Here is a 144,179-nt window from a genome sequence, read left to right on the forward strand (position 1 = left end):
TTGTAATTGTAGGATTTCTTATTAGGCCCGAGCACAGTCTCTTGGGGGTATACCCTAAAACGCACAGGAAGTCGGCCATTTTGGGTCAAAGGCCAATTTTTGGCCGTTTTTCACTTTTACTCACCTCGAACTTTAACGAACTCCTCCTAGGGATTTTGAGCTATCGGCTTCATATTTGGTCAATATGCAGTTAAGGCATGGGGGATTAAAAGTTATCAAAATTGTGAGTTTTCAGCCATGTTTAGGGGGCGTGGCCGAGGCACGAAAATGGCGTTTGCACCCACAGTGAAAAAATGCAATAACTTTCCCAAAGAAACGCCAAATCACAACAAAGTTGGCATGAAGGAGGACCTTCAAGTTCCCGACGATCCTATGGGATCATATGCTGACATCATCAAAGCCACGCCCCCTGAGAACAGGAAGTCACTATTTTTACTGGGAAAGGTCGCTATCTGGCTGTCTACACTCAATCAACTTAAAACTGTGATAACTAGTGGGTCTAACTTCGTTTGAAGCACAGACTTTTCATAAAAGGGCGTGGCCGTGGTGGCGCGGCAAAGTTGGACGTCACGCCATGGCCATACGTTTGGCTTACATTTCCACGTACATCATCTGATCTGCACCAAATTCAATGTGATTGATCCTAGTCCAGTCCCCAACAGAGATCTGATGAGATATTTTCTGGGCGTGGCATAATTCGTCCACAGCGCCCCCTAGAAAGTTTTTTAAAAATCAGCCCGAAGCCATGCTTTGACCGAGGATTGTGTAATTTGGTACACATATGTAACTTGTCAAGACCTACAAAAAAGTCTCTTGGAGCGTTGGTCCAAACCCAACAGGAAGTCAGCCATTTTGGATTGAAGTTGCCATTTTGACCCCATTTTTGCTGTTTCTAGCCCACGTATCTGAGCGAACTCCTCCTACAGCTTTTGACTTAGAGACTTGGAAATCACTCAGTATACTCTTAAGTCATTGGGGATTAAAAGTTATCAAAAGCTTTTTTATACATGAAAGCGTGTGGGCGTGGCCATGCCTCAAAACATGACTTCTCGCCATAAATTATGAAATTGATATAGCTCCTACAAGGAAAGTCACAGTGACCTGAAACCTTCTAAGATTGATCTGCCTCTGGCCCTGAACAATATTCACTGATCAGATGCTGACATCATCGAAGCCCTGCCCCCTGAGAACAGGAAGTGTCATGTTTTCCTTTACAGAGTCAATTTTTGATGTTCTTCACCTAATCAATGTGAAACTGTCTCAAGTAACAGATAACATGATGGTCTAAGACAGTCGTCAGTACTGACTGCTTTAGCTGTAGGGTGTGTCTATGATGGCATAGTGAATTCTGATGTCACGCCACGGCCATACGTTTGGCTCTACATTACACATGCATGGTGCGATTCACTCCAAAATAAATATGGTTGATCTTTGTCAGCTCCCAAACACCTCTATTGGATTACATTGGAATTTGGATCAACAGTGCCCCCTAAGACATTTCAATGGCTATATCTCCCTCATACATCATCGGATCCACTTGAAATGTAATTTACATGATCATGAGTTAATGATGGACATCTTGAAACAATCAATAGATTACATCACTTTAGCCCCGCCCACTAAGAAAGAAATGAGTGTAGCTTCCATCTGGGAGGTCGGCTTTCCCTCAAATTTTAAATGCTTCTCGCCACGACTCTGCATGACCGAAGATCATATGACATGTCGCTCACAGTACCGCTTAGTGGCGACATTTGGAATTGAATGACGGTCTCGTTGGTGGCGTGCAGCAGGCGATGCCAGCCTCCCACAGTCATTGCACAGACCGAGTTGCGCTGAGGTGAGAGGGCCTTCAAGGCTGCTTGCAGCTTTAATTTCTATCTTTGTTTTTTATTATGTGTTCATCATCACATCTTTAAAGTAGGATCGGAGCTCTTACTTTTCAGTTTTCTTGGCAAAATATAAAACTTTCTCCTAGCCTTTGCATTACTGCTGCTATCCAGATAACGTTCATTCATTTTTACATGCCATTTATTTCAAATAAAACACCTTTGAAGCAATCTGTTATGCCTAAAATGTCTGTTTTTAATGTAATACACAAGACTCTGTAAAAAGCTTTCTTGTAGGTCTAGACTAAAGCTGGTTCAGAGTCAGACTTTTTTTTATCCCATTGTACACCTTGTATGATTTTACCAGTATAATTATTTGAAGTTGTGAGACTATATCTTAATGCTATGACCTACAATAATTATCTAAGATGCTAATTTGCTGATGTGTTTCATTTTTAGAACCTGTACACTCAACAACAATAGTACTTCCAATGGGAGACCACTTTATTTTAACAGTATTTGAGAATAATATTCAATGGATTGATTAGAACTGCTGTTTTGTTTTTAACATTGTTTTAACAGTCTGTGAGGTGTTTATCAGTCAGGCAGTTCCTGTACTTTGATTTTATTATTTTCATTTGTGAAAATGCCACCTCACACAGATAGGTGGACTTAAAATATGTATTTACTTTATAGCACACTGAGGAGCAAAAAACACTCTCTGCTCACAAGTCCCCAAAAGCAACTGTCCTTTGACCTGCCTATAACCTCAAAGTCATTTTGCAAGACAATTATTTCCATATCAACCCCACTTGGCAAAGAGAAAACATGCTCAAATTTGGTAGCTATCTGTTCTATATCAATGGTTATAAACAGGGTTGACACAAATGCCACAATATCTTCCATTAAAGCTTAACTCACCAAAACGCATGGTGAATTCAGAACCAAGTTTCTCCAGATAAGGGCAGTACATCTTTGGATGAAAAGTATGTTTGTCTTTGATTGTCTGTGACATTTTATCCAGGTTGGGAACGTGTGTCAGCGTCCCGTTATTTAAGTATGTTGCCCAAAATCCAGCTTCGCTTTGAAGGCATTCACTGAGCTAACAATGTGAAGAAGGTGTCTGTCTTTTTTCTTGGAGCTCCAGATTAAATGCATTCAGTTTGGCAGTTAGGTCTGTTAAAAACCCCAGGTCCAAAGCCACACATCGTCAGACAGTTCCTTGTACTCCCCGTTTTTTGCGGACAAGAAAGTCTACATCTGAGGCAGAAAATCCACAAACCGCTGCAAGACTTTGCCTCGACTCAACGTGCAGACATTTGCGTGAAGAAGCAGGTCCCCGTATTGTCGTTGAGCTCATCCAGGAACGCCTTGAAAAAGCGGTGCTGAAGTGCTTTAGTGTGGATCGAGTGAACAAGTTTAACCACCAGTGTCATTACATGAGAAAAGTCCACAGCCTTTCCAGCCAAGGTCTGCTGGTGGATAACACAGTGATAATTCACAAAGTCATGAGAGTCCGGATCATTACGGCAGAGAGCTACAAAGCCATTGTGCACGCCACACATGGCCGGACCCCTTCGGTTGTAATCCCCACTATTACTACTTTTTAAACTCCTTGTAAATGTCCTAACCTCTGGTTCTCTCCTTTAAATGCCAAACAGTGAGGAAGTCTTCCTTTGTGGTAAAATCTTGCAAAGCCATCCTAACAAACACAACAAGCTGAGCAGTGTCCGTAATGTCCACAGATTCATTAAACTGCAGGGAAAAATATTCACACTGTGACAAGTTCGTCAACACTTGTTGATCCAAGTCCTGTGACAATGTTTCAACCTTCTGTGTCAACGTCGCAGGTCCCAGTGTCACTGCACGCAGGGGACTTTTGATATCATCATTAATAAGTCGTTAAAAATTGTCTCTGCTGTAGCAACCATAGCTTCTTTAAACAACTGATCATCTGTAAAGCCCTTCTTGTGTTTAGCCATGCAAAACGATACTTCTGTCACAACTTTGTATTGAGTTCAAGGTTTTGTAAATAACACCTGCTGGGCTTTCAATGCTGATTTCAGCTCACCAACTTTTTTCAGAGGAATGGTGCTCTTTGGCGGATAGCTGTCTTTAAGCTTCGGGTGGTTAGTTTCGTGGTGCCACTGCAGATTCCCTCGTTTAGAAAGTGCCTACGTTTGGCCAACACACACTTATCCTTCACCATTGTAAAGATGAATTCTTCTTCCCATCCTTGATAAAAATGGTAGGTCTTTGCATTTTTTTGCAAGTTATCTTCCATCTTAGCTGTTTTAAAATTGCCAGGTACAAGGGTGAATTTAAGTGGGGTTTGACTGATTCTTCTTTGTCCCCCTTTGGATTTTACAAACAGCCCTCCTCAGTCATTGCAACCCATACAGTGGTTCATCTTGGCAATACAGCTTGACCAAGCTTCCATCAAATGAATGAAAACTGTATTCATAGCTATATATTTTACAAAGTTTGTTGAGACTTAGGAGATCTACTGGGAAAGGTTTATAGATCTACCTGTCGATCATGATTAACAGGTTGGTGACCAATGCTCTAAAGTCTGACTCCCCAAAGACATCACATCGTACTCAACTGTTTTACAGTTGCATGTTGAAAAACTATTGTGATTTGCTCACTGATGTGCTTATTGACCAGGCTTACTACAGTATGATTTGCAATATAGGATGATACCAATACATTTCTCTGTATTTTACGAGCTCAAACACCAAAGAGAATCATTCATGGGATGTACTGTATTTGGACTAATTTAATGCCATACAAACTGATAAACCGGTTATCGCTACAACTATTACCACCCTAAAATTTATGTCAGCCATATTGGATTTTGAAGTTTAGGTTGGTCAAAAATGTCAGGCCCTCTGAAGTACTCTCAAGTCTCCAAACACTAAAACATTTGAACTCCAGCATAGAAATAACATGCTGCATGAGTGCAACATCACACATACTAGAAAAGTTTCATTTTCTGCTATAGAGAGAGGGCGAAGACATGCACTTGAACCCAGGACAGCTGCATTGAGGACTGAAGTCTCTGTATACATGTTGCGTGCTCTACTGCTACACTACATGCCACACCCCTATTGTTGTGTAGTTTAAGAGATTGGAAAGTGGAAACTATTTGTAAAGATGTCCTACAACTACAACAAACCTACTTAGCCTCTTCACTTTGATCTGTCAGAATATTGAAAGCTGAAAGAATTGGTACAGTGCCTCGCGAAAGTATTCGGCCCACTTGAACTTTTAAACCTTTTGCCACATTTCAGGCTTCAAACATAAAGACATAAAATTCTATTTTTTTGCAAAGGATCAACAACAAGTGGGAAACAAGTGAAGTGGAATGAAATTTATTGGATGTGTCAAACCTTTTTAACAAATACAAAACTGAAAAGTGGGGCGTGCAATATTATTCGGCCTCTTTACTTTCAGTGCAGCAAACTCACTCCAGAAGTTCAGTGAGGATCTCTGAATGATCCAATGTTGTCCCAAATGACTGATGATGATAAATAGAATCCACCTGTGTGTAATCAAGTGTCCATATAAATGCACCTGCTCTGTGATAGTCTCAGGGTTCTGTTCAAAGCGCAGAGAGCATCATGAAGACCAAGGAACACACCAGGCAGGTCCGAGATACTGTTGTGGAGAAGTTTAAAGCCGGATTTGGATACAAAATGATTTCCAAGGCTTTAAACATCCCAAGGAGCACTGTACAAGCAATCATATTGAAATGCAAAGAGTATCAGACCACAAAAATCTACCAAGACCCGGCCGTCCCTCTAAACTCTCACCTCGAACAAGGAGGAGACTGATCAGACCTGTTGGAGTCTGCAAGAGACCTGAGACTGGGACGGAGATTTATCTTCCAACAAGACAATGATCCAAAGCATAACGCCAAATCTACAATGGAATGGTTCACAAATAAACGTATCTAGGTGTTGGAATGGCCAAGTCAAAGTCCAGACCTGAATCCAATCGAGAATCTGTGGAAAGAGCTGAAGACTGCTGTTCACGAACGCTCTCCATCCAACCTCACTGAGCTTGAGCTGTTTTGCAAGGAAGAATGGGCAAGAATTTCAGTCTCTCGATGTGCAAAACTGATAGAGACATACCCCAAGCGACTTGCAGCTGTAATTGCAGCAGAGGGTGGCGCTACAAATATTGACGCAAGGGAGCCGAATAATATTGCATGACCCTCCTTTCAGTTTTTTATTTGTTAAACAAGTTTGACACATCCAATAAATTTCATTCCACTTCACGATTGTGTCCCACTTGTTGATTCTAATTTTCTATCTTTATGTTTGAAGCCTGGAATGTGGCAAAAGGTTGAAAAGTTCAAGGGGGCCAAGTACTTTCGCAAGGCACTGTAAGTGTAATAGGGATGTATCAAGACAGCAGCTGGTGTCTGGAATCAGATGATTTTTAACTTGACCAGCCAGTCAGTAGCTAAAAAAAATCGGATCTTTTTCCGATTAGCAAATGCACCTTACCAAAGTACCACCAGAATCTAACGACACTCTTCGGTGTCCAAGTTATTTATTAAGTAAAGAAGATGTAGTAGCTGTTTTCAGTGTCAGTAAGGAGTTTAAAATGAAGTAAGAAGAAGCACAAAAAGTGTCAAAACATATTTGAAAAGAAAATTGGATTTTCTACAGAGGTCTGGTGGCCATGACGTGGAGAGGACATATTTGGACCTGAATTTTAAAAGTGGCCATTTTTGTTTTTACTGTGAGTGTTAGTCCATAGTTGGTCCCCCGTGACCCATTATGAGATAAGGTAAAGATCCACATTCTCTAGGGTTAAGTGTCCAAGTAGGTACATCTGCAACAAGGGAAGGTGTAAAGCAAAACACGTGATTTACGGAGAATTTCACCATGGGTGTATCTTTTGTTCAAAACCTGATTGGATGAAGCCTAAGTAGGCACTGCTACGCTTTAAATGTTTAGCTAATTTTCTTTTTTTTAAAGATTTTTTGCTGCACTTGTGGCCTTTTTTTTTTGTAATTTTTCAAAAGTAGGCTGACAGTAAATAGAGTGGAGAAAGGGGTAAGACATGACGCACAGGTCTCCGTGGACGTGACTCGAACCAGAGACAGCTGCGTTGAGGACTGAAGTCTCCGTATATGGGTAGCACAGAATGACACCGTTTTAAATATAATTTTGAAACTTAAGAATACCCCTCTTACAGTCAGCAGTTATACCCCTCACGATTTTTCAGCTTCCGACCGCCCAAATAACAGTGAAAAAAGTTGCAACATTGCCTATTAATAGTGTGCAAGCATTACTTGTAAATCAATTTAGCAGTAGTATGACTGATGACTGAAATGAGGTGAACAATTTTATGGATTTATAGGGAGTATTTTTCTCTGTTATAACTCTTATAGCTAGGGATGGGTACCAAATTCGGTCCTTCTATAGGTAGCGACCAAATTCCTTCGGTAGTACCGATTCACGTTAAATAAAAAGCCAGCAACATGACCCGGTTTTAATTTGTGCATTACACTGCGTAGTCAGTTAAGGGTTTTAATTTTGAAAAAATGTTTGAAACAACTGAGATGTTACAATACAAACAGCTGGATGTTGTTTTGATATATTCATTAAAGTTAATAAGTTGAGAAATAAATATGTTAAATAAAAATGTTTTGAAATGTTATTATTAAACGAAGTAACATTTATTACCAGATAAATACACACAAATGTACGGAAAACTGGTACCGTTAAGTACCGGTATTGATTCCCAGGTACCGAGTATCGGTACCCAATCGGTTCAAATGTGAAAGGTACCCATCCCTTCTTGCAGCATAAATATTATTTTACTATCATCACTTTTATTTTTACATTTAATTTCTAAGGAGTGTCAGCACAGTGTTGCAATCATGAGTGGCTGAATATGTCCTTTTCTATGTGTGTGCGTGTGTGTGTGTTTCTGTCTTGGCATCACAGTGAGAACCTTTTTCCTGATTTTACAATTGAATTGAGGACCATTTGTACCAAAGTTAGGACATTTTGCTGGTCCTCACGACCTATTTTGCTAACGATTAGGTTTAGGACTAAGGTGTGAATTGAGTTAAGGTCAAAGTTAGGGTTAGGCATGCAAAGGTAATGGTTAGGTTTAGGGTTATTGTCAGGGTTAAGGCATAGAAAGGGTTGAAAATTACTGAAAATCAATGGAAGTCAATAAGAGTCAACACATGAGCCTCACTACATTCAGCAAAACAAGAGTGTGTGTGTGTGTGTGTTCACATGGGCTTGAAATGTAAAAAAATCTTATAACATCAATGTCTTTTTCTCTGTATGTTCAGCCTTGATTTTCGGTGCAGCGTTTGATTTGTAGATCACAGTTTATCTGTATGACTCCACGTCCCCGCAATCATCACCCCAACTCTCTAAATCCACTAGACTGCTAATCCATGGCTGTCTGCCGGTCACTGGGTCAGACAGGCAGTTACACCCCCCACTCCTCCCTTACACGGTGTGTCATATCCATACTCAAACACACACATCACAGCTTTTCATTAATGTGTGAGATCAGATGGAGAACACCTGAGATTCATATTTGTTCAATTTATTGTGATTTTATTCTTTGCTAAAGGGCATACAACAAAACAAAGTTTTTCTCTGAGATATATAAAAGATTAGTGTGTAAAATCATTAAATAAATAATAATAGATAAGATTATGCAATTTCTGTTATTACACTTAACATCTGTTCTTTTTAACAGCTTGAGGCCAAAAGCATTGTACCAGTCTGGTAGCTCTTCTTATTTTTTTTGGTTTGCCAGTGGCCTTTATTTTGTAAAATGAATGTTTTCAAAGTAGGCAGACAGTAAGTGGGGTGGAGAGAGGGGGAAGACATGCAACATAGGTCTCTGGGGTCAAGACTCAAACCCGGGACGGGTGCTTCGAGGACTGAGATCTCCATATATGGGTTGCGTGTTTACCACAATACCATGTGCTGCGCCCCTGGTAGCTCTACTTCTACTGCAGTGGCTCTCAAATGCATCCTGGGCTAATGGCACAGACACTCATATGACCCTTGCAGCTTTCTTTACTATCCTCTTCAGGGTCCTCTATTCTTCCATGTTGCTGCTGGAGTAACATGCTGATATGCAGTAGGTCAACAGACTCTCAACCACATTTCAGTAGAACATTGTCATGATTCTGCAGAATCTGAGAATGTGAGACCGCTCAAAACTCTTTTGACCGCTGTCAGATCAAAGGCTGATTTTTCTTGGCAATAACTGAATATTTAGAGATTCACTGATTACAATTTTGAGGCTGATTTCAGATGGCTACATTTTGTAAGACCATGACCTGCCGATACCGATTCTGATGTCTCTTTAAGAACCACTATACACAAAAGCTTGGAAATGATACATTTCTAAACCTTAGAGCCATGGGGCTTCATTATTTATTTTTTAAGGAGCAGAGGTGACATCACACTACATGTTTAAGAAAGCAATTTCCATAAAACCAGGTATAACTTATAGTTTATAGAAAAACAATATGGCTTTGAGTGCTAATTGCACTCACTTCCCTATATTAGGGAGGTTGGTGCTTTAAGTACAACTAAAACAGAAGTCTTCATGTGTTTATTCTAGATAATATAGATATAGAATATGGACGTTTACTCTAAAAGTGCCAACTTAGGCGCGGCGCTGGTGGTGTAGGGGTTAGCGCACAACCACATATATAGGCTATAGTCCTCGAAGCGGCCGTCCCGGTTTCGAGTCCCACACCCAACGACCTTTGCCGAATGTCTCCCCCTCTCTTTGCCCCTATTTCCTGTCTGTCTACTGTCAAAAATAAAGGCCTCTAGTGCTGAAAAAATTCTTTAAAAAAAAAAAAGTGCCAACTTTACCAAGTCTAGCATGTTCCATGACAGAAATAGGTTAAAGGCACACAAAAAAAAACAAGATAGAGGAACTTGCCCTCTCTCACAGGCTGAATGAACCATGTCTCAACATGTTGTAGAAAATGCAGTTTTCCTTTTACATACCTTCCTAAATCTTTTGTGCTTCATTTGAGTTTACTAATTCTGATATTAAAATGAGCAAACTGAGTCTTCCTCTCACAGGAACAACTCCCACATCGAGGAGTGCTGTTGTTGACGTGACCTAGAAGGGTATGACAGGAAAAAAACAGTAAATGCAAAAGATTAACTTGACTGGGGTCTGCCCTACCCCTCCAGTAAAACTACAAGGGGAACACTGATGTTTCTCCTAGTTCTCCCCCTCTCCCTCTCTGCACGGTGCAGCCTTACATCAAGATATAAATAAGCGTCTTTCTCTGCCATAAGTTGGAAGCAACATAGTTCCCGTCCCACCAAGGTAAATTGGTAACTTGTGAACACACAAAGACATTTAATAATTTACTACATGTCATTATTTTCTTGAGGGAGCGGGTGGTCCTGTTTGGAGGGAAGTGCCCCCCTTGGATAATGGTAGGGGAAACGCCCCCTGCTGTAGTTGACCCTGTCCTGCACCTCAACTTTTAATGTAGTAGAGACTTTTAGGGCTTTGGGCTTGGGTGTCAGGGACTCTACTGTCATCAAACAGTGGGGTCTCATACACCCCACCAGCAACCCCAATTTTAATGCACTTTCGACATACATATCTGCTTTCATCACAACACTTTACATTACAACAGACACACACTCAAACACAACAGAAGGGAGGGCCCGTCTGGTCGCCTATGGCTCTCATAGGTCTGTTGGGCTGGTTGAGGGCCACGGAGGCTGCGCTGGACCCTGGTTGGTTTTCCTCCCTCTAGACCTCTCATGGACTGGCCTCCAATGTGCCCCTCCTAAAGTGGTTCATCCAGGTTCTGACGGCTGTGGTGAGCTGGTGTCTGCTTGATCTGTTGGGGGCTCTGGGGTTGGGTTTCCCCTGCTGGGTGCCAGGCAGTCTTGCTGCTGAGGGTTGGTGAGGGCCCTGGGCCGCCGGGGGGACTGGTTCCCAGGCTTGGCCTACACGGCTGGGGGTGGCAGTGAGGCTGGAGTGGAGGGGGGCTCTGTGCCCTACGTCTCGGTCTGTGTCTCTTTGACCTGGGGGCTGCTGCACCTGTGCCTTGCTGGCAACCAACGTCTGTGCTGTACTTTTTGTTACTCTTAGGTGCTGTGGATTGCAGGCCTCTACCATTTTCGCCACATTTACAAATGTACACTTTCAGGTGACAAACTTGTGCTCACACACACCCACTCAACAACAACACACCTATTTGCAGATATATGTACACACACACACACACACACACACACACACACACACACACACACACACACAAAGCAACACACAATTACTCAAATGGTTAAAGGTCATACAAACACAGGTTACTATAGCATCAATGTGGTCTGCCTACTCTGATGCCGGATTGAATCTGGAATTAATAAAGTTAATCAAACAATTAGGATACTGCTTTGAGTTATCATTTTTGTAAAACAAAATTGCCCTGGCACGTGTGGGCAACCATCTGCTTCATATAGTGTGCCTGAAACGCTGCAACAGGACACATTTAAAGAAAAACCTGGGCCGATAATAATAACCAATGTTTCTTTTCATCTTGTTGACGTTTGTGTATGTGAGGAATGGATGGCCTTGTGGTGTTTCTTTGGACTTGTGATAGTGCAGCGCAGGATGGTGGGGTGTGTAGCTGAAGCAGAGAAGCAGTGTCAGCGGTGGCATAATTTTTTCTTTGTGACAATGATAGGAAAAATATATATATCTTTCATATTGGTTAGCAGCCATAATAGCAATATTAAAATTGGATAATGATATCGGCCCAAATTTTGTATATTGATGCATCCCTAATTCGGAATATATTGAACAGGCCTAATTAGAAATATATGTACATTTGCACAGTTATGTAGATATTTGTTGTCACATTTATGAACATGACATTGACTGAAAACCAAATCAGAAAAAGCTGTTGCTCTGTAATGTCTTTACACACTCTGAAAATAAAGTACAAATATGTGCCTTAAGGTCTAATTATTAGCCCTATAGGGGTACATAAGTCCAGAGTGTACCTCAGGGGACAGACATGTACTCCTACTGTAGCCCGTTTTTTTAAGAGTGTAGGGTTCAGACTGTTAATAGTTTTTATTTTCTTTATCACTCATTGCTCGCTGTACACAATGTTTTGAATATTACCAAGTCGAAAGTTCAAATAGGTTGAACTGGACTATGTTTCTATCTGCTGTTCAGTAAATACTGCTCCTCTGCAAAGCTGCAACCAAAATTACTTGATGCCCTACATGAGTGTAGCTGTTTTATCTAAGCAACAATTTCATTACGTAACCTTGTGGAGCCATGGCATAGTGGTGTGTGTGTGTGTTCGCATGGATTTGTCTGCGCACACAAGACTCAGACTGATCTTGCTGGGTGTCCTCCTCTCGTCTTACTTTTGTTTTACAAGGAGGCAGAAAAGCAGGACACATGAATGGTGAAGAAGGCGGACGAGGAAGTAGTCCTCCCTATATTGTCTCATGTAAATGAAAGAACAACAAATTATAACTGTTTTTGCTTTGTGGAGACAGAGAAGGAAACATTGGCTGGTGTGTGTCCATTACTTTTCATACACATGGATCTTTGTTGTTCTCCAGGGGAAGCGGGGTATGTTGATGTGGGTGGATGTTCACTCCACTTGAACCACCGTTATGTAACAGGCAGTTCTTGTTGGTTGTCCTGGAGAACAAAACCCAGATATCCAGAGACAAACGGAGAGAATGTGACATGACGGGGAGGTCTGGCGTCTGTGATTATGAGGTCATGAGGATACAACTCAAACCTAAACACAAACTATTTGTATTTTGTCATTTTATGAGTGTTTTCGTGCTTTACAATAAACTACTACTGTACAATATGTGCTTTACTGTTTTAATCTTCATGAAAACACGAGGAAAAGGAAGACTGTTATTCACAAATGCATAACAAAGACACTCTGCATCTATTTTTAGAACTAGAAACAAACTGTAAATCTATCGTTTTCCACGCATTTGGCTGCATATTTGTGCAGCTGCTGAAGCATGCAGAATCACACTGCATCCATGCATAATGTCTCACATGGTTGTCACGGCAACTTCAGCCTCTGCCATCCTGCTTGCCTTCTTTTGGATTTGTACATCTTTTTTTTGTCCTTTAGCCCTTTCCAGCTGGTTCTGATTCTGACAGATCTTTTCTGGCATTGTTCTTTATTCCTTCTGTTATTTTATAATATAGTTTATTTAAAGAAACAGTAGAGCAGCAGTTACAGGAGAATATGTCAGTACACATTGGTTTAAACACTGTTCAGCTGCATTTGAAAAATAATAATTTTTTTTTTCATCGTGCTGGCAGCAGTGATTGTGGTTATTTTGTTTAATGCTGCAGGTTATACTCACAGGTCAAACAGAACATAACTTACTGAAAAAGTTCAAATTCAACAATAGGAAAATTACATAGTTTCTACTTTTTGATGCTTAACACATAAATGAACCTGCATTTGTACCTGAATGAGTTTCTTAGTTGGTTGATGGGAATGCAGTCTCTTTAGGTCTTTGCATGTCGTCGGCGCTGAAAGCTGATGGCAGCAGTTACTGAGTCGGTTTCCATCATCATCCTCATCAGCAGAGTGTGTGTTGGCAAGTTTTTTTTCTCCCTGTGGCTTCTTCAGCATTGTGGACCCACTGTTTGCATCTGAAAGCTGTTTCCAAGAAAAGATCCCTACTGTACTAAACACAGTTATATGTTTAATTCTGAGGACTGTGTTTAGTATTAATATGCGTGTTGGATGTAGACAGCTTGAAGTGTAGTGAAGATTTGGCTGTTGGCTTTCAAAACACGGAAACCTGATTTACCATCTATCCAACTGTCCGTCCATCTATCCCTATTTTTCTCAGAATGTCTTGAATTCCCTCACCCCACTAGTAAACCCCTGTTCTTCCTTGTTTAAACATCCACCCTACTCCTTCCCATACAGGACCGGAAACAAAGGCCTCCATCTGGACACAAGGCTTTATAAAGTATATGATGCACAACAGGTTTTGGTGGTGCATCTTTAGTGTGACACCTAGTGATTGTCGAAAGTCAGATTTCAGTCCGACCAACCCAAACTACTTGGCCAAAACCAAGACAGAATAAATAGAAAGATGATTCAATTAAATATTTTATGTTTTAGAATGTAACACAAATTCGGGATAAACTTTAGTCCTGATGTTGTAATGGTTAGATAATGTTGACCTATGGAAACAGTGCCTGAAAGCACAAAGCTTATTTTAGATTTCTGTCTTCTAGATGTTACAAATCCCCACGCATTTGTGAGTGTGTGTGATTTACATGTGTTTGTACTTATCTGCATCAAGGGTTGACCACAAATCTACTGACTATAACTTTGTTCTCTCATTTCTCTTTTCTTTCCACATTTTTGCTACATGTTTTTCCCACTTACTTCCTCTCTATCCCGATAATCTCTCCTTCTGTCTTAGTTGGGTCTCCAGATGTTGGGTTACAGCTCAAAATGTTTGTTTTAGGTGTGTGCTTAGTGTATTGGCCCTGGTGTTGCTCAGGAAAACAATTTTTAAGGCTAGATTCTTTTGGTGTGTATGTGTGTGTATGTGCGGTGTAAAAGCTGTCATTACTGCAATCCTGGGAGGAGTCTTGCCTCATCCTGCCCAACGAGAGGATGCAGCTGCAGCAGAGACTCACACTGTGAGTGTAAGTGTATGCTTATCTTCAAGGTCTTGTCTTTAGGCAAAGGTAGCCTTACTTTGCAAAATTGTGATAGAAAAAAAACATCAGCTGAATACTGAAGACATCTTAAGCCAATTCAAATACTGCTTATTAATAACTGCAGCAAGTGAAAAATGTACATGATAGTTGACCTTTTTGTCACAGATCCTGACAGTGATTTCCCATATGATGTAGTTTAATGGTGCCTTCTATAGGCACTCGGAAATCTGAATTTTAAGTTCTGACTCAAGCTGATGGCGTCACAGTAGGCGGAGATCTACTTTGTTTGATAGAACGTACATGTTTAAAACTATAAAGTGGTTCACATCAGAAAGTCCCCTCCCTTAAACCAGTGCTCATTAATTTCTTTAGTTATTTTTAGTACTACCTAGCATTCTTGCCCAGTGTCTAAGCAGCTCGGCCCCTACATTCCAGCATCCTTTGAGCGTTTCTACAGAACTCGTCTTTGTACACCAAGCATCACCAGTCACACGGAGGTCAGGAAGTCTACCAGAACCACCATGAGCTGTCAGTCCCGACAGGTTTGGTGTCAGTAAGGTCACGAAGTGACTGGAAGGAAAACGGAGTTACAACTTTGTTTTTCAACAAACCACAACTATGCTGCTGTTTCCTGTTACTTTGCAGGCCACAACATGCCCGGTTAAAATAACTTCTAAATGCACATCTGTCACAGAAACTTGGATTACTTGGAACATCTAACCTAAGGAAGACATGTCTGCCTTCTTTTCTGGTGTCCACTAAAAGTTAGATTAGTTTTATTCAGAGCAGATTTATTGTTGAGGTGTTTTGAATTTGATCACTGACAAAAGCTAGCTTTTCTGCTGTCAGACTTCTTCAGTCAATCTGTTTTAATTTAGGGCAGGAAGGAAGATTGATTCTTGCAAAGCAAATGTAATTTCTTTTGGAAGTTAATGTCACAGTCTTTTGATGTGAACTTGTAAAAGCAACAAAAGGATTGGTGTAAAGTTCTGATGCACCTTAAACGTTTTCTGTCTTAAGATGACATCTGTTGTGTCACGCCCCATATATGCAGATATTAAATGAAAAAACAGGCATATAATACAAACGGTGTATGATTCCATTTTTTCAGTCATCTCTTTCTGAAATTCAACCAGTCCAACTTTTATGGACAATTTCTGATTTTGCAAGATTTGACGTGGTGATTTTCTTTTTCCTATTCTGATTTCTCTGTAGAGGATTAAAGAACGTTAACCTTTGTGTACAAATTATAGTAAAATAAAGCTGATTTTCTCCAACACAACTCAAGGTTATAGAGCAGTACGTAAAAGCTGTAGAGAGAGCGTTAAACATGATTTCCTACTTTTTCAAATCAAAGACCACATGGTAACAAAGGTCCCACTTTAAACTGGATTTAGCATTGTATTTTAGAGGTTAGCATTAACAGCACTTTCTGTGTGTATGACATGTAGAGTTATTAGAATTTTAACTCTGAAATGTCCAAATGACTACCAACATTTCCAAATTCAGCCTGTTCCATGATGGATAAAATTAGGATCTTCCAATGGATAAAACTATGATCTATAGATACTAGTTTCCTTAAATTAATTTCTGCATTTTTGCTTCCTCTGGCTTTTGTTTTTAGAACTCCTCGCTGAAATTAATAATATCTGAGTCTTCTTCCCTGAGAACCCACCAGGATCAATGTTTTTCGGACTCATTTCTTCCTTGTTTCTTCATAACAATTTCCCCTACCACTGTTTTTGAGGTTTAGCATTCGTACCACAAAAAATATATCAAAATATATCAAGTGTGGGCATCAAGGGCAGTGATAGGCCAAATATGTCATTGACATGCAGAATCTTCTTGCATGGCACTTTCAGTGTATGATACCATATATTGCATCTAAGCAGTCCTATTCTATTGCTATACTGCAAACACTGATATTGCGATGACGATTGCCATTTCATATATTGTCCGGCTCTGTTACTTAATTTATAACATCAGTGCAGAAAACCTACAGCAAAGCAGGTTTTGAGATTGATTTTTATTTTATGGTCATCAGTGTATTAGGGCTGCAACTAACTATTAGTTAATTAATCGATTAATCGAACAGTTGACGGAATAATCGATTAGCTAACGGTTACAGTGTCTTTAATACTGTACAGCCCTACAGTGTATGTTATCAGAAAATTAGTTTGTATTGTATATCAACAACAAAAATGAAACACAAAATTAGGAGCTAGGGTTGATTGGTATCCATTTTCCAATACAGTTTACTTTCTTCACATCATACCCTGGTATGTAGTATGATTGTCTGCATGGAATGCCTTGTTATGTTTTCTTTATACACTGCTCAAAAAAATAAAGGGAACACTTAAACAACACAATATAACTCCAAGTAAATCAAACGTCTGTGACATCAAACTGTCCACTTAGGAAGCAACACTGATTGACAATCAATTTCACATGCTGTTGTGCAAATGGAATAAACAACAGGGGGAAATCTTTGGCGATTAGCAAGACACACTCAATAAAGGAGTGGTTCTGCAGGTGGGGACCACAGACCACTTCTCAGTACCTATGCTTTCTGGCTGATGTTTTGGTCTCTTTTGAATGTTGGTCGTGCTTTCACACTCGTGGTAACATGAGACGGACTCTACAACCCACACAAGTGGCTCAAGTAGTGCATCTCATCCAGGATGGCACATCAATGCAAGCTGTGGCAAGAAGGTTTGCTGTGTCTGTCAGCGTAATGTCCAGAGCCTGGAGGCGCTACCAGGAGACAGGCCAGTACACCAGGAGACGTGGAGGAGGCCGTAGGAGGGCAACCACCCAGCAGCAGTACTGCTACCTCCGCCTTTGTGCAAGGAGGAACAGGAGGAGCACTGCCAGAGCCCTGCAAAATGACCTCCAGCAGGCCACAAATGTCCATGTGTCTGCACAAACGGTTAGAAACCGACTCCATGAGGATGGTATGAGGGCCCGACGTCCACAAATGGGGGTTGTGCTCACAACCCAACACCGTGCAGGATACTTGACATTTGCCAGAGAACACCAGGATTGGCAAATTCGCCACTGGCGCCCTCTGCTCTTCACAAATGAAAGCAGGTTCACACTGAGCACATGTGACAGATGTGACAGAGTGTGGAGACACCGTGGAGAGTGATCTGCTGCCTGCAACATCCTTCAGAATGACCGGTTTGGCAGTGGGTCAGTAATGGTGTGAGGTGGCATTTCTTTGGAGGGCCGCAAAGTGATGAGCAGAGCGTTTAATGATTAATAACTCATCCTCTCTTTCACCATGGTCTTTTTTTGCACATCTTAGGACCACAACAATATCCAGTAAGCTCTGCTTTCTCTTTCTCCTCCATGGTGACACCTGCTGCCTTCAGTTGAAAGATTTTCAGGGCATAGCTTAAACTGCTTCTATCACCTCTTCAGCCTTTGTCTTGATGCCCTCCGTACCTTTTGTATTGGTGTATTAAGTCATGCATAATTTTTTTAGAGTTGCAAATGCTTTACAATGTCAGAGCCAAGTTTTTCAGCACACTGTCTCCTTTTGCTTCAAAGGATCCTAAGGCTGCACCTTGGCAGTAAAGTGGTGATGTCTCATTACCACGATAAGGTCACTTCCTGTTTTACAGGAGAGGGAGGGTCTATTTAATAACACAGGAAGTCCCACGCCTACCTCACAGGGCAGGGCGGTGTGTGTGTTTGTGTTTACAGCATCAGGACATGTAGTATTTATAGTTTTACTTTCTAAAACAAAAAAATAAGCTTCTCTGTCTTTCAATTTGATTAGTTTTCTGTTGGTCTGACAAAGCCAGATTTGTGTGAAATGTTTGCTATTAAATTGCAGTTGCTTTGAGCAACTATGGTCTGTTTAATAAGGAATACTGTTAAACAGAATGAATGACTGAACGAATGACCAGTGGTATGCCGCTTTTGTTCTGATGTGCTTTGTTTAGTTTCCACCTAAGATGTTGGTGCCATTATGGCCAGTCATTTCTACGTTGGTCTCATCTACCCAAAGGAGGTTTTACCAGAAGACTTGAGCTTCATTCTGATTAGAAATGAACAGTGTATTAAATCACAATCGTCATCACATCAGTGTGTGTGCAGTATAGCAATTGCAAAGGGCTGTTCTGATGTGAAACTTGGTATGATGCTATATATTAAGTCATGCAGTCACACTATGCAAATGCATAATATACTTGGCCAGTTGGATGGACTCTAACCGACGTTAATCTACACACCTGATGCGCATGAGTAGTGGCTGAGATGCTAAAGCTGAGAGATTGATGGTGTCATTGTGTAATGATAAAGAAAGAACTGTCACATAATTGTGGTTTTAATCATAATCGCTACTGACATCACATTTTCACCAATGGTATCACAATTCCATACGTTCTTAAAATCTTCTAGGTCTAGTTCAGATGCAACTTTGCAATCTTAAACTGTTTTGTCATTATCTATTTAGAGAGAAGAGGCTTTCTAGTAGCAACCCTTAACCATACCTCTTCAATATTTTTCTAATTTTTCTGCCACAAATATTACCAATTTGCACGCTATCTCAGCCCTGAGGAGTCTGAACTGGAGCGCCTTGGGGTGGAATTTCTGGGATATTCGCTCCTGGGAAAATTGTAAGCTATATTAAAATGTTTCTTGTGAATAATCCTGCTCATTGTGGAATGGTGGACTTCAAAAAACTTGGCCATGGCCTTAAAACCCTCCCAGATTGACGTGCAGCAGCAGTTGCTTCTTTAAGGCCATAGGTGATATCCTTTATCCTTTACACTGTGTAAACACACATCTGTATCCTTCAGAGCAGCAAACTACTAAAGCTTGCGTTTAATAGAGGTGCTACAGTTGCTAATGATCAGTTAGTGTAATCAAAGTTTCCCTTTTAAATGCTGCTTTTCAGGTGAAGTAACTTAGAACCTTTCAAACACCCAATGCTATTTTGATGCCCTGAGAAGACTTTAGATTTAAACGATGTAGTTTCTTCATGACTGCATTATGAATCATAACAGCAGAACAGCACCACCTAACTGTGGCTGAAGTTACTGTTTGTACAAAAGGTACTCGTGTGTACTTTTTCTGGCAGAATTCAGTCAAGATTTGTTGGAATATTTTTAACTTCCTTCACTTTTGCATAAAAGCTTTATGTGAATCGCTGATGTAAATTCCATTAGACAAAAGGAGGATTTGAGACTGGATTTAGATTTAATCAAAATTAGAGTTTTAGCTTCAATGCTTACAGGCGATGAGGTGACCTGTGTAAAATTATGCTGTTTCGAGCTGCTGGCATCAAAACCAGCCTTAATCATTTGCCTGAAAATTAAAACATTTTTAACGCTGTGGGAAACTAAGGATCTGAGCTCTCAGTGTCTCAAGGAAGGTGTTTACTCTGTTTTTTTATCTCTGCCGGCATCTCATGCTGCAAGTTCAAACAGGTTAACCCGAGGGAATACCTGAACTGTTTTCTACAAGCAGTTGCAGTGGTTGAAAGGAGTCTAATGCTTGTCATTGGGTAACTGACCCGAGGTTTCATCACTTGTCTCCTCAAGTCCACATTAAGCATTTGAATGCAACCTGTGAGATGGAACGTCCTTAATTTATCTGCTTTTAAGGTCACTGCAGTGTTTGTGGTCTTTGTGCAGGAATGCATCACTTCAGCAAACTTGTATAGTTAAATATAGTTAAATCTGCCTCACAGTCAGACACACACGCTGATAATGATAGCTGCATGTTGGTGTGAGTTTTGCAGTAGCATGGATGAAAGTAGGGCTCACAAGCTCTTTGTTCCTCATTCATAATAGCACTTCCTGTCACTGCAGCACCCATAATGCGCCACGGGCCTTGCTGTTTATGCTGTTGTGTTGAATACATAAAAAAGCTTCTTATGCCAGTTTGTGCAGTCTGATGATTTGCTAATTTGCAGGGAGGTTCTTGATTTCTCCCTTCGCTATGGTATCCAGGGGCATATTCCTCTCCTGCTGGTCAGCGAGCACCCTGCAGGACTGATGCCCTTTCCTTTTTCCTCCTGACTCTGAAACACCAGCATAAATAATCATCCATCCATGAACAAAATGAATGTAAGGCTTAATCTTTGTCTTAAAGGTCATTCACGATTACACTTGAACACTCCTGAATACTGAATACAAAAGTAAATCCCACCTTGTCCATGACTGCTGCCTCGAGAGGAAATTAACGCTTGTCCTTTTCTCGGTCCGTGAAGAAAACAAAATGGGTTTGTCAAGAGGCTGAGAGTTGAACCTCTGCAGAACAATGTGGACTGACATTTCTCTGCCTTATTTGGCGGCCGCTGATAAGTAAAGTTGATACTGTCGCTGCCAAGCTACGCAGGACATGATGTCAACAGTCCTGGCCTTGAGCAGCTGGCTCTTGCACTTTTAACAAATACTGACTTCCCTGAGTCATAGATCACAGATTTCCCTGCTGCTGCTCTAACTGGGGTGTGGCACCAAAATTTGAAGTGCTGAATTTCACCTGATTCTTATTTACCTTTATGAACTGTGGTATAGAAAGATATTAGAACAACATTGCTATATTTCTTGCTTTTTTGCTGTGAGCGTTCATCAATTATTTATATTGGGAACAGGCGGAAAGTCCCGCTGCGCACGAGAGAGTTGTTGGAACAGAAGGTTTTACTAACACTTTATTAAAGCAGCTAGTATTACTAAAATAGAAGCCGCCTTGTATATACTATAGAATTTAGGTCCGTACCTTAGATGTCAGGATTTCTAAAAAGCCGCTGACAATTCCAAATTCATCACATTTCACTGTAGATGGGTTGAAAGCTTAAATGGACAAAAGAAACAACCTGTTATCAGTTGTCTTAAGCGTGACTTATCAGCGCTCAGTATGGTGGGTTAGCTGATCCAGAAAAAACGCTTTGATATGGTCTGGGATTTCTGATGTTTAGAAACATGCATTTATTCCATTTAATTGTGTAAAATAACAAAAAAGACATTGGTGGTGCTAGTTTACTTATTTAACAAGACAGACAGAGTCTAAATACCTCCGCCACCCAATGTAGGGTCACTGACACTATAGAAGAAAATCCTTGATACGGATCATGATTCGGATCACCACCAAAATTTCCTGGATTTTCCTTGGGCTAAAACACCCTTCTGGTAAAATAAATTCGTAAGAATTCGTCTGTAACTCTTTCTGTAAAGTTACTGTCATACACACACACACACACGCACGCACAAACAGACAGACTCAACAAAGACTGAAACACTGCAACACCTTAAATCTTTGTGTCTTGCTGGTCTCCTCTTCCTACCTTGTGTCCTTCGTTCTATGCGTTCTGTCCCTCCTTGTGTCCTACGTCGCATCCTGTCTTGTGTCCTTCCTTCTTTCTTTCCACGTGTCCCTCCTCCTTTATCTCTTTTCTTAGTTTCCTTGTGTTCTTTATCTCTTTTCCTTGTGTTCTTTCTTTCTTTCTTTCTTTCTTTCTGTCTTTCTTTCTTTCTTTCTTTCTTCCAGTTTGCTGGTTTTTGTAGGCTGTATATCTAAAGCCTCTCCACTGGTGAACTTAAGTATTTTATATTTTCAAATGACTATAAAAGTATGACACACCTGGAAAAGGTTGCAATTTTTCCAATAGGATTTTGTGTAGGAACCCTGATACTAACATGCTGGACTCGTACTGTCCTACCAGTACACTGATACTGTTTTTACCTCACATATTTTTTTTTGCAGAGCCAAGACTGCAGATCAGTCAGTAACCCAGATTTATTTTTAGTTTTGTCTCTTATCAAAGCAGTCATGAGATAACTAAATTAGAGGCTGATATGAGCTGCCTGTGGCTCAGTGTATGGTGTTGCAGAGCGGCAGCAACATGACAAGCTGCCTTCATGCGCTCATCTTTGGTAATGAGGAACAGGTTTAAGAAGAAGTAATGGATTATTCCTTATATAACTTTATAGCTAACCTAGATGTCAGAGCAAAGTCCTTCCAAACATTTCAAACAGTCACACTCTGTTATTAACACCAGCAAATAGCCGATTGTTATTAAAGTGAGGTTCCTTTTGTTTCAGCTGTAGGCCCGTACAGTAGCTGTTCGTTACTAAAGGAGATCCTATTCTGCTCTTGGATTGTCGTCTGAGAGTAGTTTACATGCAGTGAAGTGCTTAAACCACACTGGCTGAGAACTTGGTGCATATCAGCTTAAGAAAGCACGTACAAAGAGACAATTCTGCTGCAAACAAATCTCAGCTGCAGTTACACTTCAACCCTGCAAACCAACAACTTCTGTGGAAACTCTTTGTTTTTAGAACAACTCATTCAGCTCTGCAAAACGTCAAAGACCTGGAAACAACAACAAATGGCTGTTACAGTAACAATTTCTAATCATGCCAAAATAATCATGCAATAGAGAATACAAGCTCTCATTTTCAACCAATAACTATGCTGTTTTTTTCTGCTCTTCTCCTGGTTTGTTTTTATTTATATTTCTCTGTTTTTATTTGCAGACGTCTCAAAGAACCGACTGACGGACGTCCCCTCAGAGGTCTGCCACTTGGTTGCCTTGGAGACACTAAACCTATATCACAACTGCATCAGGACCATCCCAGACAGCTTTATCATCCTTCAGTCGCTCACATCTTTGAACCTCAGGTACACACATCCACGACCTCACTGCTGTGTTTAAACAAAGGCCACGTTTACCTCAGTGTGTCTGAAAATGGGAGACAAAGATGATGCAGAGTCACCCCAGATGCTGATGTGTGACCACACCAGCCATGTTTCCTGGTAAAATCCAAAGTGTTCCAAGTGTCGAGACACACAGCTAGTGGTCAGTCAAGTAAGGTGTTATACTTGAAGCAATACACACACATCTAATGATGACAAACTGTCCTGCAGTGTGACTGCAGTCGCATAAAGGTGGCAGCATGGTGTCTAGCATGGTGGTGGTAGCATTATGATGTGGAACAGTTTTCTGGTTGCCTTTTTTAACTGTTTGCATTTGCTGTCTGCTCCATTCGGAGATGTTTTTCACACATGAATGCAATAGATTGCATACAGAAGCTTAAAGTAAGACCCCCATCAGGGTTGTCGTTCACAGATGGAGATTCTTTACTGGAGATGCATTGTCACTGGTGCCAGTGCTCTCGAATGGCAACTGGGTAAAGTGCAGAGGATCTGGTAGATGCGATGCAAGGACGTTGTAGTAGGAACCTGCTTGGTTAACACGTGTTACCAATGTGGGTTTGGATGGTTTAAGATGTCAAAATCAGATGTATTGGACCATACTGCACTGGTTGACATAGCAACACACTGAAGGAGCTTTTGCTGCTGTATTTCCTCACCTGGTAGAGGTGAGTCATATGACCATATTAGATCGTGATGGTTTATAACATGTTGAAGATCTGCCAAAACAGAGATTGCTCCATTATTTACATGCAGAAAACCCAAATGAAAACATGGACTGTTGAAGAATTTTTGTATTTGTGAAAATGATCGGCGAACAAATTAACAAATGCTTGTTAACACAAATGGTGAATCAGCCAATCAGATGGCAGCAGCTCAAGTCCAAAATTACCATCAGAATCAGGAAGAAGAGGGATTTAAGTGACTGTTGTTGCCAGACCGGCTGGTCTGAGTATGTCTACTGGGAATTTTAGGCACAGCCATCGCTTGGTTTGCTGAGAATCTTCCAAAAAGAGGACATCTAGCAGGAGTTACTAGGACCATAATAGGTTGCTGATGTCAGAGGATAATATACAGACTGGTTTGAGATGACAGAAAGGCAACAGTGACTCAAAGAATCACTTGTTAGAACCAAGATATGCAGAATACCATTTTTGAAAATAAACAACACCTCAAACCTTGAAGTTGATTGGCTACAGCAGCAGGAGACCACATTGGGTGCCTCTCCTGTCAGATGAGAGCAGGAAGCTGAGCCTACAATCTGCACAGGAAAAGGTAATCAAAGGTGAACAATAACAGATTTGACATTGTTGCCTGACCTGTACCAACAGTTGAGGCAGGTGGTGGTGTCATGTTGTGGGGGATATTTTCTTGGATCACTGTCGGCTCCTTAGCACCAGTTGACCATCATTTAAACGACAAAGCCTACCTGAGTATTGTTGTTGACCATGTCTATTACTTCATGACCACTGAGTATCCATCTTCTGATGGCTACTTCCAGCAAGATAATGCACCATGGTCCAAAGCTCAAATAATCATAGAGTACCTTTGGGATGTGGAGGAACAGGAGTTTTGCATCATGGCTTGAGGTTATCATGTCAAAAGGGCCAAAATTGCAGAGGGATTCAGAGACTTTGTTGAATGTCCAATATTGATGGTACTATTTGCTAAATGTCAGAATAATAAGATTATTTTGAGTATTTGTCTTCAAGTTCAGAAGTTTACATGTATTTCCATTAGTTTTTGGTAAAATTGCCTTTTAAACTGTATGATTTTGGTAACATAATACAGATGCCCCAAATCAGAAGTCATCTTATGTTTTGAAGATTATTTATTTGAAAGTTGCCTTTTCTAAAGACAGACAGAGGTTAAAACTATGTCAAAAACACTGACATAAAGGCTGTATATCTCTTTAAATACATAGACAGTCAAAAATAAAACGTACTTTGCTTTTTACATCCTAGAAATCTGGAATATTTATTTTTAGCATCTTTGATGAGCAACTCCTTTAACCAGATTAATTTAACCCAGTTTTGACTAACATTGTACACTAGAAAATCTGTGATCAGAAAGGTGGGTGTTAGAAATGTTGATGTGAGTGTGCCCTTTTGGTCGATTGGCTTCCTGATCTATATTTTTAGAGCTGACTCATGCAAAGTTTCGCAGTTTGTGGTAAAGGTGTGTGTGTGTCTATATCTGTGTGTAGATCCTGTGTGTGGTTGTTTTTCAGTTTTCTTAATCTGAACAACCGTTTACAAAGCTGCCATTAGGTTTATTCCTGCACAATGGTTAAAGTCCTTCACAAGTGAAACTAAAGAAGAAAAAGTGCTTAACTATCACTTTATTTGCAAAGAAAGGAAGTGATGGTGTGTAAAGGTGTGTAGGCTCAAGCCCCTGTTTTTGTCTATGCTTAAAACGTACTAGGAAGTACACCCTGAGTTATGTTTATTGGCTGAAGAAGCCAATGTGTGGCGAAATATTGGGTGCTTGGCAGAAAATGGCAAAAAACATATAATTTTAAACTATTGTGAGAAAACCATGACTGGCTAATTGTGAGACGCTAACAAGACTAATGTTGGCATCTGATTTGGGGCTTCCTACAGACAGTAAACTAAAGGGTTTCACAGTTTTTAATGAATCTGGACTGCATTTGATCATAACCCTAACCCCCTAACCCTAACAACTATTCATATGTCCATCCTATACAGTTTGTGTGTTGTATTAACCATTTAATAGATTCATTTGAACTATCACAGGATTCTTTGAAACCTGGAGAAAAGTGGACGCATGTGATACATCTTTCTTGATATAAATAAGGTGTTTGAAGCTGCTGAACACATGATTTTATTCGTCAGATTAGGTCATTTTAACATATCAACGCAAACAATAAAGCGAATGGATTCATACATGTCAAATAGAAAACAATTTGTAACAGTCAATCAGGCCAAATCACCATATTTGGACCCATCCTTTTCTCCTTATATACTGATGATTTTCCTAATGTTGTCATTTAGTTTGTAAATATATGCAGATGATGCCATTCTATTTAAGTTATCCAAAAGTACCACAGATGCTGCTCAGATCTTAACAGTAGACAGTTTTTTTTTTTTAGCTCAGAGTTTGCTATAAACACAAAAAAGTGTTTGTTTGAAAGCATCCATACACGATTTCTTACTCTGATTCAATTTTGGATGAGGAAGAACTCAAGGCTGTATATGTATATAAGTGTTTGGGTGTAATATTAGATACAATACTCATTATTTATTTAGGAGCTGCTTCAAAAACTTAACAAATCTGTTGATTTCAACCTCCAAAATTACAGACAGCTTCAATAATTATGAAAAATATAAATATTCTGCCTGTTCATAGAATTCCTCATGGAATGGCACCATTGGCTGTGTGGTTAATATCTCAAATTTATGTTTGTGTTATTCTCAGTGTGTACAGTTGTGTGTTTTTTAACCCTCTGAGGGACTGCAGATGTAAATTTGCTCCAGCTACAATCTGGCATTTTTATATGCAAATGGTCATTAAAATGCAATATCCCTATAAATAATAAGGAGCCTTTTGAATACTGTTTTTGCAATGGGACCACCTTTGAATTAGACAAGCATAAAAACTCTGGTCAAACCTGGGCTGGAATATTCTGGACTGACACACAGATTTAACGCACTGATTAGTTTGTCATTAGTAAAATCTTTACATGTGAAAACAAAACCAAGAAACTGATTCTTAGTTGTCCCAAAATACTGCTAAAACTGTATTTTGTCTTGTGAGCTGGATCTATCAACACAAACCGATAATTCAACCCTTATTGCTTCGCCTGTATTTAGCTGTTATTTGTAAATGTGTTAAATTTCAATGTCCTTTATGATTTGTGACATAAGTTGCACATTTATGGTTTTTGATTGTTTTCCTCTATGTTGGTGAGTGACGTGTGTTTGTGTTGCAGTCGGAACCAGCTGGGCTCTCTGCCGTCATGCCTCTGTGGATTACCTCTGAGGGTCCTTAATGCCAGCAACAACAAGCTGGTGAGCCTGCCAGAGACCATCGGACAGCTGCACAGCCTCATGGAACTGGTAAGACCGATTCTCTCTCACTTTGGCACTGGCTAGCAGAACAGGACACACATTTCTCTGGACTAACAAGAATGGCGTATCCATGCTAATATTTCAGCACACGAATACCTTGAGGTAAATGTGTCCTTTGACTGATTTAAATTTGATCCAGAGATTGCATGAGACTAGAGATGCACTGATTCGGCCTTTCCTGGCTGATACCGATTTCAGTTCGTTTCTACTGTCTGATCCTGCCGATTAAGATTTTGATTAATTCTGATTAGGCAATAACTTCGTAGAAGGATAATATGTTTACTGCAAGTGCTTTGATGGAGGTAGTAGTTTTGAAGCCAACAGAAAATGAAGGAATTGCAAATTTAGCCCCATTTATGCATCAAAGCATATGCCCCTAACTATTATTTTAATTAAACTGAAAGATGTGCATTAGGGTACATTTTATTGGTTGATGTGTATACAAAAAAAGATTCAAATTTCCCTATAGTAAGACGAGCTATTAAAACTGTTTCCACAGTTCCGACATGATGGGCTTCTTAAGTCTCCTCTTTACTTTGATCAAAATAAAGATAACGCTTGCATCAAACTGGTTTTCATTATATAATCTGGTTTTAAGCATTCTACTTAAAATACATCTGTCCAACTTTTGAGGTTGTGCAGTAGATGTAACCATGAAACACGAGCACTTGTGTCGTATTGTGTACCTCAGGACATCAGCTGTAATGAGATCACGGCTCTCCCTCATCGCATCGGCAAACTCAAAGCTCTGCGTGAACTTAACGTACGGCGAAATCTTCTCTGCGTCCTGCCAGAAGGTGAGTTTGTTCACTGTGAAGCACATCTGTGTGAGATTATGTTTTTAGTCCTGGTTATTTTGTCTTTTTTATTTTTGTTGAAAATGCAACTATAATTTCGGAGGGGGCGGGCTCATTTTAAACCACAGAGTCCTCTGTATGCTTTGCCACACCCATCTCAGCTTCCTAAAATATACCGAACCCTCTGTATGACTGTGGATCAACCTCTAGTTTTCAAAGGTCTCAATCTGCTTGGTGACACAGAGAGAATCACAGTTCTCCCAAGCTCATCTGGAGAGACTCAAATCAGATATTTTGAAAGTTTTCTGATAGTCTGGTATTTACCTTTTACTTAAAATGTCCCAAATGTCATATTTTATTCAGCAAGCCAGGAAACTAAAGCAGCGACCCTCAGGCAGGAGAAAACAGAAAATCACAACTTCTCATTTTTTTTATAAACTGTATGTAAGAAGTAGAAGTATCCACCCTGACATCATCCAGTGTTACAAATGCTTTTTTGAAGTCTCAGGCAGAACTGACCTTATATGGAATAGAGAATTGGAAACATTGTTGAAGTTAAGTAAATATCTTTCAGGGATGACATTGAGTCATTCTAAATAGAAAAGAGACTGTAGAAAGAATAAATCTAGCTGATACTGAAGTATATGGGGATGGAAAAATTAGCCTCGTTTGTTGTTTTACAGAGAAGGTGATGATATTGAATCGGACTTTAGGGGTTTGAAGACAGTTCTTTGTCGTCGTTGTTGATGCAAGTCTGTTTGATTTATTTTAACCTTATGTTTCACGGTCTGGCTAAGTTTGTCTTTTATATAGAGTCTATGTATATTCCCCAAAAAAGATTACTAATATGTTATATTAGTCAAGATGTGAAACAATAAAGGCAATAGGAGCCACATAGAATCTTATAATCCAGTGCTGTGATAAAGTATATGTCTCCTTCTAGACTTTTTCTGTTTTTTTTGTTTTTTTCCACTCTTAAATGTTTCAGATCATCATCATGGTGATGTAAAGGGGGCAAACCAACCTAGCCTTTATATAAAATAGAATAGATAGATGTGTTCAGTTTAGTCCTCGTTTGTCCCATGGCTAGGCTCAGCAAGGACATGATAGGAAGTTGATGAATGAATGAATTCCGCTATCCTGCAGAAAATCCCAGGAAAATGTCCGGCCATCAGTTTATTACGATATTATAATTCTGTGGTATAACCATAAACAGCCGTTCATGCTTAAAATGGTCCAGTGTGGCTTAATTAAAACAATTCTGCAAAGAATAGACTGCTAGAATTCATCCACACCAGTGTTGAGGACTCATAGTCAGATAGTACAAGCACTTAGATGTCTCAATGATGTCTCAACCAGTTTTTAGGTTTAGTTAGAAATACTTTTTTCATATAGGATCAGATTGGTTTGTATAGCTTTTTTTCCTTACAAAGAAATCATTATAAAAAAATGCATTTTGTATTTACTCAGGTTATCTGATTAAGCACAGTCTACTGGCACTTACGTACGGTGCATTCACTGTTCAGAAAAAGATTCTACTTTTTAGTTTACGACTTGCTGTCCACCATGTAATTTCTCGGTGCACCAAAAAAAAAAAAGTTCTTTCCAGGGAGGGCGTCCAGTCCAACAGCCCTCCTACCACTTCCTGTGATAATTCTTATGGCTATGCTGATTATAAAAGATAATAAAAGTGTAGGTTTAACTATATTTAAGTATTGTTTAGGAGGGTAGATCTTCCTTTCTGTCATCTTCTTATCTGTCAGAGCGAAAGTGTGAAGGCTCCCACACTGTCGGACGTACTGCGTGTGTACTGTGAACAGCATGGACTCCGCTCGCACAGTCGAAATTTACACATTTTTCATAACAAATTCCTACGTTTCCCACACGTTCTGCGGTGGTGTCATCAGACAAGTAGGAAGAGCTAAATTGCCATGTAGCTTTGGAAAAACCAAAGAAAGGAAGGTAGTATACACTCACCGGCCACTTTATTAGGTACACCTGTCCAACTGGCCGTTAACGCAAATTTCTAAACAGCCAATCACATGGCAGCAACTCAGTGCATTTAAGCATGTAGACATGGTCAAGACGATCTGCTGCAGTTCAAACCGAGCATCAGAATGTGGAACAAAGTTGATTTAAGTAACTTTGAACGTGGCATGGTTGTTGGTGCCAGACGGACTGGTCTGAGTATTTCAGAAACTGCTGATTTACTGGGATTTTCATGCACTACCATCTCTAGGGTTTAAAGACTGGTTCGAGCTGATAGAAAGGCAACAGTAACTCAAATAACCACTCGTTACAACTAAGGCATGCAGAAGAGCATCTCTGAACGCACAACACATCCAACCTTGAGGCGGATGGGCTACAGCAGCAGAAGACTACACCGGGTGCCACTCCTGTCAGCTAAGAACAGGAAACTGAGACTACAATTCTCACAGGCTCACCAAAATTGGACAATAGAAGATTAGAAAAACGTTGCCTGGTTTGATGAGTCTCGATTTCTGCTGCGACATTTGGATGGTAGGGTCAGAATTTGGCGTCAACAACATGAAGGCATGGATCCATCCTGCCTTGTATCAACGGTTCAGGCTGGTGGTGGTGGTGTAATGGTGTGGGGGATATTTTCTTGGCACACTTTGGGCCCCTTAGTACCAATTCAGCATTGTGTCAACGCCACAGCCTATCTGAGTATTGTTGCTGACCATGTCCATCCCTTTATGACCACAGTGTACTCATCTTCTGATGGTTACTTCCAGCAGGATAACACTCCATGTCATAAAGAATGAATCATCTCAGACTGGTTTCTTGAACATGACAATGAGTTCACTGTACTCAAATGACCTCCATAGTCACCAGATCTCAATCCCGTACAGCACTTTTGGGATGTGGTGGAACTGGAGATTCACATCATGGATGTGCAGCCGATAAATCTGTAGCATCTGCGTGATGCTATCATGTTAATATGAACCACACCCCTGAGGAATGTTTCCAGTACCTTGTTGAATCTAAGCCACGAAGGATTAAGGCTGTTCTGAAGGCAAAAGGGGGTCTAACCCGGTACTAGTAGGGTGTACCTAATAAAGTGGCCAGTGAGTGTATAAGGCAATTAAACCACACTAGGGACAAAGAAGGGCAATACCTGTATCAGTGCGGGACAAGAGTGGTGGTGACACTACAGGTCCTTCTCAAAATATTAGCATATTGTGATAAAGTTCATTATTTTCCATAATGTCATGATGAAAATTTAACATTCATATATGTTAGATTCATTGCACACTAACTGAAATATTTCAGGTCTTTTATTGTCTTAATACAGATGATTTTGGCATACAGCTCATGAAAACCCAAAATTCCTATCTCACAAAATTAGCATATTTCATCCGACCAATAAAAGAAAAGTGTTTTTAATACAAAAAACGTCAACCTTCAAATAATCATGTACAGTTATGCACTCAATACTTGGTCGGGAATCCTTTTGCAGAAATGACTGCTTCAATGCGGCGTGGCATGGAGGCAATCAGCCTGTGGCACTGCTGAGGTCTTATGGAGGCCCAGGATGCTTCGATAGCGGCCTTTAGCTCATCCAGAGTGTTGGGTCTTGAGTCTCTCAACGTTCTCTTCACAATATCCCACAGATTCTCTATGGGGATCAGGTCAGGAGAGTTGGCAGGCCAATTGAGCACAGTGATACCATGGTCAGTAAACCATTTACCAGTGGTTTTGGCACTGTGAGCAGGTGCCAGGTCGTGCTGAAAAATGAAATCTTCATCTCCATAAAGCTTTTCAGCAGATGGAAGCATGAAGTGCTTCAAAATCTCCTGATAGCTAGCTGCATTGACCCTGCCCTTGATAAAACACAGTGGACCAACACCAGCAGCTGACACGGCACCCCAGACCATCACTGACTGTGGGTACTTGACACTGGACTTCTGGCATTTTGGCATTTCCTTCTCCCCAGTCTTCCTCCAGACTCTGGCACCTTGATTACCGAATGACATGCAGAATTTGCTTTCATCCAAAAAAAGTACTTTGGACCACTGAGCAACAGTCCACTGCTGCTTCTCTGTAGCCCAGGTCAGGCGCTTCTGCCGCTGTTTCTGGTTCAAAAGTGGCTTGACCTGGGGAATGCGGCACCTGTAGCCCATTTCCTGCACACGCCTGTGCACGGTGGCTCTGGATGTTTCTACGCCAGACTCAGTCCACTGCTTCCGCAGGTCCCCCAAGGTCTGGAATCGGCCCTTCTCCGCAATCTTCCTCAGTCACCTCTTCTCGTTGTGCAGCGTTTTCTGCCACACTTTTTCCTTCCCACAGACTTCCCACTGAGGTGCCTTGATACAGCACTCTGGGAACAGCCTATTCGTTCAGAAATTTCTTTCTGTGTCTTACCCTCTTGCTTGAGGGTGTCAATAGTGGCCTTCTGGACAGCAGTCAGGTCGGCAGTCTTATCCATGATTGGGGTTTTGAGTGATGAACCAGGCTGGGAGCTTTAAAGGCCTCAGGAATCTTTTGCAGGTGTTTAGAGTTAACTCGTTGATTCAGATGATTAGGTTCATAGCTCGTTTAGAGACCCTTTTAATGATATGCTAATTTTGTGAGATAGGAATTTTGGGTTTTCATGAGCTGTATGCCAAAATCATCCGTATTAAGACAATGAAAGACCTGAAATATTTCAGTTAGTGTGCAATGAATCTAAAATATATGAATGTTAAATTTTCATCATGACATTATGGAAAATAATGAACTTTATCACAATATGCTAATATTTTGAGAAGGACCTGTATGTGTCTTCTGGTTTCTCGGAGCAGGGTCGCATATACAACAGTTTGCTGTGGAGACCTTTTCCCGTCGAGCAGTTTATTGTGTGACACAATAAACTGAGCTTCTTGCAGAGCTGTCCAGCGGACGTGAAGTACGCCTGACTCTGCGAGCCTTTAGATAAATAACCTGCATACAAAACATGTTGCTGACTGCTTGCTTTACTGGTTGTTCTGTTGGTAGGTTTGGATTGTTGCTTCATCAGATTTTCATCATCTGGAGTCAGAGCCACTTAAACCAGTTGGTTTACAACACAAAACTTACATTTTGTTGCTTCCGTGATAAAATGCCATGTAAGGCTGAAAAATATATGTAGCGATAAAGCAAGTGTTTAGATAAATACTGAGATTGCAGCACAACTGAACATAATGTTTTATTGCTCTTTTGTAAAGCACTTGTTCAGAGTGACATACTGCAATTTTAAGTCCTGGGTATTCCACAGCACTGGGTATTCCTCTGAGTATTTTATTATAGCAAATAGATAACCAAAACAAGTCCAGGAAACAAAGGTCTCATTAAGGTCTCTACTAGCTGCAGACAGATAAGGACTTCTTACTTTTGTCTATGTAAGTTGGCAGTGGGTCCTTTACAAACAGACTTGAGAAGGAGTGAAGCTTGCATATCGTTGATCAGAATGATGAATGACTCCAGGCTGTTTGCTGGATGATTCATTCTGCCCTAGCACTGCGCCATGTCTCTTCTGTTTGGATTTACCGCTCTGGTTTCCAAACTGGGCATATGCTTGCCCCTCAGTGTTACGACCCTTCCCTGCACAGATTGATGAGCTTTAAACACCTTCAGCAGCTTCATGCCACAGCGAGAGTCATACAGCGCAGACAGAACGGCAGCCCTTTGACTCTTGACTCTTGTTCTTGATTTAATGTCTGCTGGTCACTGAAGAGTCTATTAGATAAGACCACCGGTACTGTTTAAGACCCGGCCAAGCTCTGGACGACAAAAGTATAATGTCAGGGAGTGAAACTCCAATCTAAAGATCAAACAGCAGAAGCTCTGGAAAAGTCCTTCTCAAGGCTGGATTTTTCATCATGACACTAAAATGTTTTGGTTAGCGGCACTAAACCTGGAAGAACCTCAGTGTGTGGATCTCAGTGGAATCATCTCCACTGCTGTCATTGCTGACGGTAACCATGTCCTTGACTGAACCATTTTAAATGCAGTCCAACGGTTTTCCTGACTGACCTCACAGCTACATGATTGTTTATATTGTGTTTATTCCATAATTTGTGGGATATTTTTACCAGAATGATTTTTTTCTGATGTCTCTGCTCTCTCCATCATAGCTGCTTGGCTGACATTATTACCACCCACATGTGGTTGTGATAAAGTGAACTTGACTAGATGTATTTGACATGTAAATATGTTGGCAGCTTTGATCATCTTTACGATGCCTTGTCAAAGTATTCACACCCCTTTATCAGACCATAATGTTCAATGTATTTCATTGGGATCTTATTTAATAGACCAACACAAAGTAGTGCATAGTTCTAAAGTTAAAGGAAAATGGTCCCCCTGAGACAATAATTGATAGAACCATATTTTGATGCAGTTACAGCTAAAAGCTTTTTTGGGTATGTCTTTACCACAGGGATGGGCAACTGGCGGCCCTCGCTCGTGGCGGCTCTTAGATTCATTTTTAAACATTTTAAAAATGTATAAACATTTCCCTGTGCCACAGAATTGGTTGTAAAGATACAGCTAGCCACTAGATGGCGCTTCCAATGCCGATGCCATGGGTCTACTCTCCCATGGCTAAGAACGGAGGACAGAGAAAACTGGACAAAGAGAAATCACATGTTTCATGTGAAATAGGAGGTACAATATCCGTTCACATAACTTCAAGGAAAACCCCAAGGAAAATGCCATGTCTGGCACAAATCCAACACATCTCATCAACTCAAGAACACCATCCCTACAGTAAAACAAAGAGGTTGCAGCGTCATGCTGTAAGGGTTTCTTAGCATCAAGGACTGGGAAACTGCTTAGATTTGAGGGAAAGATGGATAGTGCTAAGGAGATATTCTTGAGCAAAACCTGCATCAGTTTGGCTATGATTTGGGACTAGGATGGAGGTTCACCTTCCAGCAGGACAATGACCCGCAGCATAATGCTAAAGCATCACTCGAGTGGTTTAAGGGGAAACATTTAAATGTGTTGGAATGGCCTAGTCAATGTCCAGAGCTCAATCCAATTGAGAATATGTGGTTAGACATGAAGATTGCTTGTCACAAGTAAAATCCCTCCAACATTAAGGAGCTGGATCAGTTTTGCTTTGAGGAATGGGCAAACAATGGATTTCTTCTTTTCACTTTTCCATATAGCACAGATTTGTGGCCTTTGCAACTAGTAGTTGTCTTGTTGAAAAATTCTACCACCTGATCTGTGGATCTTTGGTGCTCCTCCAGAATTACCATGGTTCTCTTGGCTGCTTCTCTGATTAATGCTCCTCTTGCCTGGCCTGAGTGTTTAGGTGGTCAGGCATGTCTTTGTTGCTCTTCAGTTGTACCATACTTTTTCTATTGTTAGATGCTCAAATCTTGGGAAATTGTTTTATAACCTAACCGTGCTTTAAACTCCTTTTGTTTTAGTCTGTCTAGGTTACAAGGATATGAATACTTTTCACGACAGCATAGCTGGTTTCCTTCACAGGAGTAATTTAATTTTTTTTTCTAAAACTTATCACGAGTCGAGCACAACTCGCAGCAGGTTTTCCAGGTGTGTTGAATTTATTGAGCAATAATGTTCAGATAAACAGCTGCAATGGGACACTGCTACAGTGATTACAAGCCTCTTTTGACATGAACAATAGCATTTTGTTCTCTCTGGTGGGAAACATGTTGGTGGTTTGAGATAAAAGTTAGCAAAACATTTTTAGCCCTTAGTAAATGTGGTGTTTTATTGGTTCTATTAAATGACCCAGTGGATAGCCTAAAAACTGCATATTATATCAGACTCTCATTCAGGAACCTTCACAGGAGTAATTGATGGTTTTGATTTGTACCTTTGCAAATAGGGCTTGTGAGAGAAATTAACCTAGATAGAAATAACCATGCTTCTCTGTGAAACCCTCACTGGAGAGGTGTCAGATCCCAAAGGAGGTTCCCTAACTTTAACATTTATTTCTGTGTTTTTGTCTTCTTGCAGACCTGGCCGACCTTCCACTGGTCAAGTTTGACTTCTCATGTAACAAGGTGTCCACAATCCCAGTGTGTTACAGAAAAATGAGGCAGCTCCAGTCGCTGCAGTTAGAGAACAACCCACTGCAGAGTCCACCTGCACAGGTACATGCACAAATTGGTGCAACAGGGCCTTACGGTACCTTTTTCCTAGCAGCTAAGGCAAACTTGCGGGTCTGGTTGCTTTGCAGTGTATGTAGCAGATATGCTACATACACTGCTCAGTTAAATTTATTGGATTAATTGCATCACAGACCTGGTCTGATAAGGGTAGCAAATATGGATAACCCTACGAAAATTATTAAGAGATAACAATTACAAGGAGAGAGAGGAAAACAGAGTTCGATTTAGTTTAGTTTAATTACATACCGCTAATTCACAACGAATGTCATCTCAAGGGTCTAAACAAAAACAAAAAATATATCTAATTTATATACAGTGAGTTCAATCCAATCATACATACAGAAGTCATACATTCAAGTTCTTAGCTGTAAACTAATACAGTCAATTTCACAGTTCATTATGCCAATAGGTAAACGTTTTCTATATAAGGAAACCCAGGTGATTGCATCCAGTTGAGAGTTTGAGAAGACAGAGAAGACAAAACACACAGAAACACTGATCCAGGAGTAGTTTGTTTAAAAAGTAGAGTTATTGGCAGTAGTACCTCGTTTAGTGTCTTCATCTACATGAGAAACACAGCTAACCATACAAGCCAATAATGAGATCTATCCCATGAGAAACTGAGTACCTTACAGAGTTAGTTGCAGCAATAGTTCCTTCATTTGCTTTGTCTAGGAGAGAGACAGGGTTAAACACTGAAAGACTGGGCCAAGTGTATCATCTATAGAAAGAGAGCATTAAGGTGTTGGTAGCAGCAGTTTGGCCAATGACCCCCTTCAGGAAGGTGTCCCAGCTAAACACAGAGGTAAGATGTTGCTTCTATGCAGAGAAAAAAAGAGTGAGAACATGAACTTGAAAACTGAAATAACAGCAAATAACCCAAAATTGGAGAGTAGTATGATAATGTAGCAGAGAGAGTGGAAGTGGTCATTATGTCATCCAGCAGCCTAAGCCTATAGCAGCATAAATACAGAGATAGCTCAGGATAACCTAAGCCACTCTAACTATAAGCTTTATCAAAAAGGAAAGTTTTAAGAGTACCCTTAACAGTAGACAGGGTGTCTGCCTCACGGACTAAAACTGGGAGCTGGTTCCACAGGAGAGGAGCCTGATAACTAAAGAATCTGCCTCCCATTGTACTTCTAGAGACTCTAGGAACCACCAGTAAACCTCCAGTCTGAGAACGAAGTGCTCTGTTAGGAATCTACAGAACAATCAGATCTCTGATGTATGATGGAGCTAGATTATTAAGGGCTTTATTATGTGAGAAGGAGACGTTTAAATTTTATTCTGGATTTAACAAGAAGTTGACTGATTTTTACTGCACATTGTGGACTTCCTGATTGTAAAAAAATATGATAGTGCAGCCTTGAAATACCAAATGTAGAGTCACTTCTAGACGGGATATTTCTAATTTGGCAAACCCTTGAGTTAGAAGATGATTTATCATTTACATGAACAAACTGTCTATCGGACAAATAAGATTTAAACCAGCCTAGCGCTGTTCCCCTGATCCCTACAGCATATTCCAGCCTTTCTAAGAGAATATTGTAATCGACTGTATCAAATGCAGCACTGAGATCTAACAGAACCAGTACAGACACAAGTCCATTATCTGAGGCCATAAGAATATCATTAGTGACATTCAGCAGAGCTGTTTCAGTGCTATGATGAGCTCTGAAGCCTGACTGAAACTCTTCAAATGGGTCATTGCTGTGTAAATGTTCACACATTTGATTAGCAACTATTTTCTCGATAATTTTAGATGAAAACAGAAAATTGGAAATAGGTCTGTAATTTAGTAAATCATCTCGATCAAGTGAAGGTTTCTTAAGTAAAGGTTTAATTACAGCTACCTTAAAAGCATGTGGTACATATCCATTTACTAAGGATAGATTAATCATCTAAAATGGGGCTGGTAATCAGAGGTAAAACTTCCTTAAATAATTTTGGTTGGGATTGGGTCTAACATACAAGTTGAAGGTTTAGATGAAGCTAATATTTCTGATAACTCAGGAAGCTCCACAGGATCAAAACAGTCCAAACACAGATCAGGTTCTACAGTTACTTCCAATGTTGTCTCACTTACTGAGGATGAAGTAATCATGTACAGGAGTATGGAGATAATTTTATTTTGAATAGAATCAGTTTTATTTTTAAAAAATCCCATAAAATCATGACTGCTAAGAGCTAAGGGAATGGATGACTCAACAGAGCTATGACTGTGTAAGTTTAGCAACTGTACTAAAGAGAAACCTAGGATTATCCTTGTTCTCTTCTATTAATGATGAGAAATAAGCTGTTCTAGCTTGGTGAAGTGTCTTTTTGTACAAACGTAGACTATTTGTCCAGATTAAGTAGGGGTCCTCTAGATGTGTTGACTGTCTGGTCTGCTAGATTTCTAGCAGAGGTCTGTAAAGGAAACCAGAGTAAGAAACACAACAGCAGTGATAAACAACACAAAAGATCTGTGGTTGAATAAAGGTTCGTTACAGATATCAGATGAGGGAAAACAATGGATCTGATATTAATCTTACAGAGCATTAACCTGCTAAGCCTGGGGGATGAGTCGGGGGATGCTTGTTTTTTGCCGGCTCTAAAAGTCGTCCAAACACCGATAAATAAATCAGACATAGTAACAGTTACAATAGAGGTTCCACTTTAAAAATATTCTTTTATGTTTTATCTTTACACAGGTATTAAAAGTTTGCATGTAGACTTTATAACAGTGGAGCTATTTTGGTTATGTCATTTCAGGTGGAAATTGCTCTAAAGTCCCACAGGGACAGGTTAAGGAATGAAGGAATGTAGAATTTAACTGAAGCATAAATAAGCATCGGCTGTAAAAGGTTCTCCTTCACCTCATTCTGATCAGAGTGTCTCTTCTTTTTTTCTTCAGATCTGCATCAAGGGTAAAGTCCACATATTCAAGTATCTGAGCATCGAGGCGTGTCGCAGTGAGAAGATGCCCGACTCTCTGTACCTCCCTGTCATGGAGCGACTCAGTTTCACACGTCCCTCCACTGGCAGGTAAATTGCCATGGGAATATTTGTACTGTATCACACAGTTGGAAAGTGGTTTCCCCCTTTTTTTTTTGCTGTGTGGATCTACAGTTATTTTTCTAAACCTAATTTCCAGTGGTATTCATGTGTCTTGATGGTTTGTCCACAGTGGAAATTAGGTTTAGAAGAATGAGTTTCTGTCTTATTGAGCCATGATTAGTCATACTTGGAGAGAAACAAAACTTTAAACATACATATTACACTGCCTGGCCAAAAAAAAAAAGTCATACACTCTAATATTACATTGGAAGGCCTTTAAGCTGTGATTACGGCACATATTCGCTGTGGCATTGTTTCGATAAGCTTCTACAATGTCACAAGATGTTTTTCCTCCCAGTGTTGCATTCATCTTTCACCAAGATCTTGCATTGATGATGGTAGAGTCTGACCGCTGGGCAAAGCCTTCTCCAGCACATCCCAAAGATTCTCAATGGGGTTAAGGTCTGGACTCTGTGGTGGCCAATCCATGTGTGAGAATGATGTGTCATGCTCCCTGAACCACTTTCACTATTCTAGCCCGTTGAATCCTGGCATTGTCATCTTCGAATATGCCCGTGCCATCAGGGACTTAAAATATCCATTGATGGAATAACCTGGTCATTCAGTATATTCATGTAGTCAGCTGACCTCATTCTTTGAACACATACTGTTGCTGAACCCAGACCTGATCAACTGCAGCAACCCCAGATCATAGCACTGTACCCACAGGCTTGTACAGTAGGCACTGGGCTCGATGGGTACATCACTTCACCTGCCTCTCTTCTTACCCTGATGCACCCATCACTCTGGAACAGGGTAAATCTGGACTCATCAGACCATATGATCTTCTTCCATTGCTCCAGAGTGCCATCTTTATGCTCCTTAGCAAATTGATGCCTTTTTTCCCAGTTAGCCTCACTGATTAGTGGTTTTCTTAAGGCTACTCAGCTGTTCAGTCCCCAATCCCTTGAGATCCCTTCGCATTGTGCATGTGGAAATGCTCTTATTTTCACTATTAAACATAGCCTGGAGTTCTACTGTTGTTTTTCTTCAATTTGATTTCACCAAATGTTTAAGTGATCGCCAATCACAATCATTCAATAAATTTTTCCAGCACATTTCTTCCTCAAAGACGATAGGTCCCCACTATCCTTCCAGTTTTTAATAATGCATTGGACAGTTCTTAACCCAATTTTGGTAGTTTCTGCAATGTCCTTAGATGTTTTCTCTGCTTGATGCATGCCAATGATTTGACCCTTCTGAAACAGACTGACATCTTTTACACAACTATGGGATGTCTTTTAACATGGTTGTTTAAGAAATGAGAAGCAAGTCATTGCACCAGTTGGGGTTAAATACTTGTTGCCAGCCGGAACATAATCGCCCATGCAGTAATTATCCAATGGGAGGCTCGTATCTATTTGCTTAGTTAAATCCAGGTGGCAACTTTTTTTTTGGCCAGGCAGTGTTTGTCTGGCAGTAATTGTACCATAATGAAATTATGAAATTAGTTGGGATTTAGGCAAGACCACTGACTGAGGACAGTTTTATTTCAGTACATACTGTATTTTAATCCATTTGTGCTATTTATTCAGAAACATAAAAAAACAATATTAGTTCAGAATGTTAACTTTTTCCAACTTTTGGGAGTCTGGTTCCAGAACAAAGAAAATTAACTAATTTGTAGAATGAGGAATTGTCACGCTACCCCATGATCCTGTTTGACCTTGTTGTCCAGAGCTACAGCTCCTGGTAGTGTCTCCCACAGCATATTGACTTCAGGGAAAGGGTCAGACTAAGAGTGGCTCAATAATTTTGATTAATTGTAGACCACAACAATGGAGGCCGAGCCTTGGCTCCCGGAGTTCAGCTGGGTTCAGCCCAAAATAAATCAGAAAACCGGCTCCATGTGGGCCCACCACCTGCGGGGAGGAACAGCTAGGTGTGGGTTGCAGGTAGGGGTGGAGGCCAGTGAGTTCAAAATCTCATCAGTAGAACTTGGCTTTTGGGACATGGAACTTCATCTTACAGGCAGGAAAGGAGCTGAGCAATACCTGCTACAAGTTGGACTCGCCACCATGCACACTGTTAATATGAGCGTTTGATATGGGTATGATAGATACTCTTATTTTGAGAAAAGAAAGGAAGTAGTTCTCGAGTTGCCGTGTTGTGTTGACAGATTAGGCTGAAAAAGACTTTTTGTCAGGCTAGCTGACAACACGGCTCCAGCACCTTTAAGTATATTTAGAAGCAGAATTTGGTAGAAAAAATAAAAATAAACACTGTTAGAATACTGCTAACAATTAGTTGCTATGGACGCTAAACACAGCATCTGCTTTTGGATCAGCTTTTTCTACTTCAGTGTATTTAAAGGAATATGGACTGCATTTAATCAGCTCTAGTTGGGAGTTATCCACTGTATTTTCAGTGTGTTCTTGCATTAGGAAAAACAATTGTAAAAACCATAAAATGTCAACTATGCAAACCTATCCATGTAAAATCAATGTTTCAGTGATTCCAGAACCTTTAAGACACAGTTTGTAGGTTATGAAACCTCTAACTTTGAAACTATAACCTTTAATTTATATAAAAACAAAAATATTACTAAAATCTCATTGTGTCTCATGAGGCTGATATCCTGCATTGTTTTATCTTGGGAGCTGAATGTATTATTACACCCTAGAGATAAAATATAAGGGACAATTCAACTGTTTATCCTCTTGTTTCATAAGCTGTGTGAAAAAAATCCTGAATGGGAGACAGGAAGAAAAGAGAGAGGGGGAGGTTGTATCTCCCTCGGTTTCAATGTGTCGCTTCACTCAGTCGCACACACGCTCCTGTGTTGGGTGGGTGGGTGCGTGTGTGTGAGCTGTGTAACCTGTGTAATTTGTCTGCAGTGTGGAGGACATGGAGCAGCAGAAGAAGCAGGACAGCGACTCAGGAGTCGGCAGCGACAACGGAGACAAGCGTCTGTCTGCGACCGAGGTATTTAATATGTGTTTGTGTGCTGAGTGTCTCTGCGACTGGATGCTTATATTTGTCTGGACTTTTGGTTTAATCAATCTGTACCTTCTGGTCATGCTGTGCTCTTTGATAGGCTGAGAATTTAGTCTGATGCTTCCACTTTTTGTATGTGGCACCTATTCTTGCTTTCTAGTTGAAACATTTATGAAAACATTTATTACCTCAGTTTTAGCATCACAATGTATAAACTTTCATTCAGAAATTGTTTATAGCTTCAGGGTGTTATAATAATCTTGAGATACTTATTTTTAATAACTGAGAAATTACATTTTTATTTACTAAAATGTTTGATAATGCCAGGGTCCAATGCATTTATGCAAATATTAAGCCAAAAAATAATAATAATAATCAAAAAACTGAAAATTGTATGTTGTCATACATGACAAAATATTTATTGCGGGTTTTGTTTTCTGCAGCCTTCAGATGAAGACAGTCTGAGTCTCAATGTTCCGATGAGCAACATTACAGAGGAAGAGGGAATCAGCAAAGATGACTCCAGCGAACACATCAGCTCTCTGACAGGTAGGAAGCACAGCAGTAATGGTAGAAAGCACTTCTGAAGGGGTTACACCAACAAACACAAGGACCTTAAACATAATGGATGCATAAGTGTTCACACCCTTAGATTTCAGCATCCTGTCTTCTTGTCTTCACACCTACCATTAATTAAAGTGAATCAACTGAACCTGAAATAAAGTCCCAGCAGGACAGTTTCCTGATGCCTGTTTGCATCCTTTAGCTAAAGCCATAGTTTGCAGAGACATATGCTTTTAAGTCCTTCCTTTTAACACTTAAATCATTAAGTGGAGGTCTATATAAAGTGGAACTGCAAAGCTTTGGTCTGAACTCCTTGTTATTGTAACTCCACAGGCTCCTCTTTCACCCCTATCCGGAGGTGCGTCTGAGAGCAACTCGTTTTGGTGCCGTCTCTTTAAATACTGTGGGGTGGGGTGTGTTTGGCCATTTTTGTAGTTTGATAACAATTATCTAGTGCCGCAGAAACAAGACAAAAATAGCAAAAACCATGTTAAATTGTTTAGCATTGTTTAGAAGAGTTTCTGATGCTGGGGGACGGCGTAACGAATTGTTTGGGTTAATACACCCAACAACCGAGCAGAACGTATCCTCTTTCAGTGTAGGCAGACTTGAGCTTGGACCACAACATCGCAGAGGGACATAAGTATGGCGGATAGACAAAACTGATCAGCCAGAAGTCCGTGATCGTATTTAGCAAACACTGTGACGTAACAGTTGGAAAAACATAACAGATGAAAACTGAACTGACTGAAAAACATGGCCTAATCAGAATATAAAGGTGTCTCAGCAACACCTGGAGAGACTAAATTCAACTTTTTCTGCACTCCTACAGACTCCAAGTACACAGCAAAATGTATTTTGCTTGACATGTTCCCTTTAATTCAGGCACTTTAGTGGGTTTTCAAGCAAGAACCCGCTGTTTAAGGTCATACCACAAAATCTGGGTTGGATTTAAATCCAGATTTTGAGTAGGCCTATCCAAAACCTTATTTTTGAGCCATTCAGGGGTTGACTTGCTGTGCTTTGGATCAATTTTCTGCTGCATAACTCAAGCGTGCTTGGGTTATGGGTCAGACACTATTCTTTAGAATTTTCTGGTGGATTCTAGCAGAATTCATGGTTCCAGTAATTATGACAAGTAGGCCAAGTCCTGATACAGCAAAGTATCTCCAGCATCCTCAACAGGGTGTTTATCACAGAGTGATCCTGAGCAAAATCTTGCCATCAAAATTGTTGAGGTTTGATGAAAGCTACTGTTTGTCTTAATGACAGCAGGATTATTAACAAACAAATGTGTCAGAGGATGAACTTTATCTTTATCACTTTATGTCTGTTTTATTGCATCTGGACTACCACACTAAGCTGCAGTACATCCGAAGACTCAACTCTGTAGAATCTAGTAAGCGTGCTGATAGGGGCCCTCAGAAAGTGCAGTCTCTACATCACCAAAGATTTGGTGCCGACCTCGTCTTCTGTATGAGTTACAGTGTTTTTTGTGTGTGTTTAGAGCTTCAGTGAGACACATACAGGTCAGTGTCAATGAGATGTTTGATTCGTGAGAGATCACAGAAAGATGATCCGTTTCTTGCCTGGGCTGACCCCAGCAGGTGTCCAACTGGTAGAATAGGCGTGTGTTGCTCACATTGTAGGTACAATTCTCGCAGGATGTGGAGCTCGACATCAAGATCTGGGCTGGGAGTTTTAATCGAGAACAGCCGCAGCTCCCTGGACACTCAGTTTAAATAGACTTCAATCAGCCTTAATTAGGTTAAGCTGATGGAGTGTCACATTTCCTGAGCTGACGTGAGTAAGAACTGGGCTCTCTGGTTAATTTATATATAACAGTTTGCTAACAGTGCTTTATAGAATCATAGTCCTAATTGGACTGGATTCAATTACATTTTCAATCTAAAGACATGATTAGTTACAGATGTTTTGTATTATATTTCTTTTTTGTTGTTATTGTGCCTTCCAAAAGTATATACCCTTATACATTTCCATATTTTGTCTTGTTACAGCCACAATCATCAGTGTATTTTATTGGGGTTTATGTGACGGACCAATTCTGGACCAGTTCTGATTTAGAGGAGACTAAAATTTAATTTACTGGCCAATATGCAAAATGCTATAAGTATAAGAAAATGAACACTGCACCTCACCCTGAACACACCATACCCTGTGGCAAAATGTGCTGGTAGCTGCATCATGCTATGGGGATACTTTTCTTCAGCAAGGGCAGGGAAGCAGGTCAGATTCGATGGGATGATGGATGGAGATGAATACAGGACATCCCTGCAAGGGAACCTGAAACTAGGGCAGAGGTTTACCTTCCAGCAGGACAAGAACTCTAAACACACAACCAGAGCTACAATGCACTGAGTTCAATCAAAGCATATTCATATATTAGAATGGCCTAGTCCAGACCTAAATCAAATTGAGAATGTGTGAGTTTTCAGATTTTTCTCATTATTTTTTCTTCAATTCAACAACACTACTCTGTTAGGCAGTCACATAAAATCCCAGGAAAATACATGAACACTTGTGATTGTTAAATGACAACACTTGAAAAGATTTAAGGGGAATGAATAGTTCTGCTAAGCTCTTTATAGCTCTACATTTGGTACAAATATGAGTGTTTCTGATTAGTCAAAACCATCTTTATATGTCTCATTCAGCTCACTCTCTGGCTGCTATTAAAGTCAACAAATAAACCAAATTGGTATTTCCCTGCTTTACTCTCAGAATATAATTATCTTCTAAACCTTGTATGAAACATAAACCTGTTGGTTCAGAACGCTGACAGGTTTCATTTATTTCATTGCAGCCGACCCAAACTCCGACTCGGTGCGCCTGATAGAGGGGAGTCCTACAGAAGCCCTGAATGACCCGTTGAGTTACAGAGACTCGACTCTCAGCACTCGCTTCATCAACTACATCAAGGCAAGGCCTCCCACTGCAGACCTGCTTGTTCTTTCTGTGTTTTACTCCATGTTCTCCAGAGCGGGATGCAGTAAATGTCCGCGCTCCATCAATGATGCTGGCAGCTATGTAAAGTTGACATGTTGACTGATTGCTTTACTTTACAAGACGTGGAGGAAGCTGTACCTCAAAATAAATTAAACTTTTATTGCAACAGCATGACATCACACCGGAGAACTTTATAAGATTCAACCTTTTAATTTAAGTGCATTTATTGAGTGGGAAAACAATCTTTTTATGTATATTTTACTTTTTAAACTGATCAGAGTGTCGGGGAACTTTTAATTAGTAATCCCTGACTTCCTGTTTTCCTGGGGTATAAATATGATGTGACACAGAGGCCAATTTCTCTAAGCTGTTCTTCAAATGGGAAAGACAAGATAACATGCCTTTAAGGTAAAGCAGATAATGATCTGATGCCTAGAAGAAAAATAAATTTCCCATCTGTCCATGCACTTGTCTACAGTGAGAGGAGTAATCCAAAGGTTTGAAACGACTGAAGTCATGCCAAGAAAGGCTGGGTAGGACCCATGTTCATCTGGCCACCAGACTTAGTGAAGAGTATTGTGGGGGATCTACTGGGCTCACTATTTGACAAACTTAGCAAAGTATTTAGTTTGAGATTATGCTGCTTCAAGAAACACCAAATTTCTTTAAAGGCTTAAACCCATCAATACCTGGGGTACCAGTAGGTATTACCCTATAGTGCTTTTCAAAAAGACATTACCTAAATGTCTTTATGTAAAGGTCAAAAAACAGCACAGTAGTGCAGACACACACACATTCTAGGTTTGACACAAGCTTGGCACACGGTCAGATTAATTAGCTTTCCCACAAATTAAAAGCTTTAGTAAGAGCAATGATGGATGCTTAGGTGACATTAGTGTACTCAAAGGTTTACCTTTCTCAGTTTCCATGGAGTTGGTTTAGGGGTTTAAAATGGAGGAAACAATATGTATTCATTTTGCCATTTTGATACAAATGGAATCAACGACATTTAACTCTTTATTAGAATCAGCAGCTTCTTAATGGTGTCATTTAGTCCTGATAGTTTATTTTTTTTAGCACCACTGCTCAGACTGTCCTTTATGAATGCACCCCTACTGGAGTCAATTATGAGTGGGCTTTTAGTTGGACGTTTGGGGTGAGACAGTCTGGGACATTGGGTATTAAAAAACTTTCAAGGTTCAGAACCACACTGCAGTCCGCAGAATGAAATAATCATGACAGCAACAATGTCTTTATATCTCTTCATTGCATCAGCATATTTAGTTTTAGTATGTTTATAGTTGATCGTCTTGGTATAAATGTTATTAAAACTCCTCCCAGTTGTCCTAGTCCTTGCCATTAATAGCTCCAGTCAATCAAGCATCAGAAGAAGAAAAGAAGCACTCTGTCACAGACGGCTTATTGTACAGTCGAGATGGTGCAAAGATCTCTGCATTCTGGCCAATGTCTGATGGAGGTTGCGTGTCATGTGACGGGTGCAGCTGGTGCTAATCTCTGTTTATGTACTCAGGGTCGAACGGCAGCAGAGTTCGAAGAGCCCCTCAGGATAGAGGAAGACTCCCACTGGCAGACAGAACAAACGTGAGTTCTTCAGTGGAGCTTCTGCTGTTTTATTTCTTCTGTTCCACAGAGCTTGTGGATGTTGTCATTTTAACAGGTAGTTTGCAGTGTTTTTGGTCCATTTGGATCTTTCATAGAACCTTTTCATAGAATTTATATATTTTAGAGAAATAAAATTTTAGACCTTCAAATTGCCCTCTTGCTGAAAACACTAAATATTAGAGATGCACTAATCAGAGACCTGCAGCCTATTTTTTGAATGCTGGTTTTTGTTTAGCTGATCCAAGTTTCTCTTTATGCAGTATAACTGAAAAGTGTTCTAGATAGTTTTTTCTATTTTTCTGTGTACCCTAGAATCAAATTGTAGGAATTAGCAGGTTTGGTGTTAGACACACAGGGGTGGGAATCTTTGTGCTCTTTGTAATTTGATTTGATCACAATTTAAAAGTCTATAATATGATCATAAGTCTCTTATTGATGCATCATGACGACTTTTCATTGGGCTCCTTATTATTCTAATAAGATTATTCTGAGATTCCGTGGCAATGAGTGTCCATGCGTCACATGTCAATGCTGCCCTACATGCTTTAGATCCTGTGATGTTGTTTAATGTTATGTAGTTCTGGGTTGATCCCTCACCTTCTTCATGATCATTGATGCCCCACGAGGTGAGATCCTGCATGGAGCTCCAGACCGAGGGAGATGGACCGTCATCTTGAACTTCTTCCATTTACTCATAATTGCTCCAATAGTTGTTACCTTCTCACCAAGCTGCTCGACTATTTTCCTGTAGTCCATCCCAGCCTTGTGCAGATCTATTATTTTATCCCTAATGTTTTTACACAGCTTCCTGGTCTTGGCCGTTGTGGAGAGGTTGGAGTTTGTTTGTTTGAGTGTGTGGACTGGTGTCTTTTATACAGATAACGAGTTCAAACGGGTCCAGTTAATACAGGTGATGAGTGGAGAACAGGAGGGATTCTTAAAGAAGAACTAACAGGCCTGTGAGAGCTGCTATTCTTGCTGGTTGTTAGGTGATCAAATACTTATGTCATGCAATAAATTGCAAATTAATTACTTAAAAATCACACAGTGTGATTTTCTGGATGTTTTAGATTTCGTCACTCACAGTTGAAGAGTACCTATGATAAAAATTAAAGACTTCTACATGCTTTGCCAGTGGGAAAATCTGCAAAATCTGCAGTGTATCAAATACTTGTTCTCACCACTGTATGTAATACAAGAAGGTAGAATTGCCCACTTTTGCTGTAAATACATATGTCCAGGATGTTCATAGATGTTTCTTTGCATGCCTTTCATGCAGACCAACCTTGTGCAGTTGAAGGTGCACCATTTGACAAGAAAAGCTGCCAAGCTACTTGAACATGCAATGTCGACATTAGATGGATTGTAAAGACTAGGGTGGATTAAACATGTTGTAATGGGCTGATTTTGCTGGGGCATCCGTTTCTAATTAACCACATAAGGGGGCAACTGTGGCGGTGGTGGCAGGGACTTGTTTTGTAACCGGTGGGTTGCCAGTTCGAGCCCCTGCCATGTCTGTCTCAGCTGTTGTGTCCTTGGGCAAGACACTTCACCCACCTTGCCTAGTGATGGTGGTCAGAGGGCTCGGTGGCGCCTTTGTATGGAACCCTCACTTCTGTAAGTGTGGCCCAGGGCAGCTGTGGCTACAATGTAGCTCACTAATGCCAGTGTGTGAATGTGTGTGTATGAATGGGTGGATGACTGATTGTAGTGTGAAGCGCTTGGGGGTCTCTGGGGACTTGATAAAGCACTATACAAGTACAGGCCATTTCTAGTTTGTCTTTTCTGATAATCTCTGGACAGCTGGTCTTTTCTGTAGACCTTAGAATGCTATTAACATTATTGCACTACAATATTGCAACAAGTTATCACTTGCTGTTTGCTGTTTTTTAGCTGCATGTTCATTTTGCATTTTTTGTATCCAGGTCAAAGGTCTCTGGGGGCACACAGCTACACATTAACATGATTAACCAGCTGCAGGAGGCTGTGGAGCTGCTGCAGAACCCCAGCAGGTGAGACAACCGGAGCAATACAACACAGCATCACACTGCCCTACGGGGCATGCACGTAGCATGCAAACACTTGAACTTAATCACTAACAAAGATTGAAGAACTATTGGATAATTCTCAGTTATCTTTTAATTAACAATTTAGCCATTTCACTTCAAAGCATCCAGAGCTCAACCATAGAGTTAAACAGGATAAAGTCTCCTTACAGAATTTGATAACGGTTGGGGTTCTGTAAACAGCTACAGTTACAATAAGCAGGGTTAAAACAATCAGTTATTTAACCTTATGTTTCAGACTGAGCACAGAGCAGGATGACCTGTCTGAAGTCCAGCTGTACCCTGTGGAGATGGTCACAGTGGAAGAGTCGTTCAAGTAAGTTTCCGTGTCTCTATACTATAAATATCAGTCTCGGAAAGCTGGATGTTACATTTTAAAAGATTTAGGAAAGAATGATCACTGTTTTTTGTCTATTACACATTTTCTCCATTTTTCTAGCATTATTAGTTTAAATATATTTTGACTGAGAATATTCTGTATGTTTTTATACGCTTCAAACAGTGTAGACAACACCACAGTACCAATTAAAATGATGATGACCTTGAACAGTTTAGATATTTACCACAGCACAGTTTCTACCAATACTGCGACACTAAAAATATATTCATAGGCCCCCATAATAACTACACAGTAGTAGTTATAGGTGGAAATGTGTTCATTTGGCAGCCATATTTAAATCCAATATTTTCTTGATTGTCATGCACCAAAGTCTTCACAGGCAGGTTTCTCTAACAAAGTAAACAATTCTTTTTCCTTGCAGCTCTGCTCATTGAAACAAAGCATGATGTAAAACTTGACATTTTAGTACTGTTGCACTTCTTTCTGTTTGGCTAACAAATTAAAGCTGTACAGAGCATCTCCACACAATTTCACCCCATCTCAAATTTGTACCCACTTTTTTTTACCTGAATCATCAGTTAGTCAGTCTGGGTGTAAAACGTCCCCCTGGTGGATCCGAATTGGTGCACAGTTAGTACAAAAGGTTCAGAGATAGACAGCACCCAACGTTTTTGGGTATTTTGAATTCGATTCAGTTTTATTTATATAGCTCCAATTCACAACACATATCGTCTCAAGGCATTTCACAAAGGGTTTGGAATGGTATAGGGTTGTTGGGGAGGTTAGAATAAACTGCAGTGTTAGAGTTTGGCCATTTTAGAATGGGCTAAGTGTAGGGGTACTAAGTAAAATAATACACTGATAAAGTGTGTCCATGTAGAGCCCACAGATGGTCACTGTTATGCTAAAAACCACAAGGATCAGGATACCTCTCTCTGTCAGACTGATTATAACCATTGGAAAAGAGAAGGGGTCGCACAGGTAGCAGAAATTGAGGGTGTGTTTGCACCTCAACCATAACTGAGCCGGTTTAGGCTAAACCTGACTGAAAGGTGGGTAACTTTAAAATGGGCTAAGTCAATTCAAATGAATCATATAGATTTCAAGTCAGGCACATGCATTGCAATTAATCCTAACCATTGAACAGTGCAGTCAGATTCAGTTATTTATTCAAATTGGAAAAAAAGTTTTTCTATCTAAGGAAACCCAGCAGATTGCATTGATTCAGAGACTTGCAGCATTCCCTCCTGGATGAGCATGTAGAGACAGTGGACAGTCACTGGCGTTGACTTTGCAGCAATCCCTCATACTGAGCATGCATGTAGCGACAGTGGAGAGGAAAAACTCCCTTTTAACAGGAAGAAACCAGGCTCAGTGTGAGCCACGACCGACTGGGGTTTGAGAGAACAGAGCAGAGACACAAAGAGAACAAAGAAGCACTGATCCAGGAGTCCTTTCTATGGGAAGGAAAAGTAAATGTTAATGGATGTAGCTCCTTTAGTCGTTTCACCTAGAAAGAAAGAACAGACAAACTCTGAGCCAGTTTTCAAGGCTAGAGTCTGAAAGAGAGCACATAGAGCTAGTCACAGCAGAATCTCAGCCAGTAGCTATGTCTAAGAGTAAACAGGGTTAAACACTGAAAGACAGGGCCATGTGGATCATCAGTAGAAGGTGAGCATTTAGGTGTTCCCAGCAGAAGCTTGGACAATGCCCCCCCTCCATGAAGGTGTCACAAGTAGACACAGAGTCAGACCAGGTGTAGCTTCTAGGAAGAGAAAAGAGAGAACAAAGTTAAAAGCTGAAATAACAGAAAATAATGCAAAAATGGAGAGTAGTATGAGAATGTAGCAAAGAGAGTGAAAGTGGTAATTATGTCCTCCAGCAGCCTAAGCCTATAGCAGCATAACTACAGAGATAGCTCAGGATAACCTAAGCCACTCTAACTATAAGCTTTATCAAAAAGGAAAGTTTTAAGCCTAGCCTTAACAGTAGACAGGGTGTCTGCCTCACGGACTAAAACTGGGAGCTGGTTCCACAGGAGAGGAGCCTGATAACTAAAGGATCTGCCTCCCAGACTACTTCTAGAGACTCTAGGAACCACCAGTAAACTTGCAGTCTGAGAACGAAGTGCCCTGTTAGGAACATATGGACCAATCAGATCTCTGATGTATGATGGAGCTAGATATTTAAGGGCTTTATATGTGAGGAGGAGAATTTTAAATTCTATTCTGGATTTAACAGGGAGCCAATGGAAGGGAAGCTAAAATAGGAGAAATATGATCTCTCTTTTTAATTTTCATCAGAACTCTTGCTGCAGCATTTTGGCAGCTGAAGGCTTTTAACTGCATTTTGTTGACATCCTGATAGTAAAGAATTACAATAGTCCAGCCTTGAAGTAACAAATGCGTGGACTAGTTTTTCAGCGTCAATCCTGGATAGGATATTTCTAATTCTGGCAATGTTCCGGAGGTGAAAGAAGGAAATCCTAGAAACCTGTTTAATATGGGATTTAAATATGAAAAGTATGAAGTAACCAAAATGTAATGAAATGTAATGAAAATGCGAAATGACCCGCACCAGTACAGTGCTTTTAACATCAAGGTATCATTTATCATTATCAGAGCTCAGAATGTTCCAGAGTGAAGATGATCAGAGTTATCACTCTACGCAGAATTTCCTGCTAACTTTTACCTTTGGTAAATGTGTGTGTGATGTAGTTGTAACTGTCTGCCTTTTTTTAAGGAAAGTGACACAGGTCTTTAGGCCCTGGTATTTCTCATTTAAAGGTTTGGAATTGAAATTATGACTATGTTCATAGATCCTGATGTTTCTTAGTCTCATGTCTAATCCTATGTTTCTTCTCAGCGGACAGGACAGTGATGAGGGCAGCACAACACCAAAGGTACAGTATGCTAAAACCTTTCTTTGAGTTACGGCCCAGTAGAAATAAAACAAAGACAGCCTTCCTTACTCTGCTGTACTTTAGTAGCTGACAGTAAAACGGGATCCTAAATAATGGCAGTTAAATGAACAATGAAGTTTAGTCACATCTGATAGTTTGTCAACTGAAAGCTTGTTTGGCAATCAATATGTTCATTTAAATGGCAGAAAATGTAGAAAAACACTGCTTTTTTTTTTGTCTGTTTTAAAAGTTTGAACTTAAGAATAAAATATGTGCCTCAATCAATCTCCTCCACTAATGAAAAACTGTTTTGTGCTTCTGTTTTTTTTAATAATTATTTCCATAGTGTAAGCTTATGAGTTCTTACTCTGATTTTGTAGTGTTTGTACAATAGCCCAGAACGGACAAACAAAGTGCTGCTCCTTCCTCCTTGCAAGAGACGCACAGATATTTTTTTGATTGTAATCTACAATTTTACTACTACATTTCACCAAAGATGTGGATAAGCATCCATAGAGATTCTGTCTCACATCAGTCTAGCAGATTTTATTTGGTACGAGACACATCTATCTGCTGTTGATGTTAATATTAAATAAGAGCTGTTACTTTTCTTCATTCTACAGCTATTATCATTATTTAGTTGCAGCTTTTTCTGCCCTGAAAAACCAGACTGGCTTTTCACATGAAGACTGCAGTATCTTTGTTCTTAGAAGAACGCGGTAAATCCCATACGAATGCAGGAAATGGAATGCACTTGTAGCCTGAATGTTTCGATGCGTCCTGTAGCAGCACATGGAGGAGGGAGGCTATGAGTTCCAGAAGAAGAGGCAGATGATTCTAGAGAAGGCCAGGTTTGAGGCTCAGCTTGCATGCCGGGAGTATGGATGGCATATGTCCCTGAAGGTAACCATAGCAGCAGACCTCTGGATGTAGGCTATGTTCCACCCATCACAGTGAGCTGTCCTCAGTCAAGTTGCCTCAGCAGTGCGACTGCCGTGTGTCTGGCATGTTAAGTGGCTGAGATTTCCCACATGTGTTATATTTCATCTGGCAGCTTGCTGCACATGTGAGCAGGATGAGAAACATTTTTCTGTGTTGCTGTACATTGTTTCGAGTCCTTCACTAGTCGTTCTGTGTTATGTAGAAACACAATCCAGTCTGAGTAAATTCAGGTGGAATGAAGCTCTTATCGACTGTGGAGAAACTTATATCTGGTGTATTCCTTGTCACCGTGAATTGATTTATTTACAGATGTAAACAGAAGTAAAGGATTTGTGACTTTTGCTCCTTGACTCCTGTTTGTCATCTAGGGAACCCTGTCTGAGAGATAAATAGGAGTTAAACAAATGTCAAAAAAATGTTTCATACTACTAAAATGTTCCACTCTTAATAATAATGTAGGTTTAAGTGGACATATATGTAGCAACAGATCATGGGAAAGGACGATGCAATATTGGGTTGATGAGAACGAGACAAGATGACATGCTGGCAATGTTTCTGGAAAAACTAAGAGTAAAGATTTCACAAACTGTGTTTCAAAAATCTGTAATCAATGTAAAAAATAAATTTCAGTTTTTATACTTCTATAATTCTGTTATTGTATTAATCCTAAAGAAATAAAGGTTATATAAATGTCAAATTGTTTTATGGAGGTGTGAAAAAGTTTTTGCCCTCCTGCAAATTCATTCAGTTTTGCCTGTTTTGTCATATTTTAATGTTTTAGATCATCAAAGAAATTTTCATAACAGACAAATACAACATTTCATATAATTCATATAATTTCATTTAAACCTAACTGGATGTGCCATTCTTGGCAACAACTACTTCAACTTTCAAGTTACCACATTCTAATATAGAGCCAATGTTAATACCTATATATTTCTATTATAAAAGATCAACTCTTTCAAAGTGACTGTAAAAGTTCATATAGTATTAGCTTAAAACACTGTTACATTCTTAACTTTTAAATGGCTGAAATCTACTCCCTCATGAGATTTTACTTGTAATTCTGTAAACTGAAATAGGTCTGACTGCTGAGTACTCTGATAAGAGACTGAATACAAACAACAACTCCTCAGAAGCCCACTACCAATAATAAGAACAACCCTTTACTACAAATTTGAAACAAAGATACCATACATAGGTTTCCTTGGAGGATTATTCAAGGTAAAAAAAAAAATGGCTTCCAGAAATAATGTGCTGCTTTATTTCTTTTAAGCCATAAAGAGTCAAGTCTTACTGTTTGAGCGTTTACTGATAACGTCAGGATGTTGTGCAGAGCTCCTGTCTCTGGAGCGATTAGTTTTAACCATAGTTCACTGAAATTCTGTTGATAAAGCTTCATCGCAGAGGTTTGTGTTTCAGTGCTTTTTGTTTCTGCTGAGTCATTTAACTGCTAGTCTATGCAAACTGCGCCTACGTGCCAGGGAATATTAACTGTCTGTTCTGTGAATTTACTGAGGGCGGGCTAGTTTAATCGATTCTCTCTATTCTGTTGTTGCAGCGAGAAGACAGATCTCCAGCCATGGGACCTCTATCTCTCTCCAGTCCGCCGTTTGGGCTGAAACCTCGATCAGGTGAGTTGTGATAAGAGAAAGGTGGATCAGGCCCTTGGACTTCCACGTCCGTTGATTGTGAAGGTTTCCTTACAGAGCCAAGTTAGGCTAAATAATGGCAGGTTTAAATTGAAAGTACTCACTAACACTGGAAATGTCTTGTAGTCCATCTGTTTATTGTTTATTGGGTACATATGAAAAGTGTGGACGCTAACTTCATAATTAGTCTGAAATAAAACAGCACATCGGTTGTGTTAAATACAACTCCATGGTTCTGGTTTGTCTGCTTTATCTGTACGATCCGGATGAAATTGCGCCTTGCGCTTTTTATAAGTTTTGTTTGCCAGCTGACATCAGTGTGTTGCTAACCGCTAAAAAAGCTAACATGATGCTAACAGCATGTCAGGGTGACCTGTATTGTGAAATGCCTCTAATCTTTTTTTTTTTTGTGCTCTTTGTGTTCTGTGTTGCCATTTTTTTTTATTCCTCCTTTTGATGTTTTGCTCTGCTGGGTCTCCTGCATGACTTTAATGTTACATTTACAAAATCACTGATTCTGACCTGCCTGAACCTTCGAATCAATAACTCTGTCATTGATTCCAAACAATCTCCTCCCAAACGTATCCCTGATCCTGGTAATTATTTTTTTCCCGGGTGTGTTTTTTCGTGGAATGAACTTGCTGTGCTTGTCCTTGGCACCACTCCCACCTTTTCTGTATTGCACACGGTTCCGCCATCACTTCCTCTGTTCACTTCCCACTTCGTGGTTGTAGCCCCGCCCTCACTGCCGTGCTCACCTCCTCCTTCCTGTCTAGACTCCTCCCTTCTCTCACAGGCTTTACCCCTACATCGTAGACATGGCGACGGAGGCATGCACAGCCAGGGTGAGCCACTTTTTAATGTTTACTGGTCAATTCACACACATCTGGGCTGAGCGGTTGACTCTGCTGTACTTCACTGAGTTTGCTTTGTCCTTGAAGAAAATAAAATTTGTGTGTACTTGTTATGGCATTAAGAAGGGCTTAAATATTCAATTTCCAATTGTTCTTATTGTTGTTTGATGTCTGTTTTTCTCTTCCTTTGATACACCTTTTCAATTGAGTTTCACTATCAAGTGAAGCTTTCATACCTTACAGAAATATTCACTCTTTACACTGCAGTTAAAATCAATATTTCAGTGTGTTTCTAGTTTATATTCTATACATTTTTAATTGATAGTAACTGGTTGATCTTCTTCCTTTAATGCTGCTTATTTAAAATTATGTTTTATTAGTGTCATTTATAACATATGAACTATCTAATATAAGACAGAAATGTCTATCAATCTATCTAGCTAGCTAGATAGCCAGCTCATTAGGCGGCTAAATAATTTCTGTCCGTAGACTCTTGGCTCCGCTTTGATGATTTTATTGCTCTGAGCAATTTAGGCTTCTTCAAGAAAAAGGAAGTTCTGCTCGTCATCTAGTTTATGAATCTTAAAATAAGCTCTATGATTTAACTACTTCGAAATGTTGTTTGTCTTTCTAGTTAGGGGTCAAGGTCAGAACTGGGGTTGGGGCAGTGGTGAATGCTGGTCTTTCAAGGAGGGGAAGCTCAATTTCAAGATTGCTGATTCGCTCATTTCCCTTTCAATCAAAAAGGGATTCAGCCTCAGACAGATCATCCAATCATCATGCAGAAGCTGAGCGTCCGGGCCAGCCGAGGCCAGCCCACTGCTCCATAGACTTCCAGAGATGTTGAGTGTCCGATGGGCGGGACAAAGCCCAGCATTTTGAGTGTCCGATGGGCGGGACAAAGCCCAGCATTTTGAGTGTCCGATGGGCGGGACAAAGCCCAGCATTTTTGCTTCGCTATTGAACTCACTGTTTAAAGCACTGTGAAGCTGTGGGAATGAGTGAGAGGAAAGCCGCCTCGTTACCAGTGATAAGAAGCTGATTCTGAACAAAGGTTGAGCGCGTTGTAGCGCATATTTAGTCAATGACATGTACACACAACAGTATATATTTGATCACTTATTTTTTGACATGTTAGGGGAAGCTGAGCTTGCCTTGCTGTCTTAGAGCAATCGCCACTGTGTTAGGGGTAAACTGGGATGTGAGACCAAATGTTTAGACAGATCCGTAAAGTGGAAAAAGACTGGTTGGCGATTTCTAACTATCCAGTTAACCAAGTAGCCGGCTGTCTCCGTGCCTGAAAGGGGTCTGGCTGCAGGTGCTGTGTGTAGTGGATCTCAGGTTATATGAGGAAACAGCTGTTCTGGTAGACAAAAACACATAATCTGCTCAGTGAGAATGCCGAAATTATGATGCGTTTTCGGTGAATGAGCGATGAAATGTTATCACGGTCCACGTTTAACGGATACGTCAATAATAGGCATGGGCCGGTAATAGATTGTCATGATACCATTAGATTCCTGTCATTTGAAACCAAAATGATTGAGCTTAGCAACCTTTTGAAAATATTTGTTTTTTTTCTGCTGCTGAAGTAAGAAATCGCTCATAAGAATTTGAATAATATTGTACAGCTAAGCCTAAACATATTCTTACTACGGATGTACCAAAATGAAAACTTATATATATAAAAGCGTAACTTAATCTTAATACTAACTAATAAGATTGCATGGCTAATATAAAACACTTGTAACTAGTTACTCAGTTTGGTTACAAGTATGTAACCACACTGAAGTACAACTTAACTCCCTCAACTGACAAAACTATTGCGAGAAAGTTTGGATCATAAATCTAACAGGTGGACAAGGTCAACTGATCCGACTTGGTTGTATTCATGGTAACCATCTGTTAAATTACAAACGTGTTTTAAGCACAAGTCTACTCCATTTAAACTCAAATCTGTGAAAAATGTTAAATCAAAAATATCAGAGAAAATTCTGATCCCCTATCAGCACACATTTTCCCACTTGCACTGTAATTAGTAAATGTCCCAAACCTGAAACATTGTTTCCACAGGCAGGCAAATATAAAAAACTGCAAATCAATTTTAATTCTGAACTATAAAATCGTTAAACCATAGCATTTGAGCTGGGACAAAACTGTAATTAAAAAGACATGGTAGTCTTTGTACATTTCCCAACATAAAGCTTGCTCTGAAAGTAAGTGTCCCAAACACTGAAACAGTGTTTCCACCTGACACTGTGGATTATAGTATAGACTTTCCTTCATTAGCAAAGGCAGATTTTTTTTTTTGACAAAAAAAAGTATTTCTGCTTTCTCACACTGAATCCGGTTTCTCTTTTCATCAACAATATGTGATGCAGCAGAAAGGAGACATTCACTGTCCAGACTTGTACATTAAGTCGAAAGGTGCTTGCTGCCTTGAACAGGGCCAGAAAGCAAGATATGTTGCTTTGCCAGTACTGCGGGGGGCTTTCATTTCTGGGGATGGGGGCTCACTCAGATAGCCATGCACCTACAGTAAAGTAGACAAGTGCATCTCTATGTACGTATGTGTGATAAATTACCAGCAATCTAGACTTTGCAACATTGTCATCTCTTTAAGAGCTTTGTTGAACTTTGCTGTAAGCAGAGGACAATGCTAAATGTCCACTCTCAAGAGGGCAGTGAAGCATGACTAAAAAAGGTAGTTTAATTTTTTTAATCGAAGTAAACCAATTGTTTTAGTAACTGTATACAATTAATGTACATTAAAAATCATTACACAAAGTATTCAACAGGCTTGGTTATTTAAATAAAAGAGGGTTTATAATAATGCTATGTTTGTACACTTGTGTGGCTTGTCAGGGCTGCCTGCAGTTGTATGATTGAGTTCTTCAGAATTTCATCCTGCATTTCAAAGAGAGACTGTTCACCTTTTTTGATGGTCCTTCTCTTCTTCTTTTGTGGTTCTTCTGTGACTGGTATTTCTGTAGCTCTGTTACTCTGTGTTAATTTGTCAACTTGCTTTTGAAGCAAATTTCTAGCCGCCTGTTTGGTGACTGTCAAAATAACGGTCTTTGTACCTCGGGTACCTCGGGTACAAGGATCGTTGCCAAGTGGTAAAGCGGCTCAGAGAAAACGCTTCCACATCGCTTATTTATAGCTTCCAGGAGGGTTGGTCTTTACTGTGCGGACCCACTGTCCGTGTCAGCTGCCTTGCTCACAGAACGTTTCAGTCCCACGACAGAAGGCATCCCGTCTGCAGTAGAAGCAAATTGTGAGCTTATGTCCTTTGTTTATTGTTCAAATGAGAAGTCATGTTTTCAATGAGGACCCACTGATGTGCGCTGAAACATGCCTAACTCTTGTTGTATATCTCCTGGGAAGTTGAGTTGCAAAAATGTCCGACTATTTTCCTTCCAAGAGCTACACAGCCAGAGATGCTTCGCTGGTTTAACACTCCATTGTGCACTGCTAGCTGTGGTGTATGAGCCATGCAGTCCAGGCTTTTAACACTGCACTCGGCCATTGCCTTCATCATATTCTGTGTATTGTTGTGAAGCACAACTTGCACGTTGTCCTTCTTAATCTTCCATTGAGCAAACATGCAGTCAAATGCTCTACCAATAGTAGCCCCCCGCATGTGATCCTGCCAACTCTTGAGCACGCAAAACGGCTCTCTTCATTTCAAAGTTGTCATCAATCCACTGAGCTGTAAAGCTTAATATACTCATCTGACATCCAAACTCCATATATCCATAGTGAAGCTAATGTCATTGTCCGACAATTTGTGGACATGCGTGACCACCACTTTGTGCAAAGCAGGAAAGGAAACATCAGAAAACTAGCGCTGACTTGGAAGGCTGTAGCAGAGTTCAATGTGCTGTATCAACCGCCGAAATCCTCGGTCCTCTAATATGGAAAATGGGTGGTCGTCGAGAGCAAACCATTATTTTGCACTTGGCTTTTGGGCTGTCTTTGGAGAAATTCGTAGCTTGATTGAATGCCTGCTGTATTGGGCTCCTAATTCTTCCACACCTGCTTTCGTTTTTGTCTTTTGGCTACTTTTAGCACAATTTGCGTCCTGCAATTGTCTGTGAGTTTCTGGATGATGGTTTTTCAAATCAAATTGGTGGTATTGAATGACTTAACGTGACATCTTCCTCGCATTACCTCAACTTTGCAAGTATTACACACCGCTTTACGTGTGTCTTTTGACAACGCGAAAAATGACCACACCGTTGACATTGTTTCGCTTCTGTAGTTACACACCCCACAATCCTGGCTGTGGTGCATCACTGTCACATGACTGAACAAATACTGCATGATCAACCCTCTCCCCCTCATGTAAACACAAACAGCAACTAGACAGAAATAAACATTGGTTGTTAATATCAACTTAGGTTTTTTATCAGACTGATAAGTTAAAAATAGACTAACATCAGCCGATACCGATGCGTATGCCGATATATCGTCTAATCTCTAATTCTTACCCCTGGTAGACCTTAAAGTAATTTGTATTCAATCAAGAAGTTTGTTTCTGCTTAAAAATGCATCTGTTTTTTTCCCATCTTAATGTTTTTTACGTTTTTACGAACAGGGAACCATTGCAGTTATTTAAGAGCTGCTGTAAGATGATCCATTGGTCAGGTCTCTGGCACCACCAATTTAGATGAGGTTCAGCAGGCTGTTTGATTGTTTTGTTTTATTTTTTTTTTTTAAACAAAGATCTATAAAGATATATTACAATAATTAAACTTCTGAAAAAATCCATGCACCAGTTTTTCTGCATCCTGTTTTAACAGAAAGTCCTTTAAGGGCAATTTATGCTCCCTTCAGCACATAGATAGGTCCACTGGTTTCTTATGTTCTTACGTCAGACATCACTGCCCTCGGGCTTTCAATGCATTTGTTGAGTTGGTATGGCTGTTAGGCACTATTTCCACTAGATGGGAGATGTATGTTGCATGCAAGTTTCAGATAAATGGCAAGCATGGAGATGTTAGAGGAAATCTTATTAATGCATTTTCTCAGGGAGAGACATAAAACGAGGCACCTACAGTAGTCAAAGGTGGTCTGTGCAGCCTTAAATATTCAGAAATGTTTTGTTCTTTTTTCATGACCGTCATGTAGTTTTTCTTCAGGTGTTTGGAGCATACTGATATTAGACCCCCTCTACAACAACAGATGTACAGCTCTTAAAAATACTTATTTGACAAAATGACAGTGATTTGAGCCTGAAAAAGTATGGAATTAAAAATGGACAATGTGGATCATCTGCCTTGTGGAACTCCATCTGATTTCACCAGTTTTGTCCCTTGCCACATGCCGGGCTGTTTCAGATTACATGCTTCAGTGCATGTTTCTGTACGCGCATGTGTATGAAGCAGTCTCTGATCAAAGAGGAGCTTTGCCACATCTGCTTTCATCTCCAGCTGCTCATGTTTTGCGGTAGCTGCTGACTAGGGAAGACATGTGGTAAAAGTTAGATCTGATGTGTGTGTGTTAGAAACTCATGTGGTCACACTCAAGCTGAGCTGAGACTCAGCCCATTGAATGATGACAGTTATGGAGATGGCATAAAAGAAGTACAGATTTTGTTTTGTAGTAATAAAATGTTTAAACCTTCTATATCTTGGCATTAAATGTGTCTAAATCTGCAAGTCTACAAGGTAAAACATACTATTTATTTTACTGATTTATGTTATGTGTTGTATTTTATTTAGTTGACAATATCAAAAACAAACTAATATTTGAATTAAATATGACTTGGGTTATTCAAAGGAGACAAAATGTTGCTGTAAATTCCTAATCAGAATACAAACACTCAGAATTTTCTAAGAAAAGTTCTGTAAAAACATTATTAACATTATGGGTATCTTTATTTAAATTCCTGCAGCTTCTTCAGTGTTGCTGAGCCTCTGTGACCACTTTAAGTCTCGTCTTTTTTGTTATTTTGGAGAAATGTCCAGGGTTCTGAATTTTGGAATGTTGCCATTGTCCCACCATTACTGATGCCTGTCTTCATTGTGCCATAATATTCAAATAATGTTGTGAAACCTTTTGTCCTCTTCTCCTGACAGATAGCTTTGTACAGTCAGGGAAAAGTCAAGACAATCCTGCTATAAACAGCTAAACTCCATTTCAGCTTAATCAGATTCCCTTTAACTGATGATGTGACCTCAAGAAATGTCTTTCAACAAAGTATGATTAAGTGTGTCTATACTTTCTCAACCAAGTTATTGCAGTTTTTTGTTGAGATATAAGTGAAAAGGATTTATCACTGCTTCATGTTCTTACACATCACAAAAAGCTGACCTTTTAACAGAGGGGGTGTAGATTGTGAGCACAACTGCATGGACTCATCTAACCTAGACTAGATTCATTTACACGGATTAAAGGATTCCTTAAGCCACATTTTATAATTTGTGAAACCTTTACTCTATTTGAGTGTAGTTCTTGTAAACCCTAGATAGTGTCTCATCTCAGTAGCTGATGTGTTTTTTACGCCCCAAGCAATGATCTTCTGTTTGTTTTGGAGACTATTTTTGAGGTGACAGAACCAGTTTTTACATTTCTTACATTGAGCAGAGTAAAAAAAAAAAAAAAGATCAGAATAGGCTGCATTTGTACTTTTCCCCCCCTTTTTTTCTTGTTTTTAATTTTCACTATATATCAATTGTACAGAAGGAGCTGTTTTCTTGTGTCAGCCACTGAGCCGTCATAACACAACCAACATCAACATTAAAGCCTTAAATGTAGCCGCCACACACACCGAGACATCACAGGCCATATTAGGAAAGTGTGATGCTCCTTGTGTGTGTGTGCTTGTGTGTATCATCTGCACCATGAATGAGTTGTGGGTTTGTCTGTGCAAATTGTGTGCACCTGTCTATTTTTAGTTGCTATATTTTAAGTGTTAGATAATGGTCCCTGAAGGGCTACCCTACTTTCACTGGACCGAAGTCCAAGATTTTAGATGGATCACAGCCGCGCATGTGTGTGACTTCTTGTTTTGTCTATCTTTGTGAGGACAGGTCAAAAGAGTGCAGCTACGAGTACCTTTACGAGTACATACTTCGGTGTAGGTTTTGAAGCGGTGAGAAGCATATCTGTACATGTCTTTTCTCTTAATTTAAATGCGGTTGAGGACTGATGTTCTGCCTTGCTGCTTTCGTCTCATTGGTCCTGCCTTCAGCACTGAAATTAAAATCCCTGCCCAAGGAGTTGGATTAATTTTAGAACCCACATTAAAAACCATGTCCTGTTCTCTCATTAGAGGTGGGATAATATCTTTTGGTGGTTAGTGACAAAATAAGCAAGTTATGTCAGCGTTATTGTGAGTCTATCTTGAGGTTAGCTGCACATTGCTCTGTTGGTCCTTAAAAGGCTCTAATATGTGGCTGCAATTCTGAGCTGTGGAGGTCGTTACACACTCATGGTTAAGGCTTCTCTCACAAACAGGCCTGAAGGCATGGTAACCGTCTGAGATGTTCACAATCTAGTCTGCCAAAAACACTGTAGGGTATAAGTTCTAATCATGTACAGTTTTATTCCTAGAAAAAAATTTACAGATCCTCATCTTTTCCAGAAAATGTGTTCAAAACAGAAAACTGATAGGAACTGATGTCGGGGCTGTTGAATATTAGGGCGTAATATTTATTTTATATTCATATTTATATTATTAGAAATTGGTTAACATTTGTTAGTGCCCCATTTCTGAAGAAATATGACAGGAAATACTTTTAATCCCTGTGATCACATTGTCTGCTTGTTTATTATATAGTGACCTGAACAAGGTTTTCATCAAAGATTTGCATGATTATTAGGAAATTATGTACTACCGCTGCATTTAAACCATTTGTCAAGTCAGTAAATATGTTACACATTATGTTTCAAATGACAAAAAGTGAGATGCAAATAAGTGAAGAAATTGGAGGCAATAAAATGAATGAAAGGAAGTGCTTTTGTTTTGAAAACCCAGAAGTGTCTTTGTGGTGGCTGTGGCATAACAGTGAGAATAAAATGTGAGAGACCAGTTTATTATGTTTGGACGTAAAGTTTAATACAGAGTCCAACTTAAAATGAATCTTTGTGTTTATTATTATGAATTTTCAGTTAATATGAAAAGACTTTTATTAACCATTAAAATACCACAGTCTGCAAACATCTCTGGCTTTTTAAGCAAATGCACCCTTTTACATGAGAATATGCTGCTGTCAGTGCTGCAGTCTGTTGCTAGCTTAACGGCTAACTTTCACCCCTCTCTCATGAAATACAAATTGTTGACGAGACTCCTAGGCCTCGGATATTACTGAAGTCTCAGGGCTTTAGAGAGTGAGTCCAAGTCAGTTCTTGAATCTTTAGATTCCGAGTCAAGACATTACTTTTTTGCAGTGTGAATCCAAGTCAAGTTTTGAGACTTTAGACACAAGTCCAAGACTTTAAAGTGAAGACTTTAGATGTCAGTGTACAAGTCCAGGTCAAGCCCTCAGAACTTAGTACGCAAGTCGAGTCAAGTTTCAAGATTCTAGAGCAAGAGTGCAAGTCAAATCTGACATCTTTGTGCAACTTTCCTGCGAGCCAACTGTGTATCATAATGGATAAATAATACATGACACTTTTTTTATTGCTTATTTCTTCTTTTGTTTTAAAACAGAAATACATGTAACATTCAGCAGGTTCGATTATTTTGCATATTTCTGATATAGCAATGCATAATATGGCATCATATGCTGACTATCTCTGTACAGATATGTTAGTTATTGTTAATTTAGGCTAAAGAGTGGCTCAGAACCTTTTTGCCTTACTCACTGAATAGGTGCCTTAGCCTCCTCGGTTATCTGACCCACAGCTCTCTGATGTGCTGCAGTCAGAATCTGCTCATAAAGCCGCAGCTGTCCGTCTCTGAACTGTTCAGTGTAGAACTAAAGCATCCTCCCACCTAAGTGCTGTACTTCATTGTGAGAGGCTTATCTGTTTGTCTGATATGGTTATGGCTAATTTTCTGTACTTGCTTCATGCCTCTGGGAGATTGACATCATTCTGCCATCATTGCTGCTCCTGACCTCATAAGTACCAACCCTGCATTTGATAGCGGTAAACGTGTATGGATCGACGTGACCACTTTGTGATCTTACCTGTATCAAATATGCAAAAAGACAGGCATAGATGGGAAAGATATGCTGAACCTGTGACCTGAGACAGCCCTTTCTGCTGTCAGCAGGTTTTTATAGGAACTTAAATCTCACAGATCTCAGGATAGAAATAAACACATGCACTGTTCACTTTCTACCGGTTCAGCTGCACTCTGTAACGATCTTATCTGTCAACTGTTGTGTGAAGGGAGAGAAAATACAGAGAAGTAGATGTGAAATACTTTACACCATATGTTCATAGTATAAAACCCCCAAATTTTCATCATGCAGTCTCATCACATCTTGAACCACACACCTCTATGCAGTTTTCACAATCATTCCAGGCTCCCTCTGTGTGGCTTCATTATTCACAGTGAGGTTATTAAAATTCATTGTAAAATATAAACCACTGTAATATGCACATTTTATTCTAGCTGACAGGGAGACTATGAACTGAAGGCAGGTCAGCATATTCCTACACTCAAATGCAGCACCAGCATTGTTCAGTGCTCCAGCAGCATGTAGCAACAGGAGAGAGCTGATGTCATCTGCTAGCAAATCTGTCTTTTTTATAGATCTGTTTTAGGAACAATTGTTACACAGAAGCTTTTGCTGTGTTTTATCCTATCTAGTGGTATTTATAATAAAAGCTTATGTGGAGCCAATCAACCAGTCAGAGTGATTTTCTGATCCTCTTCCTACTTCACAGGAGACACATGAAAAAGTGAGGATTTCATCAGATCTTGCACTCAGTTTCTCCAGGTTGTTAAGTACCTGTAGAATTAGGCTGCACCCTAACTTGTATCTGAAAAGCCTTACCTGAGACTTGTGTCGTGAAAGTCTTTGGGAGCCTCATGGCTGCACTGTATGTTAAACATGGTGATAGCTGTCAGGATATGTTATTTTGTCTCATTTCAAGGCCATGGCTAAATCACTCTGATTATATATTTTTAATCTCAAAATGTTCTACTGTTTGTAGCGTTTTTTTCTAGACAAGAAGCAGCAATTCAGACAAACTGCTAGCATACCTATGCTGTAACAGTAGGTGTCAATCGGTGTACGTCTAAATACAAAGAAGGAACATTTGGATCATAGCTGTGTATTTTTACAAAGGAAATGGGTTATGGTCATTTTGCCCATTTGCCATTTAGGACTTTAGCATTTATACTAGCTAAGTGTTCATTCAAACCCGCTATGGAGACTTTTCCTATCTGCTTTGACAACTGATGATTTAACCTTAAAAATTATTTTTAATTCTACAAAAGTGTTTTTTTTTTTCATGTTATGCACATATAGCATATCAATATAGGTATTTAGTGTGCAAATTATTGACATAGCTCCCACCCTAGGTAGCAGCTTCCATTGCAATCCTTGGTAAGTGTAGAACATGCATTAACTGGCATTAGTGGGATACATGCACTGCCTTTGCTGAATTAAGACCCAAAGTGGTTTGAGGTGAATTTGTGACCTCTCGTTATATTCTCTGAGGACATGTAGTTATGAGACTGATGAATATCTATCAGGAGGAAGTCACTAAGAGTTATTATGATTTGATCACAATCTCTTGTATGTTACATGAGCCCACCAATCCACCTGAAGATCCAACCAAAAGCCTCTTTCACAAAACATTTCCATCATGAAACCTGCAAAGACTTTGAGCTTCATCTGACCATTATAGATCACTTCATAGGTAAACTTAGTAATATCTTGCACACCTGTTAGCTTTCATAAAACAAGCCAGAACAACAGGAGGTGTCCTGTGGGATTGACCTTACCACTATGCATACAAACTGTACTTGCAGTCTGTCTATGTTCCTTTAAAAACAATAATGCCATGCAAACTGAGTGCAGCGATCTTGTTGTTGGCCAGTAATTACTTGAAATTTAATATTAAATAAATCTCACCTTCTCATCAGAAATTTTTTCTGGGTACTTTTTATCATTTATTATTTGATCATTGACCACCGGAGATAGGCACCAACTCCCCCACGGCCTTGTAAGGATAAGTGGATATATACAATAGATGGACAAAACTGAGACAGATTTAAGAGTTTTTAATACAATTTATTTCTGTACTTACGCGAATATATATAACTCCCACAAAAAAATGACAGACAATGGTAAGTACATGAGTACAAACTGACATTAGGACCGGATGACATGGCAAAGCGTGGGTATTAAATAAGGGTATGAATTGGCAAAGAGGCACATTTTCCTGGAGACAAACAACACCAGCAGTTTGTTCATTTTCTACATAATTTTCTTACTTTGTTGTGCCCTACCTCCCTCCCTTGGGTCCTTCCTTCTTACCTTGCTTCCTTGAGTTCTCCTCCCTTCCTGCCTTGTAGCCTTTCTTGTCTCCCATCTTCTTTCCTCTTCCCTCTTTGTGATCTGACTTCCTTCCTTCTGCCCTTTTTTCTTTCCTTGGGTCTTTCCTTCTTGTTTCTAGTTTTTGTAAATTAGATATTTAAAAGCTGTCCACTGTAGAAATATTTGGCATAAATTTAAAGTGGGCATTAGTGTTTTTTGTCTGTACAATGTTTCCAGTTGCATCTGAGTGGGCTGAGCTAAAATATATCTGCCGTTATGACACGTTACCAAGCAGCGTTCTTACACAGGAGATAAATCCCAGACACTTAGAAAGGCAGTTTAAAGATGCAGGTCAAAGTGATGACAACACTCACTTCTTACATCATCATCACTCCTGAAGTATGAATCCACTGCAGTGATGCTGCAGCTCCATCCTGTGGCTATTTAAGAAACTTGTGTGTATTTCTTAGTTTCATTCAGTCATGAAGTGCCGATTTCTGCGTGTATAAAAGGGGACAGCGAGGAGGTGAACGATTCAACCGTTCAGCTTTGAATGTGTGTGGGTGTTTCATATGTGTGGGTGTGTGTTTGATTTAGTGTTTGTAGAAAGGCCAAGCATGTTTCACGCTCTGATTCCGCCTACATGCAGTTCAGGAAAGCTCCCACTATTTCAGCCTGTTGGCATCTGCATTTCTTCTTGTTAACCTCATTTCTGTCAGAATCCTGCTCTGACTGTTTATAGTGGGCCGTTGTTTGAGTATTCCTTCTTATTTATTTATTTTTTAACAAAAATAGAGAAGAAGAATTGTGTCTGAGAAATCAGTCCCAATATAGATCGTTTTTTGTTTTGAGGGGGGTTAGTAAACTTGAGAGCTGCTGAACAAATGAAATAATGATCAAAAATTTTTCAATAAAGCCAAGACCACCCAGGTTTTCTAATAAATAAACTATACTTGCCTTAAAAACCGGTGGATTACATGTCATTGCATCTATTCTGTGATTTAAATTTGACAGCAGACGATTCAGAGAAAACTTCAGGCACATCAAGACTCCTTCAAAGTTTCTAAAGGTTTCTCCAGGAATGGAAAATCACAAAAAAAGTCAAAGAAATGTGGACTGTATGTGTGATCTTCATTTATTAGTCCTAGGCTGTTTTATTGTGCTTCAGAATCGAGTCACATGACCGCTCTGATCACCAAGTCCGAGCTGAAATTCAATTTCAAGTCAGTTTGTTTATTTAGCGCCCATTCACAACACATGTTGTCTCAAGGCACTTCACAAATATCAAGTACATACATTCCAATTAATCCTAACCATTGAACAGTGCAGTCAGATTCAGTTATTTATTCAAATTGGATGAAAAGTTTTTCTGTCTAAGGAAACCCAGCAGATTGCATCCAGTGAATTGCAGCATTCCCTCATCCTGGATGAGCATGTAGACAGTGGACAATCACTGGCGTTGACTTTGCGGCAATCCCTCATACTGAGCATGCATGTAGCGACAGTGGAGAGGAAAAAGTCCCTTTTAACAGGAAGTAACCTCCAACAGAACCAGCCTCAGTGTGGACGGCCATCTGCCACGACCGACTGGGGTTTGAGAGAACAGAGCAAAGACACAAAGAGAACAAAGAAGCACTGATCCAGAAGTCCTTTCTATGGGAAGGAAAAGTAAATGTTAATGGATGTAGCTCCTTTAGTCGTTTCATCTAGAAAGAATGAACAGATAAACTCTGAGCCAGTTTTCAAGGTTAGAGTCTAAAAGAGAGCTCATATAATTGGTTACAGTAAAAGCTCAGTCAAGTGATATGTCTAAGAGAGAGAAAGGGTAAACACTGAAAGACAGGGCCATGTGGGTCATTGGTAGAGAGAGAGCATTAAGTTGTTTCCAGCAGAAGCTTGGACGATTCCCCTCTCCAGAAACGTGTCACAGGTAGACACAGAGTCAGGCCAGGTGTAGCTTCTAGGAAGAGAAAAGAGAGAGAACATTAAGTTAAAAACTGAAATAACAGCAAATAATGCAAAATTGGAGAGTAGTGTGAGAATGTAGCGAAGAGGGTGAAAGTGGTCATTAAGTCCTCCAGCAGCCTAAGCCTATAGCAGCATAACTACAAAGATAGTTTCAGTTTATTTATTTATATAGCGCTTATTTATAACAATGTCATCTCAAGGCAACCCACAAAGGTTCCGGAACGGCGCGGGGACACCGGGGAGGCCAGACCAAACCACCGAGTGCCAGAACCCGGCCACTCCAGAATGGGCCACGTGTAGGGGCACTAAGTAAAATAATAAACTGATAAAGTTTGTCCATCTAGAGCCCGCTGATGGCCATTGTTATACTAAAAACCACAAGGACCCGGATACCTCTCTCTGTCAGACTGATTATAACCATTGGAAAAGAGAAGGGGTCGCACAGGTAGCAGAAATGGAGGGTGTGTTTGCACCTCAACCATACCTGAGCCGGTTTAGGTTAAACCTGACTCCCCCTTACTCCATCCAACAGGGAGGGAAGAAGACGGATTTAAAAACTAAGGAAGATAGCTCAGGATAACCTAAGCCACTCTAACTACAGGTCCTTCTCAACAAATTTGCATATTGTGATAAAGTTCATTATTTTCCATAATGTCAAGATGAAAATTTAACATTCATATATTTTACATTCATTGCACACTAACTGAAATATTTCAGGTCTTTTATTGTCTTAATACGGATGATTTTGGCATACAGCTCATGAAAACCCAAAATTCCTATCTCACAAAATTAGCATATTTCATCCGACCAATAAAAGAAAAGTGTTTTTAATACAAAAAGCGTCAACCTTCAAATAATCATGTACAGTTATGCACTCAATACTTGGTCGGGAATCCTTTTGCAGAAATGACTGCGTCAATGTGGTGTGGCATGGAGGCAATCATCCTGTGGCACTGCTGAGGTCTTATGGAGGCCCAGGATGCTTCGATAGTGGCCTTTAGCTCATCCAGAGTGTTGGATCTTGAGTCTCTCAATGTTCTCTTCACAATATCCCACAGATTCTCTATGGGGTTCAGGTCAGGAGAGTTGGCAGGCCAATTGAGCACAGTGATACCATGGTCAGTAAACCATTTACCAGTGGTTTTGGCACTGTGAGCAGGTGCCAGGTCGTGCTGAAAAATGAAATCTTCATCTCCATAAAGCTTTTCAGCATATGGAAACATGAAGTGCTCCAAAATCTCCTGATAGCTAGCTGCATTGACCCTGCCCTTGATAAAACACAGTGGACCAACACCAGCAGCTGGCACGGCACCCCAGACCATCACTGACTGTGGGTACTTGACACTGGACTTCTGGCATTTTGGCATTTCCTTCTCCCCAGTCTTCCTCCAGACTCTGGCACCTTGATTTCCGAATGACATGCAGAATTTGCTTTCATCCGAAAAAAGTACTTTGGACCACTGAGCAACAGTCCAGTGCTGCTTCTCTGTAGCCCAGGTCAGGCGCTTCTGCCGCTGTTTCTGGTTCAAAAGTGGCTTGACCTGGGGAATGCGACACCTGTAGCCCATTTCCTGCACACGCCTGTGCACGGTGGCTCTGGATGTTTCTACTCCAGACTCAGTCCACTGCTTCCGCAGGTCCCCCAAGGTCTGGAATCGGCCCTTCTCCACAATCTTCCTCAGAGTCCAGTCACCTTTTGTCGTTGTGCAGCGTTTTCTGCCACACTTTTTCCTTCCCACAGACTTCCCACTGAGGTGCCTTGATACAGCACTCTGGGAACAGCCTATTCGTTCAGAAATTTCTTTCTGTGTCTTACCCTCTTGCTTGAGGGTGTCAATAGTGGCCTTCTGGACAGCAGTCAGGTCGGCAGTCTTACCCATGATTGGGGTTTTGAGTGATGAACCAGGCTGAGAGTTTTAAAGGCCTTAGGAATCTTTTGCAGGTGTTTAGAGTTAACTCGTTGATTCAGATGATTAGGTTCATAGCTCGTTTAGAGACCCTTTTAATGATATGCTAATTTTGTGAGATAGGAATTTTGGGTTTTCATGAGCTGTATGCCAAAATCATCTGTATTAAGACAATTAAATACCTGAAATATTTCAGTTAAAATATATGAATGCTAAATTTTCATCATGACATTATGGAAAATAATGAACTTTATCACAATATGCTAATTTTTTGAGAAGGACCTGTATAAGCTTTATCAAAAAGGAAAATGTTAAGCCTAGCCTCAAAAGTAGACAGGGTGTCTGCCTCACAGACTAAAACTGGGAGCTGGTTCCACAGGAGAGGAGCCTGATAACTAAAGGATCTGCCTCCCATTCTACTTCTAGAGACTCTAGGAACCACCAGTTCTTGCAGTCTGAGAACAAAGTGCTCTGTTGGGAACATATGGACCAATCAGATCTCTGATGTATGATGGAGCTAGATATTTAAGGGCTTTATATGTGAGGAGGAGAATTTTAAATTCTATTCTGGATTTAACAGGGAGCCAATGAAGGGAAGCTAAAATAGGAGAAATATGATCTCTCTTTTTAATTTTCATCAGAACTCTTGCTGCAGCATGAAAGTGCTCTGAGCTCTGCCTGTGTGGGTGGATGTGAATGTCACACTTACATAAGCTCTCTACATGTTTAATGGTGGGCAGCCATTTTTATTTGTGTCACTGAAAGTGTTAAGAGGAAATAAGTTCATGTATTTCCAGACTGATATGGTTTTTGCATCACACTGACCACACTGTTGCTCTGAATGCAGCTCCGATGGAGAGAAAGAAAACGTTGCAATTCGAGATTGTTATTATTCGATTTGGTTTCATCCTGCATTGAAGATGTTTAACAGTGATAAGCTGTTTTCACCTCTAGTTGTTAAAAATAAACCTAAATATTTAAATGAAGCAAATTGTTATCTTGTCTTTATCTAATGCTTGATCCTGAATGTGACAGAAACTGTTTAATGGAAGGTGTTAATTATTCCAATCATTCATAAGATCTGATATAAAAAGACAGGTTCATGTTGATTCTGGTGGATGGGGAGTCCACACCACAGCATGAGTGACAAATCATACCTTTGGGACTGCTTTGCAAACCATTTCATAAACCATTATGGAAAAGAGTGAATTCAGCTTAAATACCATACATCAAATCTTTTTTATAGCTTTTGGTTATGTCATTACTTTCGATCCTTCTTCCTTTCTTAGGTCCTACCTTCCTTCTTTTTTCTTCTCTTCCTTTGTTTTTCGAATAGTTTGTTGTTGGTTTAAGCTAGTTCTTAAACCTGAGTCATGGTTCTGCTAACTGGTTCAGTGTGTTTTTCTGTGTGGGTTTTAGAACATACCAACAGCATGCATATTTCTATCATTGGCACCTTTAATTTACCAGTTGTTTCAAGAGGATTTTGAACTGAAGGCAGGTCAGCATATTCCTACACTCAAATGCAGCACCAGCATTGTTCAGTGCTCCAGCAGCATGTAGCAACAGGAGAGAGCTGATGTCATCTGCTAGCAAATCTGTCTTTTTTATAGATCTGTTTTAGGAACAATTGTTACACAGAAGCTTTTGCTGTGTTTTATCCTATCTAGTGGTATTTATAATAAAAGCTTATGTGGAGCCAATCAACCAGTCAGAGTGATTTTCTGATCCTCTTCCTACTTCACAGGAGACACATGAAAAAGTGAGGATTTCATCAGATCTTGCACTCAGTTTCTCCAGGTTGTTAAGTACCTGTAGAATTAGGCTGCACCCTAACTTGTATCTGAAAAGCCTTACCTGAGACTTGTGTCGTGAAAGTCTTTGGGAGCCTCATGGCTGCACTGTATGTTAAACATGGTGATAGCTGTCAGGATATGTTATTTTGTCTCATTTCAAGGCCATGGCTAAATCACTCTGATTATATATTTTTAATCTCAAAATGTTCTACTGTTTGTAGCGTTTTTTTCTAGACAAGAAGCAGCAATTCAGACAAACTGCTAGCATACCTATGCTGTAACAGTAGGTGTCAATCGGTGTACGTCTAAATACAAAGAAGGAACATTTGGATCATAGCTGTGTATTTTTACAAAGGAAATGGGTTATGGTCATTTTGCCCATTTGCCATTTAGGACTTTAGCATTTATACTAGCTAAGTGTTCATTCAAACCCGCTATGGAGACTTTTCCTATCTGCTTTGACAACTGATGATTTAACCTTAAAAATTATTTTTAATTCTACAAAAGTGTTTTTTTTTTTCATGTTATGCACATATAGCATATCAATATAGGTATTTAGTGTGCAAATTATTGACATAGCTCCCACCCTATCTTGTCTTTATCTAATGCTTGATCCTGAATGTGACAGAAACTGTTTAATGGAAGGTGTTAATTATTCCAATCATTCATAAGATCTGATATAAAAAGACAGGTTCATGTTGATTCTGGTGGATGGGGAGTCCACACCACAGCATGAGTGACAAATCATACCTTTGGGACTGCTTTGCAAACCATTTCATAAACCATTATGGAAAAGAGTGAATTCAGCTTAAATACCATACATCAAATCTTTTTTATAGCTTTTGGTTATGTCATTACTTTCGATCCTTCTTCCTTTCTTAGGTCCTACCTTCCTTCTTTTTTCTTCTCTTCCTTTGTTTTTCGAATAGTTTGTTGTTGGTTTAAGCTAGTTCTTAAACCTGAGTCATGGTTCTGCTAACTGGTTCAGTGTGTTTTTCTGTGTGGGTTTTAGAACATACCAACAGCATGCATATTTCTATCATTGGCACCTTTAATTTACCAGTTGTTTCAAGAGGATTTTGGATGTTATTCTACAAAATTTTTAGGCCTTTCCTGGTGTTTGACTCTCTTCTTCTCCTCCTCAGAGGTCTGCCTGCTCTGTCCTTTAGTTTGGGACGATGTGACCGGCCTGTTTATGCATGCACTCGCCTCAGTCTCTCGTCGTCTCTTTTGTGGTGCTGTCGTTGCTGCAGTGTTCCTGCGGAGCCATAAGAGTATGGAGTCTGTGGATCCCCAGTTCACCATGAGGCGGAAGATGGAGCAGCTGCGGGAGGAGCTGGAGCTCATGGAGCAGCTGAGAGATGTGAGATAACTTTAACCTCACCTTTTCCTTCATTCATGTTAGCCCAAAATAAGGCTTTCATCTCAGGCAGATTTAGACTGGATTTCTGCAGTCTCACAGCCCCACCGGGTCAATAATGATTTTAGAGTGATTTGAGTTCTTTGCAAAATAAAATAGCAACAATATGCAGTCTTATCCTGTGTGACAGCAGAGCACAGCAATACATCTCTGTAGAGGACCAGGACATAAAGGGAATTATTTTCTCTTTAAAAGGAAAAGGCTCAGTTTTGAAATTGCAGCTGCGTACCATTGATATGAACATGTTGCAGCAGAATTTTAGATAAGCATTGAAGAAGATGATATCTATTTCTGAGCTTTTTTTTTAATGAAATTAATATTTGAATCCATCCTTTATCTCAGATTTGCAACAATGTGACTTCAAAATGCCAAAAGGACCATTTCACAACTTTTCTGACTTCCAGCTTATTTTAAATCAGAGTTTTAAACCAGACCTGTGGTTCTTAAACTGAGCGTGATCAAAGTGGTTCAGATGGCAAACAAAACAATAAAACCGTGTTTTTTGTATATTCAGGAAATGGAATAAGGATTTCATAGTTTATAAACTGTGCTTTAATAAATCCGTGCTGATTTAAGAACTCTGATCATCTACTGAATCAGAAGCCAGCCCCAGTGTTATTTCATGATTTGTTTGACAAATAGAACATACAACCAGTCTACTGTTGGAGCATCATCCAGGTGCATGTTTTACCTAGAAGTTATAAAACAGTTGGAAAAATCTAGAAATGTAGGTCTGGAAAAGACTGAAATGTTGAAATAGAAAAAGTGCAGGAACCCTGACCTTCATTTTTGAGTTCAGTTGGTGCTATTGTTTTATATTTTCCACTCTTCCAACCTGTCATGCTCACAGACCCATCCTCCCTCCTTAGATAATAGAGAGCAGGCTGAAAGTCGTCCTCCCCGAAGACCTGGGCACGTCTCTGATGGACGGCGTCGTGCTCTGCCACCTGGCCAATCACATCCGCCCGCGCTCCGTCGGCAGCATCCACGTCCCCTCACCGGCAGTGGTGCGTGTAGTACATCGGGCGTTCATTTGGTCATCAAGCTCAGCTATAACATTTTATATGGATGTTCTTGCTTGTTCTTTCAGCCCAAACTCAGCATGGCGAAATGTCGAAGAAATGTGGAGAACTTCCTGGATGCCTGCAAGAAAATAGGTGTACCACAGGTAAGACGGGCTCTTTATGAAGTCTTCCTCTGTGAACTGGGGATTGATTTCATGTTTTTTTTCCAAAACCTACAAGTTGGGGTTCTTATATGAGCACAAGAACACTTGTGGGGTTTGGATTATTTGAGATGAGAAGGTTTATGGTGTTAGATATTCCAGCATTCGGTTAGTTTAAAGCAGGATGGTCTGACCTGAAAACATCCTCAGTTCAAGAGACAAACTCCCTTTGGTGTGCCCCTAAGAAAGCTTTCTTTTAATGAGATGTAAAAGAAAATCTAATGGTGTCCTGCAAAAGAGATCTTGCCTAAAAGAAAAGCAACAGCCATACACTTTCTCTTTTAATTGCAATGCATTTGATAGAATGATCTTACATTGGCTGAAAACGCAAATTTAGGAGTTTTGCAGGATACTGAACCAGAAATGGGAGGAAGGCTGATGGTTCCTTGTATGCGAAAACAGCAATCCTCCTCCTGCCATAAGAGCTCACATTGTATTATCACATCTTGATTAGTGCAACAGTGCAAATGATCTCCACAATTCATGATAAAAACCTGAGAACCACTCAGCCATCTCTCAGCTCTGGTTTCACCCCTCCTACCTCCTCCTTTTCATCCCGAACACATCAAACAGGTTCATTTAACATCAACATGTAACGCTGACATCATCACCGCTGTCATTACTGCCTTTGGCTTCTAGCTTCCTCCATCTTGACAGAGTTTGACCTAAACAGCGGTGTCAGTCCGTTCTGACTGTGACATTTGGTTCAGCTTTCATGTGAGTCTCTGTAAATGCCTTTATGTGTGTGTGTGTGTGTGTTCTTGTACTTGTTGCTGAGAGAACCATTTTTCGTATTTTTATCGCAAAGTGAGGACATTTTGACAAAGTGAGGACATTTTTCTGGTCCTCACTTTTTCAAATTCCGTTCTTGGGACAGGGGTTAGGTTTAGGACTAGGGTATGAATTGAGTTATTGTTAGGGTTAGGGTGAGTTATTAACTGGTTAGGGTTAGTGTGAGGGTCAGGGTTAGGCACTAAAATCAAGGAAAATGAATGGAAGTCAATGGAAGTAACCAAAAAAGTGTGTGTGTGTGTGTGTGTGTGTGTGTGCTCATGTTTAGCCAGCATTATGAGGACAAAAACTTGACAGAGGACCAACATTTTGTGGACAATTCAGCATTGTAAGGACTTTTTGCAATATGAAAGGTGCAAAGCCTCTAGTTACCATTCATACTCTCAAATGATCCTAGAGGCTATGTTGTCAGGGACCTAAATGCCCCCGGTAGGGTCTCCCATGGCAAACAGCAGTTCAAGAATCCCTGATGAGGACGAAAGTATCGAGGCACGTGACGTTGCCCTGTACGGCGGAGCTAGGGTCCCACCCTGGAGCCAGGCCTGGGGTCGGGACTTGCTGGAGAGCGCCTGGTGGCCGGGTCGCTCCTCGCGGGACCCGGACGGGACAAGCCCGAACAAGAGACGTGAGGCCATCCCCCAGTGGGCCCACCACCTGCAGGGGGAACCGTGAGGGACCGGTGCAAAGAGGATTGGGTGGCGGACGAACGTAGAGACCTAAGCGGCCCGATCCCCGGATGCTTAGGCTGGCTCTAGGCACGTGGAATGTCACCTCGCTGGGGGGAAGGAGCCTGAGCTTGTGCGGGAGGTCGAGAGATATTGACTAGAAATAGTCAGGCTCGCCTCCACGCACAGCGTGGGCTCTGGAACCCATCTCCTTGAGAGGGGTTGGACTCTCTTCTACTCTGAGTGGCCCACAGGGAGAGGCGGCGGGCTGGTGTGGGTTTGCTTGTTGCCCCCCAGCTCAGCCGTCTCGTGTTGGGGTTTACCCCAGTGGATGAGAGGGTTGTATCCCTGCGCCTTTGGTTTGGGGATAGGTCTCTGACTGTCGTCTCGGCCTATGGGCCGAGCAGTAGTGCGGAGTACCTGGCCTTCTTGGTGTCCCTGTCGGGGGTGCTGGATAGTGCCCCTCCTGGGGACTCCATTATTCTGCTGGGGGACTTCAACGCCCACGTGGGAAATGACAGTGACACCTGGAAAGGCGTGATCGGGAGGAATGGCCTCCCCGATCTGAATCCGAGTGGTGTTTTGTTATTGGACTTCTGTGCTAGTCACGGATTGTCCATAATGAACACCATGTTCAAACATAAGGGTGTCCATCAGTGCACTTGGCACCAGGACACCCTAGGCAGGAGGTCGATGATCGACTTTGTGTCATCGGACCTTCAGCTGCATGTTTTGGACACTCGGGTGAAGAGAGGGGCTGAGCTGTCCACTGATCACCACCTGGTGGTGAGTTGGATGCGCTGGAGGAGGAGAAAGCCGGACAGACTTGGCAGACCCAAGCGCATAGTGAGGGTCTGCTGGGAACACCTGGCGGAGCACTCGGCCAGGGATGTATTCAACTCCCACCTCCGGGAGAGCTTCGACCAGATCCCGGGGGATGTTGGAGAGATAGAGTCCGAGTGGACCATGTTCTCCGCATCTATTGTCGATGCTGCTGCCCATAGCTGCGGCCGTAAGGTCTGCGTTGCCTGTCGCGGCGGCAATCCCAGAACCTGGTGGTGGACACTGGCAGTAAGGGATGCTGTCAAGCTGAAGAAGGAGTCCTATCGGCTGTGGTTGGCTTGTGGGACTCCTGAGGCGGCTGACGGGTACCGCAAGGCCAAGCGTGCTGCGGTCCGGGCTGTGGCAGAGGCAAAAACTCGGGCCTGGGAGGAGTTCGGTGAGGCCATGGAGAAGGACTACCAGTTGGCCTCAAAGCGATTCTGGCAAACATTCCGGCGCCTCAGGAGGGGGAAGCAGTGCTTCGCCAACACTGTTTATAGTGGGGGTGGGAGGCTGCTGTCTTCGACTGAGGACATTATCGGGTGGTGGAAGGAGTACTTTGAGGATCTCCTCAATCCTGCCATCATGCATTCCGTGGTGGAAACAGAGGCTGGGGACTCGGGGTTGGACTCTTTCATCACCTAGGCTGAAGTCACCGAGGTGGTTAAAAAGCTCCGCGGTGGCAAGGCTTCGGGGGTGGATGAGATCCGCCCTGAGTACCTCAAGTCTCTGGATGTTGTTGGGCTGTCATGGTTGACACGCCTCTTCAACATTGCGTGGCGGTCGGGGACAGTGCCTCTGGACTGGCAGACTGGGGTGGTGGTCCCCCTTCATAAGATGGGGGACCGGAGGGTGTGTTCCAACTACAGGGGGATCACACTCCTCAGCCTCCCTGGTAAGGCCTACGCCAGGGTATTGGAGAGGAGAGTCCGGCCGGTAGTCGAACCTCGGCTTCAGGAGGAGCAGTGTGGTTTTTGTCCTGGCGTGGAACACTGGACCAGCTCTATACCCTCTATAGGATGCTCGAGGGTTCATGGGAGTTTGCCCAACCGGTTCACATGTGTTTTGTGGACCTGGTGAAGGCATTCGACTGTGTCCCTCGTGATGCCCTGTGGGGGGTGCTCCAGGAGTATGGAATTGGGGGCCCTTTATTAGGGGCCATCCGGTCCCTGTACGAGTGGAGCAGGAGTTTGGTCCGCATTGCCGGCACTAAGTTAGACCTGTTCCCGGTGCACGTTGGACTCCGCCAGGGCTGCCCTTTGTCACCGGTCCTGTTCATAACTTTTATGGAAAGGATTTCTAGACGCAGCCAAGGGCCGGAGGGTGTCTGGTTTGGGGACCAGTGGATTTCGTCTCTTCTTTTTGCGGACGACGTGGTCCTGCTGGCCCCCTCTAGCCAAGACCTACAGCATGCGCTGTGGCGGTTCGCAGCCGAGTGTGAAGAGGCTGGGATGAAGATCAGCTCCTCCAAGTCCGAGGCCATGGTTCTCAACTGGAAAAGGGTGGCTTGTCCTCTTCAGGTTGGAGGGGAGTTCCTGCCTCATGCGGAGGAGTTTAAGTATCTCGGGGTCTTTTTCACGAGTGGGGGAAAAATGGAGCAGGAGATCGACAGACGGATCGGTGTGGCTGTCGCAGTAATGGGGGCACTGTGCCGGTCCGTTGTGGTGAAGGGAGAGCTGAGCCGAAAAGCAAAGCTCTAAATTTACCGGTCGGTCTACGTTCCTACCCTCACCTATGGCCATGAACTTTGGGTCATGACTGAAAGAACGAGATCCCGGATACAAGCAACTGAAATGAGCTTCCTCCGTAGGGTGGCTGGGCACTCCCTTAGAGATAGGGTGAGGAGCTCGGCCATCCGGGAGGGGATCGGAGTAGAGCCGCTGCTCCTCCACATCGAGAGGAGCCAGTTGAGGTTGCTCGGGCATCTATACTGGATGCCTCCTTCACGCCTTCCTCGGGAGGTGTTCCAGGCACGTCCCACCGGGAGGAGGCCCAGGGGACGGCCCAGGACACGCTGGAGGGACTATGTCTCTCGGCTGGCCTTGGGCTCCACCTGGAGGAGCTGGAGGAGGTGTCTGGGGATAGGGAGGTCTGGGCGTCTCTGCTGAGTCTGCTACCCCCGCGACCTGGTCTCGGATAAGCGGAAGACGATGACGACGACTCTCTGATGTGCAATGCGGGGCAATTCAGAGGAAGTCCTAAAGGAGTGGTTGAGCATTTCATAAGAAAAACGGATTTACGCATTTTGAATTCTGCAGCTATTTAGCTTAGCTTGGTTTAACAACAGGATATTAAGAAAACTACAAAGAAAAATAAGAGTTAAACAGATATTTGAGCTTTGACTCTAGGCAATAAAAACCATAGAAAGCAACAATGACCATAACCCTAATGAGCCGGATGCATACATGTAAACACAGCTTTTGTTTAAGGTGCTGCGTGCTTCTTTACCTTCATTGGGATTTTTGTATTTTATTAATGAAATTTTAACTGTTTTCAACATACCACATTTTTAATATGCAACAGTAGGTATAGAGAAGTACATAGACTTTTTTTTCTAATCTTCAGCATTGGTTGTTTGTTAACCAGAAGTCTGCAGTATTTTCAGAGATTCAAACTTCATTTTTTTCTGTATTGTTCAATTAGTGTCTCAGTTTTTAAAAATAAACCCAGTTAGAACAAAGTAAAGGACACATTCGTTGATGATATTTGGAGGTAAAAAGGTTTTCAGTTTTTGTTCAAAACTCCCTGGAAGTATAACATCAAGACAACTTGTCCAATTATTGGGATTTTGTTTTTTGTTCCTGGTTTTATATTGATGTGCTCATTTTTTTGTCATGTTTTATCATCTCTTTAATGATTGTTTTCTTCTATTTGTTTGTTTTCGGCAATTAGTTTCTGTAAGAATGAAAAAAAGGTTCTGTCTTTTCTTTTTATCTGTTTGATCTATAACCTGCATTGCTGCTTGCTGACAGCTTCAAGCATTTTGCGGATGTTGCTAGCTTCCTGCAGCCTGAATGCTTTACCGCCAACGCTTCTGCGCTAAGTGCACCGGCTCTCCCATCAGCCGCCTCCCCCTCCCATTATGGGGCTGCTTACTGGGAGAAAGAGGTCCAGCGGGTCACCAGGATTACTTGAGCATCCTCTCAGTAAGCATCCCTGATGGTTGCTGTTGTAAACCCTGCCTGCCACTCCCTATCGGCTCAGACTTGTGACATTTGACCTCAGTGTCCATTGGTTAATCTCCTGCCTTTTCTTTTTCTTCTTTTACCTTTCTGCTGGATCACATCATCTCTTTTTTCTTATCGTTTCTTTCTTAATTGTTGGTCTTCATTTCTTTTCTTTGTTTGAACTTGGGGTTTTGGTTACACTTGTCTGCTTGTGAACTCCTGCTTTCTTTTTGCTTTGTTTTACCTTTTTGTCCCCTTTCATCTTTTGGCCGTTTTTTTCCTCTGTACAACTTTATATGCACACTCTAAACCCCCATCTGGTAATTTTCTTCATTCTTTACTCCAAATTTTCTTTTTCTTTCGAATCTCTTTCACTCACCCTTCTGCTTTTATTTCTATTACTGTTTATCCGTCCTGTTTTTATTCTATCATTCATTTTTCATCCTGTCCTTTTCTTTCATCTGACCTGCCTTCATTTTATTACCTTTCCCTTCCTATTGGGGCACCAGTCTTCCCTTTGTTCACCCTATGACATCACACAGTGCCGTCTGCACCCAGTTCGCGTCACAGTTTTGGCCCTGGTTGCCTTGGATACGACTTCTCCGGACGGGAAGCCACACAAGATAATCTCAGCTGGAAGCCCCGCCTCCTGCAGGGCCTCAGAGACTCATTCGATGGTTTCTGTTACCACCCAAACCCCGCCTCCTGCTTGGCAGATCTGGGACGTAATTGGCTCCAGCCTGGTTCACATCCTCTGCTTAGTTCTTCTGTTTATAGCCTACAGTTGGATCGAGCTAACGTAACAGTTACTACAACCCTGCAACCTCCACCTTTCTCTCGCCCAGGCTCCTCCCCCTCCACAGACCCCTCCCCTTTTTGCCCCCTTTATGTCAAACCACACACAAATCTGAGCCATGAGATCATTCCCTCTTTCTCCGATCCCTTTTTTGTCATGCGTATAAGGGTTATATGGTGGTGGTGAAAAGGTCTGTAAACTCTCTGAGGTAGGTATGGCATGTGACTGAAATCAACAAACACATCCCTCAGCAGACATTACATGAAGAAAATGGAGCTGTGGGATTCGCTGTCTCTCCCATGTAATATCACTGGAGGGTCGGCATGAGCCATCACTTCTATCTTCACTTTTCTTTCGTCTTTGCAATAAACTGGAACAGAAACTGTCAACCGAAGCAGAACACAACAGGATAAGGGCATCTGTGGACTGTGTGTTGATATAGCAGATGTCCATTTGAAAGAGTGAAAATGCCACCAAATGCTCCTTATTGTGTGTTATAATTCGCAGATTGTTTATGAATTTGTACACTACAGTGGACAATGTTTGTTTCAAAGATCCTTTTTGTTAATTAAATAACAGTTTTGTAAAATCCAGCAGCCATATATGACCATCATGGAGGTCTGCTGGCTGATTGGCTGGAGACAGTTACATTATTTTGCCAAGAGAATCCCTTTGTTATTATGGCTTAAGGATCTAAGTGTCATATCAGTGTAATATTGATTTCATTTAAATTTTGTAGAATATGACATTTTAGAGTTTTGATTTAGAAGTCAGTAACTTCACACTTTCATTTTTACTGACCATTCCAAAACAAACAAATCGGCTAACTATATTTTGTTACCATGAATATATTTCAAAGATTTTGGTCTGATCAAATCTAAACCGGGTGCAAAGCTGACATTCAGTCTGAAACCTTCCTTAACAAAATTATTTTTAAAGGACTTATATGTTTAATTGCATAATTATTCTTACGTTGTGGTCTGATCAGCAGTGAATGTAGCTTATAGACACTGAGATAAGCAACCAGAAGTAGGCATGGGCTGGTATGAGATTCAGTATACTAACCTTGAATAAAATATACTACAGTTTTATGGTATCATAATATTTTTTTCAAAACTTCACAAAAAAAAAAAGGATCTGAATAATGTAGTGTTATAAATTGACTATTTAATACAGAAAGGCAACAATGTTTCCTACTACTGAAAAATAATATGGATTATAACAGGTACAATCAAGTACTTAGAAACATTAAATAAATACCTGTAAATTTAGTTCTCAAGGACATGTGCCTATTGCTCAAAGTATTTTCCTTTTTGCTGTAGTTTTATTACATTAGTTTAATTTTTGTCTTTGAACACTTAAAAGACAAAAAATCTACAAATTTATTTGTAATCACCTACGTTTAGAGTCCTTCTTTCAGGATGCTAGCCAGCAGTCCACAGTAACATGTATGGTAGAGGCAGGGCTGCATTACTCTATAGCTCCATATACCTTGAGAAAACTTTGGGTGCTCCGACACATTCTCTGGGATCTTCTTAAAAGGTCTAAAGAATTGGAATGGTATGATGGAAAACTTTTTGAAAACCTTACCCGTTTACAACCTTGACACCTCCATACTGGGAACAAGTCTATGCCTGCCTAAAGATCATAGTCTGCTATGGTACACATGCCGACCAGAGATAGGTTTCTGAATGGCTCGCTTTGTTAAGCACTGGGATGTCTTGAATAGGCTTCTGAAATGAAAGTAAAATCAGGAATTAAGTGTTGTCACAAGCAGTTGCCAGAGCATTCAGCAGTCAACCCAAACAGAGTGTGAAGGTTACACACTGAGAGGATTCCTCATAGCCACAAAGAGAGCATTACTGCGGGCACTCGACAGTGTTAAGGTCTGTGATGGGGAATTCGCACTGCTTTGACCTCACTGACCATGCCCATACTCTAACTTAAAAGGCGTTTTAGTTATGAGACCTTTAACATTTTACCTGGAACTGATTCACCTTGTAGTGAATTTATATACAGGTCCTTCTCAAAATATTAGCATATTGTGATAAAGTTCATTATTTTCCATAATGTAATGATGAAAATTTAACATTCATATATTTTAGATTCATTGCACATTAACTGAAATATTTCAGGTCTTTTATTGACTTAATACGGATGATTGTGGCATACAGCTCATGAAAACCCAAAATTCCTATCTCACAAAATTAGCACATCATTAAAAGGGTCTCTAAACGAGCTATGAACCTAATCATCTGAATCAACGAGTTAACTCTAAACACCTGCAAAAGATTCCTGAGGCCTTTAAAACTCCCAGCCTGGTTCATCACTCAAAACCCCAATCATGGGTAAGACTGCCGACCTGACTGCTGTCCAGAAGGCCACTATTGACACCCTCAAGCAAGAGGGTAAGACACATAAATAAATTTCTGAACGAATAGGCTGTTCCCAGAGTGATGTATCAAGGCACCTCAGTGGGAAGTCTGTGGGAAGGAAAAGGTGTGGCAGAAAACGCTGCACAACGAGAAGAGGTGACCGGACCCTGAGGAAGATTGTGGAGAAGGGCCGATTCCAGACCTTGGGGGACCTGCGGAAGCAGTGGACTGAGTCTGGAGTAGAAACATCCAGAGCCACCGTGCACAGGCGTGTGCAGAAATGGGCTACAGGTGTCGCATTCCCCAGGTCAAGCCACGTTTGAACCAGAAACAGCGGCAGAAGCGCCTGACCTGGGCTACAGAGAAGCAGCACTGGACTGTTGCTCAGTGGTCCAAAGTACTATTTTCGGATGAAAGCAAATTCTGCATGTCATTCGGAAATCAAGGTGCCAGAGTCTGGAGGAAGACTGGGGAGAAGGAAATGCCAAAATGCCAGAGGTCCAGTGTCAAGTACCCACAGTCAGTGATGGTCTGGGGTGCCGTGTCAGCTGCTGGTGTTGGTCCACTGTGTTTTATCAAGGGCAGGGTCAATGCAGCTAGCTATGAGGAGATTTTGGAGCACTTCATGCTTCCATCTGCTGAAAAGCTTTATGAAGATGAAGATTTCATTTTTCAGTGTGCAATGAATCTAAAATATATGAATGTTAAATTTTCATCATGACATTGTGGAAAATAATTAACTTTATCACAATATGCTAATTTTTTGAGAAGGACCTGTATATAAATTCACTACAAGGTGAATCAGTTCCATTTGTAAATAGAGCGACCTTCTGGAAGGTGGGACAGTGATCTCATGGGTTTTTAAAAATGAAGCTGGAAGTATAGGACCATAGGAGATGTCTTGCAGCATTGGTGACAGTACTATGCATTAAACCTCTCTTTTCAAAACAATGGTGGTTCTGTTTGGGTAGCCGCATCAGAGCCAGTGACTTAAAAAAGCTCAACAAGCTAATAAAGAAGGCTGGCTCTGTTCTGGGGACTCCTCTGGAACCTCTGGAAATCAATGTGCAATGAAGGATTCTTCAAAAAATGAAGAACATTATGGAGAACCCTGAGCATCCTCTGCATAAGACTGTTGAACAACAACAGAGTGTTATCAGTCAGAGGCTTCTTCAGATCTGCTGTCAGCATCTACAACAGCTCTTTAAAGAAACTTGCATAATATGAGCTACAACATTTAATTTTGCTTTGGGATTATTAAAGTATTTTTGAATTGAATTGAATAATGGTGAACAAATTTTGAGTAGTGATGATGATATTGGCCGAGCAAATGCTCGTACTCGTACTCGTCGTCTTCCGCTTTATCCGGGACCGGGTCGCGGGGGCAGCAGACTCAACAGAGACGCCCAGACGTCCCTCTCTCCAGACACCTCCTCCAGTTCCTCCAGGGGGAGCCCAAGGCGTTCCCAGGCCAGCCGAAAGACATAGTCCCTCCAGTGTGTCCTGGGCCATCCCCTGGGCCTCCTCCCGGTGGGACGTGCCTGGAACACCTCCCAAGGAAGGCGTCCAGGAGGCTTCCGGTATAGATGCCCGAGCCACCTCAACTGGCTCCTCTCGATGTGGAGGAGCAGCGGCTCTACTCTGAGCCCCTCCCGGATGGCCGAGCTCCTTACCCTATCTCTAAGGGAGTGCCCGGCCACTCTACGGAGGAAGCTCATTTCAGCCGCTTGTATCCGTGATATCGTTCTTTCGGTCATGACCCAAAGTTCGTGGCCATAAGTGAGGGTAGGAACGTAGACCGACCAGTAAATTGAGAGCTTTGCTTTTCGGCTCAGCTCTCCACCACAACGGACCGGCACAGCGCCCCCATTACTGTGGCAGCCGCACCGATCCGTCTGTCGATCTCCCGCTCCATTCTTCCCTCACTCGTGAACAAGACCCCGAGATACTTAAACTCCTCCACTTGAGGCAGGAACTCCCCTCCAACCTGAAGAGGACAAGCCACCCTTTTCCGGTCGAGTACCATGGCCTCGGACTTGGAGGAGCTGATCCTCATCCCAGCCGCTTCACACTCGGCTGCGAACCGCCACAGCGCCTGCTGTAGGTCTTGGCTAGAGGGGGCCAGCAGGACCACGTCATCTGCAAAAAGAAGAGACGAAATCCACTGGTCCCCAAACCCGACCCCCTCCGGCCCTTGGCTGCGTCTAGAAATCCTGTCCATAAAAGTTATGAACAGGACCGGTGACAAAGGGCAGCCCTGCCGGAGTCCAACATGCACTGGGAACAGGTCCGACTTAGTGCCGGCAATGCGGACCAAACTCCTGCTCCGCTCGTACAGGGACCGGATGGCCCCTAGTAAAGGGCCCCGATTCCATACTCCTGGAGCACCCCCCACAGGGCATCAGGAGGGACACAGTCGAATGCCTTCTCCAGTTCCACAAAACACATGTGAACCGGTTGGGCAAACTCCCATGAACCCTCGAGCACCCAGTAGAGGGTGTAGAGCTGGTCCAGTGTTCCACGGCCGGGACGAAAACCACACTGCTCCTCCTGAAGTCGAGGTTAGACTATCGGTCGGACTCTCCTCTCCAATACCCTGGCGTAGGCCTTACCAGGGAGGCTGAGGAGTGTGATCCCCCTGTAGTTGGAACACACCCTCCGGTCCCCCTTCTTATGAAGGGGGACCACCACCCCAGTCTGCCAGTCCAGAGGCACTGTCCCCGACCGCCACGCAATGTTGAAGAGGCGTGTCAACCATGACAGCCCAACAACATCCAGAGACTTGAGGTACTCAGGGCGGATCTCATCCACCCCCGAAGCCTTGCCACCGCGGAGCTTTTTGACCACCTCGGTGACTTCAGCCTGGGTGATGAAAGAGTCCCCAGCCTCTGTTTCCACCACGGAATGCGTGATCTGTCGTTCCCCACGTGGGTGTTGAAGTCCCCCAATAGAATAATGGAGCACTATCCAGCACCCCCGACAGGGACGCCAAGAAGGCTGGGTACTCTGCACTGCCACTCGGCCCGTAGGCTGAAATGATAGTCAGAGACCTCTCCCCAACCCGAAGGCGCAGGGATACGACCCTCTCATCCACTGGGTTAAACCCCAACACGAGACGGCTGAGCTGGGGGGCAACAAGCAAACCCACACCAGCCCGCCGCCTCTCCCCGTGGGCCACTCCAGAGTAGAACAGAGTCCAACCCCTCTCAAGGAGATGGGTTCCAGAGCCCACGCTGTGCGTGGAGGCAAGCCCGACTATTTCTAGTCGATATCTCTCGACCTCCCGCACAAGCTCAGGCTCCTTCCCCCCCAGCGAGGTGACATTCCACGTCCCTAGAGCCAGCCTAAGCATCCGGGGATCGGGCCGCTGAGGTCTCCACCTTCGTCCGCCACCCAATCCTCTTTGCACCGGTCCCTCACGGTTCCCCCTGCAGGTGGTGGGCCCACTGGGGGATGGCCTCGCGTCTCTCGTTCGGGCTTGGCCCGGCCGGGTCCCGCGAGGAGCAACCCGGCCACCAGGCGCTCTCCGACAAGTCCCGACCCCAGGCCTGGCTCCAGGGTGGGACCCCGGCTCTGCCGTACCGGGCGACGTCACGTGCCTCAATATTTTTTTCTTCATGAGGGATTCTTGAACCACTCTTTGTCTGACCCATCACCTAGAGCCTGTTTGCCATGGGAGACCCTACCAGGGGCACTTAGGCCCCAGACAACATAGCCTCTAGGATCATTTGAGCACTCAAACCCCTCCACCACGTTAAGGTGGTGGTTCAAGGAGGGGTGGCCGAGCAAATGTTTTAGGATAAATTAAATACCTTCTTCACTCTTGTCAGAAATGATTTGAGTCTATTTTACATTTGTAAATCCTGCTGTTGGCTGCTCCCACAAACAATACAGCATCACTACAGTAGTCCCTTGAACCATGAATGTCTTCCCCTATATAAGTCAGCTGATGGGGGACTGTGACTACCTAGCTCTGGACGTTTCATAAATTACATGGAGACGCCTTAATCCAGCCCTGTAGGCCCATGTAGTCTGTGAGATCATTTGAGTCATTGCTGGATGCTTAGTCCTTGCAGGCTCTTGTCTAGAAGGTATAAAGCACAAAACATTAGCACCCCAGAAGGCTATGCAGTCACACGATATGAATTTAGCATTATAGCGGTCAAATTGTGGGTTTGCAAGAGACAAGGTTGCCTGATCATGCAACTTCACGGGTTTTGAGTGTAATCATTACAATGTAGTGTGGGATGACATAATATGTAAATCATAACATTCCTTTTGGGGGCTTTGCTTAGGCATTGGGGTCTTTGTTTTTATGTCTTCGTCTGGTAGAGACACAGGTAAACAGCTAGCACCCGTACTGGACATTAGTGGTATTGCATGTAAAGTATTTTTCACACTGCCCTTACTTTTCTTAAAAGGTTTGGTGAGAAAATAGACCACTTAGCTTGCTAACAAATTCATCAGAAGAAGATCCATGTTTGGTAGCCTTATGGTATCACTTATATTGTGATTATTTACCACACAAAGAGCTCCCAACTTAACCTAAAAGCTTTTGGCTAACAGTCCAGGCTTAAGACTGATTCACTTCACTGCTGACTCTGAGCGAGGAGATGACAGAAATTCCTATGTTAGTGAGGAGGTGTGGTTGACCCTGTTGCTAGGTGCCAAGCTGTCTTCTAAGAGCTGTAATTGGTTGTTAAAAGAAACAAAAAAATAAATAAAACAAATGCGCTCCTAGTAATCAATGGAGAGAAATTAACTAATGATAGAATTTAGACTGGATTCAGAAATGTGTAAATCATGAAGATAAATCTTAGGAAGATTAGATTGTCACACAGCATCAATATGTTTGAACGTAGCTTATTTACATGCTCGTCATTATTATGATTTGCTTATTATGTTTACTCGCATTGGTGATCGTTTCATACTGCATCTATTTCATATATATTTAATATCAATATTATAATTCAGCATTTTACTGTGATTGCCTTCTTGTATAATGAAGTTTAGTTTGATAAAACAACTAAAACAGAACGAAGAAAAAAAGGTGGAGAAAACCAAACTGAACAGAGCAGCAGAGCCTCCTGGGATCACGGTGAGAACAAACAGGCATTCCCAGCAGATCACTGCGTCGTTCCCCCTGCTTTCAGCACCAGCCTGGTACCTGCTCCATTCAGAAGCTAGAGAGGAAATAGCAGCACACCCCAGAACTTCTCCACAGACGGGGAGCGTTGTAGATGACCATTTAGGCTTAGGCTGCTGACATCATGTTCAATACAGCAAATACTCTGCACCTCTTCTTCACATCTTCCTTCTATGTATATAGTGCTTAGATTATTGTACTGTATCTTGTCTAGTTTGTATTTATGTGTATATATGTATATTTTGGGGTTTTTCCAAATTTTTCCAAATGTATTTTTTGAAATCATTTCACATTCTGTACAGTCTGTTTCTATTATTTATTTTTCCTTCCTAATTTACCTTACTAGAGGTACACCTTTAACCTGTCCTGCTGCTGAAACTATTTATTTCGCCCTAGGGGGATGATAAGGTTAACCGTATCTCAATATTAAGTTGTATGATTGTTAAAGAAGTTTATGTGCTCATTTACTCTATTATTAAGGGGGTGGATCCCTGCGTGGTCGAGCCGGTAGTGTTTTATTAATTCATTATTAGGAGAATATCTCTCCTTTCTCTCTCATCTTCTCTGCTTAAGACACTCTTAAGACTCACTAAAAGTCCTCCTTACCACTCTTAACATATCCTCATGTTGGGAGCTCTCAAGGCCTAAGATGCTTCGTAAAAAACTTTTATATTACCGAGGGAAAATTCTAAGAAACATTTTACAATGACCTCACTAGGAGCCACTTCTAGTCTTAGTATTCTTTGTGAAGACACCTCCAGATGATTCGCTGCTGAGCCAACGTTTGTATTTTTTCTGAAGGCAATAAAGACCTTGAAAGCACATGTTCTGTAAATGTAAAAGTTAATATGAAGTTTTGAAATGTATGGAGTTTGCTTTAATAATTTTCCAGGTCTGGGTAAGTTTGGGGAAAAATCTTGGATTTTTTTAATTCCTCCTTTCTTTTTGGAAAGGCCAAAATTCTAACAATGCTCAGTAATTACATAGGCTTGAGTGGTTTATAAAAATGTCTTGATTTTTAACATTCAATACTTGATTGGTATCCAGGCAATATCAAGTTCAGGTTCTGCTGGACCTGTGGTTTTAAACTGGGTGTAAAATACAAAATAAGGCAGGAAAATGTCTATTTTGACATCTCAGGATCTATTACTAACAAGATAAAATTGCCAACAATCCCAAACTGTGGGTCATGGAATCTGCATTTAATCAAGAATACTTGAGTCTTTATTTAATAAGTCCTAAATAAAGTACATTTTGAAATGGAGCTAATCTAGATTAGTCTAAATGCCACAAAAGTGGTTGAGTGGCCCTGCTCTACACCCTAAGAATCAGAAGTCAATTTTAGCATTTTGTTGTTTTATTGCTTGTTAAACCTGCAGGTACGACCTGACCATTATTCAACCAGGTTCAAAATGAATTCTTTATATTCAAATCCCTGGAATGTTCTAAGAAATGCAGAACTGTATGTAGAACCCCTGTGGTTTGTTCATTTCTAAAGTGTTACTGGAGAATATATTTAACTAGATTAAATTATTTAAAAACTGTGATTTGACGATATTTTCTTGTTTTTAATTTACTCAACAATAATAATAATAATTGCTGTTTTTTATGTTTTAAACATGAACATTAAGAAATGTCTATTTATTGCTTTGGACTCTGCAACCTGAGACTTCTTTTAATTGCCCACCTACCTGACCTAACCCTGAGATGCTGATATGCCTTGATTTTGATATCTGAAAGGCTACTGAAACTATGTCCGTATTCAATGTGTGTTTTGGGTTAGCATTCGGCTGATGTTACAAGCAACTAAAAACTGTAGGAATTTTGATATTTCCTTGTTAATGGGCAGCCTGGCAGCTGATTCACCAAACCTAAATAAAAACAGGATTCTACAATTTTAAAGTGTCAGGTGGTTTCGACGTTACTAAGTTCAAATTTATAATGCCTTTAGAACATGTTATAGCCTTCTCACTTAAATCAGAGTGTTTAATCCACAGCCAGCTTTGGTTGTTTTTTACTGTTTTTTCAAACAGTAAATGTACGTTGCTATTGACGTCAGTCCTGTTTTGGGAAAAAACGTGAACCTGAAATCCAAAGCTTAGGTTCTGTTGGATTTTAACAGGATTTATGATAACTCAATGCCTTTCCATCCATGAATTTCCTGCCATCTATGTTTACTGACTGCCTCTGTGGTTCTTGCTCTGCTCGACTAAAGGAAGACATCAAAACTCTGGAGAAAAGGACTATTTTATCATTCGTGTTTTCTTTAATGGAAGGAGTGGTGGGCTGCCAGTGATTAAAAGGACAACATGCTAACAAAAATGTTTTATAGCACAGTTACAGGGGGAGGACAGAAATAAAAATGAAAGGTAGAACTGAATCTTCACTTCTTGTTTAAATATGTCGCTTTCAATTTGTTTCGAAAGCTCACAACTAGGAATGTCACAACTGAGTTGATCAACTTCTATTTGCAAGTCAGAAAAAACCTGGATTTGCTATTTGTTTGGGTGCTATCCACTATTGGCAGTACAAGTAACCATTTAAACACTAAAGAAACACGCTCTGTGTGCTGCTGGTTTAATGAGATACAAACTATCTAAAATAAGAATAAACAGTTTATACCTGAAACTTTCACTATAGTCTTTGCTGTATCTGTGGCAGCCATATTTGGATCTAAACTCAGGGCTGCTCAGCAAGCTCTGACTTTCCCAGGTGGGATTCCAACTTCAGGGGATGTTGTTGTATGCACCAGCGGGAACTCCAGTTAAATCCAGTTTTGGAGGGCATTAAGAAGGCACTGATCCAAGAGACTGTTGGCAGCGCTGATTGATGATGATTATTTACTTTTAAGAATTGAAAGGACTGGACATATTTGCAAACTGTGGAGTATGAATTGGTAAAATGGTGAAAAGAACCAAGGCGAACGTTTTCCATGGTTACATACGTTCATCATTACAGTGATTATTTATTGTTTTAAGTAGAATACCTTTTCAATCAAAGCATGCTAAAAAATAATTCAGGTAAAGAGGATTGCTGAACTCATTAGGCATCCTAAAAGCTATTAATCGAATGTTTATTTACCCTAACATCTTTTACTGATGTCCAGTCTATCAGCTGAGTAGCCCCTCACAGATAATTTATTTTTTTTTGCCTCTTTGTCACACTTAATGTTTCAGGTCATTAAACAAATTTTAATATCAGACAAAGATAACCTGAGTAATAACCAAAACTGTTTTTAAACCGTGATTTCATCCATTAAGGAAAGAAAAGCAATGCGAGTCAACTTGGCCCTGTGTGACAATATATCTGTCCCCCCATTGTTAAATCAGGAATTGACCACATTTTTTTGTTTAATTGGACTAGTCACACCCTGACCCGATAACTGCCAGACATGTCATGCTTTGATCACTAAGCCGTTATCCACAAATAGAGGAAGCAGTAGACCCATCTCACATGTCCCAGACAAATTCCTGATGATCCCCAAAAGTTTTTGCAAAAGTCTCAGTGTGCATCCTGTTACATCTGGTGTAAAATTAACACCATTCTAGAAAAGAGCATCTTAACAACAGTCAAACATGGTGGTGGTAGTGTGGTATGTGGCTGCTTTGCTGCTTCAGGACCTGGACATCTTGCAGTAATTGATGGAACCATGAATTCTGCTCTCTAGTAGAAAGTCCTGAAGGAGTGCCCACTGTTTTAGCCCAAGGATACTTTGGTGAATGCAGCGGAACAATGATGTACGGCACACCAGCAAGTCCACTTCTGAATGGCTCTAAAAACAAAATGAAGGTTTTAGAGTGGCTTGTGGCATGAACTGAAAAGGGCTCAAAAACCCGCCAATGTGGCTGAATTGAAACAATTCTGCAAAGGAAAGTAAATGTAAAAGACTCATTGCCACTCATCACCAACCCTTGATGGCAGTTGCTGCCAAGTGATGCTCAACCAGTTATTAGATTTAGTGGTCTGGTTGGTTTCTCTAACATTTTCTCTAATTAAAGGAAATCGTCATTTGTAAATTTAATTTTAAATTGATTATGGTTATCTCTTGTTGATGTGAAACCTTTAATTGAGAAAACAGCAAAAACAGATATTTTTCATGGTACTGCATAAAACGACAGACCTGACAGTGGACAGTTTTACACATTCTACACAAGCTTATTTTTACAAGCGGTGTGTCTAAATCCTGTGCTGCCTTTGTCTCTTTTTCTGCATGTGCTCCTGCACTCTTTTTTTCTCCCTTCTTCTCTTTCCTTTCCATCCTTCCTTGTCTCTGACTCCCAGGACAAACTGTGTCTTCCTCACCACATCCTGGAGGAAAAAGGCCTGGTGAAGGTGTGTGTCACGGTGCAGGCTCTGGTGGACGAGGCCTCCTCCAAACCCCCTCTTCTGGTGTGAGCGACGGAGCCCCGAACTGAACGCCGCATGCTTACGCTGCCTCACGTGACCCTACAGCTCACCTCTGCATCATCTGCAGCGACGCAGGACTTTGATGTCCTATCAGGGTGCAGAAAGGGAACTAATTCCATTAGAAGCGGATTTATCTACTAACTCAGAAAGAGGAACCTGGAATCAAGCAGTGAAGCAGGTAGAAGACGAACAGTTTGATTTGCAGCAGGTTATTTTCTTTACTCCAATTTGGGATCTTTTTTACTGTGATCATCTAAAGGGCAGAAATACAGCACAGCATTTTTTATGTTTTGAACTAGATCAAGAAAATCTTTACATAGGCTGGTTCCATCTTTTGTAAAATATTATGATGAAGTGATAAAAAATAGAAGGAATTCATTTTGCAATTCAAAAATTTAAGAATATTGTTATGAATGATGCAAAAAGCCAAAAAAAATATTATTTCTTTTATGCCAAATCCAGAAATTGGGAATGTTTCATTCATACAGCATCCTAGTTCTCAGGCTAAATGTTTTTAGATGAAATACATTTTTTTATTTTTATTTTTTCTCAGGCATACCGTATAAAGCAAATGGTTGCCTATGTGTTCCAGGGCAGTTTTGCTTACAAAAAGGATATTTTAAGCCGGTATCCTAATTGCACGATTGACTTTATTAAATCAAGATCAAAGATTTTTCGTTTAAAATCGAAGCTTTGTTTTAGAATCTTACAATTTCTGTCCCCCAAATCTTTCTATCTTCTGCCTGCTTGTGGCTCTAAACACCACACTTTGTTCATAAAAACTCTAAAACCTTTTTGCATATTAGTCTAAATATTTTACTCGCCTCAGTCGATCTCGCTGTCTATGCACACATTGTTTAAATCCTTTTTTAACCATGTACAGATGAAATTTGTTGTTTTTCTAATGAGCTTGTAGCTGAAACATTTCACTGTTTTGCTCTCAATTCTCTGAAGAGAATCAAACCAAAATACTAAAGTCTTATGATAGAGGGAGACATCTTTTATCTAGTTCTATTTAAACCTGAGGATATTTATAATATAAAGAGAACCTGAAAAACAGTCTTGCGTTGTTGTATAGAGTCAGACATAAATAGGCCAAAGCTATTTTTCTGTAATATATTTTGGGTATAAGTGTGTATATTTTCTAAAGTTTGCGACTGTGTTGGAGCTTTCTGCGTGTCCCTAAAGCGGGTGTATATCTGTCTTAAACTGTCTCTGTGGGGACATTAATCTCAATTTCTGTTCATGTGATCGGCCTCCTTTTCTCACCTGTCACTAACCAGTGTTTCTCCTGTCCAAAGGGATCAGATGGGCTTGCTGATGTGCGTGTGTCAGATGCAGTTTGTTAACGTGCCAAAACATGTGGTGTGAATAGGTAATAACGACACAAGTAAGACAGAACTGAAACTGTGCATGGAGGCCTAAAAGGCCAGCTAGGACAGAAGTTTAACAACACTTGTACAGAGCCTTAGAGAAGGATTCACAACCCTCGATCTTTTTTCATGTTACAGCCTCAAACCACAGTGTGTTGTATTGGTCTTTTAGGATATGTCTCCACCAGCTTTACATAAATACAGCCCGGACTTTTCGTCCATTCTTGTTTGCCAAATAGCTCAAGCCCAGTCAGATTGAGCTTTCAAGGTGAGGTGCGGTGTCAGTGTTCCTTCACATACCACATGGTCGCTGCATCTCCTACGTGGCTTGTGGCAAACTGCAAACAGGACTTCTTCTCCGTCAGTTCAGGTGGACAACCAGTTCTGCCATGAAAAATTACTAATAATACGGATGAGGTGTGTTATGCAACGATAGGTTTGGTTTGACTGTAAATACCTATTAATAAATGCCAACGGCAATTTAAAAAGTTAGTAATTTAGATTAAAATTACCAGGTCAGGGAACCACCTAATTATCAGGAATTAATAGCCACACAGCTGTCAGTCTCTGTCAGTTATTATTTTATGAATACCTGCCTGGTGAGGTGCGGTATTATAGAATAATAGATGAAGTAGTGAATTCTCTCACTGGCGTACTCAAACGGCATGCCCTACACAAATATACAGAATAAACACAAACAACTTTTCTCTAAAATACAAGCATGTATTAACAAAATAATTCAGTCTCAAGTTAAAATACTTCAATTGGCAAACTGTTTAACTAGGCCAATGACATTCAACTACACTAATAAGTAAAAATGAAAGGAATGAGGAAAACATATAAATTACAAAACAAAGAAACAATAGAATAAAACTGAAACCAATAACCAAACAATATAGTGATGTCACAGTTCAATGCGAGTCTGTTTAAGAACCAAGGTTTGTTTTGAGGAATTTGGCCAAATTAACTTAAAAACTAATTAAGGACAACAATTTGTATGCATAAAAAAAAAAACAAAAAAAAACGTTCATATTGCAAAACAAAGGGATAAATAAAATATTCTCGTACTCGTCATCTTCCGCTTTATGCGGGACCGGGTTGTGGGGGCAGCAGACTCAGCAGAGACACCCAGACGTCCCTCTCCCCAGACACCTCCTCCAGCTCTTCTGGGGGGAGCCCAAGTCATTCTCAGGCCAGTTGAGAGACATAGTACCTCCAGCGTGTCCTGGGCCGTCCCCTGGGCCTCCTCCCGGGTGGGACGTGCCTGGAACACCTCCCGAGGAAGGCATCCAGGAGGCATCCAATATAGATGCCCGAGCCACCTCAACTGGCTCCTCTCGATGTGGAGGAGCAACGGCTCTACTCCGAGCCCCTCCCGGATGGCTGAGCTCCTCACCCTATTTCTCTGGGAGTCCCCTGCAAACCTACGGAGGAAGCTCATTTAAGCCCCTTGTTGAACCGCCACCTTAACGTGATGGAGGGGTTTGAGTGCCCGAATGATCCTAGTGGCTATGTGGTCTGGGGCTTAAATGCCCTTGGTAGGGTCTCCCATGGCAAACAGGCTCTAGGTGACGGGTCAGACAAAGAGCTGTTCAAGACACCCTTATGAAGACTACAGTGCCGTGCGAAAGTACTCGGCCCCCTTGAACTGGTCAACCTCTTGCCACATTTCAGGTTTCAAACATAAAGATATAAAATTAAAATTTTTTGTGAAGAATCAACAATTGTGAAGTGGAATGAAATTTATTTTTAACAAATAAAAAACTGAAAGGTGGGGCGTGGAATATTATTCGGCCCCTTTACTTTCCAGAAGTTCAGTGAGGATCTCTGAATGATCCAATGTTGTCCCAAATGACTGATGATGATAAATAGAATCCACCTGTGTGTAATCAAGTGCCGTATAAATGCACCTGCTCTGTGATAGTCTCAGGGTTTTGTACAAAGCACAGAGAGCATCATGAAGACCAAGGAACACACCAGGTAGGTCCGAGATACTATTGTGGAGACGTTTAAAGACGGATTTGGATCCAAAAAGATTTCCCAAGCTTTAAACATCCCAAGGAGCACTGTGCAAGCAATCATATTGAAATGGAAGGAGTATCAGACCACTGCAAATCTACCAAGACCCGGCCGTCCCTCTAAACTATCATCTCGAACAAGGACAAGACTGATCAGAGATGCAGCCAAGAGGCCCATGATCACTTTGGATGAACTGCAGAGATCTACAGCTGAGGTGGGAGAGTCTGTCCATAGGACAACAATCAGTCGTACACTGCACAAATCTGGCCTTTATGGAAGAGTGGCAAGAAGAAAACCATTTCTCAAAGATATCCATAAAAAGTCTCGTTTAAAGTTTGCCACAAGCCACCTGGGAGACACACCAAACATGTGGAAGAAGGTGCTCTGGTCAGATGAAACCAAAATTGAACTGTTTGGCCACAATGCAAAACTATGTTTGGCGTAAAAGAAACACAGCTCATCACCCTGAACACATCATCCCCACTGTCAAACATGGTGGTGGCAGCATCATGGTTTGGGCCTGCTTTTCGTCAGCAGGGACAGGGAAGATGGTCAAAATTGATGGGAAGATGGATGGGGCCAAATAAGGACCATTCTGGAAGAAAACCTGTTGGAGTCTGCAAGAGACCTGAGACTGGAACAGAGATTTATCTTCCAACAAGACAATGATCCAAAACATAAGCCAAATCTACAATGGAATGGTTCACAAATAAACGTATCCAGGTGTTGGAATGGCCAAGTCAAAGTCCAGACCTGAATCCAATCGAGAATCTGTGGAAAGAGCTGAAGACTGCTGTTCACGAACGCTCTCCATCTAACCTCACTGAGCTCCAATCTGTTTTGCAAGGAAGAATGGGCAAGAATTTCAGTCTCTCGATGTGCAAAACTGATAGAGACATACCCCAAGCGACTTGCAGCTGTAATTGCAGCAAAGGGTGGCGCTACAAAGTATTAACGCAACGGGGTCGAATAATATTGCACGCCCTACTTTTCAGTTTTTTATTTGTTAAAAAGGTTTGACACATCCTATAAATTTCATTCCACTTCATGATTGTGTCCCACTTGTTGCTGATTCTTCACAAAAAATTTGAATTTTATATCTTTATGTTTGAGGCCTGAAATGTGGCAAGAGGTTGAAAAGTTCAAGGGGGCCAAGTACTTTCGCAAGGCACTTTATACGATTAAGGCACATGACGTCGCCCGGTATGGCAGAGCCAGGGTCCCACCCTGGAGCCAGGCCTGGGGTTGGGACCCGTCAGAGAGCGCCTGGTGGCTGGTTTGCTCCTCGCGGGACCCAGCCAGGCTAAGCCCGAAGGAGAGACGCAAGGCCATCCCCCAGTGGGCCCACCACTTCCAGGGGGAATCATGAGGGACCAGTTCAAAGACGATTGGGTGGCGGACGAAGGTGGAGACCTCGGCTGCCCAATCCCCGGATGCTTAGGCTGGCCCTAAATAAAATATTATTTTAATAAAATAATATTTTTAAAATAACGGATAATAGGGGATAACGGAGGCACAATTTAGCATGTTTATCAGGACTATGTGTAAATGTTTAATGCAGGTTAGTGGGAACAAGGTTGGAAAACACAGATAAAATGGAGCAAGCTCACATTACCAAACCATCTGTTTGGTAAAATACAGTTTGTCTTAACTTTAAAAACACAACCCAAAACAAATTTGTAGCATTAAGGCTAAGAGGCCTATTAGCACTCAAGCAGTTAAGCACCACAAAGTATTTACAAACACACAATGAAAATAAACAATATTTAAATAGTTTTATTCTAAACAGATTTCTCTACCCAGACACAACCCCTTACATGAACCATTCTAATCGGACCGTACAGTGGTTCTGAAGATGCAGTCTTTTGCTCGGCCAGTGAAATCCAGGCATTCACATGCGTTTCCTCCCCTAGGCAACCTATAGAGCCTGCAGGTGAAGAGAATGATGCTGCTCTGCATAGAGTTTGTAGCTCTATGACCTCATAGGGATTCTAGCTGTTAAAATCCTCCTCCCTGGGAGCTGTGCGGGATGGGTTTAAACTGCATTCTGGGATTCAGAGTTTTTACCAAAATCTTTTTTGAGTCCAGTCGGTTTCATTCCATGGCTGGGCCCCAACAGGTGGTAGTGGTTGCTTGTACTGAATTTTAGTGTTTCTCTGTTACATGCAATCCTAAAAAGTGTAACGTGGCAAATTGTGCAAAGGTTTCAAGAATGTGAATACTTCTTCAAGGCACTGTCTCTGTGTCTGACCCCTAAGGGCCAGCATATGTCATTTATTCACTGCTGCCGCTCTGGGCTCCTCAAACCCTCCGTCACTCTCAGTGTCCATGGGACACTCAATGAGTTATGGATATCTGAAAATTTGATGCAGGTTGAGGAAACAGCTGTCATGCAGGCCTATGTTTTTTTTAGACATTTTAAGTCTAGTTTTGAGTTTGAAAAGCTCAGAGAACAAAAAGTCTGATTCCTTTCTCACAGCTCGGCAGAGCAAAGTTGGAGTTAATGTAGCAAAATGTTCCCCTGGTCTGCTGACAGTATAAAGAGGCTCTGTGTTTCTGTTTGGGTGTGTGTGTGTGTGTGTGTGTGTGTGTGTGTGTGTGTGTGTGTGTGTGTGTGTGTATGTGTATGTGCTTCCGGCTGGAGTTGTTGCTATGTGAGATTACAGACTGTGACTCAGGTTGGGCTTGGTTTACTGCACTGTTGATGCCTCATTACACAGCGTGCTTCATCAACAGTATTTTTTAGTGCATGGTGTGGGTGTGTGTGTGTGTGTGGCCTTCGGCTTTGGCATCATGTTGCATTGCAGACCTGGCACAAATGGATGCTTTAAAGGAGCAGAACAAATTTATTGGTCCCCACTGAACTCTGTAGTAGTATCAACGCATCGGTAGGTGAGCATTACTGTAGGTCTGCTCTTCCCGTTTTATATTTCAGATTCCAAATGTTTCACTTCAGTCTCCTGTCTTTAGCACGGCCACTGTCTGCACTCCAACACTTCATGCAGATTTTAACTCAGAGAGGAGAACCCATACATTCATTGGAACAGCCTTCTTCTGCTTGCAGCTCAGCTGTAATATTTCTCCAGCTTATTTCAAGTTTTTGTCTTGAGGTCCAACACTGATAGCTAGAGATGCACTAAACAGAACTGTCTCAGGTTTTTGCACATCTTTGACTTGCCAATATCTTTTGTAGACAATTTCAATTTCTTTTTAAGAGCTGTAATATGAAAAGATAAAAGAAAGGCACTGACATTTTTATTTCAGTGCCTGCCATGGGCATTTAATTATTAATTCACTTTTGACATTTCCAAAATGCTTTCAACATTTTCAATTTCAACATGTTTTGCATCAGACTGAGGCTGAAAGCTCAAAAGGAAAAAATGGAGAAACTTTGCTGTAATACATTAAGCCTTCCTGTGACCTGCTAAAAGTCTTGCACTCTCTGGCTCTCATTCTGTCTGAATGAACCGTAGACAAGTTAACATGTTGTAGAAAATAGTTCCCTTTTAAATAGCTTCTTAGATGTTTTGTGGTTCATCAGCCTATATTGAGTCTTTTTCACTTAGTAACAGAATCCACATCGAAGAGTGTGATCAACGCTCACTGTCTGGCCTTAGTGGCTTTCAGACTGTAAGCAGGATGCGCTGAGCTCTGAAGTTAACGGAGATCCATCTGTCCAGCTGCAGAGTTTTGTCAAGTAGAGGGCAAACGAGGCAAAGTGTCATGAAAACACACAACTGAAGAGATGTTAAAGAGGCGGAAGTTCTGGAATATGAGGCGCAGGAGTTTTGCAGAGAGCACAAAATGTGTAGAGAGGAGAACCACCCAGTGGTGATTCATTTAGACTGTATACAGTCTTGAAAATACATTCAGTGTAAAGCTGACTTTTGTATTAAAGCGGAAAAATGTTCTACCTCGGTTCAGATTATTGTTCACCTTGTTTTCACAGCCACAGCCCCATGGCTTTTGGTCCTGGTTAGTTTGTTCCTCCCAATAACAGAAGCAAGGCCCAGTTACACAAAAATGTTCTTAGTCATGTTCTTAGTTTTTCTTGCAGCTGATGAAGTTGTTTCTAGAACCTTTTTATAAAGCTCCTGCTCGATGAGAAGAGGAGAATCATTTAAAGCTGTGGACTTCTTAGTGGTGCTATTTATTCTAGGAACAGAGCAGAACCTAGGGAAATGAAAGGCTTCCCTCTACAGGCAGACCGTGGGTACTACAGGAGGATTTAAAGGATTTTTAAGCTGAAACCAGATTGTCTGTTGCTATAGAAGCCAAACGTCAGTTAAAAACTAGAGTATTGCCCCTTTAAAGCGTGCACCAAAAATGGTCTGCATTTTGTTTAAAGCGTTTGTTGAGTGCCAGAAAGAAACTTCTATCATTCTTGAACAGCAGCGTTTGCTTTTTCTTGGTACCCGAAGCTTCAGCTACGTCCAGATTCAACAGTAAAATATGTTTTAATTTAGAAACTAGACACAAAGACTTTTACTGGATGGATTTAACAGTTGCCGAAACAAACACACTTTATTGTGATAAATGTGTTTTTTTTTATGTAGAATACCTGTACATATTATTTATCACCATGTGCAGAGTTTAGACTTTATGTGCTGTATATTACACCTGAAAAAGGCTGTTTTCCACCATGATATTATGAAAATGATCATTTTTACATATTTCAACACTACGGGCAGCTCAGCTGAACAGAAGTCAGTATATTCTGAGATGGATTGCAGCTTTACTGTGTTGTTCCTGATAATTACATTCCTGGTGTCGAACTGATACACTTAAACCCGACAGATCATATTGATGTCATCACATTGCTGCAGGAGCCTGAAACAGGAAATCTAGGTGATAACGAGGGATCTGAATAATTTAAGGCTGCAGCTTTTTTTTTTTTGGGTCTTCCACAGTTCTGTACACATCATGTCCCAGTGCTTCAGGGGGGAGAAAAGGAGTAATAAAAGCAAAGCGACTGCTTCCCCAGGGTTTCTGCACTAAGTTGTGTGTCTATAAGTCTTCATTTTAGGCAACTGAGAAAATCTGGATTCCCCTTTAAAGTGACCCGATAATGCAGAGTTTAGGTTAGAATTTTGATGCCATTGAAAAAAATGTGTGCCTGCTGAACATTAAGCAGTTTTGTTTTTGTTTTCGTCTCTTTTGTATTAACACTTCCCAGAAACGGACTGTATACTCACAGTTTTTGTACTTTTCTGACAGGGAGCAAATGTATTTTTCTGTGACTTCTCTTCAAGTTTGTTGAACTTTCGATGTTTTTGTAACTTTGTGAACTTTGGTCATATGTACAGCGTGCATAAAATGTCCCAGTAATGTCGCCTTAACTGCTGTGAATACTGTATATACTGTACTGTATTTGTCATCACTTTATCAGTAAAGACCTCACATGTCGAAACAAATATGTCTTTTAAAACTGGCTACACCTGATGGATTCCACAACTCATTTATTACATTAAGGTTGTTTTTGAACATTTCTCAAACTGAGTCTTTAAAAGTTTACTTTTATCAATTTCCAGGTCTGGATGGATAAGGGAAAAACATTATGGAAAAATGTTTGAGTTTCCTGATGTTACTTATTCCGTTTTCTAAACAATAAAAACCTACGTTTTTAGGTGCTTTTTAGAATTTGATTTATATTTCATTTGTCTCAGATTTGCCATATCACAACTTAACATTTTCTCTGTCAGTATTTTGGTTTTTGAGGTTCTGATAGAGAATCCAATCATAAATGTAAAATCATTCAAAGTTAAAAAAATCTTTTTTGTACCTCTAGCTCACTTTATATCAGGGTTTTAAACTGAATTTAATTGCATTTAAACAGTCTTTACATATAACAGAGTTTGTTATAAAGAACAAGTCATCACTTAAGAAATCTAAGCATCAGATGTTTTAAAGTAGAACTAATCTAAGTCTGTTTAGGGAGCAGAAAAGTAGTGGAACAGCCCTTTACCATCCTGCTGAATTAGAATCCAACTTCATTGTTAGATTTGATTTTTTTGAAACGTGCAGAAAATAAAACCCATCTACTGTGTGAGCAGTTTCCAGAGTTCATACATGTATAAATCTAGACTTTTCAAGGGTTCTTAGTCTTTTATGTTTATTTTAAAATATGCGATTCTAAAGTTTACCAAGACTTTATGGCAGATTTGTCTGCAGCAGGAAGAGGTTAAATGTGAATCCTGGACAAAACAGAGTAGGAGGGAGGGTGGATAGAAGAAAAAGGACAACAGGAAGGAAAAACTAAATGACTCAGAAGAGGGAGGAAAAAAGGATGAAGAAAGCAAGGAAATAAGGAAGGACACAAGTAAAGAAAAGAGGATGGAAGAAGGGACAAAAGGAAGAGAAGAGGGACTCTGCAAAGGACAGATACAACAATTACACTACAGGACAGGGAATACATTTTCAGAACTTTCCTGAGATCTTCTGTTGGATTTAAGTCTGGGTTCTTGCTGAACCACACAAGGACATTCACAGAGTTGTCCTGAAGCCACTCCATTAATATCATGGTTGTATGCTTGGAGTCATTGTCCTTCTGGAAGGTTCTCTCCAGAGCATTGTTAGAGCTCTGATAGAGTGACCATCGAGTTCCTCTCTCTGACCAAGGACAGTCTCTCTCAGTTGCTCGGTTTAGAAGGCCGGCCAGCTCTAAGAGTCCTGGTGGTTCAAACATCTTCCATTTAGGAATGGAGGAGGCCACTGGGCTCATTTGGACCAAATCAGCAGAATGTTTTCTGTGCTCTTCCCCAGATTTGTCCCTTGAGACAATCCTATACAGGTCCTTCTCAAAAAATTAGCATATTGTGATAAAGTTCATTATTTTCCATAATGTCATGATGAAAATTTAACATTCATATATTTTAGATTCATTGCACACTAACGGAAATATTTCAGATCTTTTATTGTCTTAATACGGATGATTTTGGCATACAGCTCATGAAAACCCAAAATTCCTATCTCACAAAATTAGCATATCATTAAAAGGGTCTCTAAACGAGCTATGAACCTAATCATCTGAATCAACGAGTTAACTCTAAAGACCTGTAAAAGATTCCTGAGGTCTTTAAAACTCCCAGCCTGGTTCATCACTCCTAACCCCAATCATGGGTAAGACTGAGAACCTGACTGCTGTCCAGAAGGCCACTATTGACACCATCAAGCAAGAGGGTAAGACACAGAAAGAAATTTCTGAACGAATAGGTTGTTCCCAGAGTGCTGTATCAAGGCACCTCAGTGGGAAGTCTGTGGGAAGGAAAAAGTGTGGCAGAAAACGCTGTACAATGAGAAGAGGTGACCGGACCCTGAGGAAGATTGTGGAGAAGGGCCGATTCCAGATTTGGGGGACCTGCGGAAGCAGTGGACTGAGTCTGGAGTCGAAACATCCAGAGCCACCGTGCACAGGCGTGTGCAGGAAATGGGCTACAGGTGCCGCATTCCCCAGTCCTGGACTACAGAGAAGCAGCACTGGACTGTTGCTCAGTGGTCCAAAGTACTATTTTCGGATGAAAGCAAATTCTGCATGTCATTCGGAAATCAAGGTGCCAGAGTCTGGAGGAAGACTGGGGAGAAGGAAATGCCAAAATGCCAGAAGTCCAGTGTCAAGTACCCACAGTCAGTGATGGTCTGGGGTGCCGTGTCAGCTGCTGGTGTCGGTCCACTGTGTTTTATCAAGGGCAGGGTCAATGCAGCTAGCTATCAGGAGATTTTGGAGCACTTCATGCTTCCATCTGCTGAAAAGCTTTATGGAGATGAAGATTTCATTTTTCAGCACGACCTGGCACCTGCTCACAGTGCCAAAACCACTGGTAAATGGTTTACTGACCATGGTATCACTGTGCTCAATTGGCCTGCCAACTCTCCTGACCTGAACCCCATAGAGAATCTGTGGGATATTGTGAAGAGAACGTTGAGAGACTCAAGACCCAACACTCTGGATGAGCTAAAGGCCGCTATCGAAGCATCCTGGGCCTCCATAAGACCTCAGCAGTGCCACAGGCTGATTGCCTCCATGCCACGCCGCATTGAAGCAGTCATTTCTGCAAAAGGATTCCCGACCAAGTATTGAGTGCATAACTGTACATGATTATTTGAAGGTTGACGTTTTTTTGTATTAAAAACACTTTTCTTTTATTGGTCGGATGAAATATGCTAATATTGTGAGATAGGAATTTTGGGTTTTCATGAGCTGTATGCCAAAATCATCCGTATTAAGACAATGAATGACCTGAAATATTTCAGTTAGTGTGCAATGAATCTAAAATACATGAATGTTAAATTTTCATCATTACATTATAGAAAATAATGAACTTTATCACAATATGCTAATTTTTTGAGAAGGACCTGTATCTGAGGTCTACAGATAACTCCTTTGACTTCATGTTTTCTGAGTTTCAGCTTTATGTAGACAGGAGTGTGCTTTTACAAATCCTGACCAATCAACTGCATTTACCACAATGGACTCAAATTAAGCTGCAGAAACATCTCAAGGATCATCAGTGGAAACAGGATGAACCTGAGCTCAATTTGGAGCTGTCAATACTTATGTACATGTGATTTTATTTTTAATATATCTGCAAGAATAAAAAGCATGTTTTTTACAGTTATGGGCTGGTGTAGCTTTTAGGGGAGAAAAAATAATTTAATCCGTCTTTGCTACAGATATTGGCTGATCGTAAAATCTCAGAAGAAATATGTGAACCCTCTCCTTAAGGTTATTTATATTTTTGGCAGTGCACCAAGACAAACATCTAAAAACATAGTCCAGGGTTCCTGAGCAGTCTTGATTTTATTATGGAACTTTCCAGTCTGGATAAGTATGGGAATTCAAAGATTTGGTTGGGTCAAGTTAGATTTTCAGATAATTGAATGAGGTATTGGTTCTGGAAACTAAGATCTTAGTCTTTTTACATTACTTTATATTTATATGATGAACTTAATGTCCAACTTATTGATCATTTCGGTTTGTGAGTTACTAACAGGTAAAGACACTCATTTTAAAATAAAAAAGGGACATTTCACAGGTTTTTATGAACTGGACCCAAGGTTCATGAACTGGTTTCGATTTACTTGGCTAATGAAGCATTAATAATTTGTTATTTGGACTTCTGTGAGTTGAATGTAAAACTGAAAGTGCAATTTGTGTTTAATCTAGAAAAATCCCATCCACATTCTTTACAGTATTGTAGCAGATGCAAAAACCTGTGAAATAACCCTTTAACACAACCAACTCTGAAGCACAGCACTGTTTCATAGATTGTGAGGAAACAATTGATAAAACTCAATTAGGTTCACAGTAAATGTTTCATTAGTCCAACATTACAGAGAAGGATCTAGAACAGAAATCTGGACATTATTACAGGCGTTCTACAAATATTCCATTTTTAAATTTGATCCAAATCCAGATTTAATTAGGGCCCAATTGCAGACTTGTTTTGGAATTGGGCTTAAACCAGGAACTGAAACCTAAGAAGGCATAAAAAGTGCTCTTTTCTTTTTGAATGAATGTATCTGGTAGAAACTCAAACACCAAAGCGATCGATGTGTGGGACAAAAACCTGAGTTTATAATGAGGCAAATCAAATTTCAAGGTCTTCACGGGTAAAGTCACTTTTGGATTTTTATGTTATTTAATGGAAGGAGATTTAAAGTATGAAAATAAACGTTTTTTTCCCATTCCCAGTTATCATGTTTCTATACTTAAACAGACTTGGAACACAATAAAATCATATTCTTCCAGACTGTTTTAGAACCCTAATATCAGAAAAATAGGAGTGGTCCAAAATCTGACAAATGACATTAAAATGTTTTAAAGTAGAACCATTTGATCTTAAATGACAGCAGTATAATTTGATCAAAAACAATGCTGTTAAAACTAGTTGCTATAGTACAACATACCTACCCTCTGATTTCTCCACCATCAACCCTCAGCCATAGGTAGTTTTTTTTTTACCAACTCAAATCTTCAAAGCTCTTCTCCAACAGCAGTGTTGGTGGAGACAGAAAAGGCTTAAAAAGAGCTAAAGAGTAAAAATATTTTTTATTCCAAAACATTTGTTCACTGGTAAAATTCTGCTCTACCATAGCAAAAGCTTCAACACATTATGCTCAGGTCACAGAAAAGTGATGAGAAACCCTGGTTGTTCCAGGGGTCGTTCTCTCTCTGAGGATGCAGGTAAGTGCTGTTAACACAGGAGGCAACAACATCCTCATTTCCCCTCAGTTTATTACACAGTTCAGTTTCCAGGACATGATTGTTGTTGTTCTGCAGGGAGCTCAGCTGGCAGCAGAGCAGCAGGTCACAGCGAACTGATGTTTGTGTTCAGGTGCGGCAGCTGCTCAGGCGTTCAGGTACTTGGCGTGGTGTTTGATGTGGTCGTTCATAAATGAATAGATGAAGAAGTAGCTGTGGTCGTAACCCTGCAGGGGGAAACCACAGCTTGTTTTCAATAATGGCTAATGGCTTTAATAAACGGGTATTTAAAAACAATATCCAATACTTTAGATGTTTATATGATGCAGCAGATCATTTTATGCAAATATGCTGTTATTCAGGAAAAGTATTCACACCCTTTGAGTTTTTCCACAGTGTCATGTTACAACCACAAACCTCTGTATTTTTACTGGGACCAAAGCAAAGTAGTGTGTAATTGTGTCATTGAAGGAAAACGATATTTTTTTATTTTAAGTTTGATGTAAATTGCTATTCAACAACTTTTTCTTCTAACATACTTCAATAAAATTGAGTAGAATCTCTTTATAGGACAGCTATTAGTCGTGCACCTCACTAATCTGGGTCATGGAAGAGAAGTGGTGGGGGGTTCTGAAAGTATGCTGCCCCAGCTTGTAAAAATCACCCCTTAAATGATAGATTCTGTTGAGAATTCTAAATATAAATGGACAACATTCAAACAGGAGATGGGCAAACCCAATGTGAGCTCTCGGTGCCACCTGGGCCTGGAAGACAAGTTCAGTAATCCATCCCCGCTTTTAACAAGTCACTTCACTACCTGCTTATTGCTCTAACTGAGCGTTTATAACAACTGCTACTAAAGCTGTAAAGTCTCCAGAAGTAACTCCCGTTCTATTGACAAGAGCCACAAAAATGGCGGTAACACTTTAAGGGGATGACATAAGGGTGTGATGAACCTGTCATAAACATCATATGACTCATGGACATTAGTGACACTCTTAATGGCCATGACTGTTGTCATTTAAGTGACACTGAGTTTCCTAAACAGTATCAGCTTTTACATTAATAAAAATTGCTGACCCGTCTCCACTCCAGCCCACAAGACTGCAGGACATGTTTTAGTTCTAGCATCAATGCTCAGGCACTCACAATGTTTACTTTTTTGCTGGCAAAGCGCTGTGTTTTCACCCAGCCTGCATCCTTGTCATAAAATCGGACCAGTCCATTTAAAATTGTATCTGGTCTATTGTCTGTGGCTTCATCCATGTTGAAAAGATGCCACTCTTCAGCTTTTCAGATAGATTTGTTTCAACTCTGGTGAGATACTGTGTGTGATTACATAGCTAGCATGCTGTCTTGAAACAGATAGGTGTGTGAGGGTGATTTTATCCTCCGCTAACTTCTTGCATAAACTGAGGAGTGGATTAGTGATGAAGGAGCACACGCAAAACTTTAAACCAGCCACTAGGTCGGTCAGTGAGGGTGGGATGTCTGCTGTGGCTGTTGTACCCAGCAAGCATGAGATGTGTTGAATGGCTCAGACAGCAGCTTTATGACTAGGGTCTTATCCGGGCCTAGAGAGAACTTTCTTTCCGCTAGTTCCATACTGCAGCCTCCTTGTGCACAACATAGTGCAAAAACATGCACCAGGAGCTTTTGGTACCAGTTCCCGAAGGGGTTTCCATCGCCACCCATCTCCTCTATCCAAGCCCAGCTCCATTAATTCCTATATCTTTATAAACATCTTTAGTGTCTTCCCCTGGCTTTATAAACTTGCAGTCCGTGCTTGGTGCACGTTCGCAGAACGAGAAACAATAACATTCAGACCCAAGGTCCGTCCCCACCCCGTTTCTGATTGGTGAGTAGGCATAGCTAAGGTGGTTAGGAGTGAAAGCTTTTAATCCCCGCCCCTGGTGAGGTTTCTGGTAGTTAAACAACAGAATAAGCAACTACGAGGGCCCACCGGCTGTAGTCTGAAGACGACAGGGATTTTCTTCTCTGAGCAGACGGCGATCAGATTGTCGGGCAGCAGCTGGCTGGCTGACAGGAACTGATCATCACGTCCCTGATCGATGAGGATGTCGAGCTGAGGGCCGGAGTAAGAACCAGCCAACACGGTGGCGTCATATGCCTGAAAAAGACCACAAAGAAAAGGGAGACTTCACCAAAACCTTTTTTCTTGGAATGCTTGCGCTCATGAGAGAATCTGGGAACATGCTTTTGTTATTATTTTGTTGAACAGTGCTGCAGGGGTCCTACCTCCCATGTAGACCTGTCAGCTCCCAGGTATCCTGAGAAGGCTTTCTGACCCCAGGGGCACTGCATGGGGTTACAGATGGGAGCGAATGCAGACACAGCCTGCAGGAGATATGTCAGAAAGAATGAGCAGCTTTCAGAATACAGAATCTAACTTCCTGTCTGCTTCAAACAGAAACAATCAGCTTAATGCCAAACAGACTCGGACTGATCCCTCATGGGAGACGAGGAGCACCTTGTATCTGCCTGGATTCTTCAGGGCACAGATGAGCGCCCCGTGGCCGCCCATAGAGTGTCCGCTGATGGACATCCGGTCCGGATCAGTGGGGAAGTTAGCGTTGATTAGTTTAGGGAGCTGAAAAAAATAACACAGATAAGAATAGTTGTTGATTTAAATGACAGGAACAGGTGAGCGTTTGGTGGTAGGACGGTGAAATGAATCCACCACACCTCTTCAGTGACATACGAGTACATGCGATAGTTGGTTTTCCAGGGATCCTGGGTGGCGTCCACGTAGAAACCAGCTCCAGTCCCAAAGTCCCAGCTTTCATCTTCACCTTCGATGTTGCAGCCACCTGAGGCAGGAACGTAGGAATGTTTTCACTTTGTTCCACAGACTCACACTGGAACGTTTTATCTTATAATGTTCCTGAGCTTGTAGTGTGTGCCGTCCTACGTGGGCTGGTGTCTGGGGCCACGATGATGATGCCATGTTCTGTTGCAGCCAGCTGACTGCCTGCTTTGGTGATGAAGTTCTGCTCTGTGCACGTCAGGCCTGCAGAGGGCAGCACAATGAAAACTGATCAGAGCAAGACCGAACACCTCAGAGGGGTTTCTGTCACCTTCCACAATCTGCAAATATCGTCTGTCTGCATTCCCTAATCCATTTATCTGATCAACAAGGAATAAGTAGGACGTCTATCCACACATCCAACGATTGGTAAATGACTAAGAAGACACTGATAAACAGAAATCTGCATAGGTAGTAAAAGTTCCTCCCCACTGAATTTTTTCACATTTTGCCAACCTTCAATCTATTTTAATGGGATTTAATGCAATAGAAAAACACATAAAGGCAAAACATTTCGTTGATGACGGAAATTGACACATGATTTTTAAATTCTTTTACAAATAAAAATCTGAAACAGGTCATGTCTCTACCCGCTTTGCACTTCTAGAGAATAAAATCTTTGCCATTATTTGTAGTCCAGGCTCAGTCAGAGTGGATGGACAGCGTCTGCATACATCAAATTTGAATTACAGCCACAGATTCTCACCACAGCCACAGCTACAACAGAAAGGAACCCATATCTGTGTTTAGTGACATCGAAGGTGAGCCTCACCCCCAGCCTCATGTCCTCTGCAGCCTCCAACAGGTTTTCTTCTAGGATTTTCCTGTATTTAGTTCCACCCATACTCCCATCAGTTCTGACCAGCTTCCTTGTCAAAGCTAAAAAAAAAAAAGCCTCTCCACAGCATGATGCTGCCCCCACCTTGTCTCACCATGTGTGTTGAGTTTTGCATGGAGGCCATAAAGGTTCATTTAGGTCTTATCTGAGCAGAGCATCCTGTTCCACATGTTGTTTAGCTCATGGTAAACTTCAGGAGGGTGTCTGATAGCTTTGTTCCACTGCCACTCTTCCATAAAGGCCACATTTGACAAGGACACGACTGATAGCTGCTTTTTAGCCGAATCATCGAGCTGACGTTTAAACCTTGGGATATTGTTTTTTAACCTAACTCAGCTGTAACTAACCCTCCTTGACCTGTCTGCTGAGTTCCTTGGTCTTCATGATGCTGGTTGTTCTCTAAAAACCTCTGAGGCCTTCAGAGAACAGCTGGATTTAAACTGAGATTAAATTATACATGTGTGGACTACATGTTTATTAATTAGGTGACGTCTGAAGGCACCAGACGTTTTTAGGGGGTATCAGAGTAAAGGGAACGACACAAATGCATGCTGCAACGTTCTGATCGCTGTCGGTAAAACGTTCCCAGTATCACAGTAGAATACAATAAAGTTTCTGACCGTAATGTGACAAAATGTGGCAAATTTAAGGGGCTGGAAAACTTCTCCAAAGCAGTGTGCATACTTTTTATAGGATTTTCAAACAGCTAAACTAAGCTAACCCTGTTGGTTGAGGCCTACAGACCAGGTGACCCGTTTTCAAAGCCTCACACCTGTTCAAAGCCTGAGACTCACCCGAAAGCCAGTAGAAGACGGGACATTTGTCTGTTTCAGCCTTGGGAGGCAGATAGATGGCAAACTTCATCTTACACTTCAGCTCAGAGCTGTGGACAGCAAGCAAACAAGAGTTTAACAGTCTTCTGTGAACCTCAGCTTTCTAACGCACATCGAAAAGTCTTGTGGTTAAAGATGAGGTCACATGTGTGTCACTGAATATGTGAGTCACCTGTCATGTTCATACACCTTCTGGAAGCCACCAGCACACTTGTTGGACGACACCTGTGTGAGAGCCATGGCTGACCTGCAGACACTTGGGGAGCACAGGGGGGGTCACATGCTGTCTTTTTTAGAACACATACAAATTCTTAGCACTAAACCTCATGTCTATTGCAAAGATCCAAATGAAAGGCCCATCGTAGAAAACAAGCTGATAGAAAAACTGAAACATTTTCTGAACTAAACTTTTAACAAGGTTGATGAGACATTTGCCAACAGACCCGATTAGGACCTGGTTGTGGTACCCTGGTAGGAACCCTGATCTGATTCATGGGATCAAATCTAGAGGAGTCCCTGACTAAACTCCGATTCTGATACGCGTTGTTTGCCTTTTTCTCTAACTTCTGTCAGTGCAACCACGCTGAAATATGTCCCGAATCTAATTACCAATGAGTCATATCACAACAGAGAATAAACATGCTAATATTAGCTCAGCACAACAACGAGCCCTGCATCGACACGTGTCTGCAGGAGCAGGAGGTCAGCTGACTGAAGACTGCAGCCCTTCAGACGCATCTTTAGAAACAAACGATGAAGCTACGTGTGTTTTAGGTGACTTCTTGTTAGAACATTGTAGCAGATTTCCAAACCCAGAAACCTCGTTAGCTGGGCTGTTGGTACTCCAAAACTCCTGTTAGGACAAAACATCACGACTGTAAAGAAAATGGACTGGACAGCATCCAGACCTTCATTGGTGAGTAAGTGTAATACCAATAATATGTAGTAGGGCTGCACGTAATATCATAAATTTATCATCAGCAATATGGATATTGAAAGAACTGCTTGAACTGCACTAAATACTACTTTATCATTTAAGTACTATGCACCTATGCTCTATGCCAGTAATATATTTGCTAATGCTTGTTAAATGCAGATAAAATGTTTTAGAAGATGTTTGATAAAAAGTCGTTAAGAAACTCCAACTAAGTTGCCGTCTATCTGGATAGACAGCTTACTTTCTAAAGGTCCATGTTTACAGTGAACCCCAAGCAGAAAGACATTATTACTGTTCTGTTAGGTTGTTGCCTGAATCAAGCAAAGAACATAAACCATGGTTTAGACTTTCAATAGTCTTAATGCAAATGTCTATGATTAGTTTTTGTCATCCAGATTGTTAAAACATTTCATGCAACTCTTTAAACATAATAATGTTTTAAAAGTTATTGCATGTTCTATTTCCTACCGTAGTGCCCATGAACGTGACTCCCCACTACAAGCATAGGTGCTGGACACTGTTATCCAAACAGGTAACTCAACTTCAGGGTAACATTACTAGAGTAGTATTTTTCCATGTTTCTGTATTACAGCTGAATACCTGGTCCCACCTGTTTGCAACACATGAGACTGAGAATTGTGAGAAGACTGTGACCTTTGTTCTCCCCCAGTTAACCCTGTGATTACCATCCCATCAGGGCTGACCAGATGTGGTATGCGTTCGAGTTACTGTACCGTCAAAAATACAGAAATACTGAATAATTACCAGATAGTGAAACTTCGAGTTTCCTTGGAAGAAGGGGCTTAAAGTCACTACTTGCACATTTGCTTTTGACAATTCCACAACAAATAAATAAATAAATAAATCCAAATAAATCCGAGAAGCCAATGTACAATTCTAAAGATAAAATGATTATTCAGATCTGTGAAGTCCAGATTTAACCGTCCGGAACTGACATATGAGCAGAGTCTAAAACCAGCTCTACCTTTATATCCCCCCCTTCTCAACTCAAGCTCCTTCTTCATTCGGTTAGCTTGTTTTAAAATTACTTTGCATCTAAATAATGCTAAACCAAGCCTGAACCAAAACTGTACCTAAACCGAACCACTCAGAAATCCGTCGCGTCCCAGTCGGTCTCCAGTCTACCATTAACCTGTGATTAACAGCACAGCACATTAAACCAGTTAATGTAAGGGGCATTTTATTCTAGCCGAACTGCACAAATGGCGGTCAAAATGTGAACATGTGTTTTATGGGCCAAACATCTAAAACAGGACGGTATAAACACAAAATGTCAAAACTGTCCGAATTTAAACAAGAGTTCTGTGCGTTGCATGTTGGGGGGCGTGCAGCAGTTAGCAAGTAAAGTTAGCACTGAAGCTTTTTATGAATGCCTGCCTAAAGCTAATTCAGTTAGACAGTTGTGAAAAAAAAAACTATTTTACAAACTAAATGCATAATTTCTTAAACATACCTTAATAAATCACTGGGTTTGCAGAGTGCAGGCTTTGCTAACTTCCCCGGCAGGAGCAGCAGAGAGCGTCGATAGTTCAACGTCGTGACGTCACAGAGCCGCCCCCTCCTCAGTTTGAGACGCACTGAACGGTTTTATACACCAGATGGCACCAAAGCGGAGAAAAGCAGTATACTGTATATGATATGCATATCGAAAGAATAAATTGTGAAGTAACTTTAAGGTGGACCCTATATGAACTTGAAATAAATAAATGCACATCCTAACAAAGAACACTGGTCAAACAATAGAAAAAAACGAACAAAAATGTTACAATAAATGAAATGATTAAACCAAACGTAAAATTTAGGTCACAATAAAAGGTGCAGCAAATTACAAATGTAAGAACACATCTATATAGTTTGAACAGAAATTTGCCTAAATTAATATTTGAGTATTCTGATAATTGAATTCGTCAAAAAAAAAGTTAAACCAGTCTGTGGCAATGTTGCCTTGAAACAAGGAACACAAGGGTTGGAATCACGGACTGGGTTCTTTCTGCATGGAGTTTGCATGTTCTTGCTATGCATGGTTTCTCTCTGGGTCACTGGCTTCCTCCAACAGTCGAAAACATACCTGTTAGGGTGACTGGTTACTCAAAGTTCCCTTTAGTTGTGTGTGTGTGTGTGTGTGCGTGTGTGTGTGTGTGTGTAGGGTGTGTGTGTGTGTGTGTGTGTGTGTGTGTGTGTGTGTGTGTGTGTGTGTGTGTGTGTGTAGGGTGTGTGTGTGTGTGTGTGTGTGTGTAGGGTGTGTGTGTGTGTGTGTGTGTGTGTGTGTGTGTGTGTGTAGGGTGTGTGTGTGTGTGTGTGTGTGTGTGTGTGTAGGGTGTAAAGCATCTGTCGCTCAATGACAGACACAAATCAACCTGTCCGAAACAAAAACAAACGAAAAATCCAAACTACCTGGGCAAACAAATAGCCGTGAAAGCAAATTTAGTTTATCTTTCTTTTCTCTTTATCGTGCTGTAATAATTTAGTTGCTTTTTGTTTTAGAAGAAAGTTAGGACCACCTGCTACCATACACCGACAGAAGTTAAAGATTTAAATGTCTTTCCAACCTTGATTACTGGAGGGTGGCTTTAAAACAAACTACTGAAGACACAACATTTACCATCTTTAAATATAAAAATTTTTAGCAAATCTAGATAATCCAGAGTAAAATATGTTAATTATTTGTCTGCTGAGTTTCCCACTTAAAGTGCTCATTCCTTGAACATTTACACACTGTATCACGTTACAACCTCTAACTTGAATGTATTTTATTGGTATTTTCATCAATAATACAACATAAACAGGGCCTAAATGGCTTTACTATTTTTTCACAAATAAATATCTGAAAGGTGTGGCATGCAGTTATATTCCATGCCTATACTCTGATACCCACAATGAAATCCAGTGCACCAAATTGCCTCCAGGGGAGACCTAGTGTAGTGAGCATAGTTCAGCTCTTCTGTAAAGGCCTCAGATGCTTGTAAGAAAATGTTCAAAAACAGACATCATTATAAAGACCTATGAACGCAGCCGACAGGCCAGGGAGAAAGTTGTAAAGTTTAAAAAGGGTTAGTTTCTAGGGGTATTGTGTGGTGAGCATGTACACCATAAATGGAGGCAATTAGTCTTCGATGCAGCCATCCAGGGTTGAATTCCCAACCTTGGGATCTTTGCTGCACACCTCCCCCATTCTCTCTCTGCCCATTTCCTGTCTGAATACTGCAAATAAGGCTTGTAGTACCATTAAAACTTAAAAAAAAAAAAAGAAACTAATAAAAGGGTTAGTTTCTAAAACATATCTGTGTCTTGTCTGAAAACAGTAAGAGTCTGACACAACTGCAAACCTTTCAAGACATTGTCATCCACCTGAACTGACAGGTCAGGCAAAGGGAGTAATATTCAGAGAAGCAGCCAAGAGACCCCTGGTGACTCTGGACGAGCTGCGGAAATCCACAGCTCATGGGAGAGAATTTGTCAGCTGGATAACTTTTATCTAAATTATTCCTTCATGGAATGATGGCACGAACAATGCCTTTGTTGAAAGAACGTTAGAACATATCCCCTTTGCAGTTTGCTGCAAGCCATGTAGGGGACCCAACAAAGATGTGGAAGAAAATGCTCTGGACAGATGAGATCAAAATCGTATGTCTCTGCCTAGATGCAGACTGGTTTATGATGCTGAGACCTAATGCTGCACATTACTCTCAACAAGCCAGTGTAAGGATGGTGTTTTCTGAACGAAACATGCTACCGGCAATCCTTGAAGAAAACATGGTAGAGATTGCAAAAGACTTGAGAATGGGGTGGAGCCTCACCTTCCGGCAGGAAAATGACCCTAAACATGCAGGAAGCGCTACAATGGAATGAATGGTTAAAGTCCCGACCTGAATCCCATTGGGAATCTGGAGCAAGACTTGAAAATTAATGTTCTAAACATTTGTTCATTTAGAAATGGGTCATGTGTTTGTAGCTGTTTGTCTTCAGGTATCATGAGAATTTTTTTCTGAAGCCCACACTACCAGCACATCCAAACACTAAAAAATTAAATTAGTGCTCCTTGATGAGTAGGGAGCATCAGTTTTATCATATCAAGCCCATGTTTCTTTATCTGTTGGCATCTCCCTCATGTCTGTTTTCACACATCCCGCCCCTCTCTGTCATCCTCTTCATGTTTCTGCATATCAGTGGTTTCCTCTGCAATCTTCACCCATTGATGAGCTCAATTTGGATTGTAAATGGGTTATTAAATCATACGCAGCATGGCAGTACTCATGTCCTGTCTATCTCTGCAGCTGCTACCTAAATTAGACCATTTCAAATGGCCTCCCACCACTCTCATAAAACAGATTAAATTCACTCAGCATATACACTCCTTCTTCTCAACATGATTATGGTTCCGCCTTCAGCCATGTGAGCTGGAACACTGCATTTAAAGCTGAATTGGTCACACAAGTCTGTTTTTTGGCTCTTTGCGTCTGTTGCTTGTTCTGTCCATCAGATGGCAGCAGCAGACCCTCAGTGTGCAGAGCTACTTGGCTGTAGATCTGTCCCTGATGTTCTCAGAACTGTTCCATTCATGTTAAAAGGAAAACTTTCACCTTTCTAGGATTTCCACTGGCTGAATGACACTATAATGTATCACATCCATCATTTCAAACCGTTTGTACTTTTTATGTGACGTAAATGCTGTACATGTTAACTGGAATACAAAAACATCTGTTAGGGCCATAAATGTAAAAAATAGAACAGGTGCAATAACCTGGTTGTAAAACTGTTTGCACCCTTGAACTAAAACTTGGTTGAGGCATCTTTTTGTACAGATTTAACATCAAACATAGTTCATCTGACAAAGCAGAGATAACTTTCAGCTTTTATAGTAGGATCTTCCTGGTGCGGGGTGGTGGTTAAGTAATGTATTTATGATGTAGGTGAGTTACTATAACACCTAGTAACATAGTAACACAAAACTATCTGAATAAACTTTGCCTTGAAAGCAGAACAAGCTGCATACTCATTCTATGTGATTGTGTTCATCCATGTGTGGTTTGACTCATCCACAAAACAGGACAGGTCCAAACAACAAAGAACAATTCGGTCTGCAGAGAGGATCATTGGGGCTGACCTTCGCTCCGTCCAGGAATTGTACAAGTCTAGGGTCAGGAGAAGGGCAGCTAACATCTCTGCAGACCACTTACATCCTGGACACAAACTGTCTAGACTTTTACCTTCAGGCTGGCACTACATAGCTGTGTTTGCAAAACATCAGCCGCCACAGAGGCAATTTCTCTCCCTCAGGCTGTCAGAGAAACTGCCCAGGCTGGGCTAGTGACTCAAAAATGGCAAATCTGGTAATATGGTGTAAAAATAACCACTTTCCTGATGTAGGAAAACCAATAATGTTAGACACGAAGATATGTAAGACACAACACTGCACCCAAGCCATCAGAGGGGTTGAAATGGAGAAGAGATATCCTTCAAACCCAGATTCATTAATCTTGGATCATTTTCTAAAAAAGGACATATATCAAAACACATTTCCAATTAGGACACCCTCTCTGTTTGGTTCTGCTGGACCTGGTGCTAAAAGTGGGATAGTTATGTCCGTTCTTTCTGGCTGTTGAAGAGTCTGTGTGTGTGCATGCGTGTGAGTGTATGTAAAAGTGTGCGAATGATATTTGTGTTTTTCTCCCAGCTGTTTCCACACAAGAATCCAAAATTAGCTCAAAATTCAAGCACCAACATCAACTGCCCTCAGATTCCAACACATTTTAGACAACCTCGGTCTCGCAGGAACCAATTATCTTTTCTCATTTTCTCTCCCTGGCACAAATAGGTGGCAGACAATTGCAGAGAAAGAAGTTTATAAATGCAATTTTAGAGTCAACAGTGAATTTGAAGAATATGATGACACTGAGGACCATCAAGTTCCAAAATGAAGACAAGCCAAAGCATCAGCCTGTCAGTAGTTGGCTCCAGGATCAGAAACTGCCCAAAAGCATCTAGCAAGTGGAGAAATATTGATGTGAAACAGTTATAACTGGTTAAATGAAATGATCCTACTGCCAAAGACAGGAGCCATTCCACATAGCTGCCTATGTGATAAGTAAGCAGCCAGTAGCATCATGGAGAGCAGGGAGTTAAATTCAGGACATCAAGTCTTTTTTTTTAATTTTCAAATATTTTCGGGACTGCAACACTTTAGAATGGGATGGTGTTATATATATATATATATATATATATATATATATATATATATATATATATATATATATATATATATATATATATATACTTTTTTTATTTTTATTTTTTCCAGCACTAGAGGCCTTTATTTTTCATTTTTCAATAGTAGGTAGACAGGAAGGAGGGGCAAAGAGAGAGAGGGAGACATTCAGCAAAGGTCACCTGGTCCAGGACCTGAACCCGTGACAGCCACACTGAGGACTATAGCCTCTGCATATGGTTGCATGCTTAACACCTACACCACCAGTGGTGCGCTTGATGGTGGGGTTTTGGAGAGAAGTGGAAGGAGATAAACCAAAGCCCTTTAACCTGCCCGTCCTTGCAGGATGTTATTATTCTGGTTGGAGTTCTCATGCATCAAGGGCAAGTAGTGCTGTATATGTGCATAACACACCCAGTAAACATTTGCCCCTAGTATGTTGTATAGGCCAGTATGAAATGACAATGTGTTCAATGCGACTGAAGTGCTGCCTAGAATGAAATAGTCTGTCCGTCCTTGTCCGTACTTGGTTGCGTACGAGAGCTGGTGCTTATATCCAGTGGTCATTAGGGGAGAGACGTAGTACACCATGCATAATTAGCCTTGTCTTCACAGGGCAACAAAGACACACAGTACAAAGAAACATGGATGCACACATTCATACATAAGGGCAATTTAGCGACACCAATTTACGTATCAGTTATGTTTTTGGATTGCGGGAGTCAGCCAGAGTACCCAGAGAAAACCCGCGCATGCACTGGGAGAACATGTAGAAAGATCCATGACCACAATTCAAAACCTGGACCTTCTTGATGCAAGAACTGCTTCATTGTGCAGCCCTTGAATGATATGGTTACTCTATATGCTCCTCTTGTGTTATGTAAACTGACCTAAACTATATTGAACTCAGTTTTATAATTACTTAAACTGAAGGTAATACCTGGGGCCGCCCACATTAAAGTTTATATTGATGAACTGTTATAATTGTTTATTTATTTTCTACTGTTTGTGTTGTTTTATTGTTATCACCTATGTTCTTTCTAAATCATTTTCTGGATACTCACTACGCATGATATCTTTTTTCCTGCTGCTTTTATAGCCATCTTAGGGCTTCAGTTCAGCCTTGTCATTAAGAAAGAAACATCAGTAAGTTCAGTTTGGGAGAAAATTCAGGTGAAGATGTTTTCTGTACAGAGCTCTACGCTCTACCAACTGACATTTTGCACACTAAATTTACCCTGACGCAGAGTAGTCATACTCAAGTTCTAAAATCTGCATCAGTACTGATCACACTAAGGCTCTGAACCCTAAAGGTGTTTTTTATGAGCCACAGCACAACTATTCTAAAATAACATTGTAAACCCTTTGACCCACTGGTTATCTTTGTCCTGCTCCTTTCTTATCGCTGAATACGAAGCCCTGACTCTTTGATAAACACATCTAGCATTTGAACTTCAGCCTGAAGAACTGATGGCTTCCCTCATTCCTCCAGGAAGCTGTCTATATGTGAACATCACGGTGTGTTTCTCTCCACCTGGCAGCTCCTGCCATAGGGAGCACAGAGCCCAGCAAGAGCTGGCTACACATTTTTAATTGGAACATGTCTTGTTCATTTCAGCTGCTTGTTGAGATCCTATTTATCACAGCCAGATAGGTGGCACAACACGTTAGATTAAATAACTGGAGTCCTGCCAGCCCTGTGTGAGCATATTGTTAGGTTGACATGAAGCCAGGTTGGCCAGTCCTCCTGACTGTTTAATGACCAAGCCACGCCGTCAGGAGAATCACCAGCAGCATGTATGCAAATCACGCTTGTCTCATGACTCAAACACTGGATGGTGCCAGTGTGCCTTTTTCTCTGTCGCCCACCAACAGATAGATTGACCACGTTGGTTAGATGACCTGCCCCTCAAAAGAAAATACCAATGTGTTTAAATTTACCAATTACAAACCGTCCAATGTTTATGTTTGAGAACCAAGGATCATTAATTCATTAATTAAGTGAAAATTTGTCCAGGTGTTGGGAAAACATAACCACTAATTTGAAAACTCTGCTTAAATTTTGTAAATGGAAAACCAAACCAACATTTCTTAGGTGTAGGTGCAGTAGGATCATGACAAATGCAAATGATGGAGTAAGACATGTTTTTGCCAAACTTTGAGATTGTTACTTTGATGTAACAACATTTACAATCAGGTGTTGTCTAGAAATCCATCTTTGAACATCTGAATGGCTTTATTTTCCATCAGCTCTCCGTACAACCAGAATACACATGCATGTACACAGAACCAGTGGCACCGGACCTTTTTCACAGTGGGTGTCACTTTCTTCTTACATTAACAAGTGTGGTGATCCTGAAAGAAATCTCAGCAAGTTGGGGGAACTCCTCAGTATTGGGGATGATGACAATAAATGTGTTTTATAGAAAGACAATTCATTCAGGTTTGCTTTATCACTAATTCCATTATATTAATGTTGTGTAAAACGTACAGAAATACAACTTTTTTAAAGAGAAACAATTCTATAAAATAAGTGTTGGGAAGTGTTGGAACATTGGTTGAAGCTATGGTTCTAGTTGGGTATTTTACAGAGAATGGTTACCTTGATCTACTGCAAGACAAAACAGAAAAAAAATGTTTCCTTCAAACACATGAACTTGAATGACTTCCATTGTTATTACGAAGGCTTTGATATAGTGTTGGCCCATCTTTTGCATGTGTAACAGCTTCATACTTTCTAGAAAAGCTTTTCAAGGCTTTGTTTTTATGGGAATTTTTGACTATTATAGGAGTTCATCAGGTACTGATGTGTTTGAAGAGAAGGCTTGGCTTGCAAACTCTGCTATAATTAATCCCAAAGTGTACTATGATGTCAGAGCTTCGTAGAGGTCAATCAAGTTCAAACAAGCTCATTGATATATGGATTTTGCTGAAACAGGAAAGGGCCATCCTCAAAACACTTCGCACTAACTCATGAGAATAAAATTGTCCATAATGACTCCAAATGGTGCAGAATTAAAACGTCCTTACACTGGAACTAAGGAGCTGAGCACAACTGCCAAACTGTTCTTCGATTTGATTTCACCAAACGTTTAAGTGATCGCCAATCACGATCATTCAGGATTTTTTTCCGGCCACATTTCTTCCTCGAATTCGATGAGTCTCACTATCCTTCCAGTTTTTAATAATGCGTTGGACAGTTCTTAACCCAATTTTGGTAGTTTCTGCAATGTCCTTAGATGTTTTCTCTGCTTGATGCATGCCAATGATTTGACCCTTCTGAAACAGACTGACATCTTTTCCACGACCACAGGATGGTTGTTTAAGAAATGAGAAGGAACTCATTGCACCAGTTGGGATTAAATAACTACATGAAGTAATTATCCAATGGGAGGCTCGTACCTATTGGCTTAGTTAAATCCAGCTGACGACTTTGTTTTTTGGCCAGGCAGTGTATAATCCATTAGTATGATTATTTAAATGCCTTATTCTCACTGTTAGAATCAACAGTCGAGGTTGTCAGTCAAGCTTACAATGTGTGACAGCTAATGCCACAAGGAGGGTATCATGCTCAGTGACTAATTTTCATACTCAGTATTGCATTACTTATTATGAAAGAGACTCCCTGTGCTGAAGGAGCCTGATAGAGAATCAAGACTCAAGTAGTTTGCAAGTCCCTAGACTCCGCTTCCTCTCGCAAAGCAGCGGAAAATGACAGTAAATGGAGTAAAGGCAGACACTTTTTGCTTTTTGTTTCCTTCATAGACCTAATAAAGGTCTTCAACCTGGTCAGGAGAAAGGGTCTCCCTCTTTAAGATCCTCTTTAAAATCTGATATCCACCCAGGCTCTGTAGCATTACCATCCATTAAAACACGAAGGGTACTGTAATTTTTGATGAATCAGCCTCACATACCTTCAATGTTTAAAGTGTAGGCAAACTGGGCTGCTCTTGGATCCAACCTGTTTGGTTTTGAAAGAAAGAAGGGCATAGAGAGACGGGTAAGACCTGCAGAATATGGCCGTGGTATGTAAGCTCTATATACAGCGAACCTGCTTCACCACTGAGGCTCATAGCACTACTGCAATCTTTTCTGTCCAGGATATGGACAAAGCCAAGTCTATGTTTGTGTTTCTTTTTGGAGCAGCAATCACCAACCACTAAGCTGAAGATCTACAGCAGCTTATGAGTTGTTGCAGTGAAGCATGGTACAACTTTGGACTGGCATTTGGGCTGAGGGAAACACAGGTCATGGGACATGATATGGATTTGCCAACTGAGATAAAAATCTCTAAATATCAACTGGAGATGGTTCATAACTTCATTTGCCTGGGTTCATCAATGTCAAACTCTCTCTGTCTCATCACTAAGCTAAGTGCATCAGCAAGGAAACTACCATCATGTCTAGACTCAGTATAAAACAACAAATGTGGAAGACTAAGATGATTCGTGCTGCTTCGAGACCCTTTGCTGTTTGTCTTCTCCTCTCCCTCCACCCAATTTCCTCTTAGTCAACTTACAAATAAAAACCAAACAATCAAGGGTGCCTTCCACACAGTCCTAACTTACCACCTGTCTGTGTGGAACGCCTGCCTGCTCTTAGCCAATAATTGTTTTAAGAGGTTTCTTTGTCTGGGCCTAATCACATTTTGATTGATCCATTTTGGTCTCATGACCTGCATCTCCTGACAATGTTCCCTCGTGATGACTGTACATGTCTGTTTCCCTTCCTATGTATTTGTTCTTCTCGTACCTTAAGGGAAGATCCTTTCAGTTCTCACCACATTCAACATCCACAATGCCAAACTCATTGCAAACTCATGTTTGTTATTTAATGCAATATTTTTTTTTATCATCCTTCAGTAGCCTCCAGTATGGCATGCGAATTGTGGACTTTGCAAGCCCTTCCATATATCCCAAATTAGATCCATCCTGAAGATCAAATGGAGTAACAAACAACATCATCCTTTTAACAGCTAAATAATTAATTCATAGTATGTACATCATACAGATTAAATGACACTAACTCAGCTACATAGTAAGAAATTATGAATTATGGATTCTCTGTATCTCCCCTATGGAAAATTAGTTAGGGAAAGGGTCCTATAGTCAGACTTTATCTATGCTGCAAAAGAGGCCTGAAGACCCTGAAGCTAACCCTGAACACATGGGAAGCTGTTGCCCTAGAGCAAAAGGCTTGAAGGCAGATCATTCAGAAAAGATTCCTCATTTTTATGGATACTGTAATGTAGCAGTGTGTGGCAAAAAGACTGAAAATAAAAAACTGGGCCCAATGCAAAATGGACTAGCATTAGTCTCTACCAGTGATTATTTTGGTAGGGAATGCAAATCCCTATTGCTTTTTTAAGAAAAAATGAAAAACATTAAAAATAAAAATATGAAAACCCTAACAAAGCAAAATTCTGGAAGTAAGATTCAATTTGTACTAAAATAGGATAGTTTTATCGGCGCACTCTAAAGAAAATAAAGACGATTTTTATATAAACAGTCACTCTAATTTTTATAAGAATAATCAAGTATTTGATCTTTCTCTTCTTGCTTAGACTTTGCTTTCTTCAAAGTGACCTCTAGGTTTAGCAACAACATGTCATATACAATGATCATTATGAGCAGTTCTTTTAGTTCTGCAGTGAAGTTAAGTTTTTTTTTTTGTTAACCAGCCTATCATGGGAGAAGAAGTGGAAGTGGTGGAGAAGTACAAATACCTCGGTGTGGACAACAGACTGGAGTGGAGATGCAATCATGAAGCCGTCTACAAGAAGGGACAGAGCAGACTGTACTTCTTGAGGAAGCTTAGGACCTTCGAATCTGATGCTGCTACCCCAGTAGATGATGATACAAAGCCCATAATAATGGCAGAAGAGATCACACTCTCCACAACAGACTTAAAGAAGATTTGCAGACACCGGAAACTTAAAAAAGTTCAACAAGCTGATAAAGAAGGCTGACTCTGTTCTGGGGACTCCTCTGGATCCTCTGGAGATCGTTGTGCAAAGAAGGATTTTTCATAAAATGAAGAACCCTGAGCATCCTCTTCATGAGACTGTTGCACAGCAACTTCCCATATACCCATAAATGAGCTGTTATTTAGAATCAATACATAAGAAAACGATAAAAAGACTTGCCCCAAAACATCTCAGAGTCAATGTAAAATACAAACACAGAAGAAGATGAACATCTCAAAGAGAGTTAGGTAAACTTTAGATTTTTTAACAATGCCAAGGAATTTGATGGTAAATATTTGGATTTTGATGACGTTGACAGAATGTTTTCTACCTGAACGTGATGACTTCTTAATCTTCAACAGCACTCAGAACCGTAGTCCAGGTCGATAGTGTGAGGCTGTGGAAGATGGGAGAAACATATTCAGACTGGAAGAGGAGCAAGTGATCAATCAAAGAGGGTGGACGGGATCAGTGACAAGAGCAGTTGAACTGGGATAGGATGCATTCTGTCGCTATCTTATCACTACCATGAAGCCTTTGATGCGGGATGCAGAACTAATCAAATTAGAGCAAATAGTAAATGGATTGATACTCCTGTCTGAGTGCTCAGCTCGGTAAACTAATGACTTGTTCCACTGTGTTAATCAAATAATATGCTATGATTTTACAACCAGGAGCTGCAAGGAGACATGGGGTCCAGGACTTTGCATTCATGTTTAAATAATTTTACCTCTCAACTATCTTTAGAACCAAAAATTATATGTCTAATATTGGCAGAGATAATTCACACAAACTAGGAATTTGACTTTGGTTCCATTTTTCTCCTCATAAACAGACATTTAAAAAAATATATACATTTGGTGGGGGAAAAAAAATCTTTTTCAGAATCAGAATCAGATTCTGAAATCAGAATCAGAATCAGAAAAGCTTTATTGCCAAGTACGTTTTTGGACATACAAGGAATTTGTTTTGGCGTAACCAATATTGTAAATATACAATATTATTAAAAAAGAAAAAAAAAAAAGGCTGAATTTGTTCACATACTGTATGTTTAGTGTTGATCCCCAGCAGAATAGCTGAGTACTCTGACTGTTATTCATCAGACTGCTGGGGGAAGAAACTGCCTGTGTTGGCTGTTTTTGTAAATTTCAATCTGTAGTGCCCTGGATGGTCAGCCCTGACAATCCTCTCCGCAGGCCTGGTCATCCGTTGCAGTTTGTCCCTGTCCTGTTTTGTGGCTGAGCTGAATCACACAGAGGTGGAAAGACACAGAACATACTAAATAATGGCAGGGTATAAGATTATCAGCACCTCCTGAGGTGAGTTGTACCTCTTAAATTGCCAGAGGAAATGCAATCTCTGCTGAGCCTTCTTTCTTCTTATTTTCACCTGTCCCATAATATATATATAAAAATATAAAAACAAAAATGAAATACTTTTTGTGAAACATCACGTTTGGATACATATGTGAAGTATGTGGGTCCCTTATAAATCATTTTTATAATGTATTGAAATGAATCTTGTAGAATTCACATATTTCTTTGATGAAGGACAGATGTTATTTTTGACACGATGTTGCTATTTTGCATTTTGTAATTTTTTTCCTTAATTAATAATTGCCTGAATATGTGGGACTGAATGTCCATAGCACAGTTCCTTCATAAATCTAAGTCTAACCCTCAGCCGTCTAGGTCCTTTCAGAAAACACAGAATAGGCAGAAAGTTATCTTTATCAAGATTTCTTTCAGTGACAGCTCAAGATTCCAAGTCACATTGTAAAGACATCACATTTTACCATGCATGTGGTCTGGGAGCGAAGCTGCCCAACAACCGCAGGCCTAGACCCACTGTAGCAAAGTTCAAACATTTCAATGGGTACGGTCGTTGCTGTATTGGTGTGGGCGTGAGAGGCACCTATCCCCTCCTCCTTAAAATATGCAACACAACACATTAGTAGGGTCTTGAAGTGTGGTGTGATGGATCTTGCAGGCATAGGGGGAGCACCATGCAGTGTCTATGCTGTGTTTGGACTCATCCTGTGCCTCAATATAGACACTCAGGGCTTTGGGTCGGGGTAGGGGAGACTCTATTGTCAGCAAGCAGTGGGGTCTTGCAAACCCCACCCAAAACCCCAATTTCAATGAACTCTAGCCGTACACATCTGCATTCGTCGAAACATTTGACATTACCACAGACACGTGCAAACACCTTGGAGTGGAGGGGCTGGGCTCGGGGAATGCAATTTAGCTTCTGTAGCCGGGTCCACCTGTCCTTTGCTGCTCTCGGGTGCTGTGTGTTGCAGGCCTTCTACCGTTCTTGTCATCATAACAACTGTGAGCTCCAGACAAACATGTTCACATACACCTGCTCAACACAAACACACCTATTTCTACATAAACGCTCACCTAATCAAAGACAGATATGCTTAAGTTATTTAATTAAATATTAAAATAACTTAAGCATATTATTCCACAATAGTATGCCTGAAATGCCAAGACAGGACATTTGAAAAAAATTTTTTTATTAATCTCCACTGGTACTACTTACATTATTATGTTACATCTCGGCTAGGATATACTTTATAATTCTCTTTCAGTAATTCCATCCATCCATCCATCCATCCATCCATCCATCCATCCATCCATCCATCCATCTTGTCTGTGTGGCATTCAAAACGACAAAGGCTGAGGAGGGCCGGAGCGTACACTAGCAGTCACTAAACAACAAGCAGTGGACACCGTGAATGTATCATAAGTCCATCACAGGGTTCTGTGAATGGACTAAGCAGAAATTTTGCTATGTGACATAAAACATTTGTGTTTATACTCACTTCTGCACTCATTTGACCAGCAGCTATGACAATAGGAAGGTCTAGGGCTCAATGTCTGCCTCTACCTGTGCTGTTGCAGGTTGGAGATGCGTATCAGCGATAGTACTGTAGCTCTGTGCAGAACAAATCGTGTGAACCAGAAAATTACTATCCTTTCTGTTAACTTCTTGACTTCTATATAATTATCATGTAAAATTGGGTCTCTTCTGTGATTATATGGTGTGTGTGTGTGTGTGTCTGTAGAGTTCTCTTTTTTTATTTAATGACATGTTACTTTAAGGTATAAGGTGTCAACGTTCTAATGGTGATTTTGCGTGTCAGTAGGAGAGATCTTGACCTTTATTTATGGGGATGTGTACATCCAAGGGAAATTTTGAGAAAACTCTAGATGATATATATCTGAATGGTGCTACATGAAGGCTACCATACTCAAACCTGTTACCATTTGTTTGTCATGAGAAGGCCACCCATCTAGGCGGCCTCCTCCTTGTCTACTGAAGCGGCATCTGATAGGGTGGACCAAGCTGTTTCCAATCACCATCTTCTATAAATGCCCATTCTCTACATCCACTCATTGCCAGATCTTCTGATTCAGTGAAGCAGTTAGTCCTGGCCTCATATCTAGCTAAATAATATATATAAAGATATTTTGATGTAATTCTAATCCTGTCCTCTCGGTCCTTAGATCAAGCTCGCCTGTCCTTGAGCCCTCGTTTGATGCTGCCAAGCCTCATCATCCTGTTTTCCAGCCATTAATTAAATCAGCACAATTGCCATTTGACTCTGAGTCTGCTTTTGGGTCCCTAATTTGAACTGGTTGACATTGTTTTACAAATCAAGAAAATCTACATTAAGACAAAAGCAGTGTCATTGTGGTTTATTGTTACTTGCTTGGAAATGGTGTTAAATATTAAGAAAAACAGCTTTGAAATGATTTTGAGCAGAAAATATTTTCTCCCATCTCTCTGTTAATGTCAAGGATTTATCAATGCAAATAGTTTTGTTGACACAGAAGAAGACACATTTCAAACATTTGTGAAAAGAAACCCTGTGAGCAGATGAACCAGATTCAGAAAGTTTTGGCCTCCAGGTGTGTGTTCTGGCTGTGTTTTTGCAGAAATTGGTCAAACGACCAATCTCTGCCTGACATATTCTCTTATCCAGTTGCGAAGAAAGAATGAAGGACATTCTCCCTTGGCAATATGAGTTCCATATTGTTATGTTTTCAAACATGACCAAGTCTTGGTATGTCCTTGTAGGGGAAGCATCTCTGCAAGATATGCTACAATCCACATCTCTTCTACAAGCTACTCTTTCCACCACACTTACAGCTGTCAACTTTAACATGCATAAATAGTGCAGTTTCATTCTGGTCTGCTGGTCGGCTTACAAAAAAACATAATTTCATAAAATTAAATCAAAGCAAAAATTATGCTATAATTGATCACTTCCAGTACTGCAACACAATCTTTGTTTCACATGTTGCATTTTGACATATGTAAGCTAGGGTATGAGAAGGTTTTAATGTATTGTTTTACCCACAGGAAACAGGCAATTAGTTGTGGAAAAATGTGGCCCAACAGCATCCACTGTACAAGACCTAATCAGTTAAAAAGCTTCTGCAATAGATCTACTCCATGCTGTCTGAGGTCAACAGATGGAACTGATCCTTTGAAGCTCATCTCAGCTGATTAAAGTTCTGCCAACCACCTGACAAACAGGATTAAGGTGAGTGACACAAGCGTTTGAGCTGCCTCCAGATGATCCGTGGCCCTCAGCAAGATTTCTTTACACAGATATTTTCTGCTGGTGGTGGGAGTAAATTTACATATATTTAGAGCCATTTACACTATGTTTATTCTGTTAGGTTGAAGGAATACTTTTATTACATTTATTGCATCCAGAGAAATTTTTCTCACTAACTTCCCATCATCCAGTGCAATCAGATCACCTGTGAAGCTGATAGGTTCCAAAATTACAGCCTTCTTTAACATGTTTTTCTATCAGATTGACATAAAACTTTCTCATAAACGTTTCACATTTAAATATAAATTTGTGCTGCAATTAGTTTCCAAAATCATCCACCTCAAAAACAATTACTAGAACTAATTCTAGCACAAAGAAACATTACTAATCATCATAGATCATGAATGTCATATTAATTTAGGACATTTAATGATGAATTTGAGGGAAATGATAATACAACACAAGACTTTCTCTTTAAAAACAGCAACTGGGTCATATACCTCTACTGATATTTGGATAAATGCCCATTAAACCACACACTTTTTGCAGACTTTTTGCTAAACTTTTGGCATAATTCTGGCAGAATGTTTGACCACTCTTCTCATCAGAAATGATAGAGTTCATTTAGATTGTTTGGTTTCTTGGCACAGAAAAAGATGTTGCCAATGTATACATGTATACAAATTGCTAGAATGCTAGAAGCCTGTGTTACCAAGAAATCAGCAATTATTGTGTCCTTAACCGTAATTAGGGGAAAGAATTTCATGTTTGTGTGCACACACATGAAATTTGACTTCACACTTCACACACAGCGCACAGGCAATAAGTATAAATATATTAACTTTAGAAGAAATAACATAAAAGATGAAAATAACATTTCTGTACATTCTTTTTTAAAGAAAAGGTTAAAATGGTGCAAATATGGTTATTTTATTTCAAAGCTTTTTTCCCCAATTCCAAAACATGGAATATTAACAGTGGCATAGTCACTTCTGAAATGCCATCAGTTCTTTACAGTTAATTACATACAGTACAGTTCAATTCTGTCGTTACAGAATACAGTCCGTTACATTGTCTTGCTTGTTTTAGGTGTTTCCTTGACGCAGTACAACTGGGTTAAATAAATGGTTTCTGTTGCACTTCTGTCATTCTGAGGGGGTACTGCAATCATTTCGGTCGGGTGGGCTGGAGCAGGGATGCATCCAAAATATGCAGAACATTGAGCCCTGAAAACCAGGGTTGGGGACTGCTGCATAAGATTATACAACTCTAATTAGTGAAAAATTGTATAGAAAAACAATAAGACTGAATCAAACAGGAAAGGTTCACAGTAGAGAGGAGCAACTCCGTTTTAACAGGACCAAACCTGCAACATAGATATGATCCGGATCGGCAGCTGGGAGTTAGATGGACAGAAAAGAAAAAAAAAAAGAAAAAACAGAAGCACATGGTCAGAGGAACTTGAGAAAGGAAAAACAAAGAACACCAGCTTCCCCGCGACCCACTATGGAAGAAGCGGTAGAAAATGACTGACTGACTGACTTTGTTAATCGTGGCTGTTTAAGCTTCGATAGAAGAATAGTACACATAATGATAGAACTGGCCTTTGTTTCCTTATGCAGGATTGGGAACCAAACGTAATGTCCAGCTCTGCCAAAGTAACCTACAGTAGGTGAGACACAATAAAATGTGGGCAAAATTGGCTGTGGTGTATTCAAGACTTCAAGCCCATATTTATTTCCAGATGTCAGCTCGGAAATTCTTTTGCAAAAATACCATAATGTCACTCGTTTTGATGGATTGTGGCTGAAGTCTATGAGGCATAGGTGAGAAAACATGTGAAGCCCAAAGCCAACAGTTAAGGGAACACTTTCTGGGAAGTATGGAAAGTTCTTGGAAGAAACAGCTGGTAATAAAAAAAAAACCATTTCCTCCTTTCTGTTCTCTCTTTTCAGCACTCTTTCATCTCATGTTTCCTCATGTATTCTCTTTTTACTTCAAACCATAAGAGTCTAACAGGGTCCTAATGAAGTACAGATAGAAGACAACAGCTTCTCCAGTCTACAGGGACTCGTTACACACCAACATACCCATCCTAACTCATTACGCTACACATCTCGCTGTTGTAGAGGTCCTTTCTGTTTAGTCTTGATTTATGGCCACCGGTGTTGCACCATTAAAATTAATTTGCAAGAGAAATGGTGAGAATAATCTGGCAGTTGGTTCAATAAACAAAGCTGTCAGAGGTGGTGTCAGGATTTTCTTTTGGATTATAATTAATGTATCAGATAGGGAATGAACACCATAAAGACTCAATGTTATATATACTCCAAAAACTTTTTGACTTGTTTAATGCTGTCAGAAGAAGCTTGATTCTTTTTATTTATTTTTTTACATAAATGAGCAGAGTCACAACAGCAGCTTTAAGGATGGGACAGACAACACAAGACAATTAAAAAGTAGAAAATAGTGTCTTTTACATTTGCAAGCCAACATCTTTAATTGGCCCAATAATGACAAAAATTGTACATGGCTGATAAAAAGGAATGCTTTGAATGAACAGATTTAAACGATTTGAAAGCAGAATTAGGGGAAAATATATAAAAACATTTAGATAAAATAAGTTCAGTTAAGATGGTTTAAAATCACATGACATAAAAGAAAACATTAAATGATGAGTTATAGGTCTGTACATTTATGAAAACAATCTTGAAACTTAAGGAAAATGAACTAGCTTCATATTTTGAAGACATAACAGCATATGTTGAGGATGACTTAGTTGGGAACTATATTAATACTCAACTTTTACATCACCTAACTGCTAAAGATATTCTGTGCAGACAAAATTACTAACCATAAAATAAATAAATTTTACATCCCAAACAAGATAAAAAATACCGTTGAATATGGATATAATATGTTCAGATGACGGAAAATAGACCCTAGTGGTAAACCAGAAGAAGAATGCATTTAATTTAAAAAGAACAATACACCAATCAGACATCATATAATGAATACCTTCCAAAGAAATCCTGTAAACTGATGTTGGAATTATAATTATTGATTAATTAATATTTATCAAGAATCATAATTAAAAATCATAATTTAACAAAATGTATTTCTTAAACAAAATCCTCATTTATGAATCGAAACCAGAGTTGCGCTCTGGTGTTGCAATTATGGCTCAAGGCCTTTGATAATTGCAATTATTAAATGTCACTGTTTAATCAACCGTTTCTGCCGAAACGTGGAGAACTTTAACCTTATTTTGACTGACAAATCACTCTTGCACAAAATGCCTTCTCTTTATCTACTTGAAAATTTATTAAACCAATCAACCTGATATAATCAACTCTTCATTCCAATAATCTTCACCTACTCAAACATGCAAAGTTCTACACAAAAGGGTAAAATATCTAACTATACCCAATAAAGCAAAATAGCAGTTTGTGTGTATGGAATCAACCAGCTGTTATGGCAAAAGTGATAATATGACAAGGGAATGTGGTGTTGAACGAAGCTTTGGGAGCGCAGCCCACAAGAAAGTGTGGCTCAGTGAGGTACAGGCAGTCATAAAACTTCCCCCACCGCTGGGGATGTTACAGAACACAAAGGGTTATAAAACTTTTGGCGGCAACTCATAAAACATGAAGTTGAAGACAAAGAAAATGGTTGATTTTCACCATAAGGTTATTATAGCGGTCTAGTTTCACAGCGCACCTGCTCTCACGTTTCAAAAGAACAATGGCATGCACATACAATTCAGAACACATTAGTCTATAAATGGCGAGTCTACATCGCACTAAATCTCCTCTACCCTGCCCAAGCTATTCCTAATAAAGAAATTTAAAAAAAGGTGGATTTTACTTGTTGAAGTCTTCCTTCTGGGGCAGCGAGTGAGAGAGAGAAAGGGGTTGAAGAGTTCCACGCGTCCGCGGATACTCAACCAAGCAGTCCGTTTTCTTCCTGGTGGCCTCCGTGGCAGAAAGGTAGAAAAATTATGACGGACCGTCACTAGTCAGTCGACTGGTACAAAACAAGGAGGGAAAGTTGTGTCTCCTTGAAACTCCGTGGTTTTTTGGTTATGTGTTAAACTCACGTCTTCGACTGGCATAGTGAAATTTCTGGCCTTCTTATTCCAGAAACCTCTTTCATGAATTTTTCGTTGGCCAATGAAAGAGAATAAATGAAGAATCCACGTGGGACCTCTTCTTCTCCAGAGAGGGAGGCTTCAGATGTTGGTCCGGTATCCAACGTGAAAAGCAAAGTGTGAGCCGTGTCATAGACCGTTTATATAGTTCAGTGGGGCATTGGAACTGGGACGCCCCGTCTTATCAGCCGCAGTGGCCGCTGGGATTTGTAGGACAGACTATCCTGCGGTACAAAATGCCCAATGATGTTGGAAAGCCATAGTGGCGTCCAGCAACGTGCAAATGGTCCAATATTCAGCAAACAAGTGGTCTAACACTGAGTTGTAGGAACTTCATGGATTGGACTTCTTGGTTTAGCACAAAGTAAATGCTCCAATACATTAAGCTCCTCAAATTATTCTTGAACCATTTTTTGCTGTGTAGTCCAGTTCTAAACTGACTTATCCTTTGTTGGGGTTTTGACCTCTAGCCAATCGCTGGGAGTGCGCAGAGGTCATCACGAGCAAGCAAACCTTTGTCTAACTGAAAATGTGGGTCTAAGTGCACTTGCAATTAAACTTAGGTGTGGTTCACCAAAACTGGGAATGAATACTGACCAACCAGTGACCCAAAAGTGGAAGTGACGTCTCATACATACAATTCGCAGGCATACTGTATGTGATCTGAAAACCTCAAGTTCTTGTTGGGTGTCTGTGTAACCAAAGCAGCGTGTTGGAGTCTCTGATTCTTCACCGTCTTTTTCTGTATTGCAGTCATGCTGGATAACTCAATGCCTCACCTGATGCTCATACTGGGCAACTTCTTGTGACAGCGCTCCAAATGAGCAGCTGTTGTTACTGCAAGATATTTTCCGGGTAGTGAGGAATGGTTTCAAAAGTGCAGCATAGAAATAAACCAAACCTAATGAAGCATTAAATTTCAGTATATTTCCTCAGGACTGTTAAGGAAACTGCATCTAAACTAACTAGGCAGGCTTTAACACATACACATCAAGTATATGACGAGAATCCAGGCAAGGCAAATGAAAACCATCCACTAAAATACTCTGAGGGGTAAATTACTAGAATCTGGGATCTGCGGTGACAAACAATCATCCCTACTAACCATAAACCCCAGATCGAACTGACAATGTGATTGGATACACAAAGAGTGATTGTTTTCACTGCCTGTTAATTTGGTGTTAAAAATAGAATAGAGAATAAATTAATTTGCTTTTATTTGTTCCTTAGAGGAAAAATACACTTGTATTAGCAGCAAGGTTGTCTCAATTACTATTTTATTTATCATTCCCCCATTTCTAGCTTTTGAATATTTTATATTTTACTGTGACACTTTTAACAGATTTTTAACAAACTTTTTGAAGCTTTGTTTTCTTTTTACCCTATTTATACATTTCAGTGGGGAATAAAACCTGTTTTTAGCTTTTCCATTTGTTCCAGTCTCTTGCTGCCACTTGGTAAGACCTGCAGCCTTCTCCCCAGTACACCATCTCTTTTCAGCATCATTCAGTTTATATTTGGCCATCTCTATGTCCACGTTTTGTTCAGAATCAGATTCAACATAGGAAGCTACCCAATACAGAGATGCACGAGGGATACATTGTGAAATCTGGGCTTCAAAAAGAAAATATGGTCGGTGTCTGACAATCAGGGCCAGTATTCACAAAGAATCCTAAGACTAAGAGTTTAGAATTCTAAGATTTATGTTAGAATTTTCCATAATGAGCATGTAAATAAGCTATGTTCAAACATGTTGATGCTCCGTGACTATTTATTTTGCTAAGTTTTATCATCATCATTTACACACTTCTGAATCCAGCCTAAATTCTATCATCGCTTCATTCTCTCCACTAAGAGCACATTTGTTTTTTGTTCTTTTTTTTTGTTTTTTTTAAATAACCAATCATCTCTTAGAAGACAGCATCACACCTAACAATGGGGTCAACCACACCTCACTAAGATAGGAAGTTCTGTCATCTCCTCGCTCAGAGTCACTCCTAGCAGCGAAATGAATCAGTCTTAAGCTTGGAGTCCTTGGCAAGATTTTTTAGACTAAGAAAGGAGCTCTCTGTATCATGAATTGCTTAAATAGTCGAAGTAGAACAAAACCAGAGGATGAAACAGACTCAGCACACAGGATAAGACGGTAAATGAGGTTTATTTCTACTGTAGACTTTGTTTAAGGAATCTTGAGTTGGAGTTGTCCAGAAGCCAGAGGAGGAGGAGGTAAACCCAGGAATCCAAGGAGAGAGAGAGAGTACTGGTGATGAGAATATTTACAGTGCAGTCCTTAGGAGGGAGTATTACCAGATGTTGGCAGGCAGGTAGGCAGATAGGCAGGTCAACAGGCAGACAGACGGATAGGCAGGCAGACAGGAGTCCACATAACTGAGGTTATGTTCCAGCAAAGGTCTGTATCAGCAGCTACCTTAAGAAGCCCATGAGCTCATTAGGAGAATGCGTTGCAGCTGCAGACAATGAGCTGCCAGAACCAACCAGAAGGGGAGGAGCAGAGATCCTACACTCTGAGAGGACTCTGACAATCTTTGGGAATACGTTTTCAGATTGTTACTGATGAAACTTATGAAAAATCTGCAACTCCAAGCTGTAGAGAGAGGGGATGTATCAAATGGCACCATCTGTACACCTCAGGTCTTTTAATAGGAGCTTTGACCTTTGAAGACCTTTTACTCTTCTCTATTTGTATTCAGCGCAATTCTTTCTGGGAGCAGAGCAAATGGCTCCAGATGGTAGCTGTAGTCTCTAAATAAGAACTGGTGGACACTAGAAATATGGATATCAGTTGAACAGAGCATGTTCAACATGTGAAAAAATGTGGTCTACATTAACAAGTAACTTGTCTATTACATTTTTATGAATTAACAGTAGGAGTGTTCTTGTAGCACAAGGTTATGCAGTTTTAACACCACAATATTTCCTTTCAAAGAGAATTGTCTCGCCAAGAGCAGCATTTCAACTTGGCCTGGTGAAGTAAGACATAAATGTGACTGTTTTAAGCTTAGGTACATCAATATTTAAGACTCTAAATTTGAAATAAAAAAGTAGTTGTTCTTTAGTCGAAACAGTGGTAAAGTGACCAATAAGGTATGACTGATTTGAATATCATAACTGGCTAACTGTCATTAGCTGACACCTGCTTTGGGGGTTCCTGCCAGTATTATGCTAAAGGGGTATTTCAAATTTTTTTACTGCAGTCAGGACTCCATCTGATCATCTCCACTTCATCCATGCAGCCTTCCTGTTCTGCTTATTCAAGCCTAGGTCGCAAGGGTAGCTTGTCCAGGAGGGAAACACCATGATTCCTCTCCCCAGCAACACCCTCCAGCTCATTCTGGGGGACCCTGAGGCATTCTAAGGCATTTTGCACCTACAACAACTTGGGGTCTCCGCCCAGTGGAATGTGCTAAAAAAAACACACCAAAGGAAGGATGCCAGGAAGCATTCTGATCGGTTGCTCTCATTATACAGACCAGTGGCTGAACTCCAAATTTGCCCTTGATGATGATGCTCCTCACCCTATCACTGAAGGTAAATTAAGCCTACAGAGGAAGCTAATTTCAGCTACTTATAAACCAGGGTCTCGCTCATTTGGTCACAGTCCACATCTCATCACAACAGGTGAAGGTTGAAATGTAATTTGACCAGTAAATGAAGACCTTTACTATTAGGCCCGGCTATTTCTTTACACAAGAGACTGAAGCAGTATCAGCATTGCTGGGGATGAAGCCCCAAACTGTTTATCTCCTGCTCCTTCTTACTGTCACTCTTGAACAAAATACGAAACTCCTGTGCTTGAGGCAAAAACTCACCACGGAGGAACATGGGGTTCCCTCCCTGGAAACAATCAACCTTTTCTGTTTGAAAACCATGGCCTCAGACTGAGAGGAACTCACTGTCAGAATCTGCCTGTGTTTGGGGTTTTGAGTTCTGTTTATTCTTCTCTGCCCTGTTCTTCACTTGCTTTATTTCAGTACATTCAGATTTATTCATTTTGTTGTTTAGGTGTTTTAGTTTGTGTTCTCTTATAAATCTGTCTGTGTTAGGGACATTAAAACCAGACACTAACTTTCATCCTGGGAGCTTTACACTTAGTTTTGAACTGCTACAGTTTGTGCTAATGTTTATGGCCTGAAGATGTCTACAAAACAAAATCATTTGCATAAACCAAAGATGTTTCCAAAGCAGACATCCTTTTCTCCACAACTACAGCTTTCTGTCCACAAACACATGCCTACACTGATCAAACCTGTAATGTAATATCCCAAACTGAATACAGATTCTCTGAATCACAGTTTGTTGCTTGTTAAACCTTTAATCATTTTATGAAAACTAAATTACATATTGAGTTCTAGATTAACTTAAAATAAAATAATATATTAAATGGTTGTAGCCTTGTTTTCAGGTAGAAAACTTTCACACTGCATGCAGTCAGTTAATTATTATATTCTGTTGATGATGGCTAGCATTTAAGAACTAAAACACTGTCACAGGTTTGTCTTCAACATGTCCTCACTTTGTCTAAAGGTTATCTGGTCCTCACAGAGGTAGACAAACCCACATTGAGTGAACTGACTGACCTTTATGCTGGTCACTGATAACGGACTCCAGTTTGCTTTCTTCAAGTTCCATGTTGCAGCCCTTTCAGCAGCTAATCTCAGCACATCAATGTCAGTCATGAGTAGAACAACTATGGTTGTTGCCATGGCAGCCAAAAGATACTAGACCAGATGTCATTGAATGTATTTGCAGCGGAGCTGTACATGGACTTGTTTTATTGTGCAGATGCTCTTGTTGACTCTACACACAGTCTTCTATTTGTTTGACTGACAGTTTCCTGGCAATTTCTGGGCACGCTCTGTTTGTCAGAGCACCAGGAGAGAATAAAAAGGCATTTCATTATGTTGGACTTTTATGCTAAATTATGCCTTTATAAAGTAATGTCCACCATAGCTTTGGTGGAGTTGGTTGGGTTTCAAAGTTATTTTAGTTTGCTCCAATGTGAACATGCCAACAAAGAACTCACTGCGATACGTCTCTTCAGCAAAAAGGGAAAACACAACTGAGAATGAAAAGCAACACTAACTTAATTTACTTTATTAGTTCACCACTTACAGATTCTGGGTTAAATTCAAAGTCCCAACATGAACTTGTTTCAAGCAGATGGAGGCTGTCTTCAAATGGAAGAGGGAGACATTTGCCTGGTTTTCTGGCGCATGGAGAACATTCATATTCATACTCAGTGGAAGTTGGATGCAGAGACTATACTGAAACTTCCATGCAGTGCCTGTTAAAGAACCTGGGAGTTGCAGGCAGCACCTGAAGAAAACATCACGGTGCTGGCTGAGAAGGCAGAAAAGGAGAGCTACTGGCTCTGGCTTTAGAAGTAGTTGAAATAGTATGGGGAAACTAAGATTGCCCTTCCATAGAGTTTACAGAGGAATGTAGAAGCCAAGTGATGCTAATCAAATGCACTTCATTAACTAATTATCAGCAAGTGTGAACAATTGGAGGTTTGACAGTTTACTGATCTAGAGAAAAGTGTTCATTTTCACACAGTGCTAAATAGGAAGGACCTCAGCAATTTGTGCCTCCCTTCAGTCAAGAAAGCAGACAGTTGGCCAATGAACTGTGCTGTATTTTCACAAGCACATCTTGTAATACTGGACTGCAGGCCAGACGGAGGGGAAACATTCCAGGCATTTCCCGTTTCCATATGAGTCATATGTACTGGATCTTTTGATGGGAAGTTACTTAATTTCTTTTTTTATCTCAAAATGTTATTCTGATTGGTCTGTATGAGGTCAGGTTACTATCATCCTATCCATCTTGCTGTTAAAAGGTTTGAAGGATGAACCAAGAAAAGGAAAGTAACTGATTTTTATGGAAAAAAGGAAGGGTTCCTAACTATTGCAGTGTGGTTCAAAATCTTTGTGGGATTAGGCCAGGAAATAGAAAATAAATGTTAATGGAAAAGTAGTTCAGACTGACCTAATTTGCCCACAAGAGTGTGAGATATAACTTTAGGATACTACATTTTTTCTCCACAGTCTATACACCCCCCATCTTCACTCCTGGGTGTGGGTCAGCAATCTGATGTATCCTGCCATTGCTAGCTTAAATGCATTGCATTTACTGTTTTTGTTGGATCCACGTATGGTTTTCATTTTTAAGCAATGCTGATTTTGTACATCCTTGAGGGTACTCTTTATTTATTTATTTCTAATTAGCAATATCCTGCAGGCAGCAGATCATAATATTCTTAAAAGCTGCACTTAATGTACAGTACAGACCAAAGGTTTGGACACACCTTCACATTCAAAGAGTTTTCTTTATTTTCATGACTATGAATATTGTAGCTTCACACTGAAGGCATCAAAACTACGAATTAACACATGTGGAATTATATACTGAACAAAAAAAGTGTGAAACAACTGAAGATATGTCTTATATTCTAGGTTCTTCAAAGTAGCCAGCTATTGCTTTGATTACTGCTACGCACACTCTTGGCATTCTGTTGATGAGCTTCAAGAGGTAGTCACCTGAAATGGTTTTCACTTCACAGGTGTGCCCTGTCAGGTTTTACTTGAAGGAGTTCCCAGAGATGCTTAGCACTTGTTGGCCCTTTTGCCTTCACTCTGCGGTCCAGCTCACCCCAAACCATCTCGATTGGGTTCAGGTCCAGTGACTGTGGAGGCCAGGTCATCTGGCGCAGCACCCCATCACTCTCCTTCTTGGTCAAACAGCCCTTACACAGCCTGGAGGTGTGTTTGGGGTCATTGTCCTGTTGAAAAATAAATGGTGGTCCAACTAAACGCAAACCGGATGGAATAGCATGCCACTGCAAGATGCTGTGGTAGCCATGCTGGTTCAGTAGGCCTTCAATTTTGAATAAATCCCCAACAGTCTCACCAGCAAAGCACCCCCACACCATCACACCTCTTCCTCCATGCTTCACAGTGAGAACCAAGCATGTAGAGTCCATCTGTTCACCTCTTCTGCGCCGCACAAAGACACGGTGGTTGGAATCAACGATCTCAAACTTGGACTCATCAGACCAAAGCACAGATTTCCACTGGTCTAATGTCCATTCCTTGTGTTCTTTAGCCCAAACAAGTCTCTTCTGCTTGTTGCCTGTCCTCAGCAGTGATTTCCTAGCAGCTATTTTACCATGGTCTGATTCACACAGTCTCTTCTTAACAGTTGTTCTAGAGATGTGTCTGCTGCTAGAACTCTGTGTGGCATTGACCTGTTCTCTAATCTGAGCTGCTGTTAACCTGCGATTTCTGAGGACGGTGACTTGGATGAACTTATCGTCCGCAGCAGAGGTGACTTTTGGTCTTCCTTTCCTGGGGCGGTCCTTATGTGAGCCAGTTTCTTTGTAGCGCTTGATGGTTTTTGCAACTGCACTTGGGGACACTTTCAAAGTTTTCCCAATTGTTCGGACTGACTGACCTTCATTTCTTAAAGTAATGATGGCCAATCGTTTTTCTTTACTTAGCTTTTTTTCTTGCCATAATACAAATTCTAACTTTCTATTCAGTAGACCTAGCAGCTGTGTACTGTATCCACCTCCTGCACAACACAACTAATGGTCCCAACCCCTTTTATAAGGCTTGAAATCCCACTTATTAAACCTGACAGGGCACACCTGTGAAGTGAAAACCATTTCAGGTGACTACCTCTTGAAGCTCATCAACAGAATGCCAAGAGTGTGCGGAGCAGTAATCAAAGCAAAAGGTGGCTACTTTGAAGAACCTAGAATATAAGACATATTTTCAGTTGTTTCACACTTTTTTGTTCAGTATATAATTCTACATGTGTTAATTCATAGTTTTGATGCCTTCAGTGTGAAGCTACAATATTCATAGTCATGAAAATAAAGAAAACTCTTTGAATGAGAAGGTGTGTCCAAACCTTTGGTCTGTACTGTATACGTTTCCTTTTTATTTTGGGCACCCTGTGAGCAGTGTTTACTGGTTACAGCATACCAGATGTACAGGTAAATACAGTAGCACCCTGAAAAATATACTTAAGACCTTTTAAAAAAAAAAAAACATGGTGGAATCAATTTTAAGCTCGGATATATTAGTTTAGCATCTGCAGAAAATCCTTTTAAAAAAGTTTATCAATTAAATTTATTTAAAAGTATTTGCAAGTATGACAAAAATCACTGCTGCACATACAGGGCAATGTTTTCAGATCCACGGTCTTGGCATAGAGGTGTACTTGGCGATGAAGTGTACTGAACTGGGTTGCCAGGCATATAAAAAGGCATAACTTGTATTGTACATCATTATGTTGACTGTGACATCATCTCCAATGTATGGTAGGCAGCCAAGTGGCTGGTATATCTCAGTATTCTCTGGTGTCTGCCCAGAAGACAGTCTCAATATTAGGGGACTGAGTCTGGGGGAGTATGGGCATTCTCAGGGTCAAACGTGTATGCGTGGAACACAGCGAAGGGCATTGAACAAGAGGGTTATCGTTTCACTGGAATTACGCTTGACTATCTTCAGCTGTGCCAGTCAGGTATGACATTTCTAAGGAATTGCAACCTTTACCATGAACAAAACAAATGTAACAATGGATGAAAGTAATGGATTACTGCTTTATATGTTTTATATTGAAATAGGGACGATCTGATAAAATTAGATATTTCACCCCCCAAAGCTGAGGCCAAGACTGAGCAAAAGTGATATGGATGGAGGACGAGGGTGGGGAGGAAATGATAAGAGCCTAGCAGGCGGAGAAGGGGAAGGACATGAATCTGGCCAAAGTCAAGGGAAAGGAAACATAGCAAATTGTTGAGCAAGAGCTAAGCTGAGCCTAATGAGTGAAGGAGAAAGAAGAAGCAGACTGGCTGGAGAGGGAATGAAATAAATTGCTAAGCCTGATGAGGCGTGTGTGATAAACCTAACTAAGCCTGGCGGAAGCGAATGTGGGCGAGCCCAACAGGCAAAGGGAAAATAAGTGATAGCTGAGGAGCAGAAGGATGTAAACTTGGTAAACCTGACTATGCGAGCAGAGTGAAGGACTTGGTCGTGCCTGACGAACAAGTAGAGGAAGCAAGGATAAGTTAAAACTAAAAAGGCCAACCGTCACTTATTTATGCAAAAGCTCTACTAAGAGCAGATAGATTATGAGCAGAGCACAGAATGGAAGTTTAGGCGGACATAAGCAAAGAATGCCGAAGTCGACCAGCGGCTGAGTTGTTGTAGGGAAGCTGTGGAAACTCCTTGGGCAGCTGATGAAATGGCTGCCCCAATTTTGAATTTGTGACCTGAGAACTGACTAGGGGAAAGGTTGCATAGAACTAAATTTGCCTCACAAATTGAGAAACCAGGAGGTGATCATGGGAACTCCTCCTGAAGCAAGGAAAGAGGCATGAAGGGTGAACTGATATGTAACGTTAGAGAATAAAAGAGAACATGGCTTGGAGGGAAAAAAAACAGCCTTTGAGGCGAGCTATGAAAATGAAACATCTACCTTCAACCTTAAATGTGATTGAAGACAAGTTTGAAAGGGACTGAATAGAACTTGAGGTCTGAAAGCTGAATCTCTAGCTGGTGTGAATGAGTAGTAAATTACTTAATCTATGTAAGCCAAAAAGGCAAGGAGGAAGGCGCTGGAGAGAAGAGATTCAGAATAAGTTAAAAAACAAAACAATCGGAGCAAAGGATTGTAAGGAGACTCCCACAGCCTGGAGTGCTGTGTAATGTAATGATTTGAAATGCCTTGAGAAGAAGTTAAATGGCGTGAAGAGAGAAAAGCTCGGTGTGGGTTCAGAAGATGATCTTTGATAAAATTGATGCCTGTTAATAGGCTGCGAGTGTAGGGGAGCTTAAAACGACAATGTCGAAAGACTGAGATAATAAAAGCTAGAACTGACTAAAATGAGAAGCGGGTAAGATGGTGAGTAAAGGGAGGGCAAAATTTACAAAGGTTTGCCGGGCGAAGAAATTACAAGTTTAATATGCGTGGTAACTATGGCAAGAGAACTCAAAGGAAAAAGGACAAAGTTAAAGCAGGATATAGTTAGAAATACGAAGGTAATAGGTTCTTTATATTCTTAGCTATAATGATGAGTTC

At 40.7% G+C, this 144,179-nt stretch overlaps 2 protein-coding genes and 1 long non-coding RNA gene across 3 annotated transcripts; 1 reads left to right on the forward strand and 2 right to left on the reverse strand.

Annotated features, from left to right (window-relative positions):
- Positions 1–22,204: 22,204 nt before the first annotated feature.
- On the forward strand, positions 22,205–95,360 carry lrch1 (leucine-rich repeats and calponin homology (CH) domain containing 1). Its single transcript, XM_047370658.1, has 20 exons — positions 22,205–22,229; positions 23,045–23,189; positions 27,175–27,301; positions 28,005–28,110; positions 36,088–36,224; positions 39,142–39,272; positions 42,182–42,269; positions 42,725–42,830; positions 45,670–45,785; positions 47,344–47,414; positions 49,361–49,447; positions 49,740–49,817; positions 52,707–52,743; positions 53,530–53,646; positions 55,247–55,319; positions 56,072–56,182; positions 74,563–74,672; positions 75,599–75,736; positions 75,820–75,897; positions 93,999–95,360. The coding sequence occupies exons 1-20, from the start codon at positions 22,205–22,207 to the stop codon at positions 94,110–94,112; spliced, it is 1,995 nt and encodes a 664-aa protein (XP_047226614.1). The 3' UTR covers positions 94,113–95,360.
- Positions 95,361–107,545: 12,185 nt separating this feature from the next.
- On the reverse strand, positions 107,546–114,750 carry esd (esterase D/formylglutathione hydrolase). The gene is made up of 9 exons (XM_047370470.1): positions 114,627–114,750; positions 112,388–112,471; positions 112,177–112,265; positions 110,650–110,748; positions 110,424–110,548; positions 110,209–110,328; positions 109,977–110,075; positions 109,681–109,848; positions 107,546–107,944 (listed from the first exon to the last, which is right to left on the reverse strand). The coding sequence occupies exons 2-9, from the start codon at positions 112,453–112,455 to the stop codon at positions 107,864–107,866; spliced, it is 849 nt and encodes a 282-aa protein (XP_047226426.1). The 5' UTR covers positions 112,456–112,471; positions 114,627–114,750; the 3' UTR covers positions 107,546–107,863.
- A 12,914-nt stretch (positions 114,751–127,664) lies between these two features.
- LOC124871280 lies at positions 127,665–138,762 on the reverse strand. Its single transcript, XR_007038992.1, has 3 exons — positions 138,668–138,762; positions 128,174–128,286; positions 127,665–128,059 (listed from the first exon to the last, which is right to left on the reverse strand). It is a non-coding gene; the product is annotated as an uncharacterized LOC124871280 (long non-coding RNA).
- Positions 138,763–144,179: the final 5,417 nt, after the last annotated feature.

The sequence above is a fragment of the Girardinichthys multiradiatus genome, chromosome 7 (assembly GCF_021462225.1).
Source record: "Girardinichthys multiradiatus isolate DD_20200921_A chromosome 7, DD_fGirMul_XY1, whole genome shotgun sequence".
NCBI classification, from domain to species: Eukaryota; Metazoa; Chordata; class Actinopteri; order Cyprinodontiformes; family Goodeidae; genus Girardinichthys; species Girardinichthys multiradiatus.

Excerpts from the sequence above, each read along its gene's own strand:
- esd (XM_047370470.1), bottom strand. The coding sequence starts at position 112,455 with ATGGCTCTCACACAGGTGTCGTCCAACAAGTGTGCTGGTGGCTTCCAG. Across the intron at positions 112,266-112,387 it reads AAGGTGTATGAACATGACAG|CTCTGAGCTGAAGTGTAAGA; the intron begins GTGACTCACATA and ends TGCTGTCCACAG. Across the intron at positions 110,549-110,649 it reads GGCCCCAGACACCAGCCCAC|GTGGCTGCAACATCGAAGGT; the intron begins GTAGGACGGCAC and ends TTCCTGCCTCAG.
- lrch1 (XM_047370658.1), top strand. The coding sequence starts at position 22,205 with ATGCTGGACTCGTACTGTCCTACCA. Across the intron at positions 56,183-74,562 it reads CGGAGGCATGCACAGCCAGG|TGTTCCTGCGGAGCCATAAG; the intron begins GTGAGCCACTTT and ends TCGTTGCTGCAG. Across the intron at positions 74,673-75,598 it reads TCATGGAGCAGCTGAGAGAT|ATAATAGAGAGCAGGCTGAA; the intron begins GTGAGATAACTT and ends CTCCCTCCTTAG.